At 44.5% G+C, this 144,179-nt stretch overlaps 1 protein-coding gene across 1 annotated transcript; it reads right to left on the bottom strand.

Moving 5' to 3' along the window:
* Positions 1 to 53,685: 53,685 nt before the first annotated feature.
* LOC123455118 (calcineurin B homologous protein 1-like) lies at positions 53,686 to 116,586 on the bottom strand. The gene is made up of 3 exons (XM_045135305.1): positions 116,525 to 116,586; positions 53,959 to 54,284; positions 53,686 to 53,897 (listed from the first exon to the last, which is right to left on the bottom strand). The coding sequence occupies exons 1-3, from the start codon at positions 116,584 to 116,586 to the stop codon at positions 53,686 to 53,688; spliced, it is 600 nt and encodes a 199-aa protein (XP_044991240.1).
* Between the last annotated feature and the right edge of the window lie 27,593 nt (positions 116,587 to 144,179).

Consider the following 144,179-nt stretch of genomic DNA (forward strand, 5'->3'; position numbering starts at 1 on the left):
GGTCCTTTGTCTTCACAGGCAAATGCCTTAACCACTAAGCCATTTCCCCAGCTCTAATGAGTCCTTTCGATAGAGATTTTAGTGGTTTTTAGATTTTTTGCTATTGCTGTGGCTGGGGACATTATCTGTTTTTCATGTCAGTACTTTAAAATTGTGTGGGGAATCTTTTGGTGTGTGTATGCACGCATGGTGTGAATGTATGTGTGTATACATGCACGTGTGTGTGTGTGTGTGTGTGCATGCACACGTGCACCTACACAATTGTGGAAGCCAGAGATCACTGTCTAATGTCTCCCTTGATTGCTCTAGGCAGGCTCTCCTTCTAGTGAGTCTAGCTCATTAGCGTGCCCTGGGAATCCCTTGTCCCTACCTCGAGTACTGACATTATACATGGACAGCTATGTCTGCCTGCCTTTATGTGAGAGCTGGGCATCCCAACTCAGGACCTCACAGCTGCACAGCAGGCGCTTTGCTGGCTGAGCAACTCCCTGGCCTGGTGTATTTTCAAACAACATTTGTAGGGCCGGAGAGATGGCTTAGCGGTTAAGTCCTTGCCTGTGAAGCCTAAGGACCCCAGTTCGAGGCTTGACTCCCCAGGACGCACAAGGGGGCACATGCTTCCGGAGTTCATTTGCAGTGGCTGGAGGCCCTGGCGCACCCATTCTCTCTCTCTCTCTATCTGCCTCTTTCTCTCTCTGTCTTTCACTTTCAAATAAATAAATAAAAATAAATTTTTTTAAAAGTTAAAAAAAAAACATTTGTATTAACTTGTTTGAGAGAAAGGAAAGAGATAGACAAAGAAAAGAGGGAGAGAGAGAGAGAGACTGAGAGAGAAGGAGAGAGATAGATATGGGCATGCCAGGGTTTCCTATTGCTGCAAATAAACTCCAGACACAAGCATCACTTTGTGTATCTGGCTTTATGTGGGTACTAAGGAATTGAACCTCAGGCCAGCAGGCTTTGTTAAGCAAGCACCTTTAAGTGCTGAGCCATCTCTCAGGGCCCTGATGTCATATCTTTTATTTTTGTTTTTTTGGTTTTTTTTGGAAGCAGGGTCTTGCTCTAGCCCAGGATAACCTGGAATTCACTATGTAGTCTCAGGGTGGCCTCAAACTCACAGTGATCCTCCTACATCTGCCTCCCAAGTGCTGGGATTAAAGGTGTGCGCCACCATGCCCGGCTTGATTTATTTTTATTTATTTATTTGAGAGAGTGGGAAAGAGGCATGGGGAGAGAAAGAGAGAGAATGGGCGTGGTAGGGCATCCAGTGGCTACAAACGAACTCCAGACACATGCGCTACCTTGTGCATCTGGGTTATGTGAGTCCTGGGGAATCGAACCTGGGTTCTTTGGCTTTGCAGGAAGTGCCTTAATTGCTAAGTCATCTCTCCACCCCCTGACATTTTTTTTTTAAGATCTCAGTAGTGATCTCTAAGAAAGGTACTTAAGGTAGATCAGGCTTGACAGATCTTGCTCTGCCCCTGCTGGGGGAGGCACAATGTGCTTCCAAGTCATCAGGCAGGGACCATCTTGGAGATGCCATTCTCTGCACCTACTGTGTGTCTCTCTTCCGTTTCTTTCACGGTCTGGCTCTTCCTCACTCTCTTCACTCAGCCAAACGCTGTCTCCTGGGGCTCCAGCTGAACTCCCCCTGTCTCTGGTTTGGCTTCAGCTGAGAAATGCATCTTTCCACTCCTAGCTCCTTTACAAAGACCTGCCCTTAATAGGAGGAGGAGGAGAAGGGGCATGGACAACACACATTCAAGTTATCAGTTTCTTGATCTGGTGACTTGTCGGAATACCATCTCTTGTCCAACTTACATCACAAGCCCTTGAGGCATAGGCCATGTCTCTACATGTGCCACAGACAACACAGATTATTGCTAATGCATAAAGTTGTTGTTATGAGGTGTGCATAGATGGATTACTTCCTTCAGCCTAGGAAGATGTGACTAGTTTGTTCTGGGGAAGTAAAGGCAGTGATAGGAAGAAAGGGGTCTCCTTGGTGAGGCCAGAGCAAGACTCTTCGCAAGAAGGGGGAAATTCTGAACTTTCACCCAGGTTCTCAGAAGAATGCCCTGGAGATACTGACATTGGGAATGAGTGTTGTGTGGGACGCTGTGTATCTGAGCAAAACCTCACGGAGCTCTTCAATCTGGTCAGCTTATAGGCAGGGCATGGAAGATACAGCCATAGTGATAAACACTTCAGTATTATAGAGGAAGGGACTGGAATGCCTTTGCAAAGCCTGCTTTATAAAAAAATATTTGTTGGGCTGGAGAGATGGCTTAGCAGTTAAGCGCTTGCCTGTGAAGCCTAAGGACCCCGGTTCGAGGCTCGGTTCCCCAGGTCCCATGTTAGCCAGATGCACAAGGGGGCGCACGCGTCTGGAGTTCGTTTGCAGAGGCTAGAAGCCCTGGCGCGCCCATTCTCTCTCTCTCCCTCTATCTGTCTTTCTCTCTGTGTCTGTTGCTCTCAAATAAATAAACTTAAAAAAAAAATATTTGTAGCTTGAGATTGGAGGGTGGACTTTAGAGAGGGGTTTTCCAGTATAAGGATGTCATGGTAGGGCTGGAAAGATGGCTTAGATGTTAAGGCATGCTTGCTGGCAAAGCCAAAGGACCCAGGTTCGATTACCCAGTCCCCATGTAAAGCCAGATGCACAAGGTGGCACATGGGTCTGGAGTTTGTTTGCAGTGGCTAGAGGTACTGGGGCACCCATTCTCCCTTTCTCTATCTGCCTCTTTCCCACAAATAAATAAATAAGTAAAATATTTAAAAACAATGTCATGGTGGATCAAGCCAGAAGAATAGACCATCTATTCTCCATAGTATCAATGAGTGTGGAATTTGTCCATTATGTCTTCATACTAAAATACCAATGACACAGACATAAGCTTCCTCAATGACTTTAGCTAAGCTCTCTCATTAGTAGCAAGAAGTCATTTCAAGCAAGGTAAAAGTCAAAATGCTGTCTGGCAAGGGCCTTTGACATTGCCTCTAAAATCAATTTAGATGGGGTTAGAGAGATGGCTTACTAGTTAAGGTGCTATCTGGAAAGCCAAAGGACCCAGGTTCAATTCCCCAGAACCCACAAAAGCCAGATGCACAAGGTGGCGCATGCATCTGGAGTTTGTTTGCAGTGGCTGGAGCCCTGTTGCACCCATTCTCTTTCTCAAATGAATAAAAATACTTAAGAAAAACAATTTAGATGAATAGCATGTATTTATAAATGGTTTCCCTCCTTTCCTCCTTCTGTCCCTTTTCCCTCCCTTCTTTTTATTATTTGAGAGAGAGAGAGAAAGAGAATGGGCACACCAGCCACTGCAAACAAACTCCAGATACATGCGCCACCTTGTGCATCTGGCTTACATGGGTCCTGGGGAATTGAACCTGGGCCCTTTGGCTTTGCAGGCAAATGTCTCGACTGCTAAGCCATCCCTCCAGCCCTTTTCCTCCCTTCTTTGTGTGTGTGTGTGTGTGTGTGTGTGTGTGTGCGTTTGTAAGGTGGGTGGGGGAGAATGGGCACACCAGGGCCTCTTGCTGCTGCAAATGCCCTCCAGCCACATGCACTACAGAACTTTGCCCATGTGGCTTTGCATGGGTACTGGGGATTTGAGCCTGGGCCAAATTAGAGCCAGCAGGCTTTGCAAATAAGGGCATTTAACCACTGAGCCGCTTCCCCAGCTCCTTCCCATTCCCATTCCCCTTCCTCTTCCCCTCGTCCTCCTCCTCTTTTTGAATGAGGATCTTGCTATAGAGCCCATGTTTGCCTGGAACTTGCCATGAAACCTAAGCTACCTATCCCAAGCTTATCTGAAACTCACAGTCCTCCTGCCTCTGGAGTGCTGAGATTAAAGGCATGCACCATCACACCCAGTTTAAATGTGCTTTTTTGTCTAGTGTGTCTGGAATCTGTTTTGTATTTGAAATGTGGTGAGGTACTTAGGAGTTTTACTTATATATAATGCACAGGAGTTCATCTAGTCACTGTGCACTTAATGTGCTATAGGTTTTCAAGTGCTTTAAGATGCATGCACATTTTCTTTATTCTCAAAATTGTTTGCAAACTAATCATAGGTCTGTCCCCATATCACAGAGGAGGGCACTGGGATGCTATGAAGCGTGTCTTTGAGTCAGATTTAAACTTAACAAGCATCACAATTTGCCTCTCTGAGTGGGGAAGTTGTGACAATGCTAGCATTTTTTTTTTTTAAATCTGCAACCATTGGACCCTTCCGCATGCCCATTTTTCCATCTGTCTCGTGAGAATCATTCTTGTGCTGTTAAAATTCCAGAGAAACAACTGGACTTTGAAATTGTCAATAAATGAGGCCCAGAAATGGCAGCCTCAGGTATTTTCATAAAGTACAGAGCTGGAAAAAAAGAAGGAGGCCCAGTCAGCTAAAAACATACCCATCAGCATTTATGTGGAAACGTGCAGGTTGAAGGGAGAATGAGTTCTTCTGATCTGCTTTTGGAATGCCATGATTGCTTCACACATGCTGAAAAGCTGCAGTCATGGTGCTGCTTTGAATGTTTAGTAGATTTAAGAGGGACTGGCATTCTTTTATTATTTATTAAGTTATTTAGAGAAAAAGAGAATGGGCACGCCAGGACCTTCGGCCTGATGCCAGCAAACTCCAGAAACGTGCGCCCCCTTGTGGCACATGTGTGCCATCAAGCACTTTGATTACTCTGCGTCTGGCTACATGGGACCTGGAGATTCGAATATGAGTTCTTAGGCTTCACAGGCAATTGCCTTAACAGCTAAGCTATCATTCTTTAAACATCTTTCTTTCTTTCTTTCTTTCTTTCTTTCTTTCTTTCTTTCTTTCTTTCTTTCTTTCTTTCTTTCTTTCTTTCTTTCTTTCTTTCTTTCTTTCTTCCTTCCTTCCCTTCCTTCCCTCCTCCCTTCCTTCCTTCCCTCCTCTTCTTCTCTTCTTTTTTCTTTCTTTCTTTCTTTCTTTCTGACACAGAGAGAGAGAGAATGGGCATGCCAGGGCCTCCAGCCACTACAAATGAACTCCAGACACATGCCCCCTTGTGCATCTGGCTTTCATGGGTCCTGGGGAATTGAACCACAGTTCTTAGGCTTCACAAGCAAACACCTTAACTGCTAACCATTTCCCCAGCCCAGGACCAGCATTCTGAATCGTTTGTAGATGCCCAGTGGGTAAGCATCAGGTGTTACTTTGATTTATATTTTGGGGGATACAGGGGTCTCGTGTAACCCAGGCTGGTCTCAAACTTGGTATACAGCTAAGACGCCCTGGGACTCCTGATCTTCCTAACTTGACCTCCCAAGTGCTGGGATTATAAGCATGTATCACAATGACCAACTTTGCATTTTCAATGAAATATATAAATTTCTTAGCTCTGTGTTTAGGGTCCTCCTGACGTACTTACTGTACTAATGTGTGACTTTAAGCCAGTGCCTCCCTGTACCTCAGTTTCCTCATTTACTTAATGTGAGTATTATTAGCATCTACTAATATGAGGCAATCACGCAGTTTAAATGGGAATGTTACCAAGGCCTCAATAAGTGTGCACTTACTATAAAGGCTAACTTATTTCCTAATGTACCATAAATGCTACTTTTGTTCTTCAGCTGGCAATAAATATACTTCTTCTGTCATATTATTTTTAAAAAGTATTATTTGGGCTGGAGAGATGGCTTAGCGGTTAAGCGCTTGCCTGTGAAGCCTAAGGACCCCGGTTCGAGGCTCGGTTCCCCAGGTCCCACGTTAGCCAGATGCACAAGGGGGCGCACGCGTCTGGAGTTCGTTGGCAGAGGCTGGAAGCCCTGGCGTGCCCATTCTCTCTCTCTCCCTCTATCTGTCTTTCTCTCTGTGTCTGTCGCTCTCAAATAAATAAATAAAAAATTTAAAAAAAAGTTTTATTTATTTATTTATTTGTGAAGAGTGTATGTGGGGGGAGGAGAGAGAATATGGGCACATTAGGGCCACCTGCCTCTGCAAATGAACTCCAGACTAACTTTGTGCATCTGGCATTATGTGTGTACTGGGGAATGGAACCCAGGCAATCAGGCTTTGCAAGCGAGCACTTTTGACTATTGAGACATCTACCAAACCCCTATTCTTTTTTTTTTTTTAAATTATTTATTTATTTATTTATTTGAGAGCGACAGACAGAGAGAAAGACAGATAGAGGGAGAGAGAGAGAATGGGCGCGCCAGGGCTTCCAGCCTCTGCAAACGAACTCCAGACACGTGCGCCCCTTGTGCATCTGGCTAACGTGGGACCTGGGGAACCGAGCTTCGAACCGGGGTTCTTAGGCTTCACAGGCAAGCGCTTAGCCGCTAAGCCATCTCTCCAGCCCCCAAACCCCTATTCTTATTGTGATAAAACATGCATAGCTCATACCTCACCATTTTAGGCTTAGGCGTAGTGGCATGTGTCTGTAATGCTAGCACTTGGTAAGCGAAGGCAAGAGGATCTTGACTTTCAGCCATTCTGGGCTGTGTAGCAAGTTTGAGGCCAGCTTAGGCTTATGTAAGTAGAGCCTGTTTCCGATACATAAATAAGAAATTTTAGCCTGTTAACCATTTTTGGGTGTGTGACTCATGGCATTGGGTAGATTTAAATGCACGAACACGTTTTTAAGAGGGTGGGTGTGGAGGCTGTGCATGCAGGGTGCAGAGTCCCAAGGTGGCTCCGTGTCCACTGGGGGTGCAGACCAGGGGTGGGAGGTACGGCCGTCCAGAAGGGGCCACACAAGTGGTCTCTGCGGTTCTTTGAGCAACTGAGAGGCACAGACTCGCACATCCATGTCACCAACGTAAGGCCTGGGCTCTTTCCATTCTGCTGATGTCACTCTCTTGCCGCGTCATCAGCTCTGTGACTGAGAGAAACCCCAAGAAGTGCTAGGCACTGAGATCCGAGGTTCCTGACTCATGTTTTCTAGGCCGTCCAGATTACATGTGAATTGAAGTCAGCATTTTTATTGCATTCCTTGAAATGCATAAGGTCAGACGTTTCAAAGGCCAGACTCTGAAAGTCATAAGTAGGTGGGAACCAATAAACCGGAACAAAAAATAGGGTCTCCACCCACTGCTCTTTGAGCTCCTTGTGCTGTTGGCACCTGGCGTTGATGGAGCTATTTCCACGAAGCTGATGAGCAGGATGGCTGGGAAAGTGGTCACCCCAAAGCACAGCGCGTGTGACTGCAGATCCAGCTTCGGGGAGACGCTGCCACAGTCATTCATTCCTCTACTCATTCCTTCAGCAAACACTGAGCACGTGCCAGAAACTAGTGGAAACTGGAAATGTGGTTATTCAAGGGTGTCATCTTTCCTAGAGAAGGCTTACTATAAGAAGTTTCCAATGTGGGACTTTTTAGGCAAATACCTCTTATTTGTTTGTTTTTGGTGTGTTGTGGAGTCCTCTTTTGTTCTTTTGTTTTATTTCCTTAAGACAGAGTCCCTCATTGAATCTCCCCCCACCCCCAGTTTTGGGTCAGGCAGGCTCCTCCTGTCTAGCGTTTTATCTGGGTGCTGGGATTCAACTCGGGTTCTCATGCTCTTAATCTGCTGAGCCATCTCTCCAGCCTCCAGGCTTCTTCTTAATTTTGAGTTTTTCTTTTCTTTTTTTTTCTTATATTTTATTTATTTGAGAGAGAGAGGAGAGAGAGGGAGAGAGAGAGGGAGGAAGATAGATGAAGAGAGAGAGAGATAAAATGGGCGCACTTAGGGTCTCCAGCCACTGCAAATAAACTCCACGCGCATGCGCCACCTTGTGCATCTGGTTTATGTGGGTACTGGGGACTCGAACCTAGGTCCTTAGGCTTCCCAGGCAAGTACCTTAACTGCTAAGTCATCTCTCCAGCCAACTTTTTCCTTTTTTTCGTTTACCTTCTCTGCTGCATTTTAGCTTGCTGGTGTCAAACAGACACAAGGTTTAAAAAAAATTTTTTTTTGTTGTTTATTTTTATTTGAGAGTGACAGAGAGAGAAAGAGGCAGAGAGCGAGAGAGAATGGGCACGCCAGGGCTTCCATCCACTGCAAACGAACTCCAGACGCGTGCGCCCCCTTGTGCATCTGTCTAACGTGGATTCTGGGGAATGGAGCCTCAAACCAGGGTCCTTAGGCTTCACAGGCAAGTGCTTAACCACTAAGCCATCTCTCCAGCCCACAAGGTTTTAAATACACAAAACAAATTTTAGGTTGGTTGACTGCGAAAGATCAAATAGTATCTACTAACTCATTAAGGTAGCCCCTCAGGAAGGCACTTGGAGCTCATAAAGTAAATTTAGACACTTCACGTGGTACATGTAGCCACCTAAGGGTCAGAGATTTAATTCAACAATCTCATCCGACCCATTCACCTATACACTGACCCACCCGTCCATCTGCCTATGAACTCACTTATCCATCCATCCATCCATCCATCCATTGACTATACTCAGAGACACTTGGAATTTTTAGAGGGGAAGTCATCTGCCACACCTCCCTATTTTGCATGACTCTGGACTCCCACATCTATTTTTTTTTTTGTTTTTTCAAGGTAGGGTCTTACTTTAGCCCAGGCTGACCTGGAATTCACTATGTAGTCTCAGGGTGGTTTTGAACTCACAGCAATCCTCCTACATCTGCCTCCCGAGTGCTGGGATTAAAGGTGTGTACCACCATGTCCGGATTTAGTATTTTATTTTTATTTATTAGAGAGAGAGAGAGAGCGCAAGTGAATGGGTGCTCCAAGGCCTCTAGCCACTGCGAACAAATTCCAGAAGTGTGTGCCACCATGTGCATCTGGCATATGTGGGTTTTGGGGAATCTGGGAAATTAACCTGAGTTCTTAGGCTTCACAGGCAAATGCCTTAACCGCTAAGCCATCTCTCCAGTCCAATTCCCACATATTCTGTGGAACAAAGCTTTAGAAACATTAAAATGTGCTTTGTGCAATATTCTTTGGTTTCTTTAGGACTTCTAGAACCTCACCACATTAATCTTTATATTTTGTAGGTTGTTTGGAGAAGAATGAGGTGTTTATTTTATTTTTATTTATTTATTTGATGAGAGATAGATAGAGAGAGAGAGAGAGAAAGAGAAAATGGGCATGCCAGGGCCTCCAGCCACTGCAAACAAACTCCAGACACACATGCCACTTTGCTCATCTGGTTTTATGTGGGTACTGGAGAATTAAACCTGAGCTGGCAGGCTTTGCAAACAAGTGCCTTTAACTGCTAAGCCATCTCTCTGGCCCAACAATGATATTTTTTGATAAGCAGTGGGTAGAATCTATTATATGCCTGAAATGTTCAAAAGCCTACATTTTTGGTGGGGGGAGGGTTGAGGCAGGGTCTCGCTCTAGCCTGGACCGACCTAGAATTCACTATGGAGTCTCAGGATGGCCTCGAACTCACAGCGGTCCTCCTACCTCTGCCTCCTGAGTGCTGGGATTAAAGGCGTGCGCCACCACGCCCACCTGAAAACCTACCTTTTTCCACAGCGTGAAGAGATGAGTTTTAGTATCTATATATGTTAAAAAAGATACAGGCCTAGGTAGGTATCTGTGCTCTCCTGCATTTTCAAGACAAACAGAAACGGCCACCTTTCTTTCATGCGGAGCCACCTGGCCTCTGGCCGCACACCTGGCATGTTGCACATCAGGCAAGGTGTAAGTATCAGATTGACCTGCCTTTCCACTCCCTGCCTCCCACTCCCGACTGGCACCCTGTGGCTGTGAATGTGCACGTTTGGGGAGAAGGGCAGGAATAGGGTTCTACCACCTGGAGGTTTGGCAGGCTGTTTCTGCTCTGTTTATGTTTGTGGGACGACCGTGTCTAGGTCGCGGCTGGAGCCATGTTTCTTGGGCTGAGAGTAAGATTTTTGGTAGAGTTTGGTGAAATCAATCCATCCTTCCTCAATCCATCCTTCCTCAATCCATCCTTCTTTAAGTTCTCAAGCCCTCTTTGAAGTGACTTCTTTCATTCCACTCTAAATGATGGGGTAAGGAGGTTGTGGGGGAGGGGATGAGAGAGAGAGAGAGAGAGAGAGGGAACAGGCGTGCCAGGGTCTCCAGCCACTGCAGACGAATTCCAGAGGCATGCGCCCCCTTGTGCATCTGGCTAATGTAGGTCCTGGGAAATTGAACCTGGGTCCTTTGGCTTTGCAGGGAAATGCCTTGACTGCTAAGCCATCCCTCCAGCCCAAGAATGAGATTTTTATGAAAATATGTACATATTTGTCTGAGCGAGAAGGAGGGAGAGGAGAGAAAGAAAGAATATGTCCCTTTATGAATTCCCTGGGGGTCACAGAGTCACCACTTCCTGGCGCATTGCCAGTCTGGCTGTCAGTGGCTGTCCTTTTCTCCCAGGACATGCCCACTGAGGGACATGCTTAGTGGATGGAACTATAGAATGTGGCATATGGTGACAATGGTCTAAGTCCCTTTCTGCAAAGCTACGGAAAAGAAGACCAGTGAATCTACAAGTTATAATTCCCCTACATTTGTAAAAATGGCCTTAAGATACAAAGGGTTCCAAGGTTTTGCACTACGACCCGTGAAGTGATTACTTAAAACCATTCAGGCTGGGCACTTGCAGCACTCGGGAGGCAGAGGTAGGAGGATCACCATGAGTTCGAGGCCACCCTGAGACTACATAGTGAATTCCAGGTCAGTCTGGGCTAGAGCAAGAACCTATCTTGAACCCTCCCCCCAAAAAAACCAAACCAAAACAAAACCCCCCAAAATCCCATTTGGATTCTAAGGTTTAGTCTTCATGCATGTGTGAATATCATCACCCTTATCAAATAATATATGTGAAATTGCTCTGTAACCTTGTGAATAGTAAGAGAAGTTACATCAAAGCAATGATTGTTTTATTGTTATTGTCCTTTTTTTTTTTGTTTTGAGGTGGCTACTCACTATAGTTCAGGCTCACCTGGGACTCACTTTGTAGTCCCAGGCTGGACTCGAACACACAGCAATCCTCCTACCTCTGCTTCCTGAGTGCTGGGATTAAAGGCGTGTGCTACCATGCCTGGCTACTGTCCTCTTTCTGTCAACAAAAGCTCTGCATTTTTTTTTTTTTTTTTTTTGGTTTTTCGAGGTAGGGTCTCGCTCTAGCCCAGGCTGACCTAGAATTCTTTATGTAGTCTCAGGGTGGCCTCAAACTCATGGCAATCCTCCTAACTCTGCCTCCTGAGTGCTGGGATTAAAGGTGTGCGCCACCACGCCCAGCTCTGCACTTTTTTTTTTGGAGATAGGGTCTCATGTAGACTTGCCTTGAGCTTGCTGTGTAGTGGAGGATGACCTTGAACTCTGATCTTCCTGCTTCCATCTTCCTAATGTTGGGCCAACTGCAGAGTGCCAACAAGCCATTTATTAAAGCTCTGCTTTTGGTGGAGTTCCATGGTAAGTTTATCCCTAAGTCTGCTTTAACATTTAAATAATGTGAACAGATGTCCATGTGATAAAACTCCTCAGCTGATAACCTCCCCCATGTAGACCAGCTGACAGAAAGCTAGAAGAAGCCATTCTGCACGCAGTTCAATGGGAGAGAGAGATACCACCAGTGAAGATACTCAACAGTGGACACTGCAAGCCTTATATTTGGCCAGCCAGGCCAAATGAGCCAACGGGTGCAATAGTGGCACGTCTGTCGTGGTGGAAACCAACTGCCCTCTAATTGGACTGGAGGCCGGCTCCATGGGAGGGAATACATCCCTGATACTGAAAACTTAAAACAGGGGTAGTCATGAATCCTAGGGGTGTAACGTCTGCCAATGTTTGGAAAAATGTATATACTATGCTTATCAAACTGCCCAGTAAGCACTTCTCTTAATGTTCATACACAGATATTAATGCTACTCTCACTTTTGGTAGAGAATCTTCTCTTTTCAGATGGCAGTGTCCTTGGGATGACTCAGAAGGCATTATGGTGCTGGAAAGAAGTGACAGGAGTGCTCAGCACTGCAATATCTCAATCACACCTTCCAAGGCTCAGGGTCTATTGTGGAAGAAGTGGCAGAAAGAATGTAAGATCCAAAGGAAGGGTAGGACTCCTTACAATGTGCTCCCCCAGACACAAAATGGCCTGGATATCCATAACTTCACAGTGCCTGACACTACCTACACAAGACCATCAGAATTGGAGGAAATGATCATGACATCAAAATAAGAGAGAGACTGATTGAGATAGGAGGGGATATGATGGAGAATGGAGTTTCAAAGGGGAAAGCAGGCGGGGGGAGAGAGGGTATTACCATCGGGTATTGCTTATAATCATGGAAGTTGTTAATAAAAAAAAACAAAAAAAAAACCTCCTCAGGTTCCAAGAGCTCAAATGTCTCTCCTTGTCATGGTTCCTGAAGCCTCTTTCAAACTCTGCTTCCATGTCAACTGAGTGGACCAGCAGAGTAAGACGTGTTAATTATCAAGTAGCTTATTTGAAAACTTGAGGTGCTGTGGCAAAGCCCAGGTACAGTTTGAAATAGGGAGGGTGGGCTGGAGAAATAGTGGTTAAGGCACTTGCCTGTGAAGCCTAAAGACCCAGGTTCGATTCTCCAGTTCCCATATGAGCCAGATGCACAAGGTGGCACATGCGTCTAGATTTAAATAGGGAAGATGTTGAGAGGATAGTGGAATAAATACATCAACAGCCATAGATTTTCCTCAAAGTAGTACGCCAATAAATTTAAATCATTATTATTATTTTATTTTAGAGAGCAAGAAAGATAGAGAGAGAATTGGCATGCCAGGGCCTCAGTCACTGCAATCAATCTCCAGATGCTTTCACCACCTAGTGGGCATGTGCCACCTTGCACTTGCTTCACCTCTGTGCATCTGGCTTACATGGGAACTGGAGAGTCAAATGGGTCCTTAGGCTTTGCAGGCAAGCACGTTAACTGCTAAGCCATCTCTCCAGCCCCTTGGAAAATTTTTGAAAAAGGAAAAGGCACAAAAGCCCTCCCTTGGTTTCTCTTGTTTAGTGTGTGTGTGTGTGTGTGTGTGTGACGGGGTCTTATTCTGTAGTCTAGTCTGGTTTGGAACTCTGTAGCCTGGGCTGACCTTCAACACATGGCAATCCTCACACTGCAGCTCCCGAGTGCTGGATTTACAGGTGTGTGCCACCACGCTGGGCACTTCTGATTATTTTGTTTGCTGTGCAATTCCTGAACCCATCCAGGCTCTGTCCTATGAGACAGGGACTCCTCACTAGCCAGTTGTTTGATTCACTAGCTTTTATTTCTTGGCTTTTTTTTTGGGGGGGGGTGTCTTTTTTGTTTGTTTATTTATTTATTTATTTGACAGCAACAGACAGAGAGAGTAAAAGACACAGAGAGAGAGACAGAGGGAGAGAGAGGGCGCACAGGGCCTCCAGCCACTGCAAAGGAACTCCAGATGCGTGCGCCCCCTTGTGCATCTGGCTAACATGGGTCCTGGGGAATCGAGCCTCGAATCGGGGTCCTTAGGCTTCACAGGCAAGCGCTTAACTGCTAATGCATCTCTCCAGCCCTGTTTTTGGTTTTTCGAGGTAGGGTCTCACTCTAGCCCAGGCAGACCTGGAATTCACTGTGTAGTCTCAGGGTGACCTCGAACTCACAGCAATCCTCCTAACTCTGCCGCCTGAGTGCTGGGATTAAAGGCGTGTGCCACCACAACCAGCCCTTATTTCTTGGCTTTTGAAGACTTATTCACCTTTAAAAGGTTATTCCCTGCTCTCCCTCTCTCCCTTCCTTCCTACCCTTGCCCATGCTAAATCTTCACTCTACCACTGAGCTACCCCCTCAACCTTTGAGTTATTTCTTTAAGGCACATGAATAAGTTCAATACAAGCTACAGCTAGGAATTCAACATTTTATTCGAAGCCTTCAAATTCTATAAATTTTGGGGCTTGGCCAGATCCTGCCTGTAAGAAAGTTAATTTGGACTGGGCGTGGTGGCGCACACCTTTAATCCCAGCACTCGGGAGGCAGAGGTAGGTGGATCGCCATGAGTTCGAGGCCACCCTGAGAATACACAGTGAATTCCAGGTCAGCCTGGACTAGAGTGAGACCCTACCTCAAAAACAAAACAAAACAAAGCAAAAAAACCCCCAAAAAACAAACAAACAAAAAAAAGGAAAGTTAATTTGGGGGTGTATGGACAATGAGCTGTATTTGAGTATCTCAAATTCCCATGCTCAGAGTTGAAATTTCTAATCATTTTTAAAATCCTTATTTTTATTTTTATTTTTTGGTTTGTTGAGTTATAGTCTTGCTCTAGCCCAGGCTGGCCTGGAATTCATTATGTAGTCTCAGGGTAGCCTTGAATTTATGATCCTCCTACCTCTGCCTCCCGAGAGCTGGGATTAAAGGCGTGTGCCACCATGCCTGACTGAAATTTCTAATCACGGCTCCCAAAATAGTTAACACTTCAGAATATACAAAGCTATTATATTCATTAACTAATAATTGTTTACTGACAAGTATCTGGGGTCGAATTAAGACTTCAGCCTAAATGCACAAAACAAAAAAGAGAGACATAGTCAGTCCCTTCCTTCAAGGCCTTTATTATAACCAACAAGTGCATTGCTGAATACTCACTGGACTCCTGTCCTGTGTGTTGCTAAGTGCTTGGGGAAATGTGAAAAAAAAAAACAAAAAAAAACAAAAGAAGTCCTTGGGCTAGGGAAATGGCTTAGTGGTTAAGGCGTTTGCCTGCAAAGCCAAAGGAACCTGGTTTGATTCCCCAGGACCCACATTAGCCAGATGCACAAGGGGGCGCATGCATCTGGAGTTCATTTGCAGTGGCTGGAGGCCCTGGAGTGTCCATTCCCTCTCCCTTAAATAAATAAAATATGTTTTAAAAAGTCCTTGTCATTGAACAGTTTGTGATCTAGTTGTATATTAAGATCAGTATGTAGTGACAACAGATTCACTACTAGATGGAATGCTTTTGCCTGTGAGAAACACAATCTTCAACAGAGAACTGGTTTGAACAAGTATCTGGTCAAGTGACCAGATCTCTGTATTCGTTGCTTTCATTACGGCTGTGACACAATGTCTGATGAGAGGCAATCTGAGGAAGGAAGGGCTGATTTCAGCTCACAGTTGGAGGCTACAGTCCATCATGGTGGGAAGGGCCGGCAGTGGAGCGTGAAGCAGCTGGGCCATGTTGGGTCTGAAGTCAGGAAACAAGTGATGAAGGCTGGTGTTCAGCTTTTTCTCTCCTTTTAAAAAAAACATTTACTTGGAGCCGGGCATGGTGGCACACGCCTTTAATCCCAGCTCTCGGGAGGCAGAGGTAGGAGGATTGCCATGAGTTTGAGGCCATGCTGAGACTCCATAGTGAATATTCCAGGTCAGCCTGGGCTAGAGTGAGACCCTACATCGAAAAACCAAAAAAAAAAGAAAAAAAAAGTTTACTTGGGCTAGAGGGATGGCTTAGCAGTTAAGGCGTTTGCCTGCAAAGCCAAAGGACCCAAGTTCGATTCCCTAGGACCCACGTTAGCCAGATGCATGAGGGGGTACATGCTTTTGGAGTTTGTTTGCAGTGGCTGGGGGCCCTGGTATACCCATTCTCTCTCTGTCTCTCTCTCTCCCTCTTTCTCTGTCATATAAATAAATAAATAATCAAATATTAAAAATAACTTATTTGGGCTGGAGAGATGGCTTAGCGGTTAAGTGCTTGCCTGTGAAGCCTAAGGACCCCAGTTCGAGGCTCGATTCCCCAGGACCCACGTTAGCCAGATGCACAAGGCGGCGCACGCGTCTGGAGTTCGTTTGCAGTGGCTGGAGGCCCTGGCGTGCTCATTCTCTCTCCTTCTCTCTATCTGCCTATCTATCTTCTCTGTCTGTCGCTCTCAAATAAATAAATTAAAAAAATAACTTATTTATTTGCTAGAGATTGAGGTTGAGAGAGAGAAAGAAAGAGAGAGAAAGAGAGAGAGAGAGAGAGAGAGAGAGAGAGTTTGCATGAGCACCAGGGCCTTAGCCACTGCAAATGAACTTCCAGACACATGCGTCACCTTGTGCAGCTGGCTTTATGCGGGTGCTGAGGAATCGAACCCAGGTCCTTAGTCTTCCCAGGCAAGTGCCTTAACCACTAAGCCTTCTCTCCAGCCCTCTCTCTCCTTTGCATTCATTCACTCAACCTGGGTCCCCTGCTTGGCGGATGGTGCCACTCACCGTTGAGGAGGGTATTCCCACCCCAATCCAGTCTAGAAACTCCCATCCAGATGTGCCTAAGGGATTTGTCTCCTAGGTGATTTCGGATCTTGTCAGGTTGACCATTAAGACCCATCACTAAGGAGGCTGGAGAGATGGGTCAGTGGTTAAAGGCACTTGCTTGCAAAGCCGGAAGGAAGGTCAGGGTTTGATTCCCCAGTGTCCATGTAGGGCCATATGCATGAAGTGGGTGGGGCCTGCATCTGAAGTTCATTTGCAGTGGCAGGAGACCTTGGTGCTCATGCTCTCTCTCTCTCTCTTTCTTTCAAATAAATAAACATCAAAAAAAAAAAATTAACCATCAAACTCTCACAGATAGGTCAGGTTAGAGAAACTGAAACATGTTCTGTAACACTCAGTTTCTTTCATTTGCCGCTCCCCCAGCCCCTTGTTTTTTCTTTGCTTTTTGAAGTAGAGTCTTGCTCTAGCCCAGGCTGACCTGGAATTCACTATGTAGTCTCAGGGTGGCCTTGAACTCACGACGATCCTCCTACCTCTTCCTCCTGAGTGCTGGGATTAAAGGCGTGTGCCACCATGCCCAGAAATCTCCCCCCTTTTAAAAAATCCCCATAACTGCTTCGCTTGATTTGTAAGGTGCCGGTCAGTGGCTCTCAGGACTTAGACTCCACCTTCCTATCTAGCAGGAGAGATCTAACCCTATACCTCCTATCACTTAAAATTCAGTTATTTTATTTTATTTGACAGTAAGAGGCAGAGAGAGAGAGAGAGAGTGGGTGTGCCAGGGCCTCCAGTCACTGCAAATGAACTCCAGATGCATGCGCCCCCTTGTGCTTATGTGGGTCCTGGAGAATTGAACCGGGATCCTTTGGTTTGCAGGCAAACCCCTTAACCGCTAAGCCATCTCTCCAGCCCTCACTCTTTTTTCTTTAAACATTTTGTTGACACCTCCATACATATAGACAACATGCCATGATCATAATCTCCCATCACACGCCTCTTTCCTTGTCTCTTATGCTCCTTCCATTGATTCCTTTTCAACTAGTCCCTCTTCTATTTTTAAAATTATTGTATTCATTTATTTATTTGAGAGAGAGAGATAGAGAGAGAGAGAGAGAGAAGGAAGGAGGCAGATAGAGATAGATACAAAGAGAGAGAGAATGGGTGTGACAGGGCCTCTAGCCAATGCAAATGAGCTTCAGATTCATGGACCACCTTATGCATCTCTTATGTGGGTCCTGGGGAATCGAACCTGGGTCCCTGGGCTTTTCAGGGAAGTGCCTTAATCTCTCCAGCCCTCTTTTCTATTCTGATGTCTTTTTTTTTCTCCTGTTATCCAGGTCTTGTGTAGGTAGCATCAGCCACCGTGAGCTCATGAATGCCACAGTCACTTTGCGTCTGGAAGATACGCTGTAAAGAACTTCTCCCTTCCTTTGGCTTTTACGTTCTTTCCCCCACCTCTATGTGCAATGGTAGGTCTTCCCTCTTCATAAGTCCTTCTGTGAGAAGGGCTGCATTGGGAAATCAGATTTACTGTGTGTATGTGTGTGCACGTGCGTGTGTTTATGTGTGTGCATGTGCTTGTGCAACACGTGAGTGTGGAGGCTATAGGATAAACTTAGATGTTGTTCCCCATTTGCTAGACACTTTTCGTTTCTGAGAAAGGGTCTCTTCTGGCTTGGAGCTCCCCAGTAAACGACTGGTTAGTCAGTGGATCCCAGGGATCCTTTCTACTCTTCCTTCCCAGTGCTGGGCTCACAATGCACGCCATTATGTCTGACTATGCTGTTAAAGTGGGTTCTGGGGATCAAGCTCAGGTCCCTGTGCTTGCAAGGCAAGGACTTTACCCACTGGGCTATCTCCCCAGCCTCCTGTTACATCTGGGTTAATGCATATCAGAGAACACGGGTGACCAGAGGTCAGAACTTCTGGAAACAGAGTGGGTGGAATGACCAGGGTTAAACAGTCTCACCTGTGTACACACTGAAGTCTTGGAGTTCAGCAATGTCCTGCAATTCTGCTCTCGTTCTCCACTTTGCCCTTCTTATCACAATTTTTGTGTTGGGGGGAGGGAGCCTTTATTTATTTATTTTCTTCCTCACACATGGGCATGGTGACAGACAGGAAGAACTAGAGAGCGGAGCCATGTTCCTCTTCCCTGTCCCTTCTCTGCTCCGGAGCAAGGGACAGCGGCCAGGGTTGGGGGACGAGGGGATGTCTCACTGTAGCGCCCACCCATCAGCAGACATTGGCTCTGACCTCCCAAGGACACCTGGGTGGCTTTTGAAGAGGTTGCAATTTCTTCCCAGTCTACGAAGGGCTGCCGCATGACCTCGGCTGCTCTGGATTGCACATGGAGTGACACGATCTTCATGCACAAAGTCACCTTTCCCATCCAGGCTGAGCAGCAGAGGTAGACTCACACAGCTCACCTCCTCTTTACAATAGTCCTGAGAGGCAGGCGTTGTTATTATGCCTGTCTTATAGGTAAGAGACTGAAACCAGGGAATATTCAGACTACCCAATCAAGAGGAATCCCAAATGCACGCCCATTGCCACTTGCGTTTCTGGAGGGGGTTTCTTGCAGCTGTTAACACCTCATGGGTCTGAATGTGAGAGGGCTTGGGGCCTTGCGTTTGTAAATAAAGTTTCCAGACCAAAGTGAAATCTATAGTACATATGTATATATTTCCTTCCTTCCTCCCTCCCTCCTTCCTTCTTCCCTTCCTTCCTCCCTTCCTTTCTTCTTCCCTCCCTCCCTCCTTCCTTTCTCCTTCCCTCCCTTCCTCTCTCTCTCTTTCTTTCTATCATCTATCTACCTATCATTATCTATCTGTCATCTATCTATCTATCTATCTATCTATCTATCTATCTATCTATCTATCTATCTATCTATCTCCCAACCATTATCTATCTGTCATCTACCTATCATCTATCTGCCATTATCTATTTATTTCATCTACCATCTATCTACCATTATCTATCTATCTATCTGTCTGTCTGTCTATCTATCTATCTATCTATCTATCTATCTATCTATCTATCTATCTACCATTATCTATGAATCTATCTAACTATATATTTATCTGTCTATCTATCCATCTATCATCTACCTATTAATCTAATCTAATCATCTATCTTGCTATGAAAACCAGGCTGGCCTTGAACTTCAGGTCTCCCTGTTAGTTTTCTGAGTGTTGGGCTGCAGGCATGTGCCCCAACTCCAGTCTACATTTTCCTACATTAAAAAATATTTTATTTATTTATTTGAGGAGAGAGGGACAGAGAGAGAGAGAGAGAGAGAGAAAGAAGAAGAAGGAGGAGGAGGAGGAGGAGGAGGAGGAGGAGGAGGAGGAGCAGCAGCAGCAGCTACAAATGAAGTCCAGAAGCATGAGCCACCTTGTGCATCTGGCTTACGTGGATAGTGGGGAATTGAACCTGGGTCCCTAGGCTTTGCAGACAAGTGCCTTAACTACTAAGTCATCTCTCCAGTACATTTTTCTTTTCTTTTCTCTCTTTCTTTCCCTCTTTCTTTCCTTCTTCCTTCCTTCCTTCCTTCCTTCCTTCCTTCCTTCCTTCCTTCCTTCCTTCCTTTCTTTCTTTCTTTCTTTCTTTCTTTCCTTCTTTCTTTCTTTGAGGTAGGGTTTCACTCTAGTTCAGGCTGACCTGGAATTCACTCTGTAATCTCAGGGTGGCCTCGAACTCATGGTGATCTTCCTACCGCTGCCTCCCGAGTGCTGGGATTAAAGGCGTGCGCCACCACTGCCGGCTCACATTTTCCTCTTTAAATACCCATGCTTTGTGTGCTAAGCCCACTCTGAACATCAAAAATCATATGTGCACTTCTTAAATGCCATATACAAAGATGCCCAACACAGGCCAAAGCCCATTGTTCATCCTGTGTCACTTGACTTAACAAAAGAGATATCAATGTTTTTATTTTATTTTATTTTATTTTATTTTATTTTATTTTTTTCATGGTAGGGTCTCACTGTAGCTCAGGCTGACTTGGAATTTACTCTGTAGTCTCAGGGTGACCTCGAACTCACGCGATCCTCCTACCTCTGCCTCCCGTGTGAGTGCTGGGATTAAAGGCGTGCGCCACCACGCCTGGATTTCATGTTTTGTTTTTGCCCTGGTTGGTTTTGAACTTCTGGGCTTAAGCAATCTTCTTGCTTCAGCTTTCTGAGTCACTGTGACTATAGACATATGTCACTGGGTCTGGGAAATAGGAATGTCTTTTGGGGCCAGAAAGAGAGAGTTTTCCCCTGTCTACCTTTCTCCCCTGCCCCCAGCTTGCCCTAACAGATTGATCCCTCATATTCTTGAGGAGGTCTGTTTGTGTTCTCATGAAAACCAGAAGTGGGAATAGGACACTCCACCTTTAAAGAAAGCCCACAGCAATGCATCTGACAAAAGTGTTCAGAGAAAATCGTGGGAGAGTCTAGCAGCACCTCCCATAGCTCAGCAGGTCACGTGGAAGGCCAGAAGGCGTGAATGAATGAATTGTGAATACATGACGTGGCCTTTCAGAAAACAGACAATGATGAAATCCATCCCGAATCTGATCGAGTTTGTCACAAGCCACTTATATCTTCTTGGGTTTCTTGGAAGTTTCTACAAAGTTGGGGTTGCTGTGGATGGAAGATCAACAGGAGGGGGGTGGGGAGATGGCGCAGGGGATAGAGCACCGGTTAGACAAGCCTGAGGGCAGAGTTGGGGTCCCTAGCCCCTGTATAAATGCTGGCTGGGTAGACGACAGCCCTCAGGAGGGGGAGACAGGGGATTCCCCAGAGCAAGCTGGCTAGCTACACTGCCAGAATCAATGAACCCTGGCTTCATGTGAGCGACCTTGCCTTAGTAAAGTAAGTGGGCAGCGCACCCAGTGTCCACCCCTGGCTTCCACATGCACATATGTGTATACACACCCACGCATGCAATCATGCACACACACACACACACACACAATTGTCACCAGGCATGGTGGCGCACGCCTTTAATCCCAGCACCCAGGAGGCAGACGTAGGAGGATCACCATGAGTTCGAGGCCACCCTGAGACTCCATAGTGAACTCCAGGTCAGCCTGGGCTAGAGTGAGACCCTACCTCGAAAAGCCAAATACATACATTAATTAATTAAAGAGGAAGAAAATTGTTAATGAAAGAAAGAACAACATAAATAATGTTTTCGTTTATATAGCTTTAAGGTTTGCAGATGTTCACTCATGTTGCAATGATGTCATACGATCTAAATTGATGGGCAGCCAATTCCCTCTAGACGTTATGGGCTTGACTTAGCGTGATGTCAATTAGGTGCTTCAAAGACACCTTCAGGAGGATAAATGTCCACAGGTTTAGATAGCTTCCTTCTCTCTCTCCTGCTGCTTTCTGCCTGGGTACCTTCATGCTGCAACAAATTCTACCTCTTTTCTGAAGTTGGGGGGGGGGGTCATATATCAATTGAGTGCTTGATGTCTTGCAATGTTGCTTGTTCCAAATACAGACATGCGTCCCCTTAAGTATTTAAGATGCCTGGAAGAAAGCCAACGAGTATTGTTCAAATTTCTTTTTTTTAAGATTTTTTAAATTAATTAATTAATTAATTTATTTGAGAGCGACAGACACAGAGAGAAAGACAGATAGAGGGAGAGAGAGAGAATGGGCGCGCCAGGGCTTCCAGCCTCTGCAAACGAACTCCAGACGCGTGCGCCCCCTTGTGCATCTGGCTAACGTGGGTCCTGGGGAACCGAGCCTCGAACCGGGGTCCTTGGGCTTCACAGGCAAGCGCTTAACCGCTAAGCCATCTCTCCAGCCCTGTTCAAATTTCTTTTATCAGTGACTTAAAATATTTAATCTTGTCTTTTAAACAGCACGCGGGAGGCGCTGCCTGTAGGAATGGCTGCAGAGACTAGAATAGAATGAGTTATAGGGTAACTAAAAAGGCTTTTCAACAAAACCCCAGTTAATTCTTGTCGAATGCTAAAGCACAAGAGATTTATCTGTTTCATCTCCTGTTACTTAACCGGTGACTTATAAAGCTGTCCCGAAGTCAATTATTTTCTTATTTTGGAATTTGTCCACTTGTTACCTGATAGGGAAAGAAGCATTTAGTCCTGGAAAAGACTTAGGAAACCTGTGGCTTATCTTGTGCCTAAAAATTTGGAGAACAAGACGGACAGAAAAACTTTAACACTTTAGATTGCTTGTAGTCAGGGTGCGGCCAGACACGGCAGCTGGTCTTTAGTTTGCTTTCCTCTTTCTCTCCTCCCTCCTTTCTCCCTGCTCCTTTCTCTCCCTTACTCCTTTTTCTAAAAAAAAAAAAAAAAAAATTATGTGTGTGTGAGAGAGAGAGAGAGAGAGAGAGAGAGAGAGAGATGGGGAAAATGGGCTCACTGGGACCTCCTGCCACTGCAAACAAACTCCAGAAACATGCATCACTTTGTGCATCTGGCTTTATGTGTATAATGGGGACTCGAACTCAGACCATCAGGCCCTCGGGCTTTGCAAGCAAGTGCTTTCAACCACTGACTGTCTTTCCAGTCCTCCCTTTCTTTTATTTTTTTATGTAACATATTTATTTGAGAGAAGGAGAGAGAAAGAGGCAGACAGAGAGATAGGGGATGCCAGGGTCTCTAGACCATTGCAAACTCCAGATGCACGCACCACCTTGTGCATCTGGCTGGGGATTTGAACCTGGGTTCTTTGGCTTCACTGACAAGCCTCTTGATCTTGAAGTCTTCTCTCCGGCTTCCAACCCTCGTATTTCAATTTCCATTCTTTATAGTATTCATAACACAAGTTTTCATCACTGAGGTGAGCATTAACCATGTACCTTAAACCTCCTGGGATATATTTACATTGAAAAAAACAAAAAAGCAACATCTTATATTACTTAATCCCTATTTGCCACTGTGTTTGGCCACTGGCCGTCAAAAGCCCTCATCCAAAGCATGTGTCATCTCCTTTCCAATTTGGGCCCTGCAGATTGGATCTCGCGAAGAAGGGTGGTGTGAAGAAAGGCCCTTCTGCCATTAACAGGGAGGTGGCCCAAGAAGACCCTATGAAGATTATCCACAAGGGCAATCACGGGGTGGGCTTCAAGAAGCGTGTCCGTTGGGCACTCAAACACATCTGGAAACTTGCCATGAAGGAGATGGGCAGTCCAGATACCAGGCTCAGCAAAGTCATCTGGGCCGGAAGAATAAGGACTGGGTCACATCACAGCCACATGTGTTTGTCCAGAGAAGACAACGAACGTGGTGACTCACCAGCAAGCTTTATAGTGTGGTCACCTATGTCTCTGTCTCCGTGCTCAAAAATCTATAGTCGATGTGGACGAGAAGTGACTGTTGTAAAACTAACAGAGAGAGCTGGAGAGATGCCTTAGCGGTTAAGGCACTTGCCGGCAAAGCCAAAGGACTCAGGTTCGATTCCCCAGTACACACATAAAGCCAGATGTATAAGTGGTGCTTGTGTCTGGAGTTCGTTTGCAGTGGCTAAAGGCCCTGGTGCACCCATTCTCTGTCTGTCTGTCTGTCTCTGTGTGTCTGTCTCTTGCCTCTTTCTTTCTCTCTCTCTCTCTCAAATAAATAAAAATAATTTAAAAACTTACAGAAATGCAATTATAAAACTGAAAAGAAAAAAAGGATAGTTCGTGATAGGAGTACCTTTTTGGAATTTTCTCCCTGGAGAGGGTCTTGTGCGTGACCCTGGCTCCAACTACGTGCCTCGGTTCCACTTAAGGACGACCCATGCTTGCGGTCAATGGTCCTTTCATTCCCAGCACCCATTAAGAGCACCTTTCAAACACTGGAATCTCTACCAAGGTACCTGCCTCACATTTTCTCACAAATCCAAATGCCCCAATATATGGTTTTCCCCAAGTTTCTTTTGTGCTCTTAAGGACTTGTTCTAATGGTTACACAGGTCTGCCTGCAGGGCATGACCTCTGTCTCCTTCTTTGGAAGCCTTCTGCACCCACAGTCGTGGATGGAACAAGGAAGTACTTTTATGCATGGGCCTGCATTCCCCTTTCTTTTCCTGAGTAGCCTTCCAGAGGCTTCGAGATTACCCCTCCTGCCTGCTCCTCGCCTCCAGTGTAAACAAATCATAAATTCTGCAGTAAAGCGGAGGTTTTAAAGACCATGTTTACAACCAGGTTGGATCTCTAAAAGCTGAACTTTACTCAGGATAGGGAGGAAAAAAAAAAAAATCCACAGGAGCAATGAGAGAAAGCTTGCACTGCACAAATTTTTGTCCACCTCATCGTCCTCCAAGCCACACACACACACTCCTTGCACTCACCAAATGGAGCTGTCACCGATACGCGTGCGCTCTCCAGGTCAACGGCGGCTCCCCAATAGACCTGCTGGTCATGACCAATGGCCAGGTGGTCACGTGTTCCAGGTGGATGGTGCTCTGCAGGGACAGAGAATTCTCCACTCTGAGCACGTTTGCTCTTTGATGTCTGTGCAGGGACTCAAAAGGCCCAAAGCTGCCAGGGAGCCCCCCGACCCCCCAAGAGGCCAAACTCTGAGGGGGTTTGGGATTCCTTTGGCTGCCTGGTTCCTCAACTATGAATCAGGAATGTTGGAGGTTGAGTGGCCACTGGAGATGACTTGTCATCAAGACCATTGGCTAAAACCTCCCAAAGCTTCTATTCTTTTTTTTTTTTTTAAGGAATCTTCCTGGAGATAGGCAAGTTAAAACTCCTGAAAGTCCTGGAAAGAATGGAGGTTGTTGGCCCCAGTGTTTAAAAAAAATTTCTTTTAGTTTTATTTATTTATGAGAAAGAGAGAGAGAGAGAGAGAGAGAAGAATGGGCACACCAGCGCCTCCAGCCACTGCAAACGAACTCTGGATGCATGTGCTACCATGTGCTTCTGGCTTACGTGGGTCCTGGGGAATCAAACCTGGGCCGTTAGGCTTCACAGACAAGCGCCTTAACTGCCAAGCCATCTCTCCAACCCAGCTCCACTTTGTTTTCAAGCATATGCATATTGTGGTTTTTTTTTTTTTTTAGCACATGTATGTATTTTCAGCATATGTATGTTATGTTTGTGTGTGTATGAGCATTCGTGTACATGTGGATACCCATTGTGTATATGTGTGTGTGTTGGCCAGAGGTCAAAGTTGGGTATCTTCCTAAGTTGCTTTCTACCTTTCAAAAGTTTTATTTTTTTTCATTTTAATATTGTCATACTATATATAATGTACTTTGATCTTATCTCTCTAAATAACCTCTCTCTCTCTCTCTTTTATTTTGTTTTTATGAGGTAGGGTCTCATTATAGCCAAGGCTGACCTGGAATTCACTGTGGAGTTTCAGGGTGGCCTTGAACTCATAGTGATTCTCCTACCTTAGCCTTCTGAGTGCTGGGGTTAAAGATGTGCCCACCACATCATGGTGGTCCTTCTAGCTCTGCCTCCTGCGTGCTGGGATTGAAGGCGTGCGCCACCATGCCTGGCAGCTCAATATTCCCTTTGATCTCCCCGTCCCAGCAACACTCTGCTTCTTTCCATACATGTCTTTTTGTTTCCTTGAGTTAAATGAGGATGGTTTGCATGATCATGGGTGAGAAGTTAAATACCGAGGAATATTTGCTTACCAATAGCTATACCACAGATGAACTTGACTCCTTTCAGCAACAGTTCGCTTCCTTTATCTATACAGGAAGGCCTGGGGGGGTCTCATGGACCCTTCCCCCATTGCTGGTAAGATTGACGAGTTCAGTCTTGTGCAGGAAACCACAGCTGCTGTGAGTTCACGAGTGGAATGGCCGTGCCATATCCCGATGACAGTGTTTTGCAGCCCTCTGCCCCTTCCTTCTCTTACGTTCTTTCTGTCCCTTCTTCCGGTAAGGTTCCCTAAACCTTGGAGGGGTTGGCACTCATTCTAGCCAATGTTGCCAGCTTTGCATCTCTACATTAACCTCTCTGCCCATTGCAGTGATAGACTTTTGTGACTGAGGCTTCAAGCAATATGCGTCTGCACAGTTAAATGCAAATATGTAGAAGGCTGATTGACGTGTAATCACTTTAATAGTAGTGGTTGTGATAGCAGTTATTTATTTATTTATTATTTTTTTTGTCATAGGATTTCACTCTAGCCCAGGCTGACCTGGAATTGGAATTCACTGCGTAGTCTCGGGGTGGCTTTGAACTCCTAGCGATCTTACCTTTGCCTCTCAAGTGCTGGGATCAAAGGCATGTGCCACCATTTTTTTTTTTAATTTTTATTTATTTATTTGAGAGCGATACACACAGAGAGAAAGACAGATAGGGGGAGAGAGAGAGAGAGAGAATGGGCGTGCCAGAGCTTCCAGCCTCTGTAAACGAACTCCAGAGGCGTGCGCCCCCTTGTGCATCTGGCTGACGTGGGACCTGGGGAACCGAGCCTCGAACCAGGGTCCTTAGGCTTCACAGGCAAGCGCTTAACCGCTAAGCCATCTCTCCAGCCCCTGTGCCACCATTTTTTAAAATATTTATTTATGGTTTTTCAAGGTAGGTTCTCACTCTAGCCCAGGCTGACCTGGACTTCACTATATAGTCTCAGGGTAGCGTCAAACTCATGGTGATCCTTTTACCTCTGACTCCCAAGTGCTGGGATAAAAGGCGTGCACCACCATGATTTATTATTTTTTTCAAAAGATTTATTTGAGACAGAGAGAGGGATGGGGGAGAGAAAAGGACAGTGAGAATGGACATGCCAGGGCCTCTAGTCACTGCAAATGAACTCCAGATGCAAGCCCACCATGTGCATCTGGCTTATGTGGAACCTGGAGAATTGAACTTGGGTCCTTAGGCTTCACAGACATGTGCCTTAACCACTAAGCCATCTCTCTCCAGCCTCCCACGCCCAGATTTTTTAAAAAATTTTTATTAGCATTTTCCATGATCATAAAAAAATATCCCATGGTAATTCCCCCCCCCCACTTTCCCCTTTGAAATTACATTCTCCATCATATTACCTCCCCATCTCAATCATTGTACTTACATATATACAATATCAACCTATTAAGTACCCTCCTCCCTTCCTTTCTCTTCCCTTTATGTCTCCTTTTTAACTTACTGCCATGCCCAGATTTTTATCATCTTACTTTTTGAGACAGAGTCTCTCACTGAACCTAGAGCTCGCTAATTCGGCTAGACAAGCTAGCCAGCAAGTTCTAGGGACTTCCCTTGTGTGCCACCATGCCCGGCATTTTATGTACCTGAAGTGGGATTTGAACTCGGGTCCTCGAATTTACACAGTAAACACTTTACCCACATTGCCATCTCCCCAGTCCCTTGGCTTAACTTTTAGACTCCTTGGAGGAGTGCTGGATTTAGAAAGAAGTCAAGACATGCCCACTTTGATTCCCAAGTACCCACATAAACAAACAACAAAAAACAGGGCTGGAGAGGTGGCTTAGTGGTTAAGGCACTTGTCCATGAAGCCAGAGGATCCCAGTTCAATTTCCCAGGACCCACGTAAAGCAGCCCAATGCACAAGGTGGTGCATGTGTCTGGAGTTTGTTTGCAGTGGCTGGAGGCCCTGGTGTGCCCATTCTCTCTCTCTCTGTTCTTCTCTCTGTCTCTAATAAATAAATAACTTAAGTAAACCAGAAAAAAAAAAATAAAAACAAAAACAAAGAAACAACAACAACAACAAAAAACTGTGCTACATACTCTCACCGTGATGTCCCCTAACCACCCATAAGAAGGTAACTATAACACCCACCATGCCTTTGTTCTTCTGTCTTGCCCGGTCTACAGTCTAGCCTCATAGTCTTTTTTGATCTGAAATGGTTCTTTTTAACTTTTCTTTTTGATTATTTAATTGAAAGAAAATGAGTAAGAGAGAGAGAGAGAGAGAAAGAGAGAGGGAAGCTCTTTTTACTTTTATTTTTAACTAGCAGTACACACTTGATTATTTTTATTTATTTACTTTACAGTGACAGAGAGAGAAAGAGGGAGAAGGAAAAAGAGAGAGAGAGAGAGAGATTGGGTGCACCGAGGCCTTCAGCCACTGCAGACAAACTCCAGACGCATGCACCACCTTGTGCGTCTGGTTTACGTGGGTCCTGGGGAATCAAACCTGGCTCCTTAGGCTTTGCAGGCAAGTGCCTTAACCATTGAGCAATCCCTCCAGCCATAATTTTTTTTAAAAATTATTTCTTCGTTTTGATGTGTGTGTGTATGTAGTGTGTACTTATATATGTGGTAACTGCATATGTGGAGGCCAAAGCTGGCTGGCCAGGGTGCCCCGTCTCTAGCTCCTCAATGCTGGGGTTTCAGGCATATACCGCCATGCCCAACTATTCATGTGGGTGCTGGGAGCGAATTCAGGTCCTCATGACTGTACAGCATCTGCTCTTCACTGCTGAGCCGTCTCCCCAGCCTACCGTTTCTCTTTTTATATTGATTCCCCGAGGCATTTTATCACAGTACTGGAAATATAGTGTTCTGTTCCTCCTTAAACCAGAACCTACTGCCGTAAGCCTCCATTGATGACTCTTCTGAATTAACCTCCACCATGATGTTTCCAAATAGTACTTTGTCTCTCTCTCTCCTTTTGATATAGGCTTTTGCTATGCAAGCTTGGATGTCCTGGAACTTGTGGTGATCCTCCTGCCTCTGCCTCCTGAGTGCTGGGATTCTAGATGTGCACTACCAGCCTGATTTCAAGTGGTGCTTTTCTTTCTTTCTTTTTTTTTTTGAGGTACGGTCTCACTCTAGCCCAGGCTGACCTGGAATACATGATATAGTCTCAGGGTGGCCTTGAACTCATGGCATTCCTCATACCTCTGCCTCCTGAGTGCTGAGATTAAAGGTATGTGCCACCATGCCCAGCTCTTTTTTTTTAAGTTTTGTTTGTTTATTTATTTGAGAGCAACAGAAAGAGAGAGAGAGAAAGAGAGAGAGAGAGAGAGAGAGAGAGAGAGAGAGAGAGAGCGGGAGAGGGAGAAAATGGGTGCGCCAGGGTCTCCAGCCACTGTAAACAAACTCCAGATGCATGCATCACCTTGTGCATTGGGCTTACGTGGATCCTGGGGAATCGAGCCTCAAACCAGGGTCCTTAGGCTTCACAGGCAAGCGCTTAACTGCTAAGCCATCTCTCCAGTCCTTTTTTTTTTTTTTTTTTTGGTTGTTGCAGGGTCTCACACTGAAGCCCAGGCTGGCCTTGAACTTGTGGCAATTCTCCTGCCTCAGCCTCCTGAATACTAGAATTATAGGTATGAAGCACAATATGTGGCATTAAATGGTGATTTAAAAATATTTTACTTATTTATTTATTTATGAGAGAGGAAGATAGAGAGAGAGAGAGACAGAGAGAGAGAGAGAGAGAGAATGAGCATGCCAGGGCCTGTAGCCACTGCAAATGAATTCCAAGATCCATGTATTATGCATCTGGCTTCATGTGAGTACTGGAAAATTGAACTTGGGCCCTTAGACTTCCCAGGCAAGTGCCTTAACTGCTAATCCATCTCTCCAGCCCATAAATGGTGATTTTAATTGCAATCATTCCTTTTGCCATCCATTGACATTTCTTTACTCTTTACTCTTATAATATATTGGCATATGTTATAAATGGATACACTGATTCCTACTACGTAATAGCTATCTGCTGTAGTGATATTTAAAAAAATATTTTTATTTATTTGTAAGGAGAGAGAGAGAGAAAATGGGTGCGCCAGGCCCTCTTGCCACTGGAAATGAACTCTAAATGCATGTAACCCACTTTGTGCACCTGGCCTTACGTGGGTACTGGGGAATTGAACCCTGAGCTGTCAGACTTTGCAAGCAAGTGCCTTCAACCACTGATCCATTTCTCCAGCCCCTATAGTGATATTTTGAAGCTGAAAGTGACCTCTATTTGATCAGTGGGGATCCCTTTAAATCTCTTCCTATGGCACCTGAAAATTTAAAAGTGTTCCCTTGCTTTCTGGTATAATAAGAAGTTCCACTGAAGTGGGAGATTTTAGGGTTCTTTGCCAGTACACCAACATGTCAATGCACCAACAAATTTAGGGTACTCTGGATTATTGGCTTATGAATTTAAAGAATTGAAGTTTATAGGTCAAAGGGTAATGTTTAGAGAGACTCTGTTAGATTAAGGGAAGGAAAGAGGGCTGGAGAGATGGCTCAGTGGTTAAAGGTGCTTGTAAAACCTGACAGCCCGGGTTCAATTTCTTAATATCCACATGAAGCCAGATGCACAAAGTGGCACGTGTGTTTGGAGTTTGTTGGCAGCGACACAAGGATCTGACACACCCATCCTCATTTTCTCTCTCTGCTTACTAATAAATAAATAAAATCATTTAAAAAATTTAAAAAGTCCTATATAATTTTGGAATAGTTATCAACATAAATGGATTTGACAAACTAGCAGCCCACATTATAACAAATGGGGAAACAAAGCATTTCTTCTAAAGTCTGTAAGATAAGGGTGTCTTCTCTCTCCACTCTTATTCAATACAGTGTTCAAAGTCTTCGCTGCAGCAATCAGAGATGAGGATGATCTAGAAGGAATGCAAACAGGTAAGGAAGACGTCAAATCATTCCTACTGCAGATGACATGATTCTGTTAATACACTTGAACATTAAAATATATTAGTATTTTGCAGTACTGAGAATTGGAACCAGGGTTTCACAGAAGCGAGGCAGATGTTCTGCCACTGAGCTATGTCCCCAGCCAAAACTATATTAATGCTAAGCTATAACAATAACAATAACTGCTTAATAAGCATAAAATATTCTTCAAATAACAATGCAAAAGGCTTGTTTATAATCGAATGTAGGAAAAACTAGTCTTTTCTTTTCTGAGGCAAGCCCAACAGATTGGCCTTTTTTTTTTTAATGGGAGAGAGAGAGAGAATTGGCACACCAGGGCCTCCAGTCACTGAAATAGAACTTCAAGGCTGGAGGAATGGCTTAGTGCTTAAGGCATTTTCCTCTGAAGCCAAAGGACCCAGGTTTGATTCCTCAGGACCCATGTACGTCAGATGCACAAGGTGGCGCATGCATTTGGAGTTCATTTGCAGTGGCTAAAGGCCCTAGGGTGCCCATTCCATTCTCCCTGTCTGCCTCTCTCTCCCTTTCTCTCTCTCTCAAATAAATAAAATGATAAAAGTTAAAAAATATTAAAAAAATAAATAGAACTCCAGCGTCTGAGCCCCCTTGTGCACAGGTGCGACCTTGAGCTCTGTCACTGTGCTTCTGGCTCACATGGGACCCGGAGAGTCGAACATGGGTCCTTGGGCTTAGCAGGCAAGCACTTTACCGCTAAGCCATCTCTCCAGCCCGCCCCCCTTTTCATTGTTTTTGAGCAGGGGTTCATTCTAGCTCAGGCTGACCTGGAACATGCTACGTAGCCCGGTCTGGCTGTGGATCCCTGCAGTTCCTCTGCTTTAGCTTCCTGAATGCTGGAGTTAAAGGTGTGATACACACACACACACACACACACACACACACACACAAAGCTGGGCATGGTGGCGCACGCCTTTAATCCTAGCGCTGAGGAGGCAAAGGTAGGAGGATCGCCGTGAGTTCAAGGCCACCCTGAGACTCTGTAGTGAATTCCAGGTCAGTCTGGGCTAGAGTGAGACCCTACCTCGAAAAAAACCAATAAATAAATAAATAAATAAATTAATTAATTAATAAAGAAAGAAAGAAAGGAAGGAAGGAAGGAAGGAAGATGTGAGACACCTCTCTTGGCTTGAACTAGGATTTTCTGAAAGACATGCATCTGTGGCGTGGTGGTGGCATGTGTGTGTGTTAACCGATTCTTGTAAGACCCATAATGTGTTTGGAGTTTAGTTTTAAAAGGTAGAGATTATTTCCTGACAACTGGGAAATCTCAGTACCCTTTCCCCCCTCAGTGTTTTACAAGTGTACACAGACCATTTCCATAAAAATTCTCACCTGGCCTATTTGGGAGGGCATAGGGAAAGAAGGAGGTAAAACTCACATGTAACAAGGGGAAAAGTAGTTATGGAGTTATAAAATTTAAATTAAGACAACCATAGAGGATTTAGACTTGCTTTCTACTTTTGTTTTTTTGGGGGGGTTCAAGGTAGGGTTGCCGTCTGGTCCAGGCTGACCTAGAATTCATTATGTAGTCTCAGAGTGGCCTTGAACTCACAGTGATCCTCCTACCTCTGCCTCCCCAGTGCTGGGATTAAAGGCGTGTGCCACCACACCCAGCAAGAGAGAAAGAGGACGAGACACAGAGAGAGATTGGGCATGCCAGGGTCTCCAGCTACTGCAGACAAACTCCAGATGTGTGCACCACCTTATGCATCTGGCTTACGTGGGTCCTGGAGAATCAAACCAGGATCCTTTGGCTTTGCAGGCAAATGCCTTAACCACTAAGCCATCTCTCCAGCCTGGCTTTCTGCTCTTAGACAGAGTGGCTTAGGTATCCCAATAGCATCTTTCATTTATTTATTTTTTTTATTATTTTTATTTAAAAAATATTTTATTTATTTATTTGAGAGAGAGACAGAGAGACAGTGAGGAAGAGGCAGAGAGAAAGAGAGAATGGGTATGCAGGGCCTCCAGTCACTGCAAATGAACTCCAGACACATGGACCCCTGTGCATCTGGCTTATGTGGGTCCTGGGGTATTGAACCAGGGTCCTTAGGCTTCACAGACAAATGCCTTAACCACTAAGCCATTTTCTCAGCCCTTTATTTAAATTTTTTAAATACCACATTTTATTTAGATTTTACAAAGGTGTGTGGAAAGGGGGAGGCTGGGAGGTAAGGGGAGATAGAGTGGGGAGAAGAGAAGTATACCACACGGAGCCCAAAAGCCCATGTGGGGCGCGTGTAGCTCAGGAGTCCATGTGACCAGATGCGGCTCTGGGGGAAAAAGCGTAGAAAGAAAAGAGAAAAGAAAGTTCAAGGAGCAGCTGGCTGGAGGGGATAAAGAGCCCATGTGGAGAGTAAGGGCTGGGAACCCCCTCCCGGCTGGGCCCAGCCAAGGGAAAACCTCACCCACAGCTGGAAGTTCCCAAGTGATCAGAGAGTGTTCTCCCCTTGCAAAGGTATTGATAACCTTAGGGTGGTGGCTGTCTTTTGGCCCAGGTGAACCAAAGGACCAGCTGCTTGGTGAGGGCGAGGGGCTGTCTCAGGAAGAGATTAGCTCTGGCACCAGGTTCTGGGGACTGAACGTGACCAACAACAATGTTTAAATCCTATGAAAGACCTCCTGATTATGGAAAAAACCTGGATCATCTTGGATTTCTACCAAATGCCAACTTTCCTGCTCTTTTTACCTTCAGGGGTCCAGTCACCCTTACTCTACCCCCCCCAAAATTTCCCCCTCTCTTGTGAAGGCAGTCTAACACTTGAAGGACAAGGGGCGGTGATGTCAGATCATTATTTCATGCCGAGTGGGGCACAAAGTTGTTTGTGGCAGTTAGAGAGTCTTTCCCAGACAGGGGGACTATTTTAAAGGACCCTGAAAGTATATTGATGGAGTGCAGGAAGATAGTCTTGAAAGAGAATTCCCAACAACATCTTTTTTTAAAAATATATTTTATTTATTTATGAGAAAGAGAGAGAGAATGGGCACACCAGGGCCTCCAGCCATTGCAAACGAACTCCAGATGTGTGCGCCCCCTTGTGCATCTGGCTAACGTGGGTCCTGGCGAATCAAACAGTGATCCTTTGGCTTTGCAGGCAGACACCTTAGCCGCTAAGCCATCTCTCCAGCTCCTAACGGCATCTTTTAGCTGAGAGCTTTGGGGCTGGCGTGAACTTGGAGGCTATAATAGAAAAAACAACATGTCTACCACTGGATCCTGCGTTAGTATTCAGGCTCATGAAGTTCTCTGGCCAGAGCTGCCTCTCTCTTCTCCGCTCGTCTCCAGGACTCTCTTTCATAGACAGGGGAGGGGGAAAAGGCCCTGGTGTCTCTGACTTGATTCTCCTCCCTTGTCTCAAGCTACAAATGACTTTTTTTTTTTTTTAATTTTTATTTATTTATTTATTTGAGAGCGACAGACACAGAGAGAAAGACAGATAGAGGGAGAGAGAGAGAATGGGCGCGCCAGGGCTTCCAGCCTCTGCAAACGAACTCCAGACGCATGCGCCCCCTTGTGCATCTGGCTAACGTGGGACCTGGGGAACCGAGCCTCGAACCGGGGTCCTTAGGCTTCACAGGCAAGCGCTTAACCGCTACGCCATCTCTCCAGCCCACAAATGACTTTTATTGTCCACAACATGGCTGCCCTTCTTGTCTCTATTTTTGTAGGTTTTTTTTTTTTTTTTGAGGTAGGGTTTAGTCTAGCTCAGGCTGACCTGGAATTCACTATGTAGTCTCAGGGTGGCCTCGAACTCCTGGTGATCCTCCTACCTCTGCCTCCCGAGTGCTGGGATTAAAGGCATGTGCCACCACGCCCGGCCCTTCTTGTCTCTTCTTTTAAAAAGTATTTTTATGTATTTATTTATTTAAGAGAGAGAGAAGGAGAGGATTGGCATGCCAGGGCCTCTAGCCATTGCAAATGAAGACCAGACACACAAGCTACCATGAGCATCTGGCTTATGTAGGTCCTGGGGAATCAAACCTGGATTCTTAGTCTTTGCAGGCAAGTACCTTACACACTAAGCCATCTTTCTAGCCCCCCTTCTTTTTTAAAAAAAAATTATTTTTTATTTTATTTATTTGACAGGGAGAAAGAGAGAGGGAGAGAGAGAATGGGTGTGCCAGGACCTCCAGCCACTGCAAACAGACTCCAGATACATGAGCCACCTTGTGTATCTGGCTTATGTGGGTCCTGGGGAATCGAATCTGGGTCCTTTGACTTTTCAGGCAAAAGCCTTACCCTCTATGCCATCTCTCCAGCCCTGTTCCCCTTCTTGTCTCTCGAGCCCATCAGGTGCATCCAACCTTTTGACAATACGACACAGCACTGTCATCTACAAACCTCTTGTTTGATAACCATGCAATTGAGTCCTAAAATAAATCTCAGAAAGTCTCCTAATGTTTTAAGTAAGTTTAAGATTTTGTGTTAGGCAGCATTCATAGATGTCCTGGGCTGCCCTGTGGCCGCTCATGGTCCATGTGGCCTGCTAGGTCCTTTGCAGTTTAGATATTAGGAGAAAATGTATGAGTCATAGAAAACACTAGAAGAAAGGAGGCATCTCTCACCAGATGTTGTACTGTGAATGTCCCCAGAAGTTGTCCATGAAACAAAACTGGATGGGCAGAAGAGGAGAGAGCCACTTGACTGACCTTAGTCAGGCCAGAGTCTCACAGTATAGTCCACGTTGGCCTTGAACTCAGCATCCTCCTGCCTCAGCCTCCTGATTGCTGGGGTTAGAGGCCCGTGCCACAATGCCTGGCTTCCTTAGGCCATCTTGATTATGGCTTCAGATGAGCGAATGAGGGAGGGTGACCTTTCAGAAGTTGGAACGGTGTCAGCAGAAGTGTAAGGAATTTGGAGTGAGCAATGACTTTGCCTCTTTGCTGGTGGTGCCAGTGTGGGAAGAGGTGGCTGCTGGTAGAGGTGAGGGGAAGAGAAGCAGAGGCACCCCCTGGCATCGAGAGCCTGCTAGGTGGACCCTGTGGGAATAGAAAGGATGTTCTTTTGGGATTTCTGAAAATTTTGGTCAACGATAGTGATAATTTGGAGCTGCAATCCTAGGAGTGACACATCTAGAAAAATTGTAGGATTTAACAAAAATGTGAAGTTGTCCAGAGGAGGGGAGTTTTTTTGACAGGATGTGTACTCTGCCCGTTGTCTGTGGTTTGAGAAGGTAATTTAAAAAATAAACATTCCCCCCAAATGGGATTAATGTGACTTTTAGAATGTGGGCCTCACTGTCTGGTCTCCTGGTACGCTCACAGGACAACTCTACAAAGAGACTACACTGTGATAAAAATAATCTCAAGCAACGGGGATGACTTGCTTTGAGCCAAAAGTGCAGCAGTTGGTTAGTCCTATCTCAGTGCTGAGCTCAGGGCAGGCTCTTTGCAGGGCATTGAGAGGATGTAACTATTAAACACAGGAGAGGGACTGGAGAGATGACTTAGGCGTTCAAGTGCTTGTCTGCAAAGCTTGAGGACCCATGTTTGATTCTCCAGATCCCACGTAAGCCAGACACATCGAGGTGAGGCAGGTGTACGATGCACATGCCCATTAGGTGGTGCAAGCATCTGAAGTTTGGTTTCAGTAGCTGAGGCCCTGGTGTGCCAATTCTCTCATCAATCTCTCTCTTAAAAATAAATAAATAAATAGGAGAGGGACTGCATTCTCGTTTCTTGAGGGGAGATCTTTATGTGTGGCCAAGAGTACTAGCTCCCAAGAAGTCATCCTGCCTCACAATGAGAATTTTGTGCAGATGAGTTCAGAAGGTAAGATGTGGCTTTCCAGCTCCTTCTAAGCTTTCAGTTTCTCTCTCAGAGACAGAGAGAGAGAGAGAGAGAGAGAGAGAGAGAGAGAGAGAGAGAGAGAGAGAGGGAGGGAGAGAGGAAATGAGCTCAGGCAGCTCTTCACCTTCCACCCTGTTTCACTTAGGGACTCTCATTGTTCACACCTACATTCATCAGTCTAGTGGCCTGTGAGGTTTTTTTTTTTGGGGGGGTGGGGGGTCTTCTCCTGTCTCCACCTCCCATCTGGCCAGAGGTCTGATTTTACATGGGTTCTGGGGATCCAAACTCAGTCCATCATGTTTGCATGGCAAGTGCTTTATCCATCAAACCATCTCTCCAGACTTTTTTTTTTAACAACATGTGTGTGCAGTGTGTCTGCATGCATGTATGTGTGTGAGCACACGTGTGAGGCCAAAGTTTGATATCAAGTGTCAATCACACTCCACCTTTTTTTTTCTTCAAGTAGGGTCTCCCTGTAGCCCAGGCTGACCTGGAACTCACTCTGCAGTTCCAGGCTGTCCTCAAACTCATGGTGATTCTTCCACCTCTACCTCCCCAGTGCTGAGATTAAAGGCGTGTGCCACCATACCCTGAGGTAGGGTCTCACTCTAGCTCAGGCTGACCTGGAATTCACTATGGAGTCTCAGGATGGCCTTGAACTCATGGTGATCCTCCTACCTCTGCCTCCCGAGCACTGAGATTAAAGATTAAAGGCGTGTGCCACCATACCTGGCTCTACCTTATTTTTTTTAATTTTAATTTTTATTTATTTGATGGAGACAGACAGAGAGAGAGAGAGAGAGAGAGACAGACAGAAAGAGAGAGAATGGGCATGCCAGGGTCTCCAGCCACTGCAAACGACCTCCAGATGCATGCGTCACCCTTGTGCTAATTAGCCACCCTGGCTAATGTGGGTCCTGGGGAATCAAACTTGGGTCCTTTGGCTTTGCAGGCAAATGCCTTAACCATTAAATCAACACTCCAGCCATCTACCTTATATTTTGATAGGATCTCTCACTGAACCTGGAGTTCTAGGGATCCTCCTGTCTCTTTCTCTGGATTACACTGGGATTACAGATACATGTCACCATGCCTGGCTTTTATGTAGATATTGGGAATCCAAACTCAGAGCCTCGTGTTTATGTGGCAAGATCTTAACCAACTGACCCCAGGCTTATTAATGATTCAGTCCTATTATTATTATTATTTGTTGACATAGTCTAGCCTAATAAAGGAGTTCTATATTTAAAGTTTTTAAATATTTTAAAATTTTGACTGGGCAGGACATTCCTCTGAAGTAGGCAAAGCATAATACCACATTAAGGAAACTTGTCACGGACCCATCCCTTAGCCACGTACAGTCCCTGTGCTGGGTGATCCAATGATGCCAATTGCACATGTACCCATTCAGGAGCTGAATGTGCAGTCTCATGCACATGCCGCACACAGCAGTGCACAAAATGTAGATTCTCTGCCATGCCCTGCTTGATACACAATGCTGAATTTCATTTGTTTATTTATTATTTATTTATTTATGGAGAGGGGTGTTTCTCAAGGCAGGACCTCACTCTAGCCCAGGCTGAACTGAAACTCACTCTGTAACTCCAGGCTGGCCTCGAACTCACAGTGATCGTCCCTTGTCAGCGTCCTGAGTGCTGGGACCATGCCCTGTTCCCCATGCTGTCTCTTGATGATCATTTTGATTAGAACATCTGTCTCCCTTTGTGGTACTACAGGATCTGCTCAGCCACACCCAGCCCATTTATATATTATTAATTCCTGTGAGATTATATGTTCTAAGCATTTCAACACTGCAGGAATACACAGAATAATGTTTAAATGGAAATATACAGAATCAATAGTCACAGCTCCACAATCATTCCTCTCTCACAAGTTTGTTTTATGTCTTCATACATGTGCATGTGTGCATGTGCACATAGACACATAGAATATCTTACCTTTAATTTAGTTTTGGAGTATTTTAAATGGCATTTCATTATGCATAAGTGACTTCTTTTTTATTTTAATTCAGTGAATTTATTTATTTGCAAGGAGAGAGAGAGAGAGGGAGAGAGAATGAATGAATGTGGGAGGACCTGGGTTTCTAGCTACTGCAAAGGAACTCCAGACGTATGTGTCACTTTGTGCATTTGGCTTTATGTGGGTACTGGGGAATTGAAGTGGGGTCTTTAGGCTTTGCAGGCAAGCATCTTAACTGCTGAACCATCTCTCCAGCCCATTCTTTTTTATTTTAAAATATGATTGATATCTGTTTATTTCTCAAGATATATATTCATCTTGTCTTAATTTTATTTTATTCTATTAATTTTTGAGACAGGAGCTCATATATCCCAGGCTGGCCTTGAACTCACTATGTACCTGAGGATTACCCTGAACTTCTGATTCTCTTGCTTCTGCCTGCAGAGTGTTGGGATTACAGAATGTTTTTGTAGTGCCAGGAATTGAACCCTGGGCTTTATGCATGCTAAGTTCTACCAACGGAGCTACACCCCCAGCCTTTTCATTAGTGTATATACAAGGCACAAAAAATCAAAAGGTATCAAAGGGTGGTCATTGAGAAGAAAATCTCCCTTGGCCACCTCCATTTTCTTTCAGTCACAGCCACTATTTATTTTTATTTATTTATTTATTTATTTTTTGAGATAGGGTCTCACGCTGGTCCAGGCTGACTTGAAACTCGCTATATAGTCTCAGGGTGGCCTCGAACTCTCAGTGATCCTCCTACCTCTGCCTCCCGAGTGCTGGGGTTAAAGGCGTGTACCACCACGCCCAGCTCACAGCCACTATTTATGCCACATTCTTTCAGAGTTATGCATTTACGAATCTACTTAAGAAGAAAACCCTTGAACATGGTGGCACCATATGTATCAGGAAAGATGTTCAACATTAGTGGCCACCAGGGAGATCCAAATTCAAACACTAACTTCACTCCAATCCCAGTGGCTTTCAAGAAAGTAACAAGCGACAAGGATTATGTATATGGAGACCTTTATACACTGTGCGTGGGAACGGAAACCAGTCCAGTCACTATGGAAATAAGTATGGAGGTTCCCTCAGAAAGAAAGAACACAGAACTACCATATGATCCTGCTATATTTTTCCTGGGTATGTACCTGAAGGAATCTAAGTTAGCATACAGTAGAGCTCGCTACACACCTGTGGTAGTTTGAATAGATGACCCCCAATATATTCAGTATTTTATTAGTTTGTAGTTTGCATCTGTAGCCACCTGGCTGGAGGCGGTGTCACTGGGCAGTGGTGGGTTTGAGATTTCAATCTAAAAATATGCAAAGTGTGCCTAGCTGGAGTTCCGGAACCGTGCTGTGAAGTGTGGCTTTTAGGCTTGTCCTTCCCCCCCACCCCTCTGATTGGACCTGTGAAGGCAGGCCAGCTTCTTCTGCCATTATGGAACTTCCCCTGGATCTGTAAGCATCAATAAATCTCTTTCTCCATCGCTGTGCCTGGTCTGGATGTTCATCTCGGCGAACCTGAAGCTGTCTGCCACACCTCCACTGCTTCCTGCTGTGCTGTTAACACAGCCAAACTATGGAATCGCACTAGATGCCTCTCAACAGACACATGGATAGAGGAAATGTGACATATGTAATATATACATCTCTCATATATATGCACACACACATATATATGCACAATGAAGCCATAAAAAGAATGAAATTGCCGGGCATGGTGGCGCACGCCTTTAATCCCAGCACTCAGGAGGCAGAGGTAGGAGGATCGACGTGAGTTCAAGGCCACCCTGAGACTCCATAGTCCAGGTCTAGAGTGAGACTACCTCGAAAAACAAACAAACAAACAAAAAGAATGAAATTATGTCATTTTTAGGAAAATTAATGGAAATTAGAGATCATCATGTTAAGCAAAATAAGCCAGACTCAGGGAAACAACTTAAAATATTTTTTTATTCATAACATAATTTGTATGGATACATCATATGTTGATGTCATCTTTTGCCTCGTCCCTGCTCCCATCCCATTCCTTCAGCGGGGTTGCTGGTATTCCCCACGGGGTTGTGGGTTATGCATTGTGGGAGCAGCAATCAGTTATTGGCCGGGAGGTGCGGGGGGCAGGTGGGGAGGCAATGCTTCTGGGCATAATGTCCCAACCTGTGGCACTTACAATCTTTCTGCCACCTCTTCCGCAAAATTCCCTGAGCCTTAGTGGGTGTGAATAAAATAATTCTTGCATCTTTTCTCTTATATGTAAAATATAGGTGTTTATTTTTTTTTAAATGCACCCTAGGCTGGAGAGATGTCTCACCAGTTAAAGGCACTTATTTGCCAAGCCTGATGGCCTGGGTTTGATTCCCCAGTACCAACATAAAGGCACATGCAGTGGCAAGAGGTCCTGCTCTCTCTCTTAAGTAAATAAAAAGACAATTTAAAAAATTCATTGGGCTGGAGAGCTGGCTTAGTGGTTAAGCGCTTGCCTGTGAAGCCTAAGGACCCCGGTTCGAGGCTCGGTTCCCCAGGTCCCACGTTAGCCAGATGCACAAGGGGGCGCACGCGTCTGGAGTTCGTTTGCAGAGGCTGGAAGCCCTGGCGCGCCCATTCTCTCTCTCGCTCTATCTGTCTTTCTCTTTGTGTCTGTCGATCTCAAATAAATAAATAAATAATTAAAAAAATTCATCCTGTGTATGTGTATTTACGTACATGTCTATGTGTGCATGTAGATGGAGACCAGAAGGCAAAAATCAGTTTTAAGTCCTCAAGAACACTATTGCCCACATTTTTTTTTTTTTTTGAGACAGGGTCTCTCATTGGCCTGAAGCTTGTCAATTAGACTAGACTGGCCGGCCACCGAGCCCCTAGGGACCCTCCTCCCATCTCTGCCTCCCCGGTGCCAAGATCACAAAGGCATGCCACCATACCTGCTGCTTCTATGTAGGTTCTGGGAAATCAAACCCATGTCCTAACGAGTTCTCACTTCAGCCCATAGTTTTAAAAACATGGGAGGGGGCTGGAGAGATGGCTTAGCGGTTAAGCGCTTGCCTGTGAAGCCTAAGGACCCCGGTTCGAGGCTCGGTTCCCCAGGTCCCACGTTAGCCAGATGCACAAGGGGGCGCACGCGTCTGGAGTTCGTTTGCAGAGGCTGGAAGCCCTGGCGCGCCCATTCTCTCTCTCTCCCTCTATCTGTCTTTCTCTCTGTGTCTGTTGCTCTCAAATAAATAAATAAATAAAATTAAAAAAAATAAAACATGGGAGGCTGGAGAGACAGCTTAGCCTGCAAAGCCTAAGAACCCAGATTCATCCCCAAACCCATGTAAGCCAGATGCACAAGGTGGCACATGTATCTGGAGTTCATTTATTTGCAGTGGTTGGAGGCCCTGATGTATGCGTTCTCTCATTCTCTCCTTCTCTTTCTCTCAAATTAAGAAATAAATAAATAGATGCGGGCGTGGTGGCGCACGCCTTTAATCCCAGCTCTCGGGAGGCAGAGGTAGGAGGATCGCCGCCAGTTCGAGGCCAACCTGAGACTACATAGTGAGTTCCAGGTCAGCCTGAGCTACAGTGAGACCCTACCTTGAAAACCAAATTATATATATATATATATATATATATATATATATATATATATATATATATATATTATATTTTATTTTTATATTTATACACACACACACACACATATATATAAATACACACACACACACACACACACACACACACACACACACACACACACATATATATATATATATATATATATATATATATATATATATATATAAATAAATACACACACACACACACATATGACACAAAAGTAAAAATGAGAACTACTTGGGAAGAGAAAGAGGACCCATGGGAAGTTGAGGGATAGTATGAACATGATGAAAGTACATGTATTAAAATATAATAAAATCCAATATTTTGTATTACAAATATCCACTAAAGATACATTAGCATACATATTACTGCATATAAATGTATATATAAGGTATTGGCATGCTACCTGTTTTGATCTGTCCCTCACTTCAATATCTTTACATAAAATTGATCTTAGACTCCCTTTTTGTGAAGCTGGGCATTGAGCCCGGGGCCTCATGCATGCTAGGCAAACATTCTACTGCTGAGCTCTATCCTAACCCTTTTTTCTTTTTCATTTTTCTTTTCTTCTTTCTGTCTTTCTCTCTCCCTTCTTTCCTTCCTTCCTTTCTTCCTTCCTTCCTTCCTTTCTTTTTTCATTCATTCATTCATTCATGTAGTGTCTCACTCTAGCCCAGGCTGACCTGGAACTCACTCTGTAGTCCCAGGCTGGACTCGAACTCACAGTGATTCTCCTACCTCTGCCTTCTGAGTGCTGGGATTAAAGGCGTGTGCCACCACACTGGGCACATTTAAAAAAATACTTTATTTATTTATGAGAGAGAGAGAGAGAGAAGAGAAAGAAACAGTATGGTCACACCAGGGTCTCCCGCCTCTGTAACAAACTCTAGACGGTTGGCTTTATGAGGGTACTGGGGCATCAAACCTTGGCTATCAGGCTTTGCAAGCAAGTGCCTCTGACTCCTGAGCCATCTCTCCAGCCCCTTTGAAAAGTTTCACATCCATATGTATGCAGATGGCTACATTTACTTATCTTTATTATTATTAATTTTGGAGCATGGGTGTATGTAGAGGAGGGTGTGTGGTGTGGTGTGTGTGGTGTGGTCTGTGTGTGTGTAGTGTGTGTGTGCGCGCGGGCAGATGCTTGCACACTGTGTGAACAGGTGTCCTCTTTTCATTCATCTACGTGTTTCCTTACACAGAGCCACTCAACCCAGAACTGCCCTTTTTGCCTGTTTTCTTTTCCTTTTTTTTTCTGTTCAGCAAGTCCTGGCAATTCTCTAGTCTGTCCCCTGCAGGATTGGGGTTACGGACCTGCGTGGCCACACAGCTGTCTTGGGCCCTTGGTGCCTTAAGCCAGTGCCTTTAATTGCCCTGCTCTCTCCCCAGCCCAGACACCACGCCACTGAAATGAGCCATAGGGTGCCATCTTCCCTCACCCACGCTGAGGGTTCTAAGATCTGCTTCTCAGCCGGGGAGGGAGGGAATATGTGCAGCAGATTCCTAGAATACAGAGTTTGCCTTCTCAGTTCCTTCTTTCCTCTCTCTTATCAGCCCATCCACTCGCTCACTCATTATTTATTTACTAATTTGCTCAACTCCAAGACCTGTGGTGTGCTGCACTCACGCTTGACTAATTTAATTCCTGACTAGTTTAAACCTGTTTCTTTTTTTGGTTTTTCAAGGTAGGGTCTCACTCTGGCTCAGGCTGACCTGAAATTCACTATGGAGTCTCAGGGTGGCCTCGAACTCACGGCGATCCTCCTACCTCTGCCTCCCGAGTGCCGGGATTAAAGGCGTGCGCCACCACGCCTGGCTGTTTCTTTCTTTCTTTCTTTCTTTTTTTTACACACGATTATTTTACAAATAAAGATGTGTTCAGCAAGCCTTCCTGTATATTCTCTGCTTTTTAAATATTTTAATTTATTTATTTATTTGAGAGAGAAAAATAGGCAGGTAGAGAGAGAAAGAGAGAGAGAGGAGGGAGGGAGAGAGAGAGAGAGAGAGAGAGAGAGAAGGAGCACGCCAGGGCCTCCAGCCACTGCAAATGAACTCCAGGCATGTGCACCCCCCCCCCTTGTGCAGCTGGTTTACGTGGGTTCTGGGGAATCAAACCTGAGTCTTCTGGCTTTGCAGGCAAGCGCCTTAACTACTAAGCTCTCATCTCTCTAACCCTATTCTCTGCTTTTATAAAACCTGGACCCTCATGTGCTCTCTCAATCAGCTCAGAGGGAAGAAAGCCTCCGGAACACACCGTAGTGCCTTTGCGTCCTTGGCTTAGTCTTCCCTTGTCCTCTGGGGTCCTATCGCCCGTTTCTACCCAAACCCTATGGGGCCACCTTGCTGTGAATGAGCTTGGCAGGGCCCGAAGCCGGTGGTGCGTGTTCTTAGTGCCAGATGAGTAGGAGAGAGGTCTCGTTGCAGCCAGCCAGTAGGTAAGTATTAGTCACACAGGGGCACAAACAAGCCTGGAAACCACATCTACCCAGCTGTGGCCAGCAGTGTCCCAGGGCTGGCTGCCTACAGACACCTCTGTGCCGCATTAAGAAAGAGTTCCCACTTGTTGCGGCAACAAAGGCAGCCAGCTGCTGGGAATTAGGTGGTGGAGATCAGAGGCAAGGGGGTGGCTGCTGGGACTGAAAGGGAAGGCCGGGCCGCTCCCTGCACAAACAATTCCTTATGACTCTCCTCCACATGGGAGTTGGCACCAGAGGAGGAGGTGGGTGAAATGAAAGAAAGGCAGCTCTCCACACCCTTGGCTCCGCAATGAAGAGCAACTGGTTGGCGACAGAGGACCTGGGGCATGACAGAAGTCACAGCTCCGATGGGATGAGGAGAAGAGGCACTGCAAATACCAAAAATGCTTGTGCACATGTGAGATGGGCTTTGCTAAAACCTTACTTCTAATACCCAGCTCAGAAAAGACCCCATCAGAAATCTTGCATTCCGTGTCTCAGCAGCATCCCGGCCTTTAGGGGTGAAAGTGTTCATGTCTCCCAGCCAGAAGAATCAGTTCTGATTATACTTGGCCCTGCTTTGGGTGTGATTTTGTGTTTTTTTTTATTTTATTTTTATTTTACATTTAAGTCTCAGAGTGAAAATCTTTATTTCATTCCCAGTCTTTTTTTTTTTTTTTAAATATTTTATCTATTTGTAAGGAGTTAGAGAGAAAGAGAGTATTCCAGGGCCTCTATCTACTGCAAATGAATTCTAGATGCATCCACCACTGGCTTTACATGCTTACTGGGGAATTTAACCTGAACATTGTAGGCCAGGGCTGTAACTGCTGAGCCATCATTCCCAGTCTTTAGGAAGTCAATGGTTGTGTCCTTGGCTCATACTTTGAGTGGACAAATATTTCCAAAGCAGTTATAAAGAACTCTGGAGACTCGTCCATGATTCTTCCATCTTTCATTCATCCACTTTATTGATGTATTTATAGACTTGGTAATCTATTAAGTAAACATTTACTTAGTTGTTATAATGGCCCAGGCTGAACTTTCTATATGTCTGTTTCCTCTTTGAATAATTCTTCTAAAATGCAAACTTCACGTGAGTAGTGACCTTGATTCTTGTTCATGACTTTCACATTATTTATTCTTTTATTATTATTTATTCTATTGTTTGTGGGTTGGTTTGTTTGTTTGTTTGTTTGTTTGTTTGTTTTCGAGGTAGGGTCTCACTTTAGCCCAGGCTGACCTGAAGTTCACTATGTAGTCTCAGGGTGGTCTTGAACTCACGGCGATCCTCCTACCTCTGCCTCCCAAGTGCTGGGATTAAAGGCGTGTGCCCGGCTCTACTATTGTTTTTTGAGAAAAGATCTCAAGTATTCCAGGATGGCCTCAAACTTGCTATATAGTCTGAGGATGACCTTGAACTTCTGATTCTTCTCACTCTAACACCTAAATGCTGGCACTATAGTATGTGCCACCATACCTGGTTTATGTGATGCTACTAGAACCCAGGGCCTAGTGTGTGTTAGGCAAGTGCTCTACAAACTGAACCACATCCTCAACCCTGCTTCGTGTTTAGTACCTAAAATTGTGCATGGCACATAAATGTATGTTGAAAGAACAAATGAGGTAAGTCATACTACTGTGTCCCTTTTAGAAATAATAAACTGAGCATCAGCTAGGTTGAAGGAATTGCTTCAAGTTCCATAGTTCATAAGAGGCAGGATTGGCATTTAATTTCATCGGACTCTAAAGACAATATGTGTTCAAATACATGAGGGAGACATTGAACAGTGTGAAGAAAAAAGTTTGAGTTTATTGGGGTATCTGGGAAGGACTCAAGGACCAAGCGGTGTTTGGACCTGAGCCTTCACGAATGAACTTCTCTTGGCAAACTAAGAGTGTTCCAAGCTCTGATTTATTAGGGAAATGTTGGGCCTCCATTCCTGATTGTGTGGCGTATGCTAAGACTTCCATATAAGTTCTTACCTGAAAACATCCAGTGTCTGGTTGGCAAACCACAGAGACAGAGAACCACTCTCTCAGACTGGAGAGATGGTTTGGCAGTTAAGGTGCTTGCCTGCAAAGCCAAAGGACCCAGGCTTGATTCCCCAGGACCCACGTAAGGCAGATGCACATGGTGGCTCATGCGTCTGGAGTTCGTTTGCAGCGGCTGGAGGCCATAGCGTACCCAATCTCTCTTTCTTTCTCTCTCAAATAAATAAATAAAATTTAAAAAGGAAGAAACCAGCCTCACCACGTCTTTGTTGTAGAAAACATTCCTACACTGTTCTTCACGGCTTTCTAAAAGCCTTCAGTTTAGGAGTCACTATTTGAATTAAGTTATTCAGCTTAGCTAATGCCTGTCAAAATTCCAATCCATTACTAATGGTGGAAATACCTGTGACAGTGTCCTCCTCTGCCCCCCCCCCCGCCCCCCGTCTTCTTCAGTAATTGGAAGGGGAGACCGAGTCCTCTTCGCTTTTGATCAAGGCTCATCTGCTGCCAGGCCAGGAGCGAGGAAGGATGTGTAGGAGGGGAATGTCTCCGATAATAACAATAACAAGAGTAATGAGTAAAAGTTTTCAACAGGATCTTGGGCAACTAAGTTACCCAGGCCATTTATACATGTTTATAGTCTGAGTGGGTTTTTTTTTTTTTTTCCTCCAGCTAACAATGGTTCCCAAATGCCTTCCTTCCCTAGGCCCCTCCCAAACACACTGAATGGTCCTGTTTGAGCAACAGAGAAACAGCCACTAAAACCTTGATTTGTTTTCCTTCCAATTTTTTTTTGGAGGGGGGGCAGGGCATAAAGCTCAGTGAGGATGTCATTAGCCCTTGGTTAGAGGAGGGTAATGGTCTCGGGGTGCTTGGTGTTAGAATTTAGTGATGGAGGGCACCATGTGATCATAGTTGAGCCTGTTCTCCCTCTCTTAACCTGAACGCAATTGGAATGTCTATGTTTAAGAAACAGGCTGTGACACCCACAATGGCCTGGCTTCCTACATACCCATCTGCACCTCCTCTTGGATGCCTGAAGAGAGGAAACAAAGATTTCCTCCTCCCAGGCTCTGCTGGACAGAGCCACCTCCAGTGTGGGGCAGCCCAACTTCAGGAAGTCTCTCCTCCTCCTCCTCACCCTGTCCACATCCTGGAGACAAGAGGATGAGCAGGAAGTGGAAAGTGTCAGGCAATCTTTCAAGCTCACAGTGGGCTCCAGGCAGCGCGTGGGCCTTTAGGAAAACAATACCAAACTTTGCAAATGATCCTATGAATGGGCTGTCTGCAGTACACTTTTACCCAGTAGGGCTTGAGATCATTCCTCGGGTACACTCGACTTATTTATTTTTTCTTTTCGTTTTTTTTCCTGCGTTAGGAGAAGATGCTGGTGGGGGGTGGGGAGTCAAGTATGGGTGTTGTTCTGAGGAAGTCTCTTCCCAGTTGTTTGGAATACCTTGGATAGCAAGAGAACAAGTCACCCCCCTCTCCCCCGGGGTCTCTTCTGTGAGGGAGAACCCGTTGCAGTTCCTCTGCTTAGAACCAGGACCATCAAGTCACTCACTTCCATGCTTTATAGGCGGGAACACGTCTGGGCAGGCCAGCAGCTGGTCGTTCTGCACCTCTGGGCAGGCCGCTTCATGCTTTTAGTGTTCCCATTTGTGAAAAGAAAGGGACAGAACCATTGCTGATCAAGTGGGAATGTTGTCTGTGTGAGAGACCCTCTGGAGTCCCAAGAGGCAGTAAGTCTCAGGGCCAGTGAGAGGCCATTTCTCCAAATGTCCCACCCTTCTTTCCTTTTCCGTGCGTAGATCCTTGTTGCATTGGGGCTTATCAGTGTTCGAGATGCGCCCAGTTTCCTTCCTTAATTGCACTTGCTCTCCTTGTGACTCTGACTCCTTGTGGTAACTGCACGTTGCTGCGTTGGATGCGTTGGTCTGATTTATGAGTGGTGAAAGAAAACCATGCTCTGGAATGTTCCTGGATGTCTGAGGTGCCATCTCTCCTTAGCTGGTGGCTGATGGCTGATGACTGGTGACTGGCCACTTTGCTGAACCACCCAGGCACCCTGCCTGCTTAGGAACTAGGCCATTAAGTATGCTACTTCAGGCTCCACAGTCTCCTTCTGAGTCCACTTGGGCACATCATCTCGTATTTTCTCAACAACGATGTTAAGGGCATCCCCTCATAGTCTCTCAAGCCCACACTGATGTTGAAGGTATTATCTCCCATTCTGTTTGGCCCACGCTGATGTTGAGGTCACTATCTCATAGCATCTCTGGTGTAAACTGATGTTGAAGGTATTCTTTCACATTCTTTTTTTTTTTTTTGGTTTTTCGAGGTAGGGTCTCACTCTAGCCCAGGCTAACCTGGAATTCACTATGGAGCCTTAGGGTGGCCTCGAACTCATGGCGATCCTCCTATCTCTGCCTCCTGAGTGCTGGGATTAAAGGCATGTGCCACCACACCCAGGTTATTTCACATTCTGTCTGGTCCACACTGATGTTGAGGGCATCATCTCACAGTCTCTCTGGTCCACACTGATGTTGAAGGTATCATCTCACAGCCTCTCTGGTCCACACTGATGTTGAAGGCATTACTTACATTCTTTCTTGACCACACTGACGTTAAGGGCATGATCATCTGATAGTCTCTCTGGTCCACATTGATGTTAAGGGTATCATTTCACATTGTTTCTTATCTACACTGATGTTGAGGACATCGTCTCACAATGTCTTTGGTCCCCAGTGACGTTGAGGGCTAATGAACTCCCTGGATGCCTTTCTCCCATCTCAAGAAAAAGCCAGTCACCCTACCTCTTGGACTATGGATGGGAAATAGTTGCTTAGAAGCAAGGTGCGGTCAACTAATTTGTTGGTTTTGAGGAAATTAACCAAAGAGCCATTGTGTTAGTAATTTTCTTGTCACTGTAACAAAATGTATGGCATAAGCAACTTAAGGGAGGAATGGGTTTTTTGGCTTATGGTTTCAGAGGTTGTAATCCTTCTTTGTGGGGAGGGCATGGCAGACATCATGGTGGCTGCAGAATGTGGCAGTAGCTCCTTCACATGGTGAGGACCAGGAAGGAGTAAGAACAAGCCAGGAAGGTCGAGGTAGGCATAACCTTTAAAGGAACATCCTTGGCCATTTTCTTTTGCCAGACCGAGATCTTATAGGCTTCCCAGCCTTCAAAATGCTGCAATGAGGTGGGGCCTGAGTGTTAAGAAATCTGAGTCTGCAGGGGACTTTCCATGGTCCAGCCTTAAGAGCCATGCTTCTCTTCCTCCTCATCCTCCTTCTTATCCTTCTTCCTCCCTCTCTTTCTTTTTTATGCTTTTTAATTTTTTTTTTTTTTTGAGGTAGGGTCTTGCTCTAGTTCAGGCTGACCTGAAATTCACTATGTAGTCTCAGGGTGGCTTCAAACTCATGGAGATCCTCCTACCTCTGCCTCCTGAGTGCTGGGATTAAAGGCGTGTACCACCATACCTGGCTTGCTTTTTAAATTTAGAAATAACTTTAGACTCACAAGAAGTTAAATAAATAGTACAGCACCTCCTTTAACTTTTAGCCCATAGTATCATCTTTCCTAACTTTACTATTGGTATGAAACTGTTCATCATTGGGCTAGAGAGATGGCTTAGCAGTTAAGGCACTTGCCTGCAGAGCCTAGGGACTCATGTTCAACTCTATAGGTCCCACGTAAGCCAGATGCACAGTGATGCAATCACGCAAGGTCACACAGTGCACAAGGGGGTGCATGTGCCTGCAGTTTAATTGCAGAGGCTGGAGGCCCTGGTGTGCTAATTTTCTCTCTCTCACACATACACATGCACTTTCTCTCATTCTCACATTAGAAAAAAAGGTAGTCATTTGGGCTTACCTCAAAAACAAACAAACAAACAAATAAATAAATAAATAAATAAATAAAGTGCTTAATCAGGAAACAGGCTTAATTCAGATGTTATCATTTTCTTTCTCTTTCTTTCTTTCCTTCTTTTTTTTCTCTCGCTCTCCTTCCTTCCTTCCTTTCTTCTTTCCTTCCTTTCTTCTTTCCTTCCTTTCTTCTTTCCTTCCTTTCTTCCTTTCTCTCTCTGTCTATCTTTCTTTCTTTCTTTCAGCCACAAGTATTTGCTGATGGATTGAGGGATATGACTTTGATGAGAAATAAGGCTAAACTGTGAATTAAAACAGTTTACTATGCAGCCAAAGGGGCGGCATAAACGCAGGAACTTTAAGTGTGCAAATCAAGAAGCCTCTGAAGTAACTAACAGATCAATATAGGACAATTCCTAAACATCCCTGGACCACAAAGTCAGACTTAAACTTCATAAAGAATTTACCATTCAACCTGGCCATTCCTCTGCCTCTACCTTCACCCACATACCTTTTATAGCTTTTTTCCTTAAAACAGTTTCTTTTCTAAATAACTGTTTACATGTCATCCAAAGCAAGCAAATAATGAGTCAGAGAAAGTGTCAACCATGGGCACATATGTGAATAGATTCATACACAGGATGGGAACAGCCTGACCCAATGAAGCCTACACTAAGCTGACTTTGGCAGGGCAGTTGGGCTGGGTTACTCAGATATCTCGAATGCCACCTTAGGTTGTACCACTTGTGTCAAGGGCTGAGCTTCTAAAGGATTTCCAGTGTTCTACATGGGGAACAAAGGAAGTCATTAGGAAGCTAATGAGATAATACATTCAATACTTTGCGCTTGTATTAGGAGCTGACCATGACTTCCAGCATTATCATTATCATTTGGAAAGTACATACAGAATTTTGTGCAAAACCTTACTACACTGAGGACAATTTTGCACTGGGGTACATTATTACTTCTGTAACACTAGTCTTTCTGTTGGGAAATGTGAAGTGTAAAACATTTCAGTGCCCATAACTCTGAGGCATAACCCATGCCACAGACTGACTGCAGGTGGCTTTTCAGACTGCCTGGCCTCTGGCTCAGGGAGACACAAGAATGATAGAGTCCCAAAATGAAGCAAGCCTACAGGCAGATTGCCATTTTCTTTCTTTATTCTTTAAGAAAAATATTTTTAGCAGCTGGGCATGGTGGTGCACGCTTTTAATCCCAGCACTCGTGAGGCAGAGGTAGGAGGATCGCTGTGAGTTTGAGGGCACCCTGAGACTTCATAGTGAATTCCAGGTCAGCCTGAGCTAGAGTGAGACCCTACCTTGAAAAACAAACAAACAAACAAATTTATTTATTTATTTGCAAGCAGAGAAAGAGAGACAGAGACAGAGAGAATGGGAATGCCAGGGCCTCCAGCCACTGCAATGAACTCCGGACACATGTGCCACTTTGTGTATCTGGCTTTACGTGGGTACTGGTGAATTGAACCTGGGTCATTAGGCTTTGCAGACAAGTGTCTTAATCTCTGAGCCATCTCTCCAGCCCCTCTTTGTAAACAAACAAACAAACAACTTTCATTTACAATCTGTACATATAGACCGTAATCATAATCATCTCCCACTACTCTCCCCCTTTCCCCTCCTAATTCCCTCATTTTATTTTTATTTCCTCCTATTATGCAGGTCTTGGGTAAGTAGCCATAAGTCACTGTGAGGCCATGAATACCACAGCCACTTTGTGTCTGGAAGACAGCATTACAAAAAAACCATGCCACCCTTTCCTTTGGCTCTTACATTCTTTCTGCAATCTCTTCCACACTGGCTCCTGAGACTTGGATGTCTCTGCTGCACAGTGCACTGCCTCATCTTCTCAGCATTTTGGTGAGCTTTGAGTCTCCCCAGTGGTCAGTTGATGTTTCTGGATTATTAGCACTGTACTTATGAAAGGAGCCCCAGAAATATACAAGGAGAGGATCAGAGGCTGGAGGTAGAACAGTGGCTCTACGTGTCTTAACCAAGCCTATTTCTCAAGAAAGACATCTCCACTCCAAAGCCTTTTAATGACACCACTGTGCAGGGGACCAAGGGAGAGTCATAGTCTTCCAAGAGAAGTACTGGTGACTGTAAATCTTCTAGAAAGGCAACATTACAGAGTCCAATCAGGTGAAGGTAGATAAAATATGGCAGGCCCTTGAAACTAATGTGCCAAGTCAGAAATGAGTTTACCTGCATAGCCCCAAATGCCAAGTAGAACAGAGAGAATCTTGAAGCTCAGGAAAAAGCAGGGAGGCTAAAAGAATGAGTGGGTGGGAAGGCTGGGTGACCGGGAAGTAGGAAGTGAAGGGCATGTAAGAAGTACATAGGAGCATGCTGAAGCCTTTCTGGAGGGAAGGCAGCATGGCCAAGGTCTCCATTCACTGGGGGTTTTGCTGACTGCTTCTTGGCATGAAACCCTCTCATTTTCTCAACTGGATGGATAGGTGACATTCAACAGCAGAACAAGGGAAGAAGGAGAACTGGTGGATGAGCACTGGACAGAAATGGACTGGGGGAACCTTCCTATAATACCCTGTTGATATACAAACAGCAGGCTCAGGAGCAGAAGAGATTTGGGGCTGTCATGCAAGTGCAGTAGTATTGTGGGAGAAAGGGGATTGATGGAATGAGGTAGGGCTAGAGGACAGAAGGACACTTTTATAAAATAGAGAGTCAGAGAGAGAGGAAGAGAGAGGGAGAGAGAGAGAGAGAGAGGATGAATGAGCACACCAGGCCTTTAGCCACTGCAAACAAACTCCAGATGCATGCACCACCTTGTGTATATGGCTTATGTGGGTCCTGGGGAATTGAACCTTGGGTCCTTTAGCTTTGCAGGTAAATGCCTTAACCGCTAAGCCATCCCTCCAGCCCCAGAAGGACTCTTAAGTTCCCGTTCTTCAATAGTAGACAGCAAAGACAATTCATTCTTTGCCCTTTAGTGAAGAACTGGATGCTCATATTCTTGTTCTCAAACCACCCTCTGCAAAATTTTAACTGAGTCTGTGAAAGATATGGCACTGTGCCCATCCTGACCAACCTCCTGGATGATGTTGCCCAGTTGAGGCCTTGTTTATTATTTATTTACTTATGACCAGAAAGAGAGGAGGACAGAGAGAGAGGGGGAGAGTTTAGGTACACCAGGGCCTCTTGCTGCTGCAAATCAACTCCAGATGGATGCTCCACTTGGTGCATCTGGATTTATGTGAGGGCTGGAGACTCGAACTTGGCTTTGTAAGCCAGCACCTTTAATCACTGAGCCATTTCCTCAGACCCCCATGTGAGGCATTTAATCCAATCACCATGCAGAACCCCTGCAACATCTCATCATGGGGGATCTTGTCATCTTTATTCAATTTGTATAGTCTGAAAGCCAAGTGCAGCTTGTTGCTTTGGCTGTTGAGTGGTCTTGGTTCATTGACAAATTTATTTGGTGGGGGGGGGGAGGTTGGCGAGATGGCTAAGTGGTTAAGGCTTGCCTGCAAAGCCTCAGGACCTAGTTTTGATTCCCTAGTACCCACGTTTCATTACCCTCAGTGATAGGAAATGAGACAAAATTCTCATGAATCCACCGAAGTTTATTTGGTTCTCTTCCTCTGAAAAGGCATTGATGATCCAGCCCCACAGTGGGTTGATAGCAAGTTCTGCTTCTTGGCACGAAACCCTCTCTGTTCTGGAATGCTCTGGAAATGTTCCCCAGCTTGCAGTCCTTTTCTGTCCTTTGTCCAGGCTGGTGATCCAGCTGTAGAGGTGAGTAATCTGACTGTGGGAAAATTTAATCTCTTTCTCGATCTCCTTGAGCTCTTTGTTGTGTGGTAACGTGGAAGCCACTGTGCCAGGAGTTCCTCTGGGAGAAGCAGTGGCAGGAGGGAAGGGAAGAAGGAAGGGCCAGGTGTCAAGAAGGAAGAGGGTGTTGTGGTCACCTTTGCATTGCTGGGACAAAACACCCAACCCAAAGCAGCTGGTGGGAGGACAGTTTTTATTTTGGCTTATAGCCTTGAGGGGGAGCTGCATGATGGCAGGGGAAAGCGTGGCATGAGCAGAGGCTAGACATCACCTCTGCCACAGCAGATGGAAAAGAGCCACAAGAGAGCAAGCGGAACTAACACTGGTAAGCTAGGGACTAATAAACACCAAGGTCCAGCCCCAACCGCACACCTCCTGTAGCAAGGCTCCACCTCCCAAGTTACTATCAGCTGGGGACCAAGCATTCAAAACACATGAGTCTATGGGGAGCATCTGATTCAAACCACCACAGAGGGTAATTAGATTTTGTCATTTTCTACATGAATCTCTGTGTATGTGTGTAGGTATATATAATCTCACACATGTAGACTTGGCTAACCAGCACCTTCATGGAGACAGAACTGTGCTATCATTGTGCAGCCTCTTTAGCTGCACCCACTTCACCTTGTCCTGAGGGTCACTTTGAGGAGCTCAGTTAATGTCATATTTCAGGACTCAGGAACAAAAAAAAGGACCCTCTTGGTGCAATTCCACCACTGACCTTTCTTCTTCAGTCTGTCTAGGACACACGTCCCTGTGGAGAGCATGGCTGAGGTAATGGAAGCTCTGCTTTGGTCCAGATCAGGATGCATCGTTCTCCCTCTGGAGAGGTCCAGGGCCCTGCTTAGATGGACCTCAGTCTGAGGATATCTGGTGTTCTCATTCCCTTTCTTTTTTTTTTAATTTAATTTTTATTAACATTTTCCATGCTTATAAGAAAATATCCCCTGGTAATACCCTCCCTCCCCACACACACTTTCTCCTTTGAAATTCCATTCTCCATCATATTACCTCCCCATCTCAATCATTGTACTTACATATATATAATACCAACCTATTAAGTACCCTCCTTTTCTTTTTAAAAAACATTTTGAAGCCAGGTGTGGTGGTGCACACCTTTAATCCCAGCACTTGGGAGGCAGAGGTAGGAGGATTGCCATGAGTTTAAGGCTACCCTGAGACTAATTCCAGGTCTGGGCTAGAACGAGACCCTACCAGAAATTTTTCTTTTTGTTTTTTTTTGAGGTAAGGTTTCACTCTGGTCCATGCTGATCTGGAACTCACTATGTAGTCTCAGGGTGGCCTTGAACTCACAGCGATCCTCCAACCTCAGCCTCCTGAGTGCTGGGATTAAAGGCATGCACCACCATGCCTGACCTTTTTTTTTTTTTTTTTTTTTAATAAGAGAGCAGGAGAGAGAGAGAGTGAGTGAGAGAGAGATGACCCCAGGGCCTCTAGCCTCTGTAATTGAACTCGAGATGCATGTGTCACCTTGTCCGCATTTGCTGCCTTGAGCTCTTGCATCATCTTGTGTGTTTGGCTTATGTGGGACCTGGAGAGTTGAACATGGGTCCTTAGGGTTTGCAGGCAAGCACCTTAACCACTAAGCCATCTCTCCAGCCCTCCTTCTTCTTCTCCTCCTCCTCCTCCTCCTCCTCCTTCTTCTTTTTTTTGCTTTTCAAGGTAGGTTTTGCTCTAGCCCAGGATGACCTGGAATTCATTATGCCGTCTCAGGGAGGCCTTGAACACATGGAGATCCTCCTACCTATGTCTCCTAAGTGCTGGGATTAAAGGTGTGCACCACCATGCCTGGTTCGTTTCCTTTCTTTAAACCTCCTCTTTGAGATCTTGTAGATCCTTGGTAGAGATGAGCTGAGAGCTGTTTAGCAGTGTATATGGTGACTTTCAACATGTTCTTGAGTCATACGAGTGTCAATATTATGTTACCCAATATAGTTATTTTATGACTTTATTGTTGTATTTCTTCAAATAGACTCAATATTTCCCAATGAGTAACTGTTTATTCAATAATAACATCTCATCTTTCAATCTCCTGTGCCCTGAAAGTTCATAACTATTATTTATATCTAAATTGACCTCACTAGGTATATTTCTGAAATTTAGATATAAAGTAAACATTTCAATTTTCAGTTGTAAATGTGTCAAATCAAAGTGATCTAATATGGACATATCATATTAGCAGTATAAATTTGGAATAGTTTTGTAATATCAATATACATTAGTTTAGGAATCACTTCTCTAATGCTCCAGTGTTTGTGAGAGACCAAGGATCAGAGTCCACAGATTACAGGGTTACAGGTCACCTCATGTTTGAGAGCTTTAACCGTCAGCTATTTTTCTTTTCTTAAAGTCCAAAATCAGCTCGGCATGGTGGCACATGCCTATATTCCCAGCATTCAGGCCGCTGAAGCAGGAGGATGGCTGTGAGTCCAAAGCAAGCCTGGAGCTACAAAGTAAGTTCCAAGTCAGTCTGGGCTAGAATTAAGCCTTACCTTATAAAACCCAGAGAAGGGAGCTGGAGCAATGGTTTAGTGGTTAAAGCACTTGCCTGCAAAGCTGAAGGACTCAGGTTCAATTCCCCAGGACCCATGTAAGCCAGATGCACAAAGTGGCACATACAGCTGGAGTTGGTTCTCAGGATCTAGAGGCCATGAGGTGCCCAATCTTTCTCTCTCTCTGCCTCTTCCTCTCTCAAATAAATGAATACATAAAATACTTTAGAAAACCCCAGAGAATAGCAATCCAAACTCTCGCGTCATGTGCATTTGGTGAGTCGGTTATAGTTTATCCTGAGCTACTCAGGATAAATGAAGTCCCCTTAGATATTTGGAAACAGCTCTGTGTTCCCTTGAAGCCTTCTCTCTCTAGTATAAACACCTTCCCTTCCTTTGACTGTTCCTTCTGGACGGCCATTTCCCAGGCCCTGCCATCACTGCCACTTCCTCAGGAAGCAGTCTCATTCACTCATGTCCCTCCTAAGATGTGATCTCCCCATTTTCTCAGCCACCACGGGCTGAAAAAACAATAACAAAGTTGGTGGAGTGACTTCACTGTTTAAAACACACCTAGGGTATTAAATACTTTAAACAGTGCCCTGCTTTTGTGCTGTGAGCTCTCAGCATGTAATTCTGCCCATAGTGTTTTGTAAGGAAAAAATTAACTACAAGAGCGTGTCCCCTACATAGGGAGAACGCCATCCACTTAGGGAGTTCTTTTTTTCTTTTCTTTTTGGAGATGGGGTCCTGCTGAGTAGCCAAAGCTGGCCTCAAGTTCATGGTTTGGTGTTTCAGCCTTCTGAGGGCTAGGATTACTGATATTCACCACCACACCCGGCTCCAAAGGTTCACTTTCAGTGCCATTGCTAATTTTAAAAACAATACTTTAACGCTGGGCAGAGGTAGGAGGATCGCTGTGAGTTCAAGGCCACTCTGAGACTCCATAGTGAATTCCAGGTCAGCCTGAGCTAGAGTGAGACCCTACCTTGAGAAACAAAAAAAAAAAAAAAAAAAAATAATAGTATTTTATACACATAATTTTAATGCATAAGCTAGTGAATATGATGCATGCTAATAATAACATATAGTAGCCAGAGAACCTTCTCTATGGAGATGGGGGCTGAGACTGAAAAGACTCAAAACTCATCAAGGTAGAAAATAAGAGGCCGTTGTGAGCGCAGCACTCAAGGAGGCTTCTAACACACCCTCCAAGGCTTTGGGAACATTGCAGATGAAGGGATAGAAAAAAAAAAAAAAGTATAAGCTACATGAGCTGGAGAGATGGCTTAATGTTTAAGGCACTTGCTTGCTAAGCCCAAGGACCCAGGTTTGATTGCCCAGTACACACATAAGCCAGATGTACAATGTGATACATGCATCTGGAGTTCATTTGCAGTGGCTAGAGGCCCTGGCACGCCCATCTTTCTCTCTCAAATAAATAAATAAATAAAAACACTTAAAAAAAAGTATAATTTAGAACTGGGCATGGTGGCACACGTCTTTAATCCCAGCACTCGGGAGGCAGAGGTAGAAGGATTACCATGAGTTTGAGGCCACCCTGAGACTACATAGTGAAGTCCAGGTTAGCCTGGGCTAAAGTGAGAGCCTACCTCGGAAAACAAAACAACAAAATAACAAAACAAACAAGCAAAAAACAACAAGCATAACTTAAGGGTGCATCAGTGTTTTTTGGACACTCCTTTTGACATGAACTGACTGGTGCATTCATGACCTCACAGTGATTACAAATAGCCCCCCAAGACCGGCACAGTTCTGGGCCCATCAACATTTTGCCACAAGAACAGAGGAGAACAAAAGGGACGAGACAACACAACAGGAGGAAGATTACCTTGAGAGAAGAGGTTTCTTAGAGGAAGGGGGTTGAGGGACCAAAGAAGGTAATGAGATGGGAACATGATAAAATTACTGTATATTCATATATTAGAGTTCCCAATTAATTAAAAAAAATCACCTACAAAGCAGTGCCTTCATTGAGAAGAGCGCATGACCACATATCAAAGGACATGAAGGCAGGGAAGCTGTAAACCACTGACCAAGTTAAAGTGCTTGTCTGCAAAGCCTAATGACCTTAATTCAATTCCCCAGTACCCATGTAAAGCTAGATGCACCAGTGGCACATACATCTGAAGTTCATTTGCAGAAGCTGGCGGCACTGACATGCTTATTCTCTATTTCTCTTCTATCTCTATCTGTTTGCAAATAAATAAATAACTATTTAAAAAACACAGTCCTTTGGTAAACATACAGTTTGACCAACTTTTAAAGATGAATACATACCTGTATACCATGAAACATGCTTGCTGATTTTTAAATAAGGAGTTGAAACTTGGATGAATAGTTGGTAATGCTGAATGTAGAACATCTTCAGTGCTTTCCAGAGTTGTTGACATTTTGATTTTATAATCAGCAGTGCTGAGAATTCTGTCCCTCATAAGTACATAGTTTACAAAATGGCAGGGGTACATTTAGGACCATTTCAGAAACTATTAGAAATTCTGTCCTAATCCCAAGTCAAAATTCATTTAATGAATTTTTCCAGCTTTTAAAAAAATTACATAGGTGCTGGGGATCCACACTCAGGTCTTCATGCTAGAAAACAAGCACTTTATACACTAAGCCATCTCCCCAGCCTCAGTGAATGATTAAAGAAAGGAAGAAGAAATTCTGGGAGCTAGAGAGATGGTTCAGCCCTTAAAGGTACAAGCTTACAAAGTCTGCTGGCACAGGTTCAAGTCCCCAGCTACCCACGTATATCCGGATGGGCATTCATTTGCATCAGCAAGGGACTCTGGCATGCATGCTCACACCCATGTGCAAATAAATTAAAAAAAAAACATGAAATTTAAGTCTGCAACTCAAACAGAAAAATTTAATGTCAAACATCCTTACACAATACAATCCAAAGATATATTCCGAGGGATGAGGGAAAAAAATCTTAAAAGTCTGTGTTTTCTGTAATTAAACCATTGTATTTTTAGCAGGGCAGAAAACATGTATGTATATTACAGTTCATAAACATGCAATGGTCTCTGAGCCAAGATATTTATGGCACATTAACAGCATGCTCAGTGCAGAGGAGACCCACTGTGTGTTCAGAACTAAGGCTGCACAGAAATCACACAAGAAAACACACAGGGGAGTGTTGCAAGAAATGCCTCAGATTCGTTGCAAATTTGATTTTGAATTAACTTTTGGTTGTTGTACACTCAGAAACTTTTTACTATTGTCAGTTTTTTTCATGACTCCTACATTCAGTTATTGACCCCATATGGGGTCATGATCTGTATGACTTAGACCATAGTAGGTGCCAAATAGGTATCTGTTAAATGGATGAAATGATTGGTTGCCCCCTTTTTACGTTAAAGAAATTTGAATAGAGCCAGGCACGGTGGCATGTGCCTTTAATCTCAGTGCTTGGGAGGCAGAGGTAGGAGGATCGCTGTGAGTTCAAGGCCACCCTGAGACTACATAGACAATTCCAGGTCCTGAGCTAGAGTGAGACCTTACCTCAAAAAACAAGAACAAAAACAAAAATTGAATATTGACTTTGCTGGCCTGTTTACGCCTGCTTTTCTTCTTCTAAAGTGGTCTTTTCTTCCTCTGCCTCCTCCCTCTCTTCTCCTTCCTTCTTGATAATTTTAACATACTTTTGCTCATTTTTCTTCTTTGGACCCTGACAGACATGCCATCCAAGTATATGTTCAGTTGGGCACGCGTTATGTCTTAAAAATGGCAATAAAGGGGCTGCAGAGATGGCTTAGCAGTTAAGGCATTTTGCTGACAAGGCTAAAACTTGACCTGGGTTCGATTCCCCAGGACCCACGGAAGCCAGATGCCACAAATTGGCGCATGTGTCTGGAATTCATCTGCAGTGGCTAGAAGCTCTGGCACACCCATTCATTCTCTCTCTCTCTCTCTCTCTCAAATAAATAAATAAATAGATAAATCAGGACACCTATATTCTAGAAACTTTCTGTGGCAGGCAGAGCTCAGAGGTAGGGAGCCGGTGGGGTAGGAGAAGATCCTGCCATCCAGCAGCATCTATCGTCAGAGGCACTGCAGGGTTGGAAGTTCACTTTCTGGAGCCAGAGAAACCAGCCTGGCCTCAGCTGCGGGGCGATGCTCACCTCAGGCCTGCTTGCACCTCGCCCCTCCCACGCTCCCTGCGGTGGCTGCAGGCGTTGGCAGGTCGGGGGGGGGGCGGGGGGGAAGGAAGGTCTGTTTTCACAGGTGTGCCCAGAAGAAGCCTACGGCTCGCAGCATCTCCCTGAATACAAAAACTAAATGTCTTTCATTTAAAATTTCATTTTCACTTTCATTTATTTATTGGAGCATGAGAGAATCAGAGAGAGAGAGAGAGAGAGAGAGAGAGAAAGAGGGAGAGTCTTTTTTCCTTTTTTAAATGAATGAATAAAACACATTTCTGTCGGAAGTTAAGCAAGTTGCATAGTGTTTAACATTTTTTGGCCCCAAAGATGATCCTGCCTGTCATTGTTAAAACAAAAGTTTCTTCTTTTTCCAGACAGAATCTGACCGTTACAATCATTTCCAGATATCTTGAGATATTCAGGAGCTGAGAAAAAAGATGTCTCTTAACTCTCCTCCCAAGCCTCCATGTAAAAAAGCACCCCCAAACCATGTGCATCCTTTGTCCTTTCCCCCTTTTATGTGCTGTAGAGTTTTACTTCTCTTTGACAATTTCATGTGTGTATATAATCACGTTCACACCATTACCTTCTCTTATCTCTCTCCCACTGAACTTTTCTCCCACAATTCCTCCTCCTCCTTTTGTGCCGTGTGTGTGTGTGTGTGTGACACTGAGTTTAATTAGGGTTGCTTGCATGAGCGTGGGACGTAGATGATTTACATGAACAGTTTACCTCTTTTGCTCTTTTAAAAAATTTTTATTTTATTTATTTGAGAGAGAAAGAGGGAGAGAAAGAGGGGGAGTGACAGAGAGAACATACACTCCAGAAACTCCTGGCACTGCAAATAAACTCCAGACACACATGCCACCTTGTGCATCTGGCTTACATGGGTCCTGGGGAATCGAACCGAGGTCAAACCTGGGTCCTTAGGCTTTGCAGGCAAATGCCTTAACCACTAAACCATCTCTCCAGCCCCCTTGCCCAGTTTTTGACTATTATTTTTAAAAGAGAGGGCTCTTGAGCTGGAATGATGTCGCAGTGGTTAAAGCACTCCCTTGCAAAGCCTGACCGCTCAGGTTTGATTCCCCTGTACCCACATAAAGCCCGATGCACAAAGTACATCTGGAGTTCATTTGCAGTCACAGGAGGTCCAGGTGAGCCCATTCCCTTTCTCATTCTTTTTCTTTCTCCTTCTCTCTCTTCTTGCAAATAAATTAAAAAAAAAAACCCTTAAAAAATGAAAAGGGATATTTCTGTTTAGTCTAGTCTGGCCTCAAACTCATGACTTTTCTGCTTCAGCTCCCTGAGTTCTGAGGTTACAGGCATAGGCTACCATACCTGGCTCCACTCTTCCCCCCTGCTTCTCCCCCGTCCCCAGTGTTTGGGTTCAAGCATTGTACCCACTGTGTGTTAACTTTATCCCAGAACCACACTCCATCACCTTTAAAAATGTATATATATATATACATATATACATATCTTATTTATTTATTTATGAGTGGGAGAGATAGAACAGAGAGGGACAGAGATACACACACAGAGTACGGGTACACAATGGCCTCCTGCCACCGCAAATGAACTCTGGATGCATGTGCATTACTTTGTGTGTCTGACTTGATGTGGGTACTGGGGAACTGAACACAGCTATCAGGCTTTGCAAGCAAGCATCTTTAAGCAATCTCTCCAGCACCTTTTTTTAAAACTTTATTTATTTTTAAAAATTTACTTATTTGAGAGAGAGAGAGAGAGGAAAAGGGAGAGAGAGAATGAGAATGGGCGTGCCAGGGCCTCCAGCCACTGCCAACAAACTCAGACGGCATGCACCACCTTGTGCATCTGGCTAACGTGGGTCCTGGGGAATCGAACCGAGTCCTTTGGCTTTGCAGGCAAGTGCCTTAACTGCTAAGCCATCTCTGCATCCCACCTTTTGACTATTTTAAAAATGTCGCCATCATCTATATCATTTGTCCTCCATTTTAAGTGGTGCTGCATGAAAAGCCTTCTGATGGCTGAGAACTGATACTTTCTTAACCCAGGAAAGCAGTAGGTGATAGCTGGATAAAAATCCCTTTGGAGGTAAGGAGTTCAAGGTCATCTTCTGCTACAAAGTAAGTTTGAGGCAGCCTGAGATACCAGAAACACTGTGTGGAAAAAAAAAAAAGAAAGAAATCCATTCAGAGTCAGGGAGGCTAAAATATAAGATTATGTTACAAACATTTCTGTTTCACTTATTACATGTCACGCATTTAGACAAGTCTAACATGTTGACATTAATTCATTTATTTGTTTTTGTAACAATTCTACACAATAGAAAATCCATGTTGACAAGGTGAGACAAGGCTCGTTTCAGGGAGCTCACCCCAGGAATGCTGTTAAGAAGTAGCAAGGTTCAGGGCTGGAGGGCTGGCTTAGTGGTTAAGGCATTTGCCTGCAAAGCCAAAGGACCCAGGTTCGATTCCCCAGGACTCACGTGAGCCAGATGCACAAGGGGTCACATGCCATCTGGAGTTTGTTGGCAGTGGCTGGAGACCCTGGCGTGCCCATTCTCATTCTCTCTCTCTCTGTCAAATAAATAAAAATAAAATATTAAAACAAAAGAAACAGCAAGGTTCAGATTCAGACAGCCTGGGCCTCGATGCCACTTTCGCCCTTCTGCTCCCAAATCCCTTCTTGTTTTTCCTTTATGAGCAAGTGAAGTTAGAAGCTGCCTTCTTGCTCCCAGCTAAGGGCCAAAGGGCTTGGACAATGCTCCCTCCCCTCTGTCGCCTATCCCATGATAAGAAAAATGTGGTCGCCCCCAACCATCCCTTGCCTGGCAGCAAGCCTCCCTCCTTGGCTGTACCACAGTATGGGTCTGTGCCTGCTGCCTCTTCCCAGCCACAGACATGTTAGCCCTGCTTCTGGATTCAGTGTTTCTGAATTTCCCTCCCTTGAAACAGAAGGCGGCACTCCCACTTTTTACCTGGATGCTAGTAATTCTGGCTGGGACAACCGCAAGAGTCCGTTTGTGAGGCAGGCCTTAGAAAGGCACTCTAGAAAAGCATCCGTTCAGAGTGACGTAACCTGTTGGCATCCGTAAGAGAACAGGCTGTACTTTGTAGAAATAGCATCTACCTCCTAATCAGTTATTTTAGGGTCTGTGCACCATGAGCTGTCACCAGGAACCTCCTGAATCTCTGGGGTGACAGAAGGGTATCCAGCAGAGGCAACGTCATCCTGTGCTCTCAGCTCACAGGGTCAGGTGGCCCAGAGGCGCTCAGAGGCCAGGCAGCCTATCAGGGTCTCTAAATAGCATCAGCCAGCTTGCGTTCTCTTCCTTGAATGTGCCTGGGCACGTCTAATCAGCTCAGAGTGGATGAGACACCCTCTCCATGCAGTGAGCTCCGGGTCTTCCTGGAGACAAGCGCATACGAGTCCTTCTCTATCTACATGGTCCAGAGGAGAACTGGAGGAGAGATGAATTCACCCAGTGCTCTGCTAGCTGCTGGGGCTTGCCCTGTGTCTGGGTGAGATGCCCTGGGCCTCCGCTTTCACTGGCATGGAGGGAGCTGCTCTGGGGCACACTGATGGCACATGCTCTTAGGGGAGTGAAAATATTGGAACAGCAGCTGGAGTGATGGCTCAGTAGGTAAAATGCTTGCTATGAAAACATGCGGACCCAAGTTCAGATCCCCACCACCCATGTGAATGCAGGGCAGTAATGGTGGGCCACCTGTAACTCCAGTGCTCTGAAGGCTGAGCCGAGGCATCCCTGACAACCAGTGACTCTTGTTTAAACTAACGAGGTGGCCGGTGATAGAGCATGATACCCAATCCAACTTCTGCCCTGCCTCTCCTGCAAAGATAAACATACACCGACACCCATGTGCACATGTTCGCCACAAACACATATATGTGCCCAAAATATCACATCGGAATGTTGCGGGTCTCAGCACTGCACCAGAGGGGAGCCAACGTGATGGAAGGCAGAGAGAGGAGCTGGGACCACAGGCAGCTCTTGCTGTTTTCTGGGTGGCTTAGGGATATGTACCAAGTGCTTCCTGCAAGGAATAGCCCTTGCCTGCTCAGGGCCTTCTGTGGGGCAGGTCCTCGGTGACATCTGTCCTCTTAGCAGCAGCTTGTCTTGCTGGTCTCCCACTGTCAAATGAGAATATGTTCATGCGAGGTCAAGGGGAGCCATGGGACAATATCTTCATGCACCGGGAGAGAGTTTCTGGATGCACGGTTACTTGAGTTTAGGATTGATTATTTTCTTCCCACCTTGCCATGACTTCCTGGCTCATTGCCCAAACTCTCCTTTTCCCTGGTTGAAAGTGAATATGATGACGTTGATAGCAGCATAATTCACAATAATCAAAAACCAGAAACAAAGCGGGGCATGGTGGCACACGCCTTTAATCCCAGCCCTTGGGAGGCAGAGGTAGGAGGATCCCCGTGAGTTTGAGGCTATCCTGAGATTACATAGTGAATTCCAGGTCAGCCTGGGGCAGTGAGACCCTATCTCAAGAAACAAAAAGCAAAACAAAAAGACCCCAGAAACTACCCAAATTCCCACCAGTGGATGGATGGATGGGAAAATTACAGTTACCTATATGGTGGAATATTTTCAGCAGTTATAAAAAAAATGAGTGAAGTGGGCTAGAGTGATGGCTTGTCAGTTAAGGTGTTTGCCTGTTAAGCCTGAGGGCCCAGGTTTGATTCCCCAGGACCCACATAAGCCAGATGCACAAGGTGGTGTGTGCATCTGAAGTTCATTTGCAATGGCTGGAGGCTCTTTTGTGCCCCCCTCTCTCTCTCTCTCTCTGTCTCTCAAATAATTCAATAAAATAAAAATATATAAAAGTAAAAAGTTAATGAAGTCTTGATACATACATTATGTGTAAAAATCTTTAAAATATTATGCTAAGGAAAGGAAGTTAGTTACAAAACAACACATGTTGTACACATGTTAGCTAAGTGGACCGATTACTATCTGTCTAGGGCTGGTGCACATGGAAAAGGAATGACTTAAAACAAATAAAAGTCTTTTTCTTTTAGGGATAATGAAAACATTTTTACATTTGTGTGTGGTAATAGCATCTAACTCTACCAACATACTGGAAACCACCAATGCACATTTTAAATCTTTTTAATTTTTATTTATTTATTTGAGAGCAACAGACAGAGGGAGAGAGAGAGAGAGAGAGAGAGAGAGAGAGAGAGAGAGAGAGAGAGAGAGAGAGAATGGGCGCGCCAGGGCCTCCAGCCACTGCAAACGAACTCCAGATGCGTGCGCCCCCTTGTGCATCTGGCTAACGTGGGTCCTGGGGAACCGAGCCTCGAACTGGGGTCCTTAGGCTTCATAGGCAAGCTTTTTAACTGCCAAGCCATCTCTCCAGCCCCCAGTGCACATTTTAATGGGTGGGATCTGGACCATGTCTTATTAAAGCTGTCAGGAAATGCCAACAGGTGTGTATTGAAGGGGAGATCAATTCTGAGTCAGATCACAAAGGCTTTCAAGTGGCGGGAGAACTTCCATCCATCCTCTCTTGAGAGGCCAAATTGGCCAGTGGGGCCAGTGTGGGAAAGGTGTTCTCAACAGAGGGGAGATTGTTTGCAAAGGAGTGAGGCGCAGCAGGGAACCGTGGAGGAGCGAAGAGCCAGGCTACATGGCGGGAGTGCCTGGGGACAAGTGACAGCAGGTGAGGCCAGAAGGGGCAGGAAGGGGACAGATAGTGAAAGGCACTTCCTATGTGCCAAGGAGTGGGGCATTGTTTGTAACGGAAAGCCACTGAGGGGCCATGTTCAAGAGGCGGAATGCCACGGGGGGGGGGGTGGTTTGGCGTGGATGGACATAGGGCCGGATGGATGAGCTGGTTTTTGCTGCCATCCAGGTAGGAAATAATAAAGTCGGAATTAGTTCATTATTAGAATGAATGAAATCATTACAAACCACCCCTCCCCTGCAAAAAAACAAACAAACAAACAAACAAAAACACCTATCATATACCGAATGCCTGCTTTCTATCAGCTACCAGCCTCAGTAAGTTGCCCAAGTATGCTCTGTTGGTACAAGAAATATCTACAGAGTTCAGAACGTCATTTCACTTTCTCACTAGTGCTAAGCACTTTGCGAAGAGGTACTCCAGAAAGCAGAGACATATAGATTTGTTTCCTGAGCCTTTAGGGGACCCTTACCATTAAAAATCAGTTTCTAGGGCTGGAGGGATGGCTCAGTGGTTAAGACGCTTGGCCTGCCTGCAAAGGCTAATGACTTGGATTTGATTCCTGAGGGCCCACGTAAAGCCAGGTGCACAAAGTGGCGCATGCATCTGGAGTTTGTTTGCAGTGGCTAGAGGCCCTGGAGTGCCCATTCTCTCTCTCTCTTTCTGTCTCTCTCTGCTTGTTCTCAGTTGGTTACTTTCTTTTTATTTATTTCTTTCTTTTTCAAGGTAGGGTCTTACTCTAGCCCAGGCTGACCAGGAATTCACTATATAGACTCTGGCTGGCTTTGAACTCACATCGATCCTTCTACCTTGGCCTTCGCTCTGCTGGAATTAAAGGTGTGCGCCACCACGCCCGGCAGAGTTAGTTGTTTTGAGAGATGGCATATATAATATGAATGGTTAAAGATGAAACACAGGTGGGCTAGAAACAGAAAATTTCCTGTGTCTTTGCTATTTATTTACTTATTTGGCGGGGGGGGCAGATAGAGAATGGGCATGCCAGGGCCTCCAGCCACTACAAAGAAACTCCAGAAGCATACGCCACCTTGTGCATCTGGGAGAATCAAACCTAGGTCCTTTGGCTTTGCAGGAAAGCACCTTAACCCCCAAGCCATCTCTCCAGCCCTCTGTGTGTTTGGATCAGTAACTATAGCAGAGTTTTGTTCAATGGCAAGTTCACTTATTTTTTTTTAAATTTTTTATTTATTTATTTGAGAGCGACAGACACAGAGAGAAAGACAGATAGAGGGAGAGAGAGAGAGAATGGGCGCGCCAGGGCTTCCAGCCTCTGCAAATGAACTCCAGACGCGTGCGCCCCCTTGTGCATCTGGCTAACATGGGACCTGGGGAACCGAGCCTCGAACCAGGATCCTTAGGCTTCACAGGCAAGCGCTTAACCACTAAGCCATCTCTCCAGCCCACAAGTTTACTTATTTGCTGGGCTACATCTTTACACAGGCCACTTTTCCTTTCCCAGGGTGTGATGGTTTGATTCAGGTGGCCCCCATAAACTTAGATATTCTGAATGCTAGTCTCCCCAGCTAATGGCAATTGGAAATTAACGTCTCCTGGGGGCAGTGTATTGTTGGAGGTGGGTTTATGGGTGTTATAGCCGGTGTCCCCTTGCCAGTGTTTGGCACACTCTCTTGTTCCTGTTGTCCACCTTATGTTGGCCAGGGGATGATGTCCACCCTCTGCTCATGCCATCGTTTTCCCCCTGCCATCTTGGAGCTTCCCCTCGAACCTGTAAGCTCAAATAAATCCTTTTTTCCCCAAAGGCTGCTCTTGGTCAGGTGATTTCTTTTAGCCATGTGAACCTGACTGCAACACAGGCCATCTTTGTGGACCCACCAGTGGATTATGAAAGTCTAGATGACAGACTCTGTGCTTTCATTGTCATGGTCCTCAGAGCTCGTAGCCAAGAATACAGACAGAGGACCTCCTCGGAGGCTCCATTCCCCATGCTTTTACCCTTGGGTTGTGTGCCCCATGGCTTGCCAGGGTCCACTTAAGCCCACCTCCTGTCTAGCGCCTCTGCTGCCCATGCTCCAGGGCAATAGCACTGGAGTTGTGATGGCTGTACTGTTCTTGCCAAATCCCAAGTCAATTAGGTGATTGCACTGTCATTGCTTGTGCCAAGATTCTCTGTTGTGAGTTAGTTCTTGAGCCTAACACACGTAGGAGGCCCTCAGTAAATGTTTGCTGGATTGAAATGAAAGTTTGACTACACTTTAGGAGTAAGGCTAGTCCTTGGCTGACCTCAGCTAGGAAGAGCCCTGGGATGAAATATGCAAGAATGAATATGAACTTTCATATTTCATGATGCCCCTGGAGCCTTTCCCAATCCTCCTTTCCTTTAGCTTTATTTGAAGTGGATTCAGCATCAAGGGAAAGATGGGATTTGAGTAGAGAGCATGAACTCTTCCACAATAACTTTCCACTCAATAATATTTCTCTGCTAGCTATCGTGACTATCTCCAAGTAGAGAAATTGAATCTGGAAAGATTTTGACCTGGAAGAAGGTTGATAGAGAAAGCGAAAGAGGGGACAGGACACCATGGGAGGATTCTAGAGTGCCATGCAAGGACTGTAACCATTCTCACCAGTGACTGGCGGTGATCTCTGCTAGATTTAGTAGCACGTTCAGATTGATGACAAACTGGTACCCACTGGTCCGAAGTGGAAAAGCCCAGTGTAGTCATCACTTGGTAGCTGAAGGGGGATCAGTCCTAGGACCCTTGTAGACACCCAAACCAGTACATGCTTAAGTCTTTTGTGTAAAATGCATGGTATTTGCACATAACATATGTATGTTGTCCTGTATGTAGCTGCGCCCTACATGATGATACTTCTTTTATTTATTTATTATTTATTTATTTATTTATTTTTTGGTTTTTCGAGGTAGGGTCTCACTCTGGTCCAGGCTGACCTGGAATTAACTCTGTACTCTCAGGGTGGCCTTGAACTCATGGCGATCCTCCGACCTCTGCCTCCCGAGTGGTGGGATTAAAGGCGTGCACCACCAATTATTTATTATTTTAGAGAGAGCATGTGAAAGAGACAGAGAGAGAGAATTCATGCACCAGGGCCTCAGCCACTACACTCAAACACCGCATGCTTGCGCCACCTAGTGGGCATGTGTGACCTTGAGCTTGTCTCACCTTTGTGCGTCTGGCTAACGTGGGATCTGGAGAGCAGAACATGGGTCCTTAGGCTTCGCAGACGAGCGCCTTAATGTTTCAACCATCTCTCCAGGCCCATAATGGTTTTTCATTTAATAATGGACTGCATTTGAAACCACCACACAGAGCATTAACTAACCATTGATTATATCAACTAGTAACACTGTCACCATCGTAGTATGTGTAAGTGCCCTCTATGATATTGGCACAATGAGATTGACTCACCATGTATTTTTTCCATAACTATTCCCATTGTTAAGCAATGCATGACTGCAAATGATCTCTAGATGACTCTGAACACCTAGTGCAATGTGAACGCAGTGCCCATAGTTATGATATGGAACAGTTTAGGGAGCAATAACAGAAAGAGAAGCATCAGTACAGCCACAAGTTTTCACTGTTTCATCTGCAGAACTGGGGGATATAAAGGGCTGACTTTACTTGGCAAGAGAAAAAGTCTTAGGAATCAGAAGATGAAAGAGGGTTTATTTATTTATTTTGGTTTTCCAAAGAAGGGTCTCATTGTAGCCCAAGCTGACCTGGAATTCATGATGTTGTCTCAGGGTGGCCTTGAACTCACAGTGATTCTTCAACCTCTGCATCCTGAGTGCTGGGATCAGAGGTGCGTGCCACCATGCCTGGCTGGAAGAGGGTTTTTATTTTCTTTCTTTCTTTTCCTTTACTTTTTCTTCTCTCCCCTCCCCCTTCATCTTACTCTGTGGCCTTAAACTCACTATTTAGCCCAGGCTGGTCTTGAACTCTCCATCCTGAGTGCTAGGATTACAAGCATCATCACGTCTGGCTTAGAATTCTCTCTCTTAGTCTCCATTGATCTGAGAGACTTGTAAAGACCGTGGGCAACTGCCGAAAGAGTGCCAGGCTAGACCATCAACCTCGCTCTTTCCTGTGCCTAGCCTTGCCCTGATGTCTTCTGTGCGGTAGCCTGACTCCATGTTGCAAGCGAGGTGAATTGTCTCTTGCCATTTTCACAAAGTAGCACCGTCCGTCTCAGGGCTTACAAACAATTCCTGTGTATTGTTTCACAGCTCTGAAGGTCAGAGTCAACGTGGCCTCCACGGGGCTTTGCTCAGACTGACACCCGGATGTTGGGGAGTTGGGCTCCTCCCTGGATGTCCTGGGGAAGAAGATACTTCTAACTGGCAGTGTTCAGTTCCTTGTGCTTGTGTGACTGTTCCCACACACTGCCCTCCTCCTTCCTGTCTGTCTCCTTTCTTCTCCAGTCTGCAGAGGTTCTAGTCCTGCTTAAACCGCCTCCTCCCCCTCCCCCACTGCCTCCTCTGCCGTTAGCTGGGAGAATTCTGTTTTTTCCCTGGTCCCATAGGTAGGTTGAACCCACCTGGATTATCTCCCCCTTTGAAAGTGAATTGTGACCTGTCACATAGCATGGTGTCGTATATTTTTAAAATATTTTATTTTTATTTATTTATGAGAGAGGGAATAGGCGCGGCAGGGCCTCCAACCACTGCGAACAAACTCCAGACGCATGATCCACCTTGTGCATCTGGCTTATGTGGGTCCTGGGGCCTCGAACCTGGGTTCTTTGGCTTTGCTAAACCATTTCTCTCCAGCCCATGGTGTCAAATTTTGTTCTATTCTCAGGGCCTGAGCACTAGGGTGGAATTTTGGCAGTCATTCCTAGAAATCCTGTCTGCTCTACCTACCATGGAATGCGATATCACACGAAATGACCAATCCTGAAAAGGGAGATAGGATTGGGGAAAATATGAACGCCATTTATAATTCCTCTGATGGCTGAGGCAAGCTGTCTGCCTTCCTTGTCACAGGACTCTGTTTTCTTTTTTCTTTTATTTTGCTACTGTGATTGTTGAAACAGTGTCCTGTGATGTAGTCTAGGCTGGATTCAAACTCGTGACCCTTTACCTCAGCCTTCTGAATGCTGGGATTATATCCATGGATTAGCACACACAGCAGAGCTGTAAGTGCCTAAGTGCTTGCCTTTGGTAGCAAATGCCCACAAACCCAGCATTCAGGATTCTGAGGCAGGAGGATGGTAAGTTTGAGGCCAGTCTGTAGTAAGACAGACAAAAAAAAAAAAAAAAAGGCAAATATGTCAATGTCCAGGGGCAGATTTTCATTCATTCTGGATTATTTATGTCTTTTCTTTCTACTAAACTTTCAAATCTTTTTATTGTCCAGCTTTCTTTCTTTCTTGCTTTTTCTTTTTTTGGTTTTTCGAGGTAGGGTCTCACTATAGTCCAGGCTGACCTGGAATTCACTATGGAGTCTCAGGGTGGCCTTGAACTCACGAGACTCCTCCTACCTCTGCCCTCTGAGTGCTGGGATTCGAAGGTGTGCACTACCACACCTGGCTATTTTTTTGTGACGGTGAGGGGGGGGGGGGTCTGACCTGGAATTCACTATGTAGTTTCAGGGTGGCCTCGAACTCACAGCGATCCTCCTACCTCTGCCTCCCAGAATGCTGGGATTAAAGGCGTGGGCCACCACGTCCCGCTTCAACCTTCTTTTTGCTAAGTAATCTTTTACTTTCTCTTACATGAGTTTTGCTCAGTATAAATAATGCTGTGAGAAGTTAATTATTTTTAGTGAAATGATAACCAAGCAACAGAGTTCAGACAAAGGGACCCGACTTGAAACCCGAGGAGGCCCGTGTCAGTCCGTGTCACTGGTAGGTCTGGGGTTGTAGCCCCGCGCGCGCTGGCTGTGACCCAAAGTCCAGCAAGCCGGACTGTGCACACCTCACATCCACGCCGCTTTTAAACTTGGGACTTCAGGCCTTGTCTCTACATGCTATGCACTTGATGAGGTGCGAAGCCGATGCCAGCTCCCCAAGGGGAGGGAAAAAAAGCCACTGGAAAATAGGAAATGGCAGATTGTCAACGAGATAGCTTTTGTTTCAATTTTCCCTTCTTTGTTTTCCCTTTCAACCCTCCGTGAATTACCGAACTCTCTCCCCCCCCACCCCCCTCGACAGTACTTTGGGTGGCTGTCACGGTTCCCTCCGCCCTTCTTGCTCCTCTGGAAAATTCTCCCCATGCCTAACCCCTCTGTTTGGGTGAGGCCCCGGGTCCACCTCTGGATTGCTTCCTGAAGACTCGGGTTGGGTCCCGTGGCTGGAGTGCCAGTCAGGAAGCCACCAGCCTGTCATTTCACCCCTCCCCGGGGACTGGAGGCCCCTGCGCGACACTGCCCAGGGCTTCCGTGTGTGTTTGTAGGTAAGGGCGCATAGCTGAGGGTCAGCTTTTGTGACACCTGAATCCCGACTCTGCCATGACCTGGGGGGCCCTGGGCACTGCCAGCATTATTCTACCTGATCCTTCTTCTTCTTCTTTTAATATGTTTTTGCCATTTGCATTCCTTCCTTTTTTCATTTATTTATTTATTTGAAAGTGACAGAGAGAGAGAGAGAGAGGGAGGGACAGAGAGAGAGAGAGAGAATGGGTGCTCCAGGGCCTCTAGCCACTGCAAACGAACTCCAGACATTTGCACCCCCCTTTGTGCATCTGGCTAACGTGGGTCCTGGGGAAGAGAGCCTTGAACCGGGGTCCTTAGGCTTCACAGGCAAGTGCTTAACCACTAAGCCATCTCTCCAGCCCATTTTTCTTTTTCTTTTCTTTCTTTTTTCTTTTTTTTTTTTTTCTTGAGGTAAGGTCTCACTCTAGCCCAGGCTGACTTGGAACTTACTCTCAAACTCACGGTGATCCCACTGTCTCTGCCTCCTGAGTGCTGGGATTCAAGGCGTGCACCACCGTGCCCCGCTCAGCATTCCCACTTCTGGGTCTCAGTTTTTCTTCTGTAGTCTGAGGAAAGGGTGTGTAGCTTCTCTGACATGTGTCCCATAAGTTCCTGTGTTTGGGTGCCTGGACCTCAGCTGGCGTTCTTTTTGGAGGCTGTGGAGCCTGGCTGAAGGCGGGTCACTGGGAGCAGGCCTTTGAGGGTGGTAGCCTGGCCCTGCCTCTATTTTACAATCCAGGAAGGTGAGAGAAACCTCCACTACATAGCCCAGATGCTGTGCACTATCATGCCTTCCTAACAAGCTGAACTATCCTTTCCCTCCCTTCAGATGTTTTTTTTTTTTTCCTCTGTCGGATATTGGGTCACAATGATGGGAAAAGTAACTAATCAGACTTGGGACCGGATCTGGCTTACATGGGTACTGGGGAATCAAACCTGGATCCTTAGGCTTCTCGGGCAAATGCTTCAACTGCTAAGCCATCTCTCCAGCCCCTCATTGACTATCTCCTGTGCCTCAGTTTCTCCTCAGTAAAATGAGCCTAATCACATGTTTTCACCCTGCTGACCTTTCCAGTTACCCGTGATGTGTGTAAATCACATGTATCTTATAGGTAGGTCCCAAAGCGTATGCATAAAAATGTGGCTTTTATATTCTCACAGAGCATTTTATGGACAAGCTAAATGAATGGGGCAGTTGGGTTTGGACACAGAAAGTTCCTTGAATGGGAAAATCCAATGGGAAAAGCCAGGTCAAGTGCATGAGGAGCTGAGAAGCAAGAAAACCTTGGGAGGGGGTCCCCTTCCCCTCTTCCCCCCTTCCTGAAATCTTCATAGTAATGGTCTTCTGTGTTTCTATTCAGCATTCTCTTCCACCTGTCAGGTATGAGGCCAACGTACCAAAATAGCACGTATGTGCACGTGCACCTATTCCTGTTGAGTGGTTTCTGGGTTTTATTTATTTATTTCTTTTCCACTCAGCCCTGCCTCTTGCAAAGTCTGTGGACGTGTTGAGGATGTAGTACAGGCTGAGTGAGGGTGCTGAAAACGGTCCAAATATTACGCATCAAGACAAGAATTTTAGAGATATTTCAGAGGGCAGGCGTGAGCGCTGACTTTTTCTGCAGCGCCACCAACAGCAGCCGGACACACAGCCTTGGGGGAGGGGCGGCAGGTGACCACATTATGCGGGGCAAAGAGGACCGTTTAATTTTAAGTGTAAAATTTACAACACAATCATTTACCTACTAATCAATGTCATCCCGTAGCAGTTAAGAATTCATCACAGAGGGCTGGAGAGCTGGCTTAGCAGTTAAGGCGCTTGCCTGCGAAGCCTAAGGACCCAGATTCGACTCCCCAGATACCACATAAGCCAGACACGCATGGTGACACACGTGTCTGGAGTTCATTTGCGGTGTCTAGAAGCCCTGGTGCCACCCATTCTCTCTCTCCTAATAAGAACAAATGCATAAAAATAAAAACAAAAGAATTCATCACAGAAGCCAACCGATTACTTTTCACTAATTCCTGGGTATTTTTTTTAAATTTATTTTTTGGTTTATTTTTATTTACTTATTTGAGAGCGACAGACAGAGAAAGAGGCAGAGAGAGAGAGAGAGAGAATGGGCACGCCAGGGCCTCCAGCCACTGCAGACGAATTCCAGATGCGTGCGCCCCCTTGTGCATCTGGCTCACGTGGGACCTGGGGAATGGAGCCTCGAACCGGGGTCCTTAGGCTTCACAGGCAAGCGCTTAACCGCTAAGCCATCTCTCCAGCCCTCCTGGGTATTTTGTACCAGACATAATAGTTGTGTTTCATGTTTTTGGAAGCAGCTTCATCTAGATGAACCTTGGAGGCCTGGCACAGCATCTGATGCATTTCCTGCAATCCCAGAAATTTGAGACACTGGGGCTGGAATAACTGGAATTCAAGGCCGGTCTGGGCTCCACTGAGAAACGCCATTGCCAAAATGTAAGTGAATAATTAAATGCAGTAAAAGCCACTTGAGAAGGCTTAGTGATCTTGCAGGAGAACTTCTGTTGTTTCTGTCAAGGTGGGGGTCTCACTCAAGCCCAGGCTGACCTGGGACTAACTCACTTTGGAGTTCCAGGCTCTGGACTCAAACTCACCGTGACCCTCCTACCTCAGACTCCCAAGTGCTGGCGTTAAAACATAGACAACTGTGCCAGGCTAGGACGATGTTTTGCTCCTGTTCAATCATGACTAGTTTGAGTCCAGTGCCCCTCAAAGCATCCATTTCCTGAGTTTCAAGGGGGAAGAAATTAAACTAAACTTTAGGAGTTGTGAGGAGATAAAAGAAGGAGTGGAAAGAGCTGTGCACGGGCCCAAATGTGGTGACCAGTAGATCCTGCATCCTTTGTTATTGAGAAAGCAAGCGGGTAGCTAAGGTATTCATGCTTGAACACTTTTTAAACTCTAGCTGGAATTCTGTCCCCCTGAGGGGAGGGCCCCTTAGCACAGGGGAGGGTGACTGGACCCCTGAAGGTGAAAAGGGTAGGCTGACTTCTCATCTCTTGCCTGGCTCCCTTGAGACCTGTTTTTCCACAATCAGGACCCTTCCTGAGACGGAGGTCTTCCATAGGGTTTAAACATTGTGGTTGGTCAAGTTTAGCCCCTGGAACTTGGTGCCAGAGCTAATCTCTTCCAGACACAGCACCTAGGCCTAGCCAACCAGCTGGCCCTCTGGTTCACCTGGGCCAAAAGACAGCCACCACCCTAAGGTTATAAATACCTTTGCAAAGGGAGGGCACACTCTCTCTGACCGCTTAGGAACTTGCAGCTGTGGATGAGTTTTTCCAAACTGCTGAGCCTGGGCTGGCTCAGCCTAGGCCCTAGGCCAAGCTGGAAGAGCCTAGGCCCTAGTCTAGGCCCAACCAGGAGGGCCCCTTAGCACAGCCCTTCCTCTCTGCATGGGCTCTTTAACCCCTCCAGCTCCCTACATGGTAGGGGCTTCTTGAACTTTCTTTTCTCTTTTCTTTCCATGCTTCCTCCCCACCCCCAGGTCCTCCACATGGGATCTCTAACCACATGAGTACCATTTCTTGGCTTTACTTCCCTTAATAAATATAAGAATTTAATAATTATCCTTTTCAGTTTTCTGTGCATCTGGTTTTACACCAGTACTGGAGAATCGAATCCAGGTCATTTAGGCTTTGCAGGCAAGCACCTTAACCATTAAGCCATCTCTCTAGCCCCCTCATTGATTTTTTGTTGTTGTTGTTTATGGCAATTTTTTAAGGCAGGGTATTATGTAGCCCAGGCTGGCCTTGAACTTGCTATGTCATTGAGGATGACCTTAAACTTCTGATCCACCTGCCTCTACCTCCTGAGTGCTTGGGGTACAAGTGTGGCAGATTATGCCTGGTTTTGCAGTATTGGGGATGGCACCCAGGACTTTCTATGCTAGGCAAGCTCTCTGCCAACTGAGCTATATTCCTAGCTCCTATAATTGGCTTTTTTCCAAGTAAAAGGAATCATGGTGATTAGTTACATAGTATTACAGATATACTTAAAGTTGTTAAATTGTACACCTGAGCATGATTAAGCTAGTAAATTTTATGCTATATGTACTTTTACACAGTATGCCATAAACATAAGAGTTTCAAATAATGGAGCCTGGGGCTGGAGAGATGGCTCAGAAGTTAAGGCGCTTGCCTGCAAAGCCAAAGGGCCCAAGTTCTATTCCCCGGTACCCACAAGGTGGCACGTTCTTCTGGCGTTCATTTGCAATGGCTAGAGACCCTGACATGCTTATTCTCTCTTCCCCTCTCTCTTTCTCTCCCTCCCCTCACAAATAAATAAAGATTTTAAAATTAAAAACCTGGGACCTGGATAAACTATGCCAACTGACTGGGACAGGAGTGGTGGGGTGGTGAGGTACCATCTACTATGCTAGCTCCTAGAAGCTGTGGCTTGACCCACATGAAACAAATCACTGGGTATGCATCTCTTCCTCCTGCAGGACTCCTTGAGCTGTGTGACATCAAGAGCCAGCCCCAGGAGCCCCCTTTTTTTTAAAATTTATTTTTATTTATTTGAGGGAGAGAGAGAGAGAGAGAGAGAAAGAGAATAGGTGTGCCAGGGCCTCCAGCTGCTACACATGAACTCCAGACTCATGTGCCACCTTGTGCAGCTGGCTTACGTGGGTCCTGGGGAATTGAACCTGGTTCCTTTGGCTTGGCAGGCAAACGCCTTAATGGCTAGGCCATCTCTCTTGCCCCCTATGGTGTTTGGGTTTTTGAGTGGAGTGTTTCCCATTTCTCTTCTCAATTCTGTGACTGTCAGTCTTTTCATACAGGAGAAGAGCTGTAGCCATCTCCTAGCGTTCAACATAATTTCTAAAGGAAAACCATGGCCGGGGACGTGATTTACCATGCAGGAAATCTTCATTTGCTAGGAATCATCTTTTTTTTTTTTTATTACCGGAAGTAAAAGTGTGTTGCTAAGCTACTATGTTCACTAGAAAATAAAATATAGTAGATTCCATTGTATTCTTTGTGTTCTGAGAGTTAATGACTCCTTGATGTTAATCCAGCCCTTTTGTTCTTGACCGCCTTTGCCTAAAGTTAATTAGAGTTTGGCCATCCTGTTCATATATGTATAAACAAGAGGAAGGAGAGAGACCGACCAGGGATGGAGGGGAGGAGGGAGACAGTGGAAGGGAGAGAGATAGAATATCATAATTTTTCATTTTTAGAAAACAAACAATAATCTGTTGAAGACTTTCTCAAAGGAATTCGAAGGCATTTATTGGCCCATATTTTTAGTTCTGACTTTGAAGCCCTCTATATGTATATATGCTTCGGTATTATCTGTCATCTATCTATACATCATCTTTCATCTATTAATCAATCATCTATCACCTGTCTTCAATCAATCATCTATCTATCTATCTATCTATCTATCTATCTATCTATCTATCTATCTATCTATCCATCCATCCATCCATTATCTATCAATCTGTCATCTATCTATCAATCAACTATCAGTCTATCTATCTATCTATCTATCTATCTATCTATCTATCTATCTATTTATCTATCTATCTATCTATCTATCTATCTATCTATCTATCTGTCATCTAGCATCTATCAGCTGTCTTCCGTCTACATATCTATGGCTCAAGTGCCTTGCAGACATTTCATTTACTCATTTTTTGAGGGGAGTGCAAATATCGAGGTAGGGTCTCACTCTAGCCCAGACTGACCTGGAATTCACCATGTAGTCTAAGGCTGGCCTCCAACTCACAGTGATCTTCCTACCTCTGCCTCCTGAGTGTTGGGATGCCCAGGAAAAGAGTGTGGACTATGCTTGTCACTCTTTAGAGTGGCAAGGACCTCTTCAGACCCACTGGGTCTACAGCGTCAGGTCTCCACCTCAGAGGTGGAGACCACCTTTAGCTGTAGCTCAGGGGATGCAGGTGAGAAGGAATGTCCCTTAAACATTTCCCCCCAGTGAGGACACCTTTTTTCTTCATCAAACCTCCTTTCCCTCATGACCACAGAAGGGTCCTGAAGGTCTGGAGACATTCTGCCTGCACAATGAACATTGGAATGGAGCTGGCAACTAGAAAGATATATGCAGCTCCAAGACCTGCTTGTCCGTCAGTGAGGCTTTCTCTTCTGTGCTTTCCCTCTAAATATCTCACTCTGCTGAAAGAGATTCTAGCAGCTCCTACTGATGTAGGTGGTGGCACCCACGTTTCCCTGCCATTGCCTTCGTGGGTCACTCCGGGGCTTGTCTGTATCCAGTGCAGCACACAGCTGTGGACTCAGTTCTCAGTCTAGAAAGACTCATTAAAATTTGAGAGGGATGGGGAAGAAACCCTACGTTGGAAAACCAAAAGAGTGAGAGAGAAAAAAAAGATATCATTAAGCTGTGACATCAAGTGCCAAAAATGAATTTTAAGAAGACAAATCAAATCCATGTAACAGTTTAGTAAACACTAAAATGATATTTGAGCCAGGCGTGGTGGTGCATACCTTTAATCCCAGCACTCCGAAGGCAGAGGTTAGGGGAGGATTGCTGTGAGTTAGAGGCCAGCCTCGGACTACAGAGTGAGTTCCAGGTCAGCCTGGGATGGAGTAAGATCATACCTCAATAAAATAAAATACAATTAAAATAAAACCAAACAAGGGCTGGAGTGATGGCTTAGCGGTTAAGGTGCTTGCCTGCAAAGCCAAAGGACCCAGGTTTGATTTCCCAGGACCCACAAAAGCCAGATACCACAAGGTGGTGCATGCATCTGGGCTTCATTTGCAGTGGCTAGAGATCCTGGCATGCCCATTCTCTCCCCTTTCAAATAAATAAAAAATTAAAATAAATGACACACTCTCTCTGCCTCTCTCTCAAATCAATAAATAAAAATAAAACAAATTTAAAAATAAAATAACATGGGGCTAGAGATATGGCTTAGCCGATAAGGCATTTATTTGCCTGCAAAGCCAAAGGACCCAGGTTCAGTTCTCTGGGACCCACATTAGCTATAGGCACAAGGGGGCGCACGCGTCTGGAGTTTGTTTGCAGTGGCTGGAGGCTCTGGCGCACCCATTCTCTCTCTCTCTCTCTCTCTCCCTCTTTCTCTGTCAAATAAAAATAAAATATTTTAAAAAATAAAATCAAATGATATTTACGTTGTGCCTGGAGAAATCAGCTAGCAGTCTGATCTTCCACTGAGCTCCACTTCCAGCCCAACTCACGAGCCGTTCCACATCCTTACGCAAGAGGTAGAGATTTCTGCTGAGAAGGGATCCCCGAGGCAAAGATTACCTCTCCTTCACCAGCACGCTAATCGTCTGCCCCCCGACTCTCACGGCAGCCGAGACCATTGAAAGCACGGCGGCAATGAGTTCTGATGTCAGATTCGAAGCTCTGATTCTACCAACAACTCACATCGATTCCACCGAGCTTTAACTCCCTCCATAGGCGCAGCCGCTCTTACCTAACAGGGCAGTTCTGGGGCTGAGATGAGAGTCCGTGTGCAGCGCCAAGCACCTGTATTTAGTAAGTAATGCAATAGATGTTTACTTTGATTATTCAGGAAGCAAAAGCAACCCGATGCCCTGGCGCTGTGCCACCGATTTGTGGGAAGAAGAAAGGACTGGTTCTATGCTGTGGATCCAAAGCCGTGAAAAAGATAATAAACATATTTATTTTCTACTCTTTCATGTGTTGTATTGTGTATGCCTAACTTCTCAAGTATGGAGAGTTGCAAGCTGCATATGTCACTATCCACGCAGTGTGTTTGGTGAATGTTTGTTGGGTATCTGCTCACTGTCAAGTCAAGTGCAGGGGCTCGGAACACTGGGCACCGGTCCTACAAGGTGTGGGAGACAGGCATAGACTGCCAGGTATGAGCTGGTATTTGATGCGATGATGGAGCACAAGGGAAAACTTTGGTGCAGAAAGTAGTGGGTGGTCAAGGAGGACTTCCCGCCTGAGAATGGCATGGAGGCCGGAAATGTCAGCGACCACTGGACAGCGCCAAGCATGTTGGGTCCATGAGGTGGAGAGTGCCAATCTGAGAGTGGTGGGCTACAGTATCAGACAAGACTGGAAAGATGGGTCAAAGCCGGGTGTGGTGGCACGTGCCTTTAGTCCCAGCACTTGGGACGCAGAGGTAGGAGGATGGCCATGAGTTCAAGGCCACCCTTTTAGAACTTAAAAGGCAGAGAAAAACTGAATTTAGAGACATAAGAAGTTTTTTTTTTGTTTTGTTTTGTTTTTGGGTCAAATGAATTTTATTATGTTCCATGATAATTGCCACCAGTGCCACATCCTATTTACTATACATTTCAAAAAAATTCACATACTAAACAGAATTTCAGTTGATAAATGGAACTGAATGATTGAAAGTCTTTATGAATTTCATAATACAATATGTGGCTAGTTGAAATTGTCTATCACGTAGCATTTAGATATAAAAGGCCTCATGCTAGTTTGTTAAATGCAAAGGCTACCAGACAATCATTTAGCTGGAGTACATATGCGAGGCTTTCAGACAATGCACAGGTGCCGTGCTGCCCAGAGTACAAGATGGTGGAAGACTGGCCATGCAACTTAGAACTTGGTAAAGACAACTTAGTCTCCTGGACCGAATCCACAACCACTGGGTTTCAACCACATAGTAATTCAGACTTTGTGCAATAGCAAACAAAAATTCCTCTTCACAAGAAAGAATAAACCCAACTACTTTTAGCAACTTAGGTATTCATCTTGCATGTTGTGTTTATAGCTCAACATAAGAAGTTTTTTAAGAGCCCTTGACCTTCAGCTTGAAGGTTGTGGGATGCTGCTAATGGAATCGATATTCTCAATGGAGAGAGATCATCTTATGCAAAGGATAAAGACAGGAAGAGACAAGGATCTAGCTAGGAGATGGTTGTATGTATGTCTTGGTATGGACAGATCTTTTGTAGGCTAACATCTGTAGAACTTGTGATACCTGGAGACACTTTTAGGGAACATTGTAAAACCTTGACAAAAAGGAAGGCCAGATAAAGGAAAAAGGCTAATATCATAAGACAAGTAAAAACAAAATAAAAACCTCCATTGTTTTCAGATATGTTTCCATAGGGGGTGGGAGATGAGGGACAGGGAGAAACCAAGGCGGATTCCCATGTATCTAGGTTAGGCAACTAAGTGCATCGTGATATCACCAGCTAAAATATTTTTAGAATAAAAGACATAAAAGGCTGGGGAGATGGCTCAGCGGTTGAAGGTATTTGTTTGCAAAGCCTGCTGGCCTGGATTCATTTCCCCAGTACCCGTGTAAAGCATGATGCACAAAGTGGTGCGTATGTCTGAAGAGTGTTTTCAGTGGCAAGAGGCCCTAATGTTCCCCTTCTCTCTCTCTAATAAATAAACAAAAATATTAAAAAAATAAAAGACAAAGTGTGTGTGTGTGTGTGTGTGTGTGTGTGTGTGTTTGAGACAGGGTCTTACTATGTAACCCAGATTGTCCTGGAACTCATGATGATCCTTCTGTCTCAGCCTCCCAAGTGCAGGTGTGAGCCACTATATCCGGCAAAGAGTAGGTTTTTGAGGATGGAAGATAATTTACCTTCTTTGAAAAAAAAAATTAGATAGATACAAGACTTACAATCTAGGAAGATCTAAACCTGCTTTTCTTTGATCACATTTGGAATTCAATAATCAAAGAAATAAATTGTGGGCTGGAGAGGTGACTTAGTGGTTAAGGCGCTTGCCTACAAAGCTTAAGGACCTAGGTTCTATTCCCCAGGACCCATGTAAGCCAGATGCACAAAGTGGCGCATGCATCTGGAGTTCATTTGCAGTGGCTGGAGGCCCTGATGCACCCATTCTCTCTCTCTTCTTCTGCCTCATTCTCTCAAATTAAAAAAAAAAAAAAAGAAAGAAAGAACTTGTAAGCTAACTGAGTGAGCCTTTGGAAAGCTTGTTCCAATAGGAAGATGTATAGGACTGAGTAAATTACCTTCACCATTTAAAGCAGGAGTAAGGAACATTTTCAAACCTTGACCAGAAGGGGAGGTCAGATAAAAGGAAAAGGGTAATATAATAACACAAGCAAAACTACAATAAAAACCTCCATTGTTTTCAGATATGTTTCCATCTCTCCCCTGACATTTAGTTAATTGCATTCCAATATCTTTTTTCCTACTGTCCTCTGATGGATAGTCTAGAGTAAGTGGAAAAGATCAGAAGGTGACACCCACCGGAGACTAATCTAAGGAAAGATCTCAGTACCAAGCAGGCAAGCCTGGGAGGAATTGAGGACGCATTGAAGACAGCCAAAATACGAGTAAGTCTGTGAACTTCAAATCCTCGGTTTAATTCTCTTTGTGTGGTTCAGTGGCATAAAATGCCTACTTTTATCTATATTAGTTAAAAAAATTATTTTTTAATTTATTCTGAGAGAGAAAGAGAGAGAGAAACAGAGAGAGAGGAAGAGGGAGATAGAGAGAATGGGCGTGCCAGGGTCTACAATCAGTGCAAACAAACATGTGCCTCTTTGTGCATCTGGCTTACATGGGTCTTGGGGAATCGAACTTGGATCCTTAGACTTTGCAGGCAAACGCCTTAAGCACTAAGCCATCTCTCCAGCCTTTTCCTCTGAATTTTATTTCATTTAGAGTTTGTCATGTTATTTGGGGAGGGGGCAGCGATCTGGATAGTATAGAGAATTGGTGTTTGGTAGGGACCCCAAATTTAGGCAAGTGGGAGGGAAGATACCCGCGTTTTGTGTGAGCAGTCCCATCCAGGTATGGCAAGGGCTTCTCAGCTTTATTATCACGGGGCAAAGCAGGCTGGGAGATGACTGCTGTCTGCCAGAGAGGACCGTGGGTGGGTGTCCCCCAGCTGACTTCGTCTCTTCCCTGTCTCTGCCAGCGCTTCTTAGTCCAAACCTGCTATCCCCACCCAGGCAATTCCAGTTCTGGGTGTTTCTTAAGCAAATAGAACAAATCGTGCCAGTGTCAGAGGTTGCCACCTTTCGGAAGCTGTATTCCAGGGCAAGCCTTCATGCTTTTTATGACTCAGTGTTGCCAACCTTTTCTATCCTTTGATTTCTTCCTCCTAAAACATACACACCTCTGTGGACACTCACATCCGTATGCACGAACAGCGCCCACAACATGCTGCCCTGTGTCCTAAAGATCCCTGGGCTTTGGGGCACTTTCTTCAGTGCAGTCACGTTCTCCAGTGTTTCTCAGGCTGTGTCTTAACTGCTCACGTGCATGGGAAGCTTTTGGTGACAGGGAGGGAATCTATCAACTGCTTCCTCGTGTAAGCGTCTTCCCTCACATCTTCTCCGATCCTCCATCCACAGGCCAGTGATTGGCAGATAGGTGTTCAATACGTAATGTGGACAGAAGTAGTGACTCCAATGTGGCTATCTCTAACATCAGAAAGAAAATCTGGCCTGGAGAGATGGCTTAGCAGTTAAGGGCACTGGCCTGTGAAGCCTGAGGACCCAGGTTCGATTCCCCAGGACCCACGTAAGCCAGGTAGATGCACAACGTGGCACACGCGTCTGGAGTTCATTGCAGTTGGTGTGTTGGCCCTGGTGTGCCCATTAACTCTATCTGTCTCTCTTAAATAAATAAATAAATAAAATGTTTAAAAACAAGAAAGAAAAGGGCTGGAGAGATGGCTTAGTGATTAAGGCATTTGCCTACAAAGCCAAAGGACCTCGGTTCAGTTCCCCAGGATCCACGTAAGCCTGATGCACAAGGTAGCACATGCATCTGGAGTTCATTTGCAGTGGCTGGAAGTCCTGGTACGCCCATTTTCTCTCCCTGCCTCTTTCCCTCTCTCAGATAAATAAATAAAAATAAAATATTTTTTTAAAAATCCCAGCACTTGGGAGGCAGAGGTAGCAGGATTGCAGTGAGTTCAAGGCCACCATGAGACTACATAGTGAATTCCAGGTCAGCCTGAGCCGGAGTGAAACCCTACCTTAGAAGACAAAACAAAACATAACCAAAAAAGAAAAAAGAAAAAAAGGAAGAAGAAGCCACAAGTCAAAGGGCTGAACAGAAAGTTTAAAACAAAATGCAAGCATCCCGTTGCAGGGAGACCTACCTCATCATTCTCAGAGAGGATCATGATGAGACTCGTGTTGGAAAGCTGCTGTGGGTTGGGTGCTATTTGACAGACAAACTTCATACATATGCATTTAATGATTGCGATAACCCTTTGCTTGTTAATACCATCATGTTACAGACAAAGTGTGGCCAAGAAGGGTTAAATAACTTGGCCAGCATTGTACTTGAATTTCATGCTTTGGCAATTTGAGTCTAGAACATTCAGTCTCACCTTTAAAGGAGTTCTCTGTCATTCTCCTAAGTTTCTTCTATGAACTTTATTGTTTTATTGTACATTTGAACTTTTTTTTTGGGGGGGGTTCAAGGTAGGGTCTCGCTCTAGCCTAGGCTGACCTGGAATTCACTATGTATTCTCAGGGAGGCCTTGAACTCATGGCAGTCCTCTTACCTCTGCCTCCTAAGTGTTGGGATTAAAGGCGTGCGCCACCACGACTGGCTTAGACTTTTTAATGTTGTTGACAACTTCCATACTTATAGACAAGAAACCATGATAATTCCCTCCCCTTCCCCACTTACCCTTCACAAATCCACTCTCCATCATATCCCCTCCATCTTTCAGTCTGCCTTTTATTTTGATATCAACATCTTTGAGGGTCTTGTGAAGGTATTGCTAGGCATTGCGAGGTCATGGATATCCCGGTCAATTTCTGTCTGGACAGTTGCACTGTAAGAGGTTTTACCCTTTCTTTAGCTCTTACATTCTTTCCATCAGGATGGCCTCAAACTCATGGTGATCTTCCTACCTTTGCCTCCCTAGTGCTGGCATTAAAGGCATACACCACCATGCCTGGCTTCTTGCAGTTTTTTTAAAAAGATACTTTAGTTAAGGCAATTGACTTCTATTTCTGGTAAGATAACATGATTTTTATAAATCACAAATGGGTTTTGAATTTCACCAATTTTTTTTTTCAAGGTGGGGGGTCTCACTCTAGCCCAGGATGACCTGGAATTTACTATGTAGTCTCAGGTTGGTCTAGAACTCACAGAGATCCTCCTACCTCTGCCTCCCCAGTGCTGGGACTAAAGGCATGTGCCAACATGCCCAGCCACCAAATGACTTCCATCCTTTGTTCTTTTGTTACTTGTGAATGCAATGCAAATTACATTGACTTTTGCACATTTTTACTGTAGTAAAATATACCTAACATCAAAATTTACACTTCAACTATAGTCAGATGGCATTTGCAGTGGCATTAAGTATATTTCTATACAGCCATCACCATCAACCATCTAGAATTTTCCCATCATCTCAAATAAATTCTATAAATTCATTGAATAATAAACCCCCATCTCTTTTCTTTATTTTTTTTGGTTTATTTTTATTTATTTATTTGAGAGTAACAGACAGAGAAAGAGGCAGAGAGAGAGAAAGAATGGGCATGCCAGGGCTTCCAGCCACTGCAGACAATTTCCAGATGCATGCATCCCCTTGTGCATCTGGCTAACATGGGTCCTGGGGAACTGAGCCTCAAACCGGGGTCCTTAGGCTTCACAGGCAAGCACTTAACCGCTAAGCCATCTCTCCAGCCCCCAAGAAATTCTTTATATACATTGCCTAGTAGCTCCTTATCACATATGTTATTTGCCAGAGTTTTCTCCCATTCTTGTCTTTTTTACTCTCTTGAATGGTGTCTTTTAATGCACAATGGTTTTAATTTTGGTGAAATCCAGCTTTTCTAAGTTTGATTTTCTTTTTTTGTTTAAACTTTATTTTATTGACAACTTCCATAATTATAGACAATAAACCATGATAATTCCTTCCCTTCCCCCCACTTTCCTCTTCACAAATCCACTCTCCATCACATCCCCTCCCCATCTCAATCAGTCTCTCTTTTATTTTGATATCATCATCTTTTCCTCCTATTATGATGGTGTTGTGTAGGTAGTGTCAGGTACTGTGAAGTCATGGATGTCCAGGCCATTTTGTGTCTGGAGGAGCACGTTGTAAGGAGCCCTACCCTTCCTTTGGCTCTTACATTCTTTCTGCCACCTCTTCTCAATAGGCCCTGAGCCTTGGAAGGTGTGATCGAGATGTCTCCGTGCTGAGCACTCCTGTCACTTCTTCTCAGCACCATGGTGCCTTCTGAGTCATCCCAAGGTCACTGTCATCTGAAAAGAGAAGGCTCTCTAACCAAAAGTGAGAGTAGCATTAATACATGGGTATGAACATTAAGTAAAGTGCATATAGGGCAGTTTTGTGAGCGTAATATATGCACTTAGCTAGATAAGAGCAGGCGTTATATCCCTAATGCTCATGACCTTCTGATTAGGTTTTCAGTACCAGGCATGTGTTCCCTCCCACAGAGCAGGCCTACAGTCCAATTAGAGAGCAATTGGTTTCCTCCATAACAGACATGCAATTTTTGCGCCCATTGGCCCATAAGGCCTGGGTGGCAAAACCTAAGGCTTATAGTGTCCACTGTTTTCACCTCTGATGACTTCTTTCTCCTAAAGGGCAGCATACAGCAAAGCTTCTTCCAGATTTTTGTCAGCTGGTCTACCGGGAGGAGGTTTTCAGCTCAGCTCCAGCTTGATTTCTTAGTGACCTTCTGGCCAAAGCATGTGGAGTCTTCAGCAATAGGGCCTTACCATCTGTTTCTGGTGGGAAACCAAGAACCTTGGCAATGGCCTTTACTGTGCTAGAGGCATCAGGGACCTCCCTGGCCAACAATTCACTGGAAGGTATCCAATCACCCCCAAATTTTTCTAATGACAGTCTATGGCTTCTGGGTGCACAATTATCCAAAAAAGTAGGTTTTCATATGACTTACTCATAACATATTGAATTTTGATTAACCCTCTCCCACCCTTCTTTTACTCAATCCCTGACCTCACTTAGGCCATTCCACCCCCAGTAATCTGTTCATCTGCTTACATATATACAGTACCCTCTCCTTAAGTCCTCCCTTCTCCTCCCTCCCTTATGGCCCAGTTCTAGCTTACTGGACTCTGGTACCAATTTTTACTCCGACTCACATATAAGTCTAAACATTTGGAGCTAGGAACCACATACAAGAAAGTACATGCAGTGTTTGGCTTTCTGGGCCTGGGTTACCTCACTGAGCATAATCTTTTCTAGATCCATCCATTTCCCTACAAATTTCATTGTTTTTTTTTCCCCCCAGTGAATAGAACTGCATTGCATAAACGTACCATAACTTTATTATCTAAGGTAGTGAGAAGACTGCCCAGGATATATGCCAAGGAGTGGTACAGCTGGGTAATATGGTGCATCTATTTTTAGCAGTCTCAGGAAATTTTACACTGATTTCCACAATGGCTGAACCATTCTGAGAGAAGTGAGATGGAATCTCAGAGTAATTTTAATTTGCATTTCCCTGATAGCTAAGGGTGTCGAACATTATTTTAGATGTTTATAGGACATCTGTATTTCTTCTTCTGAGGACACTCTAGTTTGATAGCCCCCCCCCCTTTTTTTTGTTTTTTCGAGGTAGGGTCTCACTGTAGCCCAGGCTGACCTGAAATTCATTATGGAGTCTCAGGGTGGCCTCGAACTCATGGCAATCCTCCCACCTCTGCTGCCCAAGTGCTGGGATTAAAGGCATGCGCCACCATGCCCGGCTGATAGCCCATTTTAAAATTGTGTTGATTTCTTATTATTTAGGTTTTTGAGTTCTTTGTAAATCTTGGATGTTGATCCTCTGTCCAATGTACAGCTGGCAAAGATTGTCTCCCGTTCTGTAGGTTGTCTCTTTGCTCTATCCACAGTGTCCTTTGCTGTACAAAAGTTTTGTAATTTCATGAGGTCCCAGTGGTTGATTAGTGGTTTTATTTCCTGAGCACCTGGGATTATAATCAGAAAGCCATTGCCTAGGCCAATATGTTGAAGTGTTTCCCCCCCTTTTCCCTCTAGATGTTTCAGAGTAGCAGGTCTGATATGAAGGTCTTTGATTTATTTTGGCTTGATTCTTGAGTTAAAGATCGATTTTCATCCGTCTACACATAGATATGCAGTTTTCCCAGCACCATTTGTTGAAGAGGCTGTCTTTCCTCAAATGAATATTTTTGGCACTTTTGTCAAAATACTGATGGCTGTAATGCCTGGATTAACATCTGGGTCCTCTATTCTGCTCCACTGATCTGTGAGTCCGTCTTTGTGCCAACACTATGCTATATATATAATTATGGCTCTGTAGTATAGCTTAAAATCAGGTATGCCGATACCGCCAGCCTTATTTTTTTTTTTAATTTTTATTTATTTATTTATTTATTTATTTATTTATTTATTTATTTATTTAAGAACGACAGACACAGAGAGAAAGACAGACAGAGGGAGAGAGAGAGAATGGGCGCACCAGGGCTTCCAGCCTCTGCAAACGAACTCCAGACGCGTGCGCCCCCTTGTGCATCTGGCTAACGTGGGACCTGGGGAACCGAGCCTCGAACCGGGGTCCTTAGGCTTCACAGGCAAGCGCTTAACCGCTAAGCCATCTCTCCAGCCCCAGCCTTATTTTTGTTGCTCAACATTGTTTCAGCTATTTGAGTTTTTTTTTGTGCTTCCAAATGAATTTTTAAAAATTTTTTTGGGTATTTTTATTTATTTATTTGAGAGCGACAGAGAGAGAGAGAGAGAGAGAGAAAGAGAGAGAGAGAGGGAGAATGGACATGCCAGTGCTTCCAGCCACTGCAAATGAACTCCAGATGCGTGTGTCCCTTTGTGCATCTGGCTAACATGGGTCCTGGGGAATCGAGCCTCGAACTGGGGTCCTTAGGCTTCACAGGCAAGCGCTTACCCCTAAGCCATCTCTCCAGCCCTCCAAATGAATTTTAGGACTTATTTTCTATTTCCATGAAGAATGGCATTGGAATCTGATGGGGATTGCATTAAATGTGTAGATTGCTTTTGGTAAGATTGACATTTTCACAATATTGGTTCTTCCAGTACAAGAACATGGGATGTCTTTCCATTTCCTAGTGTCTTCTGCAATTTCTCTTTTGACTGTTTTCAAGTTTTCATTGTAGAGATCCTTTACTTCCTTGGTTAGGTTTATTCCAAGCTACTCTTATTTTTTTGAGGCAATTGTGATTGGTTGGGGAGGGGAGGCTGTGGAGGTTACCTGAAGTTGCACCAGAGCAGTGTAGCTGGTGACCACAGTCCTCTTCCTCAGTAGCTGTTCAGTTGGTCCTTGCTATCTTTTCCTTCAGATTTTTTACTTTACAAGGAGGTTGATGTGAGTGGAGCATCCCCCGCACTTGGGTTTTGTTCCTGGGGCTCAGGCATGTAGCTCTTTCCAGAGACGGGCGAGGAGCCAATTCTGACTGGCGGCCTGTTTGCTAGAGGCTCTGGGAGTGTCTTGCTTCTCTACTATGGTTGATAATACCTTATACACTGTCACTTTTCTGGCAGAAGAGCGTATTGTGGTGTTTGTCTGCTTATTTCTCTCCCTAAGCTTCTTTGGTATGGCTACTATGCCATCATTTTAACCAGAAATCTCATTTTCTTGACTATCCCTTTTGGTTTCAGATCTAATAGGTTTTTTTTTTTCCCCCCCTGAGGTAGGGTCTCACTCGAGCTCAGACTGACCTGGAATTCAGTATGTAGTCTCAGGGTGGCCTTGAACTCTCAACCTCTGCCATGCAAGTTCTGGCACTTCTGGTACTAAAGACATGTACCACCATGCCTGGCTTCTAATAATTCTTTACCAAATTAAATATCATGAAAATGGGCTCCTCTGTTTTCTTCTAATGGTTTTATAATTTTAGCTCTCATGGTTAGGTCTTTGAATTATTTGTTTGCACATGCGCATGTATGTGTGTATAGTGTATGTCTGTGGTGTAGTAGAGATTGTTATGTGTGGTGTATGCACATGTATATGGTGTGAGGTAAGGGTCAAACTTTCTTCTTTTTGCATGTTGATATCCAATTTTCCAGCACCATTTATTGAAAAGGTTCTTTCTCCTATTGAATTATCTTGATGTCCTCTCTCAGTATTCTATTTTTTTTTTATATGTATATGCATGCGGCTGTGTATGTGAGTGCAGGTTTGTAGGTGTGGGGGTGCATGTGTGTTCAAAAGCATGTGCATACGTGTGCGAGTGAAGGCCAGAGGCTGAGGCCGGGTGCCACTGAGGCCAGATCTTGCACATGAACCCAGAGCTCACAGGTTCAGCTAGTTTAGCTAATCAGCTAGCCCCAGGGATACTTCTCAAGTGTGGGGAACACAGAGACTGCCACTTCCCCTGTGGCATCCGTGTGGGTGCTGGGGGATCCAAACTAGGCTCTTTGTGTTGGCAAGGCAAGTACTTAATCCACTGTGTCATCTTCTCAGCACCTATTTTATTATTTTTTTTTAATTTGATTTTTATTTATTGATTTGAGACAGAAAGAGAAAGAGAGAGGAGGGCTGGAGAGATGGCTTAGCGGTTAAGCACTTGCCTGTGAAGCCTAAGGACCCCGGTTCGAGGTTCGATTCCCCAGGACCCACGTTAGCCAGATGCACAAGGGGGCGCACGCATCTGGAGTTCGTTTGTAGTGGCTGGAAGCCCTGGCGCACCCATTCTCTCTCTCCCCCTCTATCTGTCTTTCTCCCTGTGTCTGTCACTCTCAAATAAATAAATAAAAAATGAAAAAAAAAAAAAAGAAAGAGAGAGAATAGGCATGCCAGGGCCTCCAGCCACTGCAAACAAAGTAAAAAATGTATGTGCCACCCTGTGCATTTGGATTATGTGGGTACTGGGGAATCAAACCTGGGTCCTTAGGCTTCCCAGGCAAATACCTTAACCACTAAGCAATCTCTCCAGCTCATGTTATTATTATTATTTTAATTTTGGAGAACTCCATAGAAATTTTTTTTCTTTTTAACTTGGAAGTCAAAGATCAAGACATTGGTAGTTGTGTTTTCCCCGGAGGTCTCTTCCTCTGCCTCCCCAGTGGCTGCACCTGCCTCTTCACAGCGTTGCTCCGAGAGGGTTCCATGCTTCTAAGCCCCCCTGTTGTGTTGGATTAGGACCCGGTCATCTCAGTAAAGAAGACCTCTTCTCTGAACATGGTTACATTCTGAGATACACGGTGCTGGGATTTCAGAAACATCTGAGGAAGTGACAGTTCAGATCCAAACCCGTTTCAGTTAAGGAAGATCTGATCCCTTCAGCTGCTGAGACCAAAACCTTAGGGTCATTCCTTACTCCTTCCTTTCTCGTCACCATTCAGAGAATGTTTTCAGAACCCAAACCACGTCTCCAACCTCCGAGGCTACCACTCTATTCTGGCAACATCCAGGGCTACAGTAACAACCTCCTCCCCATTCCAGTCCATTCTCCAAGCTGCAGCCATAGGGAACTTGTTCAGAGCTGGGCAGGCCAAACACCCCCATTCCTCATGACAGACACCCAGCTTTCAGACAGCCAGCCCAGTGCCAACTGCTCCTTGCAGCCATCCCATGTCTGGCTGTGTTCTTTCTTGCTTGCTTGCTTCCTTGCTTCCTTCCTTCCTTCCTTCCTTCCTTCCTTCCTTCCTTCCTTCCTTCCTTCCTTCCTTCCTTCCTTCCTTCCTCCCACTTTCCCTCCCTCCCTCCCTTCCTTCCTTTTTTCTCTTCTTTCCTTCTCTCTTTCTTCCTTCCTTCCTTCCTTCCTTCTTTCCTTCGTTCCTTCCTTCCTTCTTTCCTTCCTTCCTTCCTCCCACTCTCCCTCCCTCCCTTCCTTCCTTCCTTTTTTCTCTTCTTTCCTTCTCTCTCTCTCTTTCTTTCTTCCTTCCTTCCTTCCTTCCTTCCTTCCTTCCTTCCTTCCTTCCTTCCTTCCTTCCTTCCTTCCTTCCTCCCTCCCTCCCTCCTTCCCTCCCTCCTTCCCTGCCTTGTTCCCTCCCTCCCTTTCTTTTTTTGTTTTGTTTTCTGAGGTAGGGTATCTAGCCCAGGCTGAACTGGATTCACTATGTAGTCTCAGGGTGGCCTCGAACTCACAGCAATCTTCCTACCTCTGTCTCCCAAGTGCTGGTATTAAACCCGTGTGTCACCATGCCTGGATCATTCTATTTAAAAAAAAATTATTTTTATTTATTTGAGAGAGAGAGAAAGGTGGGGGGAACGATGGTTTGATTCAGGTATTGCCCATCAACTTAGGTGTTCTGAATGCTAGGTTCCCAGCTGATGGAGATTTGGGAATTAATGCCTCCTGGAGGGAGTGTATTGTTGGGGGCGGGCTTATGGTATTATAGCCAGTTTCCCCTTGCCAGTATTTGGCACACTGTCCTGTGGCTGTTGTCTACCTGATGTTGGCAAGGGGGTGATGTCTACCCTCTGCTCATGCCATCGTTTTCCCTGTCATCATGGAGCTCCCCCTTGAGCCTACAAGCCAAAATAAGCCTTTTTTTTTTTTTGTTTTTCTCCAAAAACTGCTCTAGGTCGGATGATTTCTGCCAGCAATGAGAATTTGACTGCAACAGAGAGAGAGAGAAAGAGAAGGGTGCCCCAGGGCCTTTAGCCACTTCAAATGAACTGCAGATGCTTGTGTCCCTTGTACATCTGGCTTACATGGGTCCTGGAGAATCAAACATAGATCCTTTGGCTTTACAGGCAAACACCTTAACTGCTAAGCCATCTCTCCAGCCCTCTATTTTTGATATTGATAAATATTGCCTCTTTCCCTTGGTCAGTCTTGGTAGATGCTGATCATTTTATCTTTACAAAGAACCAACTATATTGGTCTTGATTATACAATGTTTTCTATTTTTAACTTATGCTTTTATTTATTCTTTTTTTTTTTTTTTTAGGTAGGGTCTCACTCTATGCCCAAGCTGGCCTGGAACTCATTCTATAGCCCAGGCTGGCCTTGAACTCATAGCAATCCTATGACCTCAGCCTCCCGCATGCTGGGATTAAAGGTGTGTTTTACCAGGCCCAACCCTTAGGCTTTTATTTTTTATATGTCTTCATGTTTGCTTCTTGGTTTAAGTTACTGTTTTTGTACCAACTGACTAGCTAAATAATTGAGTCTTAGCTGGTTCCTTTTGTATTTAACACAATACCTATTCATTTAGCCATATTCTACAAACTGGTGTCATAGTTTCATTATAATATAGTTAAAGGTGTTTTCTAATTTTTTTATGTAAGTTATTTTTGACTGAGAATTGACTTTAAAACATTGATTTATTTTAAAAGTGAATTGCTTAATTTTCAAGCATTTGAGTATTTCACACATATTAAACTCTGAATTATTTGATATTTGAAACACTGAATATACAGTTATGTACCACCTGAGTTTTGTACTATAATTGGTCCATACACTTACTTTTTTTTTTTTTTTTTTTTTTTGCTTTCTTCAAGGTAAGTTTTCCCTCTAGCCCAGGCTGATCTGGAATTCACTCTGTAGTCTCAGGGTGGCCTTGAACTCACAGTGCTCTTCCTACCTCTGCCTCCTGAGTGCTGGGATTAAAGGCGTGCGCCACCATGCCCAGTCATGTACACTTATTAAGTACATACAGTCTGTATTATAATTGGCCCATGTGCTAAGGGACTGAATGCTACTTTTTCATTATTGAATGGGGCAGTCTAGGCACCATCAAATAAGTCATATTTTTATGAATAAATCACATTTGTTATCCATATATTCTATATTCTGGGCTGGAGAGATGGCTTAGTGGTTAAGCGCTTGCCTGTGAAGCCTAAGGACCCCAGTTCGATGCTTGATTCCCCAGGACCCACGTTAGCCAGATGCACAAGGGGGTGCACACGTCTGGAGTTCATTTGCAGTGACTGGAAGCCCTGGTGCACCCATTCTCTCTCTCTTCCTCTCTCTCAAATAAATAAATAAAGATAAAACAAAAAAAAAAACAACAACACATATTCTATATTCTTACTACTTTTGCCTATTTTCCTCTCCTATGCTAAAAGGGGTTTGTTAAAATCTCTCCCTACATTTCTTCCTTAATGTATTTACTTACTTTTGCCTCTGCTGTGTCAAGATACCTGACAAAGGCAACTTACAGAAGGGAGGATTTATTTTGGCTCATGTTTGAGGGTAGAGCCCACTGTGGTGGGATGTCAGGGCAGCAGTTCTGTGAGGTGGCTGGTCACTTCGTGCCCACTTTCAGGAAACAGGTTGAAATGAATGCTGGCTGTACTGGCTAGCTCTTTTTATTTAGTCCAGGACCTCAGGCCAGGGAATGGTGTCAGCCACATCCAGGGTGGGTCTTTCTTGCTTGGTGAATTTCTGGAACATCCTTATAGACACACCTAGAGGTGTTTATGGTGATTCTAAATTCCTCGCAAATTGACAATGAAAGTTAGCTATGACACTTCAGCTCCTCAGTTTTTGAAACTGTATTGTTAGGGTGTTAGGTGTATACATCTTTAGAATTATTGTATTCCTATGGAATAGATTATTCTAATACATTTTCTTAAAAGTTTCTTTTCAAACCTTTGAAAGTAATCCTTCATGAAGAATGCATGAGGGCTGGAGAGATGGCTTGGCGGTTAAGCGCTTGCCTGTGAAGCCTAAGGACCCCGGTTCGAGGCTCGATTCCCCAGGACCTACCTTAGCCAGATGCACAGGGGGCGCATGCGTCTGGAGTTCGTTTGCAGTCTCTCTCTCTCTGTCTGTTGCTCTCAAATAAATAAATAAAAATTAAAAAAAATTTTAAAAAAAGAGTGCATGAGAGGAGGAGGCACAGAACATACTTCAAGCTCTGTTACTGGAAGGTGCACCTGTGATTATGTGTATTCACTGTGTACTTATTTTATAGGAGAGGGATGTAAGATTTTAAAAGTTAGTCAAGTTGCTCAAGGTCACACAGCTTCAGGTGGTAGCCATGGTTATGAATCGATCTTTTCTAGTGCCAAAACTCAACCTTTTTCATTATGTTGCAGAGAATCTGTCCTGTAACATAACTGTGGGTTTATAATGGACTTGTGGTCAATTTAACTTTTAAAATCCTGCACATAAATTTGGATCAAGTCACATTTTCTCATTTGTACTCATGTGATTTATCATCTAATTATCTATCATCTATCTATCTATCTATCTATCTATCTATCTATCTATCTATCTATCTATCTATCTATCATCATTATTGATCAATTTATCTATTATCATTTACATGCCATTTAGCATCTAGTTACTTTAACTTAAATGTAGAAGGATATTTTTTCCCTGTTAAAACTAAAACTGGGGCTGGAGAGATGGCTTAGTGGTTAAGCGCTTGCCTGTGAAGCCTAAGGACCCCAGTTCGAAGCTCAATTCCCCAGGCCCCATGTTAGCCAGATGCACAAGGGGGCACACGCATCTGGAGTTCGTTTGCAGAGGCTGGAAGACCTGGAGTGCCCAATCTCTCTCTATATCTGCCTGTTTCTCTGTCTGTCACTCTCAAATAAATAAATAAATAAAAATAATTTAAAAAATTAAAAAAAAACTAAAATTGAAGGCTTAACTATCACGTCAGCATATGAGAATAGATATAGGTTTTTAGCACTTACCGTTTCCCTTTGGACCTTGAATTGTCAGCAAGCTTGACTTTTCAAGCTTTTCAGAGTTTATAAAAGATACTGCAGAACTCATTAAATGGATAATATCAGAAAAGACCGCACGGCAGAACAGTGGGAACTTTAATCTATTCCTACATATGTAATTGTCATATTTCTAAATCACACATTTTGAATTGATCCCAATTGCATTACAATAGACGCCCTCCTTTCCTAGTGAATCCATGTGATGATTTGCCATGGCGTGACCACAGTGAACCCAATGCTGGTTCCATGGGATCATAACATTCTTCACTAAGTGGTTCATAAGCCATAATTAGCGATTTATTCTAGAATTTTGCCAAGGATTGACATCAACAATTTCCTTTGACCAGACAACAGTTCCCAGAATCTAGGCTCTCTCAAATTTCACAATCAGAAACTATTTTTCAGTCTTTTGGCATCTCTTTTCTTCATACCTTCTCCCCCTCCCCACCCACCAAAGATTGTGTAATTAGGCCTCTGAGGTTGTGATCTGTCTGGGCTGGAAGGTGTGATTGCATATGAAGTGTGATACAGTAGAAAGAGAAGTGTGGGCTGGAGAGATGGCTTAGCGGTTAAGCGCTTGCCTGTGAAGCCTAAGGACCCCGGTTCGAGGCTCAGTTCCCCAGGTCCCACGTTAGCCAGATGCACAAGGGGGCGCACGCGTCTGGAGTTCGTTTGCAGAGGCTGGAAGCCATGGCGCACCCATTCTCTCTCTCTCTCTCTCTCTCTCTCTCTCTCTCTCTATCTGCCTCTTTCTCTCTCTGTCTGCTGCTCTCAAATAAATAAATTAAAATTAAAAAAAAAAAAGAAAGAGAAGTGTGCCTCAAGTTGTGAACCTAAATTCTTATCTCGGTGTATCCTTTGAGACTGGCAGTAAATTGTTCAGGCTCTGTTTAGATGTTTCCTCATCTGTAAATGGAGATGAAACCTTAAAGGGACTGGAAAGGGTTAAATCAGTCAGTAACTGCAGAAGTGTCTGGAGTAGCATAAACTTCTAAACTCCAACGTTTATTTAATCATTTTTCTACTTGGACTTCAAATTGCTCTCTGCATTTGAAAATATATTTAGGAGCTAGGGCGATGGCTCAGCGCTTACAGGCACCTGCTTGCAAAGCCAGCTGGTCTTGGTTGGATTCCCCAGGACCCACATAAAGCCACATATACAAAGTAGTACATGCATCTGGAATTTGTTTGCAGTGGCAAGAGGCCCTGGTACACCCATGTGCTCTCTTTCTTTCTCTATCATGAATAAATAAATAATAAAATATTTTCAAAAACATCATTTTTTTTCATCATTTAAAATTTTAAAGAAATTCTTTTGGTGTGTGATGATAGTGGTGTTGGTGATGTGTGAGTGTTGTACACGAATGGTGTGTGATGGGAGTGTTGGTGTGTGTGTGTGTGATATGTGGATGGCGTGTGATGGTAGTGTGTGTGTGTGTGTGTGTGATGTATGTTGATGTTATGTAATGGTGGCGATGTGTGAGTGTTACACATGAATGGCGTGTGATGCAGTGGGTGTGTGTGTGATATGTGGATGGCGTGTGATGGTAATGGTAATGGTGGTGTGTATGTGTGTGTGATATATGTGGGTGTCCACGTCCTCTTTATGTGTGTGCAGGGACCAGAGGAGAATGCTGTGTCCTCCCTATCACTCTTTGACTTTCTTTCCTTGAGACAAGGTCTCTGAATCTGGAGCTGCTGGTTTCTTTGGTCAAACTGGGTGACTAATGAGCTCCAGCTATTGTCCTGTTCCCCTCACGCCCCAGCAGCTCTGGGGTTACGGGCCCCAGGCACCATGCTTGGCTCTTTACGTGGTGCTTGGGACGAAACTCAGGTTCTCATGCTTGTACACTGCTTAGCCATCTCCGCAGCCCCTGGGGTCAATTATGGTTTTATTTTATTTATTTTTTTTTAAATTTTTTATTTATTTATTTGAGAGAGACAGACACAGAGAGAAAGACAGATAGAGGGAGAGAGAGAGAATGGGCGCGCCAGGGCTTCCAGCCTCTGCAAACGAACTCCAGACGCGTGCGCCCCCTTGTGCATCTGGCTAACGTGGGACCTGGGGAACCGAGCCTCGAACCGGGGTCCTTAGGCTTCACAGGCAAGCGCTTAACCGCTAAGCCATCTCTCCAGCCCGGTTTTATTTTTTTTAATGGAGAATGCTAAGAAAACAAGATCTCTTTGGGGAAACAGAACAGTATAGGACCTTAGACCAGAGTGTGAGGTAGGAATAGCTCATTAAGCCTACTATGTATGAGCAAGCGATGGAGTTGCTCTGGGCTTTCCCCACCCCCGCCTTCTTTTTTTTTTTTTTTTTTTGCCATTTGTAAGATGAAGAATGGCTGCCCAATTTCTTAGTCCTAATTCTAAGTTCTGTATGCTATGAATCCAATTTTACCTTTCCCTTAGACCTTGAACTCTTGAGCTTTGCTCCTGTAGAGGGAGGGGTGCCCTTTTCGCCAGTTCTTCATCCATTCTGTGTATAAATCTTAGAGAAATTACAATATCCCAAGCAGACTCCTTGCCACGAAAATACTTCTGCAAGGATCCCCTGTCACCAGAATGTTGACAGGGACTATTAGCCTAAATGAGCCCAAATTAGAATGACAAACTTGCTGTCCCCCACGCTATCATTCACTATTTTAGACTTCCCAAGCTGCAAGTCTATCACTGGACTAATGATTGAGAATTAATGGCATAATAACAGTATGTCAACATTCAGTGATGCTGTGGAAATTATGGAAATAATTATGTAGTTCTTTCCAAACGAAAGTGTTTTTTGATAAATGAGAATGGATTTCAGATGTAAAACGCAGCGATTACTCTTTGCCCTGGAATGATGAAAGAAGTCTTTGGATCTACACAGGAAGTAGCTATTTATCACTTGTGATTAATTTGGAAAAGAAATATCACATTTCTTGTCTCTAAAATATTAGTAACAACAATGTTATTTTTGTTGCGCTTATTTCCACTCTGGGGAATCTTCACCAAAATCTACAGAAAGCATTTTCTGGTAGACGGGTAATTGAAGAAATATATTTGCCACCCCCTTTATTTTAGGGCAGGTTTTATCAGATAAATTTCATTTGTCCTTTCATTTCTAGCATGGATGCTGTCTTAGTCTATTTTATGTTGCTATGACAAAATCCCTGACAGTGGTGATTTGTAAAGAAGAAGGGGCAGTGGGAAAGGGTAATGAATGAGAACAAAGTGATACACATAAGTATATCTGAAAATACCACCGTGAAACTCACTACATTGTGTACTAACCTAAAAACTTATTTAAAAATTTGTCAGAAGAGAAGAGGGGGCCGAGGAGCTGGAGAGATGGCTCAGCGGTTAAGGCACTTGCCTGCGAAGCCTAAGGACCCAGGTTTGATTCCCCAGGACCTATGTAAACCAGATTTCATTTGCAGTGGCTGGAGGCCCTAGCATGCCCATTCTCGCTATCTGCCTCTTACTGTCTCTCAAATAAATAAATGAATAAATAAAATATTTTTAAAAAAAGAAAAGAGGGGCTAGGGAGATGGCTCATTGAGTAAAGTGCTTTCTGTATAAACACGAGGACCTGAGGTCAGAACCCCAGCACTCACCATGTACAATGAGCATGGTGGTTAGTGCCTGTAATCCCAGAGCTGGGAGATAGAGGCAAGAAGATCACTGGAACTTACCGGTGAGCTTCCTTAGCCAAATCAATGAACTTCAGATTCACCTCCAAAAGTAAAGTAGAAGGGGGCTGGAGAGATGGCTTAGTGGTTTAGGCACTTGCTGGCAAAGCCAAAGGACCCAGGTTCGATTCCCCAGTACCCATGTTAATCCAGATGCACAAGGACTCACACATATGTGTGCCTATAAGTATGTGAACATACATACACACATGTATGTATACCACACATACATGCACAAAAAAAAAAAAACCCTGAAGAATAAAAAAGAAAAGAGATGGGGCTCACGATTCTGGTGACTGGGAAGTCCAAACGGTATAGTAATGGCATTCGGTGAGAGGTTCCTGGCTGTGTCTCTACATTATTGAGAAGTTGAACAGGAAAGAGGTGTGTGCAAAGAAGGCCGAGCACATGAGGCGGGCTGGCTTTATAAGAATCCACTGTTTTGTAGCTAATCCAGGTTTTGCAGAAGGGGAGGCAGTGATCCCTTAATGGGGGTAGTCATGACCCAGTAGTTTGTGAAGGCTAACAGAAGTGGCTATACAAAGGGCCTTTAGAAAGTGAGGCTTACAGGGCTGGGGAGATGGCTCAGTGGTTAGAGGCACTTGCTTCCAAAGCCTGCCAGCTTGGGTTCTATTCCCCAGTACCCACATAAAGCCAGATGCACAGAGTAATGCATGCGTCTGGAGTTTGTCTATAGCAGCAAGAGGCCCTGGTACACCCATGCTCTCCCAGTCTCTCTTTGTCTCTCAAATAAATAATACTTTTTAAAAATAATTTTGTTCATTTTTATTTATTTATATGAGAGCAACAGACAGAGAGAGAAAGAGACAGATAGAGAGAGAACAGGCACGCCAGGGCCTCCGGCCACTGCAAACGAACTCCAGATGCGTGCGGCCCCCTTGTGCATCTGGCTAATGTGGGTCCTGGGGAACCGAGTCTCGAACCAGGGTCCTTAGGCTTCACAGGCAAGCGCTTAACCGCTAAGCCATCTCTCCAGCCCTCAAATAAATATTTTTAACTAGGAAAAGAAAGCTCTACATTCTGAACTTTCAGGAGCTTCCCTCAGTCTGCATTTCTAACATCTTGGCTTTATCATGCAAATACTCATGTTTTGCATCTGCAGAATATGTGTATGCAAATCTCCCTGGACTCATCACACCTGCTACTCTTCCTTCTCCTGTGCATCTCCCTCAGCGTCATCTATTCCCCCCACCCTTATCCAACCCCCTTTCCCCCACCTAACAAAACTACTCTTTTTTGTTTATTTTTATTTATTTATTTGAGAGCAACAGAGAGAGAAAGAGGCAGAGAGAGAGAGAGAGAGAGAGAGAGAGAGAGAGAGAGAGGGAAAGAGAATGGGCGTGCCAGGGTCACCAGCCACTGCAAAGGAACTCTAGCTGTGTGCGCCTCCTTTTCATCTGGCTAACGTGGGACCTGGGGAACCGAGCCTTGAACCGGGGTCCTTAGGCTTCACAGGCAAGCGTTTAACCACTAAGCCGTCTCTCCAGCCCCCAAAACTACTCTTAACAAGTTCATTAGTGACTCCATTTTCAACTTCCTCTATGTAATGAAATACATATATATATGTAGCCAATGGAAAAAATATATATATATACATATACATATAATGGAACATATATATTTATGAACATATACACACACATACATATAATGGAACATATAGAAATCATATATATATATATATATATATATATATATATATATATATATTTGCCTGCATGTGCTGGGCAGCTGTTTGATTAGACAGCAGATCGTGCAGCACAGTGATCTCTAGAGCAAGGGAAAAATGAGAACCTTACAGGTGAGTTCCCAAACTTGGCCAGAGCACATTAATATTTAACCCACTGTGTCTCCCACTAGCTTATGAATTTCAGGGAAGGCAAGGACTTGGCTACATAATTAAGGCCTCAGCTCAGATCTAGGCCCTTCGTTAGTTCTCAATATTTTCTTTTTCTGGATGGAATAAGTGAGTGAGTGCATCTTGGTTAATTTCTGTTCCCCTTCTCACCAGGCCCTGTACATGGAATCTATAAATTATGTCACGTTCACCCACTTCTCTTTACCTTCTGTTGCTGTTGCCTTGGTTCCCAACACCATCATGCTGCCCTTGGTCAAATGCTATGACTTTGTGGCTGGGCTTATTACCTTTTCTGATCACTTTAGTTAATTGGTTCTTTTGGTTTGTTTGGTTTGGTTTGAATTTTTGAGAGTGGCCTTGAACTCATGGCCATCCTCCTACCTCTGCCTCCCGAATGCAGGCATTAAAGGCGTGTGCCACCACGCCCGGCTTAATTGGTTCTTTTAAGATGTCAACTTCCTTCTATCACATTGTACTGGGATGAATCGCTTTCTGCATTTTGGATGAGTCAAAACGAGGAGATGCCATGTACAGTCTGCCTGCGCCACCTCCTCATACCTCGGACTCTATTTCTACAGCCCCCTTGGAGTCCACACGACCCAGTTTGAAAAGCAAGGGCTAGGAGACCACGAATGTCCTTTTATCTCTCAGCTGTGATGCAATGCTCACACTTACTTTCCACATTCTACATTGCCCACTTAATTATAACTGGCCAAAAACATGAATTATAAATTCAACAATTCTAGGCATCCTGAATTAAGTACCAATAGGACAGGAGATTTTTTTTTTTCATTACAGTGGGACAAATGAGGGCTGAATCATAAAAATACAGGGCTGGAGACATGGCTTGGCGGTTAAGCGCTTGCCTGTGAAGCCTAAGGACCCCGGTTCGAGGCTCGATTCCCCAGGACCCAGGTTAGGCAGATGTACAATGGGGCGCATACGTCTGGAGTTGGCTTGCAGTGGCTGGAGGCCCTGGTGTGCCCCATTCTCTCTCTCTCTCTCTCTCTGCCTCTTTTTGTCTGTCCCTCTTAAATAAATAAATAAAAATAAACAAACAAACAAACAAAACCCCACATCACTATCTCCCTAAAGGTGAGGAATGTCTTCTTTTAGTTACTGGTTGTGGTGGTTTGAATTAGGTGTCCCCCTTAAACTTAAGTGTTGTGAATGCTTGGTCCCCAGCTGATGGTAATTTGGGAGGTGGAGTCTTGCTGGAGGAGGTGTGTTGTTTGGGGCCAGGCTTACAGGTTTTATGGACAGCTCTCCCCTTAAGAAAACTCTGTTCACGCTTTTTTTTTTTTATTAGTTTTTATTTCTTTATTTATTTGAGAGCGACAGACACAGAGAGAAAGACTGATGGAGAGGGAGAGAATGGACGCGCCAGAGCTTCCAGCCTCTGCAAACGAACTCCAGATGCGTGCGCCCCCTTGTGCATCTGGCTAACGTGGGACCTGGGGCACTGAACCTCCAACCGAGGTCCTTAGGCTTCACAGGCAAGTGCTTAACCGCTAAGCCATCTCTCCAGCCCTCTGTTCACTCTCTTGCTGCTGTTTCTACCTGCTTGGCAGAGGTGATGCCCAGCCTGTGATCATGCCTTACTGTCCCTTGACATGATGAAACTTCCTCTCAAAACTGTAACCCAAAGTAAAAAACTCTTCCCCGTCCCCATGAGCTGGTTTTGGTTGGGGACTTTATTCCAGCAATGAGAAGGTGACTACAACGCCTGGTCTTGGATTTTCAATAACAATAGTCACAGAAGGGAAATTCCTCAGCCTCCCAGAGCCTTCTAGAAATATCATCAGACAACATATAAATACCTTCACTTTGATTCTGCTGAGCAAGGTGGCCTTGTTATTGCCTACTAGTGGACTTATCCCAACATAGTGTCCTGTTCAAACACATGTCATTGCTACTGTGGCCAGTTTCATCATCTCTAGAACTTAACACAGTGTTCTCTCGGCCTATAAATCAGCCTCTTGTGGGTTTAGTCAGTGAGAATCCATTTACCAACCATAGTAAGCAGATAAAGTGCATCTGTGGTCTTGCCAATTTCAGGTCCAGTGAACATAAATATCTCACTAAATAAAATGAAGCCAGATCCAATGGTCTAGCTCTAGAACCCCAGCTGCTTGGGAAGATGAGGTAGGAGGAACCCAAGTTAAAGACCAGCTTAGGCTACAGGGTGAATTCAAAAGCAACCTGGGTAACTTAGCAAGACCCTGTCTCAAAATAAAGACTGAAGGGCTGGAGAGATGGCTTAGTGGTTAAGTGTTTGCCTGTGAAGCCTAAGGACCCTGGTTCGAGGCTCGGTTCCCCAGGTCCCACGTTAGCCAGATGCACAAGGGGGCGCACGCGTCTGGAGTTCGTTTGCAGAGGCTGGAAGCCCTGGCGCGCCCATTCTCTCTCTCTCCCTCTATCTGTCTGTCTTTCTGTGTCTGTCGCTCTCAAATAAATAAATAAAAAATTAAAAAAAAAATAAAGACTGAAAAGTGGGCTGTACTATGGAGTGCATGTCTGGCATGTACAAGGCCCTAGGTTCAATCCCCAGTAACACACACACACACACACACACACACACACACACGCACAGTTAAATTCAGTGCTACATGGTGCTGTCTCTATCTAGAAAGTGTATGAAGGAGGAAATTCAGGCCATGGTCTCTGAGATGTAATGGGGAGAAGAAAGAAGTAATTATGATAATGTAATTTGTATGACCCATTTCACATGTATGAAATAAAATCACATTTTACATATTTTTTAAGAAATATTTTGTTTTTATTCATTTATTTATTAGAGAGAGAGAAAGAGAGGGAGAGAGAGAATGGGCATGCCAGGGCTTCTAGCCACTGCAAACGAACTCCAGATGCATGTGCCACCATGTGCATCTGGGACCTGGAGAATCGAACCTGGGTCCTTAAGCTTTGTAGGTGACTGCCTTAACTGCTAAGCCATCTCTGCAGCCCATATTTTACATATTTTTGAAATCAATACCTTCTGCTCCCTACATGTTTAGGTAGGCAGAAAATCTAGTAGTTCTTGATCTCTTCTTCTCTTACTGGAGTAGCAACTATGGGCTCTTCTCAATGCTGAGCCCAGGACTCATGTGTCCCCTTGAGATTGGAGGAACCTTCTTGATTCCAAAAATATAACTTTTTTTTTTTTTTTTTTTTTTTTGTTTTTCAAGGTAGGGCCTCACTCTGGTCTAGGCTGACCTGGAATTCACTATGTAGTCTCAGGGTGGCCTCGAACTCTCGGCGATCCTCCTTCCTCTGCCTCCCGAGTGCTGGGATTAGAGGCATGCGCCGCCACGCCCGGCTCAAAAATATAACATTTTAAAAAATACATTTTAATTTATTTTCAAGCAGAGAGAAAGAGGGAGAGATAACGAGAAGAGACGGGCTGGGGGGGGGGGAGGTAGAGAATGGGTGTGCTAGAGCCTCCAGCCACTGCAAACAGACTCCAAAGGCATTCACCACTTTGTGCATCTGGCTTTATGTGGGTACTGTGGAATCAAACAGGTTGTTAGGCTTTGCAGGCCGGTGTCTTAGCTGCTGAGCCATCTCTCTAGCTCAACACTTCATTATTGCTGAGCTTGTTCACAAAGACTCGCTATGCCTAGGCCTTGGTTCTGTGCCATTGCTGTGACGGTTCTGGGTCAAAGTGTATGATTAAGTGGGGCATGGTGGTACACGCCTTTACGTAGGTAATTAACACACTTAGAAAGACAGTTACACCAGCCTGGGTGTATGTACACATAGAGCACTTTTGATTATGGAAGCAGATTTAGTAAGGAATGGCACAAGAGCTTCTAAAATCAATTTGTCAAATCTTTTAAATTTTCGTGGCAACATAAGCCATATAACTAAGGCATAGGAAGTAGGCACGTCCCACACTTTAAATATCTAACATTTATAAATATAGGCAGAACCTGTTATCAGTCTTGAAAACAATACCAATTGATTTACAAACTAATTAATTTAACCTAGAAATTGTCATAAAAGGACAAGTAAAACAGTATAAAGTCTTAGCACCTGTGTTTGAAAACATCTCTGATTAGTTCAGGTACCTGTGTGGGTACCAATGACCCAGAGAACATTGGAAACAGAACCATAGAGCTTGAGCCTGAATATTATTTTTCTCAGATGAGGACCATTGTTTGAGCATGAGGCTGTAACCTAAAGTAGGGAATATGTCTTAAGAGTTAATTTTGTCATAAGCACTGGACTTAAGATGCCAAAAATGAGACAGTTCCTTTACATACAATAGAGCAGAATCTGGTCCTTTTATGAACCAAAACAGCTAGCTAACTTTTAATATAACCCTTGATAAATCTTTTTTGAAAGAAAAGACACCATTTGACAACCAATAATCTTGACAGTTATTGATTTTATGTACCATAGAAATTTTTATTAACATAAAAAATTTTATGTTTTACCCATTACTTAGATTTGATAAAGCTTACACATGCTATCCCAACATATTTTAACCTGAAAATTAGTTTTTTGTTCCGTAGGAGTTTGTAAACAGTTGAAAATCTCTAACTTTAGGCATGGTGTTTAGGTTTAGCCTGAAAATTCTTTCTTACACACACATCTTCATCCACATACTTTAACATTTTAATCTAAGTGCCACTCAAAAAGCATTTTTAATGAGCATTTTATGCCCTTGAAAAATTCTTTCCCAGTCCCTTCAATCAATTCATCTCACCCCATTATTAACCATCTTTCTTGTAAGGCTATTAAGAAAAACTACAACAAATTGATTAATTCTATTACTCACTGACAAGCAAGTAGTCTAAAGACAATTTTATGTCATTAATACCAATAACACACTTGGAAATGATTTTATTAGGAGTAACTAAGGCAAATTTTGTTGCTACCTTGAGGCAGGCTGGCCTAGAAGTCAGGTCAGTTGCCTCCTCCTTTTAAGTAATAGGACATTCCAATCTTTTTAAAAAAAATTATTTTAAAATACATGACAAATTATAAGTTACCACTTCAGAGAAAATGCTGTTATTTTCAATAATCCTCTATGTAAGTCGAAGTTGACCTAGAGCATAAACTCAGTAATTATGTTTATGATATCATGTAACAAAGTAAGACATTGTTTCCATAAAACTTCAGTTGACCATAGGCTTTAGTTAAATGTGATCTTTTATTTTTTCCTTTCTTGACGCTTTTTGGTGCCAGCTCTGGGGCAGCTGGGTGGGGTTTGCATACACCTTAGATCAGCCCTGCCCGGCTTCAGCCCCGTCCTGCTCCTGGGCACTAACTAGGATCAGGTCTAGTACACGTGGAGGCAATGGCCCAGTCTGGCCAAGATGACTGCGGGAGTCTGGGCCCAGCTGCTTGAAGGGGCAAGAAGGTGGGGGGAGGGGGCTTGGGACTGTTGGGAAAAGAGGGGGTCTCCAGGACTCATGAAGCTGCTGAAGAGGGAGGGGGGCCCAAGGGGGGGCTGGGAAAAGAGGGGATCCATGGGAGGTTGCTGGGAGAGGAGGCCAGGGCCAGGGTACCATCGTCTGGGCTTTGCCACCTGACTCTGACTTGAGCTGCTTTGAAGCACTTGCAAAACTGGCTTGCAGTCTTGGTGCTTAAAGGGAGTGACAGGAAATTTCCTTGCTGAACTTTTCATTTCCTAGCCAGATAAGCTGTGCAGGTCCACGTGTCTGGGCCACATGGATGCCCAGAAATCATCCAGGGGATGATCTGGAGGACTTCCCAAAAGGAGCCGGCCTCCCTCTGGGAGAGCTTAATTCCCTTAACTTTCAGAAGAGACCATAATCTTTGAATCTGTGCTCCCTTTTGCTGGGAGACAATAGTAAAGGAGGAAAACGAGAAAAATAGCTTCTGTCTCATGGAGGAAAGAGAAATAGATGGAGGGTTTTAGCCAACACCCAATGGGCTGTTGGGGCCCAGGCAAAGGATGGCTGGCCTTCAGTTAATAGTGAAGAGTGGCCTCAGCCAAGAGACTTTAGTTGCCAGTTCATCGTGTCTGGTCCCATGTGATGGCATGAACTGAAAATAAAGGAGGAAAAAGAGAAACCTGCCAGCCCTCAAAAACGTGGAGTCAAGGCCCTATGGGCCGACGTCTCCCAGACCCTCTGGGAGAGCGCTCACCTATCCTGTCTGTCTCATCAGGTCCCTGCTCAGGTGCCAGCTGTTGGTTCCTGGGTTCTTGCTCTGGGACCTCGAAGATTCTTATGTGGACAAGAAGACTTTCCTTGGCGATCTGATAGTCTGATGTTGGTTATGATTTCTTACACATTTGGGGCAATGGTTTCTTCAGAATTCATGAGCAGCTACTCTCTGGCTCTCATCAGTCACATCTAGAACATTGGAGGCACTTGTTCTAACATCGCCTGTCACTGAGTTGCCACAGTGAACTTAGAAGGCAAAAAATCATCCTAAAAGCTTAATGTGCTCTTCTCCTTTCCCTCCATCTTATATCAAATCTTCTAGATCAACAGGGCTCAGTCGTCCACATCTGTGATCCCAGCACTTTAGAGGCTAAGATAGGAGGGTCAAGAGTTTAAGGCCAGCTTGTGCTACATAGTGAGTTTGCGGCTTGCTAGGGATATATAGGGAGATCTGGTTGAGAGAGAGAGAGAAGAGGGAGATAGGTAAAGGAGGAGGAAGAGAGGGAGTGGGGGAGGATGAAGATGAGGAGAAGGGGAAGAGGAGAAAGGTAAGAAGGGGAGGAATAGGGGAAGGGAGAGGAGAAGAGACCACAGACTTCCAGCCGGGTGTGGTGGCACACACCTTTAATCCCAGCACTCGGGGGGCAGAGGTAGGAGGATCGCCCTGAGTTCAAGGCAAGCCTGAGACTACAGAGTGAATTCCAGGTCAGCCTGAGCTAGAGTGGGACCCTACCTCGAGACCCCCCCCCAAAAAAAACTAATAAAACAAACAAACAAAAAACCCAAGACTTTACTTCCTTTTACTACCTTTCCACTGGTTTATACCTGCCCCTTCAAACTCTGCATAGCTCTCTGCTTCTCCCACTTGGTCAATCTTTACATTACAACAAAGAAACCAAAGCCTAGGTAGATAGCTAAATTGGTGACATCTTCCCCTGCCAGTGAGAGGACCTGAGTTTGGATCACCAACACCCAAATTCATACTGGACCCAGTGGTACGCACTTACAATCCCAGCACTTGGGATCTGGAGACGGTGGATTCTTGCGGCAACCTGGCCAGCTAAACTAGTCTAATAGTCTGGGTTCCAATGAGAGACCTTGTCTTGATAGATAAGGTAGAGAGCAGTAGAGAGAGCCCTCTGGCCTTCCCATTCATGTGTGCATGCACACACATGAATAAAAAGAAAAAGAAAAATAAGGGCTGGAGAGATGGCTTAGCGGTTGAGCGTTTGCCTGTAAAGACTAAGGACCCCGGTTCGAGGCTCGGTTCCCCAGGTCCCACGTTAGCCAGATGCACAAGGGGGCGCACGCGTCTGGAGTTCGTTTGCAGAGGCTGGAAGCCCTGGCGTGCCCATTCTCTCTCTCTCCCTCTATCTGTCTTTCTCTCTGTGTCTGTCGCTCTCAAATAAATAAATAAATAAACAAATAAAATATTTAAAAAGAAAAAGAAAACATGGCTGGAGAGATGGCTTAGTGGTTAAGGCAGCTGCCTAAAAAGCCTAAGAATCCAGGTTTAATTCCCCAGTATCCACATAAGCCAGATGCACAAGGTGGCACATGTGTCTGGAGTTTGTTTACAGTGGTTAGAGGCTCTGGTGTGCCCATTCTCTCTCTCTCTGCCTCTTTATCTCTCTCTCAAATAAATAAATAAAATATTTTAAAAAGTAAAAATAATAAAAACAAAAACGAAACACTTCTCCTAACATAGAGGTAGGTTTTTATACCTGTTTTTAACTATTAGCGTCATGGAGATCTTTTTTTCTTCCTGGAAAATACTGTCCTTGGGCTTCTAATAATGTTTAAGCAATAACACAGCTTCTCAAATAATTTCCTTTGATATGACTCCATTGCAGTTTTTTTTGTTATTGCTGTTCCCAATTTATGATCGTGTATTAAGTCACAGTTCCCCTTAAAAAAAAATTGGTTAACTGCACAATTGTTTGAGTTTTCTGCCAGAATGTGGAACAAGGTTGTGTTGCAATCACTATTCCATCGTGGTGTCTATGAATATCTTTCCCATGTAAACTGTTATCTGGAATTCAAAGCCAAGACCATCGCATTCTCTTTGTGAACTGTGAAGAGCGGTTGCTTGTTGATGTGCACATAGCCTCCCCACCTTATCAGACAGCTTCGTCAATCAAATGAGGTTTACCATTTTTATTTATTTATTTTTAAATGTTTTATTTATTTATTTATTTTGAGAGAGAGAAAGAGGCAGAGAGAGAGAGAGAGAGAAATGGGCATGCCAGGGCCTCTGGCCACTGCAAACGAACTCCAGGCGTATGTGCCCCCTTGTGCATCTGGCTTATGTGGGTGCTGGGGAATCGAACCGGAATCCTTTGGCTTTGCGAGCAAACACTTTAACCTCTAAGCCATCTCTCCAGCCTGGTCTACCGTTTTTCTACTCGGCTAGATCTGTGGGTTCTTCACTTTCAGTAATATTTTCAGTTTTGTCTTACTGGGTTTTGGCTTATTGTTTGCCATGGATCCATGATGTAACCATGACATTTCTGTGTAGGAAAAGACTACCATACTTTGATAGCTCTATAAGAATTGCTGAAAGTGGGGGCTGGAGAGATAGCTCAGTGGTTAAAGGCACTTGCTTGTAAAGCTTAACAGCCAAGGTTTGATTCCCCAGTATCACATAAAGCCAGGTTTACAAAGTGGTGCACACCGTTGGAGTTTGTTTGGAATGGCAAGAGGCCCTGGAATGCCCATGTTCTCCCTCTTTCCCTCCCCCTCTCTCTTTGTCTCTCAAATTAATTAATAAATGTGTCTTATCATAGTTTTAGAATATATGTTAATTACTATTTTTTACCAAAAATGATTTTATTAGCTGGGCGTGGTGGTGCATGCCTTTAATCCCACCACTCGGGAGGCAGAGTTAGGAGGATTGCTGTGAGTTCGAGGCCACCCTGAGATTACATAGAGAATTCCAGGTCAGCCTGGGCTAGAGTGAGACCATACCTTGAAAATCCAAAAAAAAAAAAAAAAAGATTTTATTGTTATCAATCCATAACACCAAGAAAAGCCCTAATATGTAATATTTTCCTCCAAAATGAATGTGAAAATGCAAATTTCATAACAGCACTATTTATCATGGTTCCATTCTAACAGGATTTCATGTCAGTTTCATGTTGTGATTAATAAAAGCATTTTCTTCTCTCAAAAAAATAAAGAATTGCTCAAAGCAAGTATATATTATTTTGATATGTATGCTCAGTCCAAGAACCCTCTTACCCATCCATTTTGGGTTAAGCCCATCCTGCCTTTGTGAATTCTGGTTTTCACAAAGAGCACTGTTTTAGTCAGAGACTAAAAAACTGTCAGAGACTTCTATTGCCTGACGCACTTTCCACTAAACATTATCTGTGGGTGGTATGAGGCTTTCGCACCATCAAGGACACAGGCTCCTATTATAGCTTTTATTGTTGTTGGTGTTTTTGTGTTTTTTTTCCAAGGTAGGGTCTTGCTCTAGCCCAGGCTGGCCTGGAATTCACTGTGTAGTCTCAGGGTGGCTTTGAACTCATGGTGATCCTTCTACCTCTGCCTCCTGAGTGCTGGCATTAAAGGCATGCACCACCACGCCCAGCTGTTATAGCTTTCTTTTTTTTTTTTTTTTTTAAGTTTTATTTACTTGAGAGAAAGACAGAGGGAGAGAGAGTTGATGTGCCAGGCCCTCCAGCCACTGCAAATGAACTCTAGACGCATGTACTACCTTGTGCATCTGGCTTACATGGGTCCTGGGGAATCAAACCTGGGTCCTTAGGCTTCACAGGCAAGTGCCTTAACCACTAAGCCATCTCTACAGCCCTTTTATTATAGTTTTGTATTACCTTCCTTGACGTGTTGTTTGTTTCATTTCATTTTTTTTTTTTTTTTTTTTTTTTTTGGTTTTTCGAGGTAGGGTCTCACTCTGGTCCAGGCTGACCTGGAATTAACTCTGTCATCTCAGGGTGGCCTTGAACTCATGGCAATCCTCCTACCTCTGCCTCCCGAGTGCTGGGATTAAAGGTGTGCGCCACCACGCCCGGCTTTCATTTCATTTTTTAAAAAATTATTTATTTATGGGCTGGAGAGATGGCTTAGTGGTTAAGCGCTTGCCTGTGAAGCCTAAGGACCCCGGTTCGAGGCTCGGTTCCCCAGATCCCACGTTAGCCAGATGCACAAAGGGGCGCACGCGTCTGGAGTTCGTTTGCAGAGGCTGGAAGCCCTGGCGTGCCCATTCTCTCGCTCTCCCTCTATCTGTCTTTCTCTCTGTGTCTGTCGCTCTCAAATAAATAAATAAAAATTTTTAAAAAATTATTTATTTATTCATTTACTTGCAAGGAGAGAGAGAGAGAGAGAAAGAATGAAAATGGGCACAACAGACCCTTTTGACACTGCAAACGAACTCCAAATGCATGTGCCACTCTGTACATCTGGTTTTAAGTAAGAACTGAGGAATTGAACCTGGATTGTCAGGCTTTGCAAGCAAGTACCTTAACTGCTGAGCCATCTTTCCAGTCCCCACATTTCTTTTTTTTTTCAAGGGGGGGGTCTTGCTCTAGCCCAGGCTGACCTGAAATTCACTATGAAGTCTCAGGCTGGCCTCAAACTCATAGTGATCCTCCTACCTCTGCCTTCTCTTGTCCCAGTCTCCTGAGAGTTGAGATGACAGGTGTGTGCCAGCCACCATATCTGGCAACATGTGGCTTTTACTTGTGATCTGAGATGACAATTTCAGTGATCGCAAGGAAGGAGAGGAAAAGGAGAGCTCACAGGACAGCATCCATGAACTTGCACATACCATTTTCCTTACTATCCTCTGGCTAAAGCTCAGTCATACAGCAATACCTTAGTTGCAAAGAAGGCTGAGAAACAGAGGTTTTATTGTAGTAGCCTCATGCCCTGGTAACATTTGAGAATTCTCTACTGAGCAAGAAGGTAAAAGATTAAATATTCTGCTTTTAATCCCAGCATTTGGGAGACAGAGGTAGGAGGATTATAGTGAGTTCGAGGCCACCCTGAGACTACATGGTGAATTCCAGGTTAGCCTGGGCTTGAGAGAGACCCTACCTCAAAACAAAACAAAACAAAACAAAACAAAACAAAACAAAACAAAACAAAACAAAACAAAAGAGTAATTATTGGAGAGACATTGGAAGTCTTTTATATTTATTCCAAATAACTGCTCAGCTTTCTTCTGTAATTGTGTCTAGGCATCCAAATTTGGCAAATCATGTAATTCTACATGAGTTTTGAGTCACCCTAGTGCCCATGGCCATCTGAAAAGAGAGAAGCTTCTTTAACCAAAAGTGAGAGTGGCATTAATATGTGGGCATAAAGAACAGTGTTTACAAAGCAGGTTGGCGGGTGAACTATGGGCATTTAACCAGACAACAGTAGTTGTTACTCCCTAGGGTTTATGCCCACCTCACCCATAGGTTTTTGTTTTTTTATGCATAGGTTTTTGAGTAGGTTTTCAGTACCTGACATGTATTCCTTCCCGCCTGAACAATATATTTCTTTCTTTTTTGTAATATATATATATATATATATATATATATATATATATATATATATATATATATATTTATATACACACATATTATTGACAACTTCTATACTTACAGACAACAAGCCATAGTATTTCCCTCCCCTCCCCCACTTTCCCTTCGTAACTCTGCTCTCTGTCATATCCCCTCCCTCTCTCCATTAGTCTCTTTTTTAATTTGACGTCATAATCTAAATCAAAAGCCTATGGCAGGGGAGGTCATGAGCCTTAGGGGTATAAAGCTTGCTCTTGTCTGGATGAATGCATATATTACTCTCACCGAGTTGCACTGAAAGCACTACACTTAATGTTCATACTCTTATATTAATGTTACTCTCACTTCTGGTTAGAGAAGCTTCTCTTTTCAGATGGTGATGACCACTGGGATGGCCCACAAGGCAACATAGTGCTGAGAAGAAGGGACGGAGGAGTGTCCAGTACTGAACCATCTCACACCCTCCAAGGCTCAGGGTCCATTGTGGAAGAGGGGGCGGAAAGAATGTAAGATCCAAAGGAAGGGTACCACTCCTTACATACAACTGTCCAGACAGAATTTGGACTCGATCTTTCTTTCTTTTTAAAAAATATTTTATTTATTTATTTATTTATTTGACAGAGAAAGAAGGAGAGGGAGGGAGAGAGAGAGAGAGAAAGAGTGAATGGGCACTCCAGGGCCTCGAGCCACTGCAAACGAATTCCAGATGCATGCATCCCTTTGTGCATCTGGCTAATGAGGGTCCTGGAGAATCTAATCTGGGTCTTTTGGCTTTGCAGGCAAACACCTTAACCACTAAGCCATCCCTCCAGCCCCCATATTTCTTTTCATTTTTCAAAGTTTTATTTATTTGCAAGCAGAGAAAGAGAGAGACATAGAGAAGAAAGAGAGAGAGAGAGAATGGGTGTGTCAGGACCTCCTCTGCTGCAAATGAACTGCAGATACATGTGCCACTCCATGACCTGGCTTTACACGGGTATTGAGGAACTCAAGCTCAGATCATTAGACTTTGTGGTCAAGCACTTTAACTGCTGAGCCATCTCTCCAGCCTGAGAACATAGTTCGTTTAATGAGGAGCATATCTGTTTGCCCCCCGGGCCCTTTCCTACCCCCATAGCATTGAGAGTTACGTTGCCGTGATGGTTGGATGTTTCTAGTAAACTAGAAACTCAGAAATCTGAGCAAACGTTGTTTTTGCATCTGACAACAGCAAAGGCTAAATAAAATCTCTCTGCTGAACATTTAATTGATTTTATTTCATGCTAAGTATGCATCTCCAGTCTACTTTGACATTTAACAACTTGCTCTCCTTCCTGCACCCTCTGCTCATGGGTGGCTCTAGCCATTCTTTCCTTCGCTTCTTTCTTCCTGGCAGATCTTCATGTTTACATTCATTTCACATCCAGATATTTCTCTCGTCCTAAAATCTGCTTGCTTTGCTTTCTGTCAGGCTTTTTAGAAAAAAAAAAATATTTGTGCACACGTACATACACGTGGCATACCAGGGTCTCTTGCTGCCGCAAACAAATGTTAGATGCATGTGCCACTTTTGTGTCTGACTTGATGTGGGCGCTGGGAAATCAAACCTGGGCCAACAGGCTTTGCAAACAAGTGTCTTTAACCAGGGATCCATCTCCCCAACCCTCTGCTAGGTTTGTAAAGATGTCTTTCCTGGTGTCTACTTCACTCTGGATAGAATGTTTATTTTTCTTGGAATGTTTTTTGGTCTCCTGGGGTAGGGTTTCACTTGAGCTCAGGCTGACCTGGAATTGACTATGGAGTCTCAGGGTGGCCTCGAACTCACAGCAATCCTCTTACCTCTGCCTCCCGAGTGGTGGGATTAAAGACATGCGCCACCATGCCCCACTTCTCTGAATTTTGATATTTGGTGAACCTCTTTTTATATGCTACAGAAGTAACTATTAAAAATGACAGAAAAGCCGGATGTGGTGGCACACGCCTTTAATCCCAGCACTCGGGAGGCAGAGGTAGGAGGATTGCCGTGAGTTTGAGGCCACCCTGAGACAACATAGTTAATTCCAGATCAGCCTGGGCTAGAGTGAGAACCTACCTTGAAAACAAAAACCAAAATACAACAACAGAAACAAGACAGAAAAAATGCCAGGCAAAATATTTATATGATAAGTGATATGTGAAAGATCAATCCGTTATCTTATGCCAGCCACACTTATTAAAGCTCTGATTGACTCTCCTAGTAAACTATGTTTTGATTACATGTAGTGCTGTTCTGTTGTTCTGTTAAAGATTAAAACATGACCTGGCAACAATATTTTATTTTGATATGTATGTTCAACCCCCCCCAACCTTGTAAATTTCAAAGTTATATGAAATGAAAGCCAACGAGAATATGAGCCTTAATTTTAACCATGTGTCTTAGGACTAGAAATTAAAAAAAAAAAAAAAAGAAATATCCAGTGTCTGACTAACCCAGTAACAAACGCTCCAAAATGAAACCTGAAAAAAAAAAAAAAAAAAAGCGCATCATGCGCTCCGTAAATTTTCTTGTCTACAGCGCCACCACCCCTGTCCTGGTCCCCAGAGTACCCCTTCCCTTCGCCACTCTCTGTGCCCCATCTTTCGCAAGCACCTTTCCCTCCTCTGCCCAGTCTCTTGGCTTTGTCCCTGGGTCTCAGTGAGGGTTGTCACTTCTCAGAGCCAAGTCCCTATCAAATCCCATATAAATGATTACAACAGCCTCTCCGCTGCCTCCTCACTTTCAATTTCTCCCCCAGACCGCTGCCAGGCGTTCATCGTCGCTTTCATCGTTTCCTCTCCCCCGATCAAGACCCTACGCTCCATCCTTCTTTCTGATGACGTCAGACCTGGGCTCCTTAGCCTGTGGAAATAGTTTGGATGTGTCCCTCTGCGTGCATATGTTGGAGTCTTGATCTCCAGTGTGACGGCACTGGGAGCAGGGCATCAATAAAGAGCTTGGACTGTGGCAATACTGAACGGCCTAATGTCATCACCAAGGAAATGGGTTCATTGTCATGGGAGTCAATTCACCTCCTCTTGCTGGATGTTTCTCTCTCTCTCTCTTATTTATTTATTTTTGCCTTTCCACCATGAAATAATACAGCAAAAAAGCAAACAAAAACAAGCAAACAAACAAACAAACAAAAAACCCCATCTTTTGCTAGACGCCAAGCCCTCCGTTTCAGACTTCCTCGCCTCCAGAACTGGGAACCAGTGTACTGACGTTTGTTATAAATTGCCCAGTCTGGGAGATTTGGTTTCAGCTGTACAAAATGGGACAACACATCATCCTGGCGACAATAGGTCTTTCCCCAACTCGTCTTTTTCAATCTTCCTTCACAGAGTCTGCTACCACAATACCTTACTTCAACCAGTGCTCTTTCTGTTCTCTTTGCAACACAGTTTAATGTGGAAAATACTTACTGACCAAGAGTTTCCATCTTCATGTTGAGCCCTCACTGAAGCACTCCTTTTCTGCTTCCCCAATCTGCAGGCTACCTGTTCTTCAATGCCCTGTAAACTGGCTGCTTTCAGTCCACCCCACAGTCTTTTGCTTGTTTGTTTGAGGTAGGGTCTCACTGTAGCCCAGTCTTGACCTGGAATTCACTATGGAGTCTCAGGGTGGCCTTGAACTTACGGCGGTCCCCCTACCTCTGCCTCCAGAGTGCTGGGACTAAAGGCGTGCGCCACCACGCCTGGGTCACAGTCATTTTTTATAGGTAATATTTCTGACTCTGATCTGCATTGACAAAGATCACTGTAAATGAACTGAAGATGGCTCTGTGGCTATTTTATAGTTACTCTGTTGTGTGGCTACTGTACATGGTGTTTGCTCAGTTATTTTTTAAATTTATTTATTAGAGACAGAGTGGGAGGGAGGGAAGGAGGGGAGAGAGAGAGAGAGAGAGAGAGAGAGGGAGGGAGGGAGGGAGGGAGAATGGGCATGCCAGTGCCTCTAGCCACTGCAAATGAACTCCAGATACATGCGCCACCATGTGCATCTGGCTTATGTGGGACCTGGACAATCAAACCTGGGTCTTTAAGCCACTAAGCCATCTCTCCAGCATGATCAGTTATTTTGTTTGCTTTCTGTCAATTAATGTGTCTATCTGGATGCTATTTGGTATTTATGTTTTCTGAACAAATCAATGAAATGAAAACCATAATACCATATGAGATAATTATTTCATTTATTTTGCTTTAATTTTCCTTTCCTTCCTTCCTTCCTCCCTCCCTCCCTCTGTCCTTCCCTCTCCTCATCCCTCCACCCCTCCCTCCCTTGTTCCCATCCTTTCCCTTTCTTTCTTAACAGCCTCATGTAACTCAGGACATCCTTGTGTCACTATGTAGCTGAGGCTGCCTTTGAACTCCTGATCCTATTCCCTTCACCTCCCGAGTGCTATAAGAAGCCTGTGCCACCTCCCCTTGCAATGTCCCAGATCTATTACTGGGAAGAAATTGGGGTTTAGATCTTTTCATTTTGATTATAAGATTCCACATCCCCGTAGTGGCACATGCCTTTAACTCAGCACTGGGGAGGCAGAGGTAGGAGGATCACTGTGAGTTCAAGGCCACCCTGAAACTATATAGTGAATTCCAGGTCAACCTGAGATAGAACAAAACCCTACCTCAAAAAAACAAAAAGAAAAGAAAAGAAGAGATTCCACATCCCTCTTACATCCACCCCTGCTTCTTGTGTTTGTGGCTTTGTCATTTCTGCTAATTGTCCTAGTGAAACAGAGGTGAGATCCAGATCACAGACTAAATTCAAGGTAAATAAGATTAAAGCAAGAAAGGACAGGAAAAACTGAACATTTCCTTGATGGGATGCGTAGCTAACCCTCATTAGTTTAATTCACAACAAATTTAAGAATATCCTAATCTATTCCTGTATGATCAGAATACAGCATATATTTGAACTCATCTCAGCCCTGCCCAAGCTATTCATAACTAATTCAAGTGGGCTATGTCCTGTGATATTGGACAAGATCATGTATAACCAACAAAGTAGGTTAAGTTCAAGAAGAACTTTAGAAGCTGGGGGTGGTGGTGCACGCCTTTAATCCCAGCACTCCAGAGGCAGAGGTAGGAGAATTACTGTGAGTTCAAGGCCACCCTGAGACTACATAGTGAAATCAAGGTCAGCCTGGGCTAGAGTGAGACCCTACCTTGAAAAACCAAAAAAAAAAGTACTTTAATTTTTTTTTTTTTTTTTTTTTCGAGGTAGGGTCTCACACTAGCCCAGGCTGACCTGGAATTCACTCTTTTTTTTTTTTTTGGTTAAGAACTTTAATTTTTAAAAAAATATTTTGTTTATTTATTTGAGAGAGAGAAAGAGAGAGAGAGAGAGAGAGAGAGAGAGAGAGAGAGAGAGAGAGAGAATGGGTACTCCAGGGCCTCCAGCCACTGCAAACGAACTCCTGACATGTGTGCCCTCTTGTGCATCTGGCTTACGTGGGTCCTGGGGAATCGAGCCTCAAATTGTGGTCCTTAGGCTTCACAGGCAAACATCTTAACCACTAAGCCATCTCTCCAGCCCAAGAACTTTAATTTTTAATGGAGAAACCACCGACAAAGGTTTAAACCTATGGCTCTCAGAGCTCATCTGTCTTAATAAGAAACTAGGCATTGGAGCTCCAGGATGCAAGTTCAGTTGCTGAAGGTGATGAGTTTGAGGCTCATGTTATCAATAGGGTTGAGCTCAAACATTGTACTTCTGTGCCCGCTGAAAGACATGCTGGCTCAAAGGGCACTGAGATGGCTCTAGTAGGGTTTCAAGTCATGTACTCTGATACGATCAGGAGCTTTGGGGTCTTCCCTGTCTGGGGTTCCTTTATCAACTTCTGTAAACCTCAAATGCCTAAAAGGTCATGTTCCAACTTGTTCAGATGGCAAATGGCCAATGCTCATAGAATGGTGTAGAGACTGAGTGGACGGAGGCTCTCCAGTTCCAGTCTTCCCCCAGGCAACCTCAATTGCTCCCATAACTTAAGTTGTAGCTGTATGATTAGCTTTGGTCAATGAAAGGTGAGTATTGCAATTACCTTTGCTTTGCCGTGACAAAGCACCTGACCAAAAGCAGCTGACAGGAGGAAAGCTTTTTGTATCGGCTTACAGCAGAAGCTTCGTGATGGTGCGAGCAAAGGGTGGACGCTATTTCTGCCACAGCAGATGGAAGACAGCATCAGGAGAGTGAGCTGGCAAGCTAGGGCTAATGACTTCCCCATCAACACACTTCCTCCGCTAAGGTTTCACCTCCCAAATTGCCACCCACTGAGAACGGACCATTCAGGCTACATGAGTTTATAAGTGACACCTGATTCAGACCATCTTAGTGAATAAAAGTTATAGCATCCATTTCTGGGCCTGTTCCGCACTACTACCTAGTAAAAATCTCCATGGAGGGCTGGCTAGAGGGATGGCTTAGTGGTTAAGGAAGGCACTTGCCTGCAAAGTTAAAGGACCTAAGTTTATTTCCCAGGACCCACATAAGCCAAATGCTTAAGGTGGCGTTTGCCTCTGGAATTTGTTTGCAGTGGCTAGAGGCCCTGGCACACCCATTCTCAACCACCTCAAATAAATAAATATATATATTTTAAATCTCCATGGAGACCCTAGCTTGCTCTTTTTCACGCTGAATAGATAAGAAATACCAATGGATAAGATTTGATGGTTAGGCCTAATAGAACCCCAGGTGGACGGGCTATGACACCAGAAATCATAGGAGAATACTATTCCCACACCTTAACTGAGCAGTGAAATAAATGCAAAATGTACTTCTATTGACTTAAGCCTCAGAATTTCTGGTTAATCTTGCTACCATTTATTAGCCTGTTATATAAATACTGACAATCTTTAATTAGTTTCAAGATTTAGGGCTGTTTTGCTAGAAACAAAAAAAAATATTTTTAAAGCTACCAAGCTTAATTCAATTTAATATGTAGTTGATGAATAGCCCCAATGCTCATACAGTAATAATAATGAAAACAGGGCCAATATTTATATAGTGTACTTGAATCGTGCCTTAAACTAGGTCAGAGCTTGTGATCAGTTGAAAAGCTTTCCTGAGATGAATCAAGTATGAGGAGTAAGAGAAAGAAGGATCATGTTGTATTGCTTAATTCAACAAATATTGATTTAACATCTGCTATGTGCCAGATACTCTTCTAGGCTCTGGAGCTAGAGCAACGTCGAAACCAAGGTCTCCCTTTTGGAAACCTCCCGCCGTCCAGAAGAGAGAGAGATTATGAGTAACTCACGCATTGCATTAAGTAGCAACAGCGTTTTGAAAGTAGAGAAAAATATTGCAAGGGGTCAAAGAGGGACAGGAATGGCTAGGCATAACTGAGACAACTGGAGAGTCCTCTTTGATGGGGTCATAGCTGAACAAGAAAAATGAGGAAGTAAGCCATACTAAAGTTAGGGGTCAGGGCACCCCAGGAAGAGGACACAGCAAGTGCAGAGGCAGGAAGTGGAGGCGTGTGTCCACGGCGTGTTCACGGAGCGCGGTGGTGCAGGAACAGGCGTTGGCGTTGTTTGGGAGTGGAGGGAAGGAGAGAGAGGAAATAGGAGGAGACGTCAGTAAGAGGTAAATGGGTGTGGGGGGGCAATATAGGTTTAAGACCCGAATTAGGGTTTGAACAGATTGCTTGAGGCAGGAAGACCAAGGAGAAGGCAATTGTCGTGATCAGATAAGATGGTTTTGTTTTAGCCACTGGTTGGACACTGATACACTCACTGAGAAGCAGTGTGCAGAGGAAGGCTCATGGGGGAAGACACCTCAGTTCTGTTGAGGATAGATTCAATGTGAGGTGCCTGTTAGACGTATCACTGGGAAGTCAAGTTGGACATTTGAGCCTGGAACTCAGGTCAAGACTAAAGATATAGAGCTGGAGAGATGGCTTAGCAGTTAAACGCTTGCCTGTGAAGCCTAAGGACCCCGGTTTGAGGCTCAATTCCCTAGGACCCACGTTGGCTAGATGCACAAGGGGGTGCATGCATCTGGAGATAGTTTGCAGTACCTGTCAGCCCTGATGAGCCCATTCTCTCTCTCTCTCTGCCTCTTTCTCTCTATCACTCTCATATGTGTGTGTGTGTATGTGTGTGTGTGTGTGTGTATATATATATATATATATATATGTATATATATATATATATATATATATATATATACATATATATATATATATATATATCATTTGTTAAGTGTACATCAATAAAGTTTAGAAAAATGGTTGGAAATTATTTTTAAAGAAGACTAAAGATATAAATTTAGAGTTATAGGTGTGATTTAAACTAGGTTGGATGGTTTGGTGAAAGACTATAGACAAACCAGGAAGGGGCTGAGGCCAGTCAGAGCTCACCTGCTTCGAAAGGGGCACAGAGGGGAAGAGAACTGAGGAGAAGCCTGCAAGACAGAATGAAGATCAGCTGAGTTCAGAGCTGCAGAAGTCCCAGTGAGCACATGTGCTCAGTCCGAGAGCTCATCTCTGTCAAATGCTACCAAGAACCCAGAAGGATGGGGACAGAGAAGTGATCATTGGGTTTGACATGAGCAATCACTGGTGACTAGACAGGACAGGCTTCTGTGGCCTGCTGAGGGTGGAAGCTGGGGGGTGGGGAAGGAGTATGGGAAGTAACGAGGTAAATGAGGGAACCACGAGGAATGCTCATGACAAATTTTCCAGGAAGAAAAAAACAAAGATGTGGCAGTTTGTTGGAAGGAGGTGCAGTCTCTTTGGACTGAAACCTCCACAGTTAATCTGATTGCTTCAAGATTATGAGTAGAAAGTGTTGCTTGACACAGTGTCACACAATATGTACAGGAATGATGGTTTTCAGTATTGTTTACTTACTTTTTTTGTTTTTTGAAAGAGTCTCACTCCAGCACTGGCTGACCTGGAATTCACTATAGTGTCTCAGGGTGACCTCGAACCCATGGCGATCTTCCTACCTCTGCCTCCTGAGTGCTGGGATTAAAGGCGTGTGCCACCATGCCCAGCTTACTTACATTTTAATTATTATTATTATTATTATTTTGTGGTGCTGGGGATTGAACTCCAGATCTCATGCATGACTCATGCATGATATAACTCTGAGTTATATCCCAGCCCCTAAGCTTACATTTTCAAAGGCGAACCTTTGCCTTTCCTATAGCAAATAGTCTAAAATATAATGAGAGTGAGAGTATTTGTGTGTGAACGAGAGAGAGAGAGTGAGAATGCATATGTGGAAGAGAATGTGTGTGTGTGTGAGTGCGAGAGAGAGAGAGGGAGGCCCTTGTCTTCAGACCTAGTGGGCTGGAAATCTTCCTGACAATCTGTTAGACATCAGGGATTTTTATGTCCAGATGGGTGCCCCATTTTTCTTCTTGATAACCTCTTACTGATGAAGAGCCTGGGATGGGAGTTCCACTTACAAACGGTGAATCATTAGAAACGGATTTATAGGCAGGAAAGGACCTTCCAGCGCGCCGTCTCACTCCTGAGGCATGCAGTCTGTTTTCTGCGCAAGTGGACCTGGGAGCAGACACGGAGGACACATGTTCACTCCCACACTGCGGCTCTCACCCCGGGAGTCCTCCTCTGAAAGCCTGAGGGCAAAAGGACAGGCAAGCTACTTAAAGGTCTCCCACAGCCCTCGCCCTTTCCCTCTACCTCCCTCCTTAGCAGTGGCTAGGAGATTAAAACATGACCTTGCTGGGCTGAAGTGATGGCTTAGTAGTTTAGGCTCTTGCCTGCAAAGCCAAAGGACCCAGGTTCTATCCCCCAGTATCCACCTAAGCCAGATGCACAAGGTGACGCATGCATCTGGAGTTCGTTGACAGAGGCTGGAGGTCCTGACATGCTCATTCTCTCTCTTTCTCTCTCTCCATCTGCCTCTCTCTCAAATAGATAAATGAAAATAAAATACCAAAAAGGGGCTGAAGAGGGAGATGGCTTAGTGAAGTCTAAGGACCCTGGTTTGAGGCTCAATTCCCCAGGACTCACGTTAGCCAGATGCACAAGGGGACACATGCGTCTGGAGTTCGTTTGCAGTGGTTGGAGGCCCTGGCATGCCCATTCTGTCTCTCTCTCTCTATCTGTCTCTTTCTCTCTCTGTCTGTCACTTTCAAATAAATAAATAAAAATAAACCAAAAAATTTTAAAAATACCAAAAAGTATTTAAAAAATGACCTTGCTTAAGAGACAACCTACAGAATGGGAGAAAATCTTTGCCGGTTACACATCTGACAGAGGGCTAATATCCAGAATATATAAAGAACTCAAAAAACAGAACTATAAGAAATCAAACAACCCAATTAAAAAATGGGCCATGGCACAAAAACAGACATGTAGATCAGTGGAACAGAATAGAGAACCCAGATGTAAGCCCAAGTAGCTATAGCCACCTGATATTCGATAAAAATGCCAAAAATACTCATTGGAGAAGAGACAGCCTCTTCAGCAAATGGTGTTTTGAAAACTGGATAAATATCTGCAGAAGGATGAAAATAGATTCTTCTCTCTCGCCATGCACAAGAATTAAGTCCAAATGGATTAAAGACCTTAACATCAGACCGGAAACTTTGAAACTGCTAGAGGAAAAAGTAGGGGAAACCCTTCAACATATTGGTCTTGGCAAAGACTTTCTGAATACAACCCCAATTGCTCAGGCAATAAAACCACAGATTAACCACTGGGACCTAATGAAATTACAAAGATTTTGCACCGCAAAGGACACAGTGAAAAAAGCAAAGAGGCAACCTACAGAATGGGAAAAAATCTCCGCCAGCTATATATCTGATAGAGGATTAATATCTAGGATATACAAAGAACTCAAAAAGTTAAATAATAAGGAATCAAACAAGCCACTCAAAAAATGGGCTATGGAGCTAAATAGAGAGTTCTCAAAGGAAGAAATACGAATGGCATATAAGCATCTTAAAAAATGTTCTACGTCACTAGTCATCAGGGAAATGCAGATTAAAACTACATTGAGATTCCATCTCACTCCTGTCAGATTGGCCACCATCATGAAAACAAATGATCATAAATGTTGGCGGGGATGTGGAAAAAAAGGAACCCTTCTGCACTGCTGGTGGGAATGCAATCTGGTCCAGCCATTGTGGAAAACAGTGTGGAGGTTCCTAAAGCAGCTAGAGATTGATCTACCATATGACCAGCTATAGCGCTCCTAGGCATATATCCAAGGACTCATCTCATTTCCTTAGAAGTACATGCTCAACAATGTTTATTGCTGCTCAATTTATAATAGCTGGGAAATGGAACCAGCCTAGATGTCCCTCAACAGATGAGTGGATAATGAAGATGTGGTACATTTATACAATGGAGTTCTACTCAGCGGTACAGAAAAATGAAGTTATGAAATTTGCAGAAAAATGGATGGACCTGGAAAGTATTATACTAAGTCAGGTAACCCAGGCCCAGAAAGCCAAGCGCCACATGTTCTCTCTCATATGTGGATCCTAGCTACAGATGACTGGGCTTCTGCGTGAGAATGAAAATACTTAGTAGCAGAGGCCAGTAAGTTGAAAAGGAGACATAAAGGGTGGAGAAAGGAAGGGAGGAGGCTACTTAATAGGTTGATGTTGTATATATGTAATTACAATGATTGTAATGGGGAGGTAATATGATGGAGAATGGAATTTCAAACGGGAAAGTGTGGGGGTGGGGAGGGAGGGAATTACCATGGGATATATTTTATAATCATGGAAAATGTTAATAAAAATTAAAAAAAAATGGGCCATGGAACTAAGTAGAGAGTTCTCATTGGAAGAAATACAGATGGCATATAAACATCTAAAAAAGTGTTCTACAACCTTAGCCATCAGGGAAATGCAAATTAAAACTACTTTGAGATTCTATCTCCTGTCAGAATGGCTACCATCAAGAAAACAAATGGCAATAAATATTGGTGAGGATGCAGAAAAAGGGGAACCCTTCTACACTGTTGGTGGGAATGTAATCTGCTACAGCCATTGTGGAAATCAGTGTGGAGGTTCTTGAGACTGCTAAAAATAGATTTGCCATATGATCCAGCTAGAGCACTCCTAGGCGTATATCCTAAGGACTCTTCTCACTACCTTAGCGATACTTGCACAAGCATGTTTATTGCTGCTCTACTCACAACAGCTAGGAAATGGAACCAGCCTAGATATCCCTCCACAGATGAATGAATGGATAATAAAGATATGGTGCATTTACACAATAGAGTTCTATTCAGCAGAAAAGAAAAAGAATATGAAATTTGCAGGGAAATGGATGGATCTGGAAAGGATTATACTAAGTGAGGTAACCCAGGCCCAGAAAGCCAAACGTCACATGTTTTCTCTCATCTGTGGATCCTAGCTACAAATGTATAGAATTATGTGTGAGCTGGAACAAAAAAAATTGGTAGCAAAGGCCAGTAAGCTAGTAAAGTCTATAAGGGGGGGAGGTGAGGGAAGGAGTTATGGGGAAGGTATTGTATATATGTAAGTAGAAGAACAGATAACAGGGAGTAGAAAGGCCTAAGTAAGACCAGGGGAAGAGAGTGTGTAAAAGAAGAGTGGGGGGAGTCAATCAAAATTCAAAATATTCTGAATAAGCCATAAGAAAACCTACTTTTGTGAATAACGGCACATCCAGAAGCCATGGATTGTTACTAGAAAATTTTCAGTGCCAGGGATGGGATACCTTCCAGTGAGTTGTTGGCCAGGGAGGTCCCTGTTTCTTCCCATTACAAACTATTGCCAAGGCCCCTGGTTTCCCTTGAAAAACAGATGGTAAGACCCTATTGCTAAAGAGTTCACATGCCTGACAGGCAAAGTCACTGGGAAATCAAGCTGGTGCTGAGCAGGAAACCTTGTCCCTATATCCCAGCCAACTGAAAGCTGGAAAAAGCTGCACTTATGCAGTCTATAAGAGACAGAATTCATCAGCAGTGAAAACAGTGGACACTGGAAGCCTCAAGTTTGGCCAGACAGGCCAAATGACTGAATGAGTGCAATAGTGGCATGTCTGCCCTGGGGGAAACCATCTGCTCTCTAATTGAACTGAAGGCCCACTCTATGGGAGGGAATACAAGCCTGGTACTGAAAATCTAATCAAAAGCCTATGGCAGGGGAGGTCATGAGCCTTAGGGGTATAAAGCCTGCTCTTAGCTGGATAAATGGATATATTATTCTCACCAAATTGCCCTGAAAGCACTACACTTAGTGTTCATATTCATATATGAATTCTATTCTCACTTCTGGTTAGAGAAGCTTCTCTTTTCAGATGGCAATGACCACTGGGATGACCCAAAAGGCAACATAGTGCTGAGAAGAAGGGATGGAGGAGTGTTCATCACTGAAACATCTCTATCACACCCTCCAAGGCTCAGGATCCATTGTAGAAGAGGGGGCAGAAAGAGTGTAAGAGCCAAAGGAAGGGCACCACTCCTTACCATGCAACTGTCCAGACAGAAATTGGCCTTGATATCCATGACTTCATAGTGCCTAGCAATACCTGCACAAGACCCTCATAATAGGAGGAAAAGATGATGACATCAAATTGAAAGAGAGACAAATGGAGAGAGGGAGGGGATATGATGGAGAGCAGAGTTGTGAAGGGGAAGGTGGGGGAGGGGAGGGAAATATCACTGTTTATTGTCTGCAAGTATAGAAGTTGTCAACAAAAATAAATAAAAAAATAAAGCCAGGTGTGGTGGCGCACGCCTTTAATCCCAGCACTTGGGAGGCAGAGGTAGGAGGATCACTGTGAGTTCGAGGCCACCCTGTGACTACATAGTGAATTCCAGGTCAGGCTGGACTAGAGTGAGACCCTAACTCAAAAAACTACAAATAAATAAATAAATAGCAAGTAAATAAACAAACATAAAAAGACCTTGCTTTGCAGCTTACAGAAAGCTGTTCTCCCTCCCAGCCCTCTTGCCCCTTTCTTTCCTGTTTGTCCTGGGGGCAGACGGCTCACAGTCCATTGCCATTCCTTTTCAGGCTCAGTCTGGAAGTGGAGCTGTAACTGCATGAAGACAAGGTGTTTTCCTCTCTCCAGGACTTCCTAAGTTATGGAGGAAGACAGGATAGGCTAGGGACTCCAGTGGGAAAGAAAGCTTAGGACCAGCTCATATTCTAGAACTTGTTACCAGACTCTGCCTTCAAAGTCCCAGCCCAGGCCACCATCCTTCTGTTGTTTCCACCCTCTGTGGTCTTTTCCTTGTATGAGCTCTTCGCATGGCTATAGGACCCTCCTTACTCCTTTCCACCTGCGTTTATCATATTCTGTTGCTATTATTACCACAATACTACAGATTGGAGAAGTTGCAAAGGAAGGCTTATTTTAACTACTGGTTCCGGAGGTTCAAGGCCAAGGCTGGCGATGGTCTTCTTGATGGCAGAACTCCACAGTGAGGGACAAGGAACACATGTTTTCTCTTTCCCTCTTCTTACAAACCCACCAGGATTCAGTACCAAGGGCTCCACACAAAAGGCTATGTCTAATCATAGCTGCCTCCCAAAGGACCCATCTTGAACCATCTCAGTTGGATCTAAATTTCCAACCCTCTTAAGACCTTACCATTAGCACTAAGTGTCGACACAAATTTTGAAGAGGATTGTTCATATTCATGAAGTCAGGTGTGGTGGTGTATTCCTATGATCTCAGCACTTGGGAGGCTGAGCCAGAAGGATGATAAGTTCAAGGCCAGCCTGGGGCATATAGCAAGACCTTGTATTAAAGAAACGATGCTCAGATCATAGTACTATCCTATACCTGAAGAATGGTTTGAAGTGGTCAATTTTTCTTAATACTTCTTTAAGAAAATATTTTACTACATAAGTAGATATTATGTTCAAGAAAACCAATGCAAAACCCCAACCCCCAAAATCAAAATCAAGTATGCATATTCAAATTTATATTGGGTACTTATTTACCAAGGGCTCGAGTCATTCTTTCTTTTAAAAAGTTTATCAAATAGTAGCATGCTATTAAATATATACCAGTGTCAGTTTGACACATTTGGAAAGGTTCCAAGGACAGCAATTTATCCATACACGTGGCCATACTGTACACTTTAAAATGGTAAGTTTTATGTGAATATGAAGTTTATTCCAATAAGTTGTAAAATAAGGTATGTTGATATAGTTTTGTAGGAATTTAACCTGCATGAAAAAGTGAAAAAATAGTTTAATTAGGAGTTGTTGGGTACCATATTATACTATGGTATTGCTTATAAGTTTTTCTTTCTCATTTTGGTCAACCTTACATAGTAAAGATGTAATGTTTATAAGGCTGATATCCACATGGGTGTCTCAGAGGGTCATAGCTGGCTTCCATGGTTTACCTGTGGTTTATCTCCCAAGGATTCAGGTGCTGGATGTTTGGTTGCCTGATATAGTCATGCGAGAGATGGTGAGGCCTGGAGTAAGGTTCTTGGATTAACCAGGGGTCCATCATAGGAAGGAATTGTGGGACCCCTGCCTCTGTGATTCCTGTCTCACCAGGCTCGTGTTCTCACCCACATACAGCAGCACCCTCCTTCTCCTTTGTCTCCTCCTCCTTCTTCTTCTTTTAAATTTGTGTGCAAGAGAGGGAGTAATGTCTGGGTCCTAACCTTTTGCCACTACACACAATCTCCAGATAGCCACACCAGTTTGTGCTTTATGTGGATACTGGGTGTGGTGGTTTGAGCCAGGTTTGTCCATAAACTCAAGTGTTCTGAGTGCTGGGTCCCCAGATAGTGACAATTTGGTAGTTGGAGCCTTGCTGGAGGAGGCGTAGTGTTGGGGGCGGACTTATGGGTGTTATACCAGCTTCCCCTTGCCAGTGTTTGGCACACTCTACTGTTGCTGCTGTCTACCAGGTGTTGGCCAGAAGATGATGCCCATTCTCTGCTCATGCCTCATTTTCCCCTGCCATCACAGAGCTGCCCCTTTATGGTAAGCCAAAATAAGTCCTTTCCTCCCACAAGCTGCTTTTAGCCAGGCACTTTGTGCCAGGAATGAGAAGGTGATTGTGACATTGGGCAATCAAACCCTGGCCTGCAGGCTTTGCAAGCAAGAGCTTTTAAACACTGAGCATCTCCCCTGCCCAGAAATACTCAACTGAACTATCTAGTCTGGCCTTTCCAGCTCTAAAACTTATAATATAGTTGGACTTGAATGATTTCCTTTTCTTTTCTGAACTTAACTTTCTTTACATAAAATGACAGTATCGATTTCACATAGTGTTTTAAGAATTACACGAGAGCTGTCGTGGACCAGCCTGAACTAGTTCTCATCTGAAATGAACCTTGGTTGTCTTCCCCTGCACCTCTAACTTGCTTCACTCAGTTCAAGAATATTGGGGAGGCAAATTCATATTAATGCTTGATGAGTGATTTCATGCTGATATGATGATCTGCTAGAAATGCCTACAGCCCAGAAATGGAATCATCTAGAGATCCTGGAAATCGTTACTCGTTAGCTAACACCATAAATAAGTAAGTGAAGAAAGCAGGGGAAGAAGACAGGCTTTTTCCCAAGCTCCATTTTCAGAATCATCGATGGTTGAAGGCATTAAGGCACACGAAGGGATTCTTTATACCCTCGCTAGACTTCTAGTGGCTTCTCCTCGAGTAGAGTTTCTTATGCTGGGGTTCGGCCAACTTTAATTAATTAATCTTCAAGTAAACCCGAAGCCTATTAGATCATTTATGGAACTTCCTTCTGAAATATCATCCCTTCTGGTTCACTAGCATTTTGCTGCTTTTGCTCATCGTTATTTGTATTGTCTTTGGCAGAGATCCTGGAAACACAATTTACTTTCTGCTAAAACCATGTCTAAGGCAAAACCGTGACTCCACCGCGGAGTGAAATACGGCGTCCACCCTTTGCATTGTGCTCTTAGCTTTGGAGACGCATCCAGCTAGAAGTGATGTATTCTTTCAACTGTTAGAACTTAAGTGTGGGAGGTAGGGGACGTTCAATGCTGCAAACGAATTTCAAAGAGCATTTCAGAGACCAGCCCTCTCTCTGAAGAGAAATATAATTTGATTCTTCATGGCACAAGCAAAGCTGATCGACTTGGGTTTTGTTTTTAAAACATTGCGATAGGAAACAGGCACTCTTTCTTCCTTCCTTCCTTTCTTTTTTTTGTTTTTCAAGGTAGGGTCTCACCTTAGTCCAGGCTGACCTGGAATTCACTAGGTAGTCTCAGGGTGGCCTCGAACTCATGTAATTCTCCTACCTCTGCCTCCCGAGTGCTGGGATTAAAGGCATGCGCCATGATGTCCAACCACATTTTCTATAGTAAGCTCCTCATGGTATGGGAAAGATGCACAAGGTGTAACTATGAATCTGATAGTGAATAGCTGAAGCAATGTAAAGTGCTTGAACATGGCCTTCAGGGTTCATTAAACAAGCAGTTACAGCCAGTCATAGCGGCATGCGCTTGTGATTCCAGCACTCCGGAAGCTAAAGCAAGAAGATTGTCACAAGATCCAGGTCAATCTCACGAGTTCCAGGCAAGCCTGAAATATACAGCAAGACCCTGTCTCAAAAACCAAAATCAGGGCTGGAGAGATGGCTTAGTGGTTAAGGTGTTTGCCTGCAAAGCCAAAGGATCCTGGTTTCAATTCTCCAGGACCCACATAAGCCAGACGCACAAGGGGGTGCACGCATCTGGAGTTCATTTGCAGTGGGTGAAGGCCCTGGTGTGCCCATTCTCTCTCTCTCTCCCTCTGCCTCTTTCTCTCAAATAAATAAGTAAATTACAAAAACCAAAACCAAAACAAACAACAAAGGGGATCTTTAACAATAATTCCTGATATAGACATTTTCTTGCTCATAGACCAAAAGAATAGAATGAGAACTGGATATTAGACAGATGAAAGAGAGTTACAGACACCTTGTTTAGACATTTTCCAGCTGTGCCCTTAGCATATAGAATTACATGGAGAACACCATGCGAAAATCTTTCACTCCTTTTCTTTGATACACACACACACACACACACACAGAGAGAGAGAGAGAGAGAGAGAGAGAGAGGGAGAGAGAGAGAGAGAATGGGCATACCAGGGTCTCTTGCCACTGCAAATGAGTTCCAGACACCTGTGCCACTTTGTGCGTCTGGCTGTATGTGGGTACTGGAGAGCTGAACCGAGGTCATTGCAAGCAAGTGTCTTTAACCACTGAGCAATCTCTCCAGCCTGAGCATATGGTTTTTTTTGTTTGTTTGTTTGTTTATTTTATTTATTTATTTAAGAGTGACAGACAGAAAGAGAGAGAGAATGGGCATGCCAGGGCCTCCAGCCACTGCAATCGAACACCAGATGTATGTATCCCCTTGTACATCTGGCTTACATGACTCCTAGGGAATCCAGCCTCAAACCAGGGCCCTTAGGCTTCACAAGCAAGCACTTAACCACTAAGCCATCTTTCCAGCCCTGAGCATATATTTTTATTTTATTTTAATTTTTAATTTTTATTAACATTTTCCATGATTATAAAATATATCCCATGGTAATTCCCTCCCTCCCCACCCCCACACTTTCCCATTTGAAATTCCATTCTCCATCATATTACCTCCCCATTATAATCATTATAACTACATATATACAATATCAACCTATTAAGAATCCTCTTCCCTTCCTTTCTCTACCCTTTATGTCTCCTTTTTACCTTACTGGCCTCTGCTACTAAGTATTTTCCTTCTCACGCAGAAGCCTAATCATCTGTAGCTAGGATCCACATATGAGAGAGAACATGTGGCGCTTGGCTTTCTGGGCCTGGGTTACCTCACTTAATATAATACTTTCCAGGTCCATCCATTTGAGCATATATTTTTAAATAGAACTATCTAAGTATATACAATGTAAACATGAGGCAGTGGAATGAAAAAAATATATATGTATATGTATATGTATATGTATATGTATATGTATGTATATATCTCCAATGTGAAATGTCTTTCTCAACTCACCATTATTGATCAGTATTTCCAGCTTGGTCCATGTGCATGGGCCAGCCCAGCATCTGTGGGTTTATCATCAGTAACTTAAATGGACTCAAAAGCCTGAGTAATTTGGACTCATCAAATAGGTACGTATGTCTCTGGATTAGGATCTCTTTTAAGAGTCCCCATGTTCCCATGCAACCACCAGGGATGCAAATATTGGTGAATTTTGTGAAATCCCCATGTAACACAAATGAGCAAGTTCATGACCTTGGCAGGCTTGGGGCGGGGCAGGGGCTCATCTTGTTGGTATATCTCAAACAGTAGCTGGTGAATCCCGAGTCAGGGCCTTCTTCCTCCTAGGGTACAATATCACATTTTCTTAGGCAAATGCAGCTCACATTCCTTGAATTCAGAAAGACTGTGGATGGTCAAGTAGACTTAAGTATGTGGAGGACTAAAGCAAAACCAAGCGTCCCAGTGACTGAAGAGGCAGGTGTCTGCCCCAACAAGAGGCTGTGTCTCCTAAGAGAAGACAGACCCGACCCGACAGGATCCAGAGTCCAAGTCCCAATCCCTGATCCTGCGGCCCCGGGGAGATATAGTTCTGGGATTCCCCACATCTGGGTAACCACTTGCTTTTTCCTTTGCCCCGTGTGGGTCAGCTCCTCCTCTCTGTGCAGATGAAGAGATCTGAGTTGGAAGAGACTGGGTTCCATGGACTTCAGAGCACCCCATCTTCCTTTATGAACCTCTGTGGCTTTCCCACTTACTTTCTCTTTATTCCCAGGCAGTTCTTTTAAAATTTCTTTTACTTTTATTTATTTGAGAGAGAGAGGGAGGGAGAAAGAAACAGAGAGAGAGAATGGACGCCCCAGGGCCTCTAGCCATTGCAAATAACTCCAGATGCACGTGCCACCTTGTGCATCTGGCTTACATGGGGACTGGGGAATCGAACCTGAGTCTTTTGGCTTTGCAGGCAAGTGCCTTAATAGCTAAACCATGTCTCCAGCCCCCAGGCATTTTTTGCACTTGGTTTCTTTCACCTCCTGGTCTCTAAAAATAATAATAATTGAAAAAAAAAAAAAAAGAAAACTTCTGGCCAAGGCACTGGGGTGTGAAGGGCTGATAAAAACTGTTTTTACCCTCCAGGAGTATTGGCTTTGGAGCGAGGATCTACATTCTTCTAAGGTGGAGTTTCAGGTCAGTGACTTAAGTAAGAGACGGACTAGCAGTGAGGAGCTCTCATGAGCCACCAAAGCCTCAGAGGTGTGCTCCTAAGGACAGCCCCTCCAAGGGGGCAGCTGCAATGTGAGGCCCAGGCTGCGGGCCGAGGGAGGGGCTGGTGTCCAGGCCTAGAGTCTGGCCTGGCTCCATGGCCAGAGCGGGAAATCCTGCTCCCCTCCCCCACCCCACCGTCCAAAAAGCTTGAGCAACAATCTTGCTTATCCCTGAGGAATGTTTGGAAACACTATGAATATCACATTTGTGGTTAAAAAAAAAAAGCTTCATTCTTTGACTGCTCCGATTTGATAGACACCTCCAAGTTTTAAGGATTCCCGGACTTGCCCTTTGCAGACCGCAGGGAAACACCCAGAGTTCCCAAGGATAGGTTTAGCTCCTGCTGACAGAAACCTTTGAGTCTCATCAGCCTTCAGCTGTCTAAGTCAGAAGTGTTTTCGATATTCAAAGGCTGACCTCTGGGTAAATGGAGGATTGTTGAAGCACAGTGAAATTCCTTCAGCTTGGAGCGTACAACCACGAGCAAGCACATCACTGCAGAATGAGATCACCGAGGCTGATGTCAGGGTGGGCACACAGCTCCCATGCAAAGGACTGCCCTTCCCCTGGACTTTGCTAACGGGACTTGCAAGGGAGGCATAACATCTCGCAAAACAAACCCCACCCCACCAAATAAGTCACCAAGTTTCATATAACTAAAAGCAGAGTTTGCATTAATGTATTACACACACGCACACACACACACACACACACACACGTTGCAGAGAGAATCATTTTGACTTGTGTTTTGTTCTAGTGAGCAGAAAATTCACTGTGACTTTTCTTCTATGAAGCGTGTGCACGTTGAAGGACAAGTCAGACCCTTGGTATGGTGAGTTAGTTGTGTATTTGTCTATTTCTTTTCTTTTTTTTCTTTTTCTTCTTTTTTTTTTTTTTTTTTTTGAGGGAGGGTCTCCCTCTAGCCCAGGCTGATCTGGAATTCACTATGTAGTCTCAGGGTGGCCTTGAACTCACGGTGATCCTCCTACCTCTGTCTCCCGAGTGCTGGGATTAACAACGTGCACTAATAAGCCTGGCTATATTTGTCTATTTTATTGACTGCACTGAACTCCTCAAGAACAAGAGATTAAAAAGAAAAACAGCAAATTAATCTTACCTATCTTTTTTTTTTGTCTCCCCAGGGACTTATATTTGGAGGATAAAATAAATCACATAGTAGAAAAAAGTGCTTATTTCTCAATTTATGTTGATGAATTAAAACCCACTTATTTCTAGGCTATTATTTTTTTTTGTAGTTCCCTCAACTTTCATCTGATCATAATAATACTACAGTGTGGGAACTTCAGAAACGGATGGTAAGTGAAAAACACTGTCACAAAGGACCACATAGTGGGTAGTTCCTTTTACAGTGGTCCTTCATAGCTGTTTGCAACTGATTACAGTATCCTTGTGTGGATGCCAAAATCTATCAATGCCTAGTTGCCTATAAAATGTCATAGACTTTGCATATAACCTATGCCCATGGATCTATATATTTTAAATCACCTCTAGGATACTCATAATACCTACCAATGACAATTCTGTGTCAAAAGTTATTATATTACGTTATTTAGGGGATAATAACAAGTAAGGCAAAGTTGTAGGTGTTCAGTACATGCACAATGGAGGAAGGGGAATATTTTTGACTTGTGATTGTTGGACTCTGCCAGTGAGGAGCTCAAAGATAAGGACGGCTGCCTGTAGATGAGAAGGCTGGAACAGGCAGATCTATAGAGACAGGAAGTAGATTAGTTGATGTCCCGGACTGTGGAGGACAAAGGAAATGGAAGCTGACTGGAGGTAGAGATTCCACTGCTAGCCTTGAAGAAGCTGCAACTCTGAGGTGAGTGTCCCTTACAGGGGACACCCAGAGCTTCTAGGACCTGAAAGTGGCCTCCAGCCTCCATTCATCAACATCCAGTGACCTTAGTCCTACTGACACAAGAAACTAAATTCTGCCAAGAATCACAACAGCTTAGAAGAGGTGTCCCCATTCTGAAAGAATGCAACCCAGCCAGCATAGTGAGCCAGACAAGATATAAGACAAAAGAAGTATCTTACATGTAGTCCTGGCTGGCTTGGAACTCACCATGTAACTCAGGCTGGCCTTAAACTTATGACAAGCCTTCTGCCTCAGCTTCCCAAATGTCGAGATTACAGATATGAACCACCACGTCCTGCAAGTTCTGTTGTTAGCTGAAGTTCCTTTCCTGTAAGGTGGGTGCAGAGGCAATCCTTTCCTTGAAGGATGTAACAGAGGAAGAGTTGAGATGATGCGGTTGGACCAGTGCTGTGTCCCTGGCTTGAAGATGAGCCTGGGTGAACTGGTACCTTCTTTAGAGTTCATTGTCAAAATGACATTACAATCTCTTCCTTCACCTTATCACTTCTGAGATTGGAGATGCAACAGGGGGGCGGGGCTCAGGGTCCAGGAAAGTCCTTGAATCCCAGCCCCTAGATTTATTTTGAATTTTAATCAAAGAATTGAATAAAGACATGAGAAAGATAATTCTTGAATTATTATATTTATTGAGGGAAGTACAGAGCCAAGGAAAGACACCCTTGTGGCTAGAGATCCCATGTGGAGGGCCTGGGCAAACTATAGGGGGGGGGTAAAAAAAGAGAGAAAAGAAAGTTCAAGGAGCTCCTGCCCTGTGGGGAACTGGAGGGGATAAAGGAGCCCATGTGGGGAGTAAGGGCCGGGGGGCTTTCCCCATGGCTCGGTCCCTGGCCAAGCTCAAGCCCAGAGGAGGGAAAATTCACCAGCAGCCCGAAGTTCCCAAGTGGTCAGGCAACTCAGAGCACATGTTCCATCCTTGCAAAGGTCTTGATCACCCTATAGTGGTGGGCTGCCTTTCAGCTCAGGTGAACCACAGGGACAGCTGTTTGGTTAGGGTTAGGGACTGTCTCAGGAAGAGGCTAGAGCCCTGACACCAAGTTCTGGGGGCTGAACTTGACCAACCACAATGTTTAAATCCTATGAAAGATCTTCCTCCCAGGAGGGGTCCTGGTTGTTGAAAAATAGGTCTAGGGAACTAGGCAAGGGACATAAAGTCAGATCATCCCTTGATTTCTAGCAAGTGCAGACTTTCCTGCCTTTTTACTTGCAGGGACACACTCACCCTAACTGCCTGCTCCCCCGCCAAGGCCCCTACCACAACAGTCAAAGTGGGGTACTTCTCCATTCATGCAAGCCATCACAGTCACCACCTGTAATAAGCATAGCCACTCTACCCATGTGGGTTCTTTAGTACGTCCACTTTGCATATGCAAAACTTTAGGCTTAGAGACAGCAACCAGCCTAATGCCAACCGGAGTCACGACGGAAAGACAGCTACGTCTGATGCCCAATACAATAATAAACCAGGACGGCACAGCTCTGCACACGCTAACAGCAGACATGGGCTCTAATTAGCATCACCACAAACCAGAAACTTGGAAATGAGGCCTGTGGTAAGAGAGGGTTGGTAACTATAGGTGATGACAAGAAGAAAAACACAGCTGAAGTGACTTTTTTTTTTTTTGGCAAACAAGCCTGTGACACAAGATATGTTTAATTCTTCTTATGTAGTTTACAAGTAATTATGATTTTTACAGGGAAAAAAAAATAAACAACAGCCACGGAAAACAGCAGTGACACTGGGTTAGAGTTCTCATTTCCTGATTCGGGGTGGAATGCAAGGACAGCCCAAGAAAACCCTTCCATGTCTGATCTCTGCGGGGCCAGTGATAAGAGACAGACAGAGTTACAAAATCTCACAGTCTGGCCCGAGTTGGTTGGCAAGACAGAAACGCATCAGCCTCTCTTTCTTCAGCTCCGAGAGGGAAAGGCAGCCAGCGAGGGGGTAACATTGTGCCAGGGCCACACGCTCTGATTTTGCGCCAGCTTGTCTCCCTGGCTTGACTCTGGAATTCCAAGGCCTCCAAAACAGTGTTCCTATTGCCCAAGTATTAATGTCACATCAGAGTGACCTTTGGGACAGCCCCAGGCTGCCAGATTAATTCGATTTATTTGAGTAGCAACGTTGTTGTTACCCTCGAACTGAGTGAGTAGTCGGCTCCTTAGAACATCGCTGTCATTTCAGAGACACATGGTTGACACACTACGTGCTGATGATGTCATTTAGCATTTACTGACTTGGCGAACACTTTGAGGAAAATTGTGAGGCATTTTTTATTTATTTAGTTTTGTTCAGTTTTTATTTATTTATTTGAGAGTGACGGGGCGGGGGGGGAGAGAGAGAGAGAATGGGTGTGCCAGGACTTCCAGCCACTGCAAATGAACTCCAGATGCGTGTGCCCCCGTGTGTATCTGGCTAATGTGGGTCCTGGGGAATCAAGCCTCGAACAGGGGTCCTTTGGCTTCACAGGCAAGCGCTTAACTGCTAAGCCATCTCTCCAGCCCGAAAATTGTGAGACAATTTTAGCAGACTGTTAGGAACATAGACTTCTGACTCAGATGGCTTGGAGTTAGATCCTAAGTATAATACTTATTAGTGTGAAAGTATTTATTTATTTAATTGAAAGAAAGAGAGAGAGAGAGAGAGAGAAACAATGGGTACACTAGGGCCCCTAGACATGGCCAATGAACTCCAGATGCATGGGCCACCTTGTGCATCATCTAGCTTACATGAGTACTGGGGAATTGAACCTGGGTCCTTAGACTTTACAAGCAAACACCTTAACCACTAAGCTATCTATCTCTGCAGCCTTTTTCTTTAAAAGATATTATTTGAGGCTGGAGGGATGGCTCAGCAGTTAAGGCATTTGCCTGCAAAGCCAAAGGATCTGGGTTTGACTCTCCAGGACCCACGTAAGCCAGATACACAAGGGGGCGTATGAGTCTGGAGTTTGTTTGCAGTGGCTGGAGGCCCTGGCGTGCCCATTCTCTTCCTTACTCGCCCACTCTCTCTCTCAAACAAGGAAACAAAATATATTAAAAATTATTATTTATTTCTTCGAGAGAGAGAGGTAAGTTTTTGCATAAATTACTTACCTCAGTTTCGTCATCTGTGGAGGTCGTCAGAACCTGCGTTGCAGGGTTTTTGCAAGGTTGTTGCAGGCATTATGTGTAGCCCATATAGTGCATGTGGCCGTGTGTGAGTGTGTATATGGGCTATGCACACACACGGTTCTGCTTTCCCGTGTTTGCATACACTCACACAGTATATGAATCCTTGTCACAGTTAATAATAGGTGTGATAAAGAGCATCATCTATGATAAGTGCTTCAAAGACATAACCTCATTTCCTCTTTACAACAGCTCTGCAAAGGCATTTCCTCCCCTCCACCCCCATTTTATAGATGAGAAGACTTCAAGGGGAGCTAGGATTTAAACTCTAGCCTATCTGACTTCAAAGCCTGAAGACTGAAGGGAAGGACATCCATAGATATCTCAAATATTCTCTTTAAAAAATTATTTATTTGCAAGCAGAGGAGAGAGAGAGAGAGAGAGAGAAAATGGGCATGGCAGGGCCTCCAGCTGCTACAAAGGAACTCCAGACACACTCACCACTCTGTGCATCTGGCTTTACGTCAGCAATGGGGAATTGAACTCAGGGTTTTAGGCTTTGCAGGCAAGCGTCTTTACCACTAAGCAGCCCTGTAAAATATTCTTTTTATTTTTGTTTTTTCGAGGTAGGGTCTCACTCTAGCCCAGGCCGACCTGGAATTCACTAAGGAGTCTCAGGGTGGCCTTGAACTCACAGCGATCCTCCTACCTCTGCCTCCCGAGTGCTGGGATTAAAGGCGTGCGCCACCATGCCCAGCTTCTAAAATATTCTTGTTTCACATGCCGGAGCAGAGGTTCTGTGACAGTGCTCTCTGGAAAGCACACAGAAACTTGCCTCGTTCTCACGTGTAATCATGGATGGCTGCTCAAGCAGAAATCAGGGTGCTACACATTATAACTACACGCACAATACTGGATGTGTAGGTTTTTAACCACTTTCAGAGAAAGAGAGATGAGGCTGCTGGGAAGGAGGTCTTCCTCTACATGAGGATCCTTCTCTTTTTCTCTCCAAGAGTTCCCACTTAATATGTTAGGTGTCTTCACTGTTGCTGTTGCCAAATACCTGACAGAAACAACTTGAAGGGGGAAAGATTTCTTTTGGCTCATGGTTTCAGAGGGTTCAGGCTGTGGTGGGTTAGCCCAGTACAGTTGTGTTGAAAAATCATGGCCGTATGAGCATGGGGGCAGGGGGAGACACTGCTCAGCTCTTCATGGACAGGAGTGAGTGTGGAGTTGGGGGATGGGCAGGGGCTAAGGTATAATCCTCAACAGTCTTCCTTTACAGCAGTGACCCTACTTCCCCTAGATATGCCCCACCTCCTGAAGTTTCCACCACCTCAGCAATAGCAGCTCTAAGCTGGGCCCAAGTCTTCAAACAGGTGAAATATCAAATTCAAACAGTAACACTTAGCATCTGGGAAGAGTCGAAATTGTATCAGAGTGCAACTGGAAAGATACAGTGAATCTAAATCCAGCCTGTGCCCACTAGCTGCCTTTAGGGTCCCTGGAGGCAGTGAAATTGTTAGCCCATTTCCAATACAGGTTTACTGTAGCGGGCAAAGGAGCCTTGGGGAAGCAATGCGGAGACCCACGGGCCAGAAAACCACGTCTCATGGAGGGACCATGGTGTGGAACAAGGCGGTGTAGAAGGAGATGTGTGGCTGGAGTTCATCTGCTTAAAGGAACCCCTGACCCCCTGACAGCTCCTGGCGGAAGTGAACTGAACCGATGGGTCTCACCAAGCAGAGAACAGGGTAAACGTGTGCCAGGTGGGAACAACCAAATTTACTTAAGGGTGGCCATCCAAAAGGCTAGTGATCTGGAAACAGCAGGAAGTGTGATGTGACTGGAGGGGTGGAGAGAAAGAAGAGAGGGAGAGAGAGGGAAAGCAAGCTGGCGGTGTTGAATATCTGGGTAGCTGACAAGGTCAATGGGTCAGACTGGGAAGGGCCCTGTATTTTTACTTTTAAGTAGGGGGCTATTCTGGAAAGTAGACCATCACTAGGGAAGGAGGTGGGTGAGGAACATGGCTGTTTCTTTTCTTTGTAAAAATTTTGTTTATTTTTTAAAATTTTTATTAGCATTTTCCATGATTATAAAAAAAATAGCCCATGGTAATTCCCTTCCTCCCCCCTCACTTTCCCCTTTGAAATTCCATTCTCCATCATATTACCTCCCCATCTCAATCATTGTACTTGCATATATACAATATCAACCTATTAAGTACCCTTCTCCCTTCCTTTCTCTTCCCTTTATGTCTTCTTTTTAACTTACTGGCCTCTGCTACTAAGTATTTTCATTCTCCCTCAGAAGCCCAATCATCTGTAGCTAGGATCCACATATGAGAGAGAACATGTGGCGCTTGGCTTTCTGGGCCTGGGTTCCCTCACTTAGTATAATTCTTTCCAGGTCCATCCATTTTTCTTCAAATTTCATAACTTCATTTTTCTTTACCGCTGAGTAGAACTCCATTGTATAAATGTGTTTTGTTTATTTTTATTTATTTGAGAGCAACAGACAGAGAGAGAAAGAGAGGGAGAGAGGGAATAGGCGTGCCAGGGCTTACAACCACTGCAAACGAACTCCAGATGTATGTGCCTCCTTGTGCATCTGGCTTACGTGGGTCCTGGGGAATCGAGTCTCGAACCAGGGTCCTTAGGCTTCACAGGCAAGCGCTTAACCACTAAACCATCTCTCTAGCCAGAACATGGCTGCTTCTATGTTTAGCCTTGTAAAGATGGAGGAGGAAAAGATTGTGTGTGTGCATGTGGCATGCATTCGTGTGGGGGGGGGGGCGCATGCGTGCGGGTTGGGACGACGGAGCGTGGGGGCTGGGTAACCACAAAGTCGCAGATGCAATAGGGAAGATGAGGTGACAGAAGGGTTGGAATGAGGAAGTGGTAGTGAGGTTGGAGATTAGTGAAAGGAAGGGAGGGGGACGATTTGCATAGTCCTAAGGATTTCTCTGAGGTCAGGTGAAAGAGTCAAGGGGAGGGAGCAAGAAAAACTCTGAGATTTTTTACTGTGGACAATCTGATATTTGATTAACTAAGAAATACGAAGGGAGCCCTTGGCATAAAGCAAAGGAAGTACTAAGTTGGAGGAGTCTGAGGTGGGTGAGGGAGCCCGTCATGTTCAGGGAGTGGGTCTCAATGATTTTGGTAACAGATGGCAGGTAATCAATGACCAGTGCTTGGTTTTGCTGAATATGACTTGAAGAACCAGTGGAGAGATGCAAAGGCGGTGGTGACACCCAGGAAGGAGTTGGGCAATAGAGACCTAGATGTGGAGGTCACTCATGAGGGGCCGTGGTTCAAGCCTCAGGGGTGGCTCCTTGGGGTGAATGAAACGGGCCGAGCCTATGCAGAGCAAAGGGCAGGAGACCTAGAAGAGTCATGGGAGCTGGAACAAAACCAGGAGGAGTTATATCAAGAGTGAGAGGTTGGGCTGGAGAGATGGCTTAGTGGTTAAGCACTTGCCTATGAAGCCTAAGGACCCCGGTTCAAGGCTCGATTCTCCAGGACCCACGTTAGCCAGATGCACAAGGGGACGCACGCTTCTGGAGTTTGTTTGCAGTGGCCAGAGGCCCTGGTGCGCCCATTCTCTCTCTCTCCCTCTGCCTCTTTTTCTCTCTCTGTCTGTCTCTTTCAAATAAATAAATAAAAATAAACAAAAAAATTAAAAATTTTTAATAAAGGGGACTGAAGAGATGGCTCAGCAGTTAAGACACTTGCCCACAAAGCCTAATGACTTGGGTTCGATTACGTGGGTACTAGGACCCAGTAAGCCCAGATTCAGTGGTGCACGCATCTGAAGTTTGTTTGCAGTGGCTGGAGGCCCTGGTGCACCCATTCTCTCTGTATCTTTTCTCCCTATCTCTGCTTGCAAATAAATAAATACAACTATTTTTTAAAAATAAAGAAAGAAAGGAGAAAAAAAGAAAGAAAGAAGCTCTCAGCTGTGAGGAAGAGCAAATGGGTGGGTTGGGAGGGGCAGTGGTTAGACAGAGAGGGAAGGAAGAGGAGGCTCTGACTGTCTGCAGCGAGAGTCCAATACGGAAAGTTCATGACCAAGCATTTGCATCTGAGCTGATGGCAAGTTTCTGAGAAACAGTGACCCAAACAACAGAGCCTGTGCAGATTTCGGCTACAAGGTCAAGATGGCAGGAACGGCCTGACCTGTCCGCTAGCCTTGTTTAGTCAAACCCAGTCTGAAATGGACGTGGCTGTTCTGATCCCAAAATTCCAACAAGTGCCTTGGTTGTAGGTAGCTGACTCCATGTTCCAGTGTCTACGCAAATATGGTCATTAGGCCTGACAAATTGGAGGTCAACTGGAGGCCAGCGGAAGATTTGGTCTTTCTGCCTCCAGATTTTGAAATAGCAGATCATACACCATTTGCTATCTTCCGCCAAGACCTTATTACACACTTTTTTTTTTTTTTTTTGGCCAGGATCTCATCTTACAATTTCCATTCTTTTAAAGAGAAATCTCCACACAGTGGCTATTTTGAGTGTTTTTACCCAAAGCATGTGTTGTCTTAAGGACTGACAACTCCCTTGTCCCTTTCAACCCCCTCTGTCTGCTGTCTCAGGCCCGTGTGGATCCACTAGGAGAAAGGAAAACGGCCGACGCCAGCAATGCCATGATTTTCTTGGGAGACACACTTTGGGAGGGGAGGCTCTAGGAGACCCTGAATCTAATATGGCACAACAATCTTAAATATTCCAGACAGGAAAAGTTTTTTGTCAAGGACTCTGACAGTTTAAACTTTAAAGCTTCAACAAAACTTTTAAACTTTTAAACTTTGAACTCGTTTGAACCTCATGTGATTTATGAATTATTAAATGTACCACTGAAAAACCATGGACCCTCTCTGTCTCTCTGTCTCTCTCTCTAAACCAGTAAAGCTTTCTGCTTAAAAGCAACCCGAGAGGACACGGCTGTGGGGGATGTTGAAGGAGGACAGGCTTGGAGGTTATCGGAGCCTTAGCTGAAAGCTAAGTCTGGAAAATGGCTCAGAGACCCAAGACCCAAGCCAAGACACACAGTATGAAAAGGGAGGCAAGAGATGATAAAAACGTAAAAAGCAGCCGGGCGTACTGGCACACGCCTTTAATCCCAGCATTCGGGAGGCAGAGGTAGGAGGATCGCCCAGAGTTC

This window comes from Jaculus jaculus, chromosome 15, assembly GCF_020740685.1.
Source record: "Jaculus jaculus isolate mJacJac1 chromosome 15, mJacJac1.mat.Y.cur, whole genome shotgun sequence".
Taxonomy (NCBI): domain Eukaryota; kingdom Metazoa; phylum Chordata; class Mammalia; order Rodentia; family Dipodidae; genus Jaculus; species Jaculus jaculus.

Bases quoted from the DNA above. Each gene is read 5' to 3' on its own strand.
- LOC123455118 (XM_045135305.1), bottom strand. From the start codon at position 116,586: ATGAACGCCTGGCAGCGGTCTGGGGGAGAAATTGAAAGTGAGGAGGCA. The intron at 54,285-116,524 runs GTAATCATTTAT...TGCTTCTCCCAG, and splicing joins GAGGCAGCGGAGAGGCTGTT to AGGAACTCCTGGCACAGTGG. The intron at 53,898-53,958 runs GTGGGTACTAGG...TTAACCACTTAG, and splicing joins ATCACTGAGGGTAATGAAAC to CCATCTCGCCAACCTCCCCC.